Source organism: Salmo salar, chromosome ssa27 (assembly GCF_905237065.1).
Source record: "Salmo salar chromosome ssa27, Ssal_v3.1, whole genome shotgun sequence".
Lineage (NCBI taxonomy): Eukaryota > Metazoa > Chordata > Actinopteri > Salmoniformes > Salmonidae > Salmo > Salmo salar.
The window spans coordinates 3,592,190-3,736,368 of NC_059468.1; the positions used below are offsets into that span (position 1 = coordinate 3,592,190).

The 144,179-nt window shown below is 42.8% G+C and overlaps 6 protein-coding genes, 3 non-coding genes and 1 pseudogene across 12 annotated transcripts in view; 8 read left to right on the top strand and 2 right to left on the bottom strand.

The window, feature by feature from the left end:
- Nucleotides 1–212: 212 nt before the first annotated feature.
- On the top strand, nucleotides 213–16,932 carry LOC106588209 (uncharacterized). Of its 2 annotated transcripts, XM_014176980.2 has the most exons (4): nucleotides 214–513; nucleotides 962–5,338; nucleotides 10,005–10,218; nucleotides 14,459–16,932. In XM_014176980.2, exons 2-4 carry the CDS (start codon nucleotides 1,031–1,033, stop codon nucleotides 14,476–14,478), a joined length of 4,542 nt encoding a protein of 1,513 aa, XP_014032455.2. In that variant the 5' UTR covers nucleotides 214–513; nucleotides 962–1,030; the 3' UTR covers nucleotides 14,479–16,932. The 2 variants fall into 2 exon arrangements, with proteins under 2 accessions (XP_014032454.2, XP_014032455.2); XM_014176979.2 differs by having other exon boundaries at nucleotides 213–513; nucleotides 10,005–16,932.
- A 6,509-nt stretch (nucleotides 16,933–23,441) lies between these two features.
- On the top strand, nucleotides 23,442–38,602 carry LOC106588143 (carnitine O-acetyltransferase-like; annotated as a pseudogene).
- A 13,446-nt stretch (nucleotides 38,603–52,048) lies between these two features.
- LOC106588210 (lysosomal thioesterase PPT2-A) lies at nucleotides 52,049–62,752 on the top strand. Its single transcript, XM_014176981.2, has 8 exons — nucleotides 52,049–52,552; nucleotides 54,245–54,398; nucleotides 55,590–55,685; nucleotides 55,829–55,936; nucleotides 56,118–56,201; nucleotides 57,133–57,217; nucleotides 61,365–61,419; nucleotides 61,531–62,752. Exons 1-8 carry the CDS (start codon nucleotides 52,373–52,375, stop codon nucleotides 61,672–61,674), a joined length of 906 nt encoding a protein of 301 aa, XP_014032456.2. The 5' UTR covers nucleotides 52,049–52,372; the 3' UTR covers nucleotides 61,675–62,752.
- Nucleotides 62,753–97,150: 34,398 nt separating this feature from the next.
- On the top strand, nucleotides 97,151–101,926 carry rps5 (ribosomal protein S5). Its single transcript, XM_014176982.2, has 6 exons — nucleotides 97,151–97,308; nucleotides 98,368–98,477; nucleotides 98,768–98,977; nucleotides 101,052–101,180; nucleotides 101,532–101,630; nucleotides 101,803–101,926. Coding segments are annotated over exons 1-6 (618 nt in total). The 5' UTR covers nucleotides 97,151–97,307; the 3' UTR covers nucleotides 101,872–101,926.
- LOC123731008 (small nucleolar RNA SNORA3/SNORA45 family) lies at nucleotides 98,546–98,677 on the top strand. The gene has a single exon (XR_006762513.1). It is a non-coding gene; the product is annotated as a small nucleolar RNA SNORA3/SNORA45 family (small nucleolar RNA).
- Nucleotides 99,137–99,263, top strand: LOC123731003 (small nucleolar RNA SNORA65). The gene has a single exon (XR_006762508.1). It is a non-coding gene; the product is annotated as a small nucleolar RNA SNORA65 (small nucleolar RNA).
- LOC123731007 (small nucleolar RNA SNORA3/SNORA45 family) lies at nucleotides 101,305–101,435 on the top strand. The gene has a single exon (XR_006762512.1). It is a non-coding gene; the product is annotated as a small nucleolar RNA SNORA3/SNORA45 family (small nucleolar RNA).
- An 11,403-nt stretch (nucleotides 101,927–113,329) lies between the features above and the next one.
- Nucleotides 113,330–122,629, bottom strand: ddah2 (dimethylarginine dimethylaminohydrolase 2). 2 transcript variants are annotated; one of them, XM_014176818.2, is made up of 6 exons: nucleotides 122,344–122,629; nucleotides 120,367–120,998; nucleotides 119,948–120,136; nucleotides 119,009–119,128; nucleotides 114,675–114,818; nucleotides 113,330–114,359 (listed from the first exon to the last, which is right to left on the bottom strand). In XM_014176818.2, the coding sequence occupies exons 2-6, from the start codon at nucleotides 120,673–120,675 to the stop codon at nucleotides 114,243–114,245; spliced, it is 879 nt and encodes a 292-aa protein (XP_014032293.1). In that variant the 5' UTR covers nucleotides 120,676–120,998; nucleotides 122,344–122,629; the 3' UTR covers nucleotides 113,330–114,242.
- Nucleotides 122,630–124,198: 1,569 nt separating this feature from the next.
- On the top strand, nucleotides 124,199–126,487 carry LOC106588212 (ly-6/neurotoxin-like protein 1). The gene is made up of 3 exons (XM_014176983.2): nucleotides 124,199–124,625; nucleotides 124,925–125,044; nucleotides 125,889–126,487. The coding sequence occupies exons 1-3, from the start codon at nucleotides 124,574–124,576 to the stop codon at nucleotides 126,098–126,100; spliced, it is 384 nt and encodes a 127-aa protein (XP_014032458.2). The 5' UTR covers nucleotides 124,199–124,573; the 3' UTR covers nucleotides 126,101–126,487.
- Nucleotides 126,488–133,926: 7,439 nt separating this feature from the next.
- The window catches only part of LOC106588213 (chloride intracellular channel protein 1), a 12,606-nt gene continuing 2,353 nt past the window's right edge, over nucleotides 133,927–144,179 (bottom strand). For both annotated transcript variants that reach the window (XM_014176986.2, XM_014176984.2), the window contains exons 4-7: nucleotides 143,624–143,749; nucleotides 143,193–143,299; nucleotides 140,313–140,494; nucleotides 133,927–139,689 (exon numbers count right to left, since the gene is read on the bottom strand). In XM_014176986.2, coding sequence (XP_014032461.1) covers nucleotides 139,528–139,689; nucleotides 140,313–140,494; nucleotides 143,193–143,299; nucleotides 143,624–143,749 — 577 coding nt within the window. In that variant the 3' untranslated portion in view covers nucleotides 133,927–139,527. The remainder of the gene's footprint in view (nucleotides 139,690–140,312; nucleotides 140,495–143,192; nucleotides 143,300–143,623; nucleotides 143,750–144,179) is intronic.

Consider the following 144,179-nt stretch of genomic DNA (forward strand, 5'->3'; position numbering starts at 1 on the left):
CTCATGTTCTGGCTGAGGTGACCCCCTTCTTTCCTCTCTCTCTCTCTCTCTCTCGCTCTCTCTCTCTTACAATTAGAGGGACGGAGGGATGAAGGGGTGACCGGCAGACGGGAGTCTTCTTTAAACGCCTTTTCTTAGGTCGGCCATTATGGTGTGTGCCACTAACTCCCCTGATGGAATTAAATGTAATTAGTGGATTACAGTAGTCGGACAGCACTGCAGTTGGTGTATATTTACTACCAATGGAGGTGTTTTAAATTGATATGCTCTAATTCACAGTGTAGTCGTCATTAGATAATCGAGCTAAATAAACATTATTAATCCTGACTTTTTGACAACATCGATTAATCAACTATATCAGAAAGCTTTAGATAGAGACCAATCTTCCAGTTGGTGCTTTGAGCGCGTTAAGAACAACGGGTGGCGCACAGTCGCCCGTCATTCAGAAGATGACTACTCTCAAACCAAAACAGAGGGGGATATAAAGCATTACTGCGGAATACCAAGGATTTGGTAAGTTTGGAAAATGATTTTTGAACATTATTTGCGTGCATGCTTAAAACGAGGAGTGCGTAATTGTGGTGAACGCTTGGCTTGCAAATGTATAGCTACGTGCAGACCAGAGGCATAGTTTGCATGTTATTCTAAACGGCAACACTAAACTATCCGTCGATGGTGTGTGCACTTTTTATGATTAGAGAAAGTAACCACCAGGGGAGGAAGAAGCCTGTGTAAAATGTCATCCAGTAAATAGGCTATGTAGTTGAGTTACATAGCCTCTACACATGATGTCATAGAAAGTACAAAGTAGGCCTATTAATAGGCAACATTTCAATAAAAAGTCTATTCTGATTTGAAAGCAAAGTGAGGCACAAATTTTTCTCCAGTTTTCTATGATCAGTTTGAAATTGAAATAAACATATGTTTATTATATTTATTACATATGTGTCCTTTTTGGCAGACCTGTTGCCAGAGCGTTAAAAGAAAGGAAGATTAAGGAACTTGCCAAAAGCAAGACCTCTTCTCTGTTATGTCTGTCTCCTCTTTACCGGAATGGAAACAACTCCTGCTGGAGAGAAAAAGGAGGGAGGAGGAGGAGCGAGAGAAGAGAGAAAAAGAGGAGGAGGACAAACTCACCAGCATGCCTGCCTGGAAGCGAGGGATCATCCAGAGGAGGAGAATGAAACAGGAGAGTTTCGGGGACAAGGAGAGGGAGGGCCCCCTCCAAGTCAAGGAGGGCAGGCCCACCTCTGATCCTGCGAGTGACCTGGACAGCTCCACACTAGTGCAGCTGAGAAGTGAACCACCACTCAGCCCAGACATCACAGGGCCTTGGCTGGATGAAGAGGCTAAACCGCCGAGTCTGGTGTTAAAGGAGACCATCATCCCTGTCGGACAAAACTCATTCATTCGCACACATGGCGGATGGAGGAGGGGAAGAGAAGCAGAGAGGGCTGGGGAAATGGGCCACGAGAAAGGGAATGAGCAGGATATAGAAGTAGGGAGAGAGAGGGAAAAGGAGAAAGAAAGAGGCCACGTCAAAGGTCATGATGGAGAGTCTGGGAAGGGAAGAGATATACAAATAGAGCGATACAGGGACAGGAGTGGGGGCAGAGAAAGGGACAGAAGTGACAGGAGAGAGGCTAGCAGGGATACTGTGAGAGACAGGGAAAGGGATTGCCCAAGGGGGAGAAAAGAGGAGGAGAGGGAGGAGGGAGACTCAGATTCTCCAACCCCCAAGTACCCCTATCCACTAGTCCCAGGCCTTCGTACCATCAGAGCAGACAACATCATCATTATTGAACAGGACAGAAAGGGAAGTGATGAAAGGAGGAGTAGAAGGAGAGAGTGGGAGAGGAAGGTAATGGAAGAGAAGCAGGAAAGTAGAGATGTAAAGATGGACCTCAAGGAGTTTCTGGCTGGTGGAGGGAGTGTCACAGAGATCCGAGCATCAGAAATATTGATAATTAAACCCTTAGCTGGCACTGAGGACTCAAGAAGTGGAGGTCTAAAAGGGACAGGCAGGGAAGGAGATGGAGAAAGAGGGAGAGATGCCAAGTGCAATAAAGATGGAGGGAAGGACTGTGAGAGGCAGCTGGAGAGAGAGGTGGCATGGTTGATGATGAAAGATAAAGAGAGGGAAAACTTGAGGGAGAAAGACCGACCACGGATACAAGTAGCTTCTTCAGAAAAAGAGGATAGGAGATATGGTGACACAGATGACAGTATCCACAACGAGAGAGGAGTTAGGGTGAGTGAGCTGCTGAGTAAATTTGGGGAGCATACAAAGAAATTCAGAGAACATCCAAAACCCCCGTCTCGGTCTAAAAGCTCAGAATGTTTCATCCGGCCTGGCAGGGACAGAGAAACGTTTTGTCTGGAAGAGGACGATGATGGAGACAGGAGAGGGGAGGAGAAACATGCAGTATTCAGGGGTGTGCCCAAGCGGTCATTCAGTTTCACTGACCGTGTGATATGCGCAAAGGAGAATGGCATGCAGGATGAGGGGAACCATGATAGGAAGGTGGTGGAGAGGACATATTCAGACAGGAGGGTGGCAGCAAGGGGAGATGTAGTGGAGGGGGAATGGTCAGAGAGGGGAGGCAAGCAGGGGTGCTGGACCTGGCTTTCAGATAAAGAGCGGGCAGGGAAGCATGGAGAGGGATGCATAAAAGCAGACAGGGCGGTAGGGGGACAGCATGAGAGACAGCCTGCTTTGGAAAGTAACACCGGGAAAGAGATTGACCGTTGGATCGAGAGAGTAACAGGAGTGGAGTTAGATTTTAGTAACAAGGGGACAGAGGAACTAACAGAGAATATGTATGGGGAGGTAGGGTTTACAATGGCCTCAGTTAAAAACACAGAGGCCTCATTTGCGCGAAGAGTGCCCATCAAACATGATGGGCGAGAGAGAGCAGTGGAAAGAGAGGTAAAGCAAACGAGAGAAGAAAGCGAGAGAGGGATGGACAGGGCGAGGAGCAAAGAGAGAGAGGGGGTGGATGGAAGACAGGCAGAACCTCAAGTGCGAGAGAGAAAGGGGTCCGACTTTAGGAGAGGATCAGATTCAAGGCACATGAAGAGGGTATCAGAGGTAAGGGACTGCACCATTTCAGTTGAAACAACTCAGCAAAACTGTGTCATCACCCTCTCCGTAGACAGAGCCAGTCCTCCTCAGTCTGTCGATAGTCATTACAAACATGTGTCAGCATTTACAGAGTGCTCATCAACTTTGCTCAGCACTGTGGCACATAAAGGAACAGATTGGCATAGTAGTCAAGGAGCACTGGGGCACCATTCAACCCAGTCACCACTGTCACAGCACACAGAGGATCTCATCAACAAGATAGAGAGAGTGGGGGGGACTGTGAATGAACGTGACAATCACAAAGGGACCCAAACATTGATGCAGGATAGCAAAGGCGTGATGAGGGAGGACACAGAGACTGAGAGAGGGAGCAAAGCTTATAGGAAGCCAGGTGAGGTAAGCAAGGACACTACACATCCACCTGGCGCACACGTGCGCAGTCATGTTTATCCCAAAAAGTCAGTTCAGGAAGTGACCCCTAAGTGTCCTAAGTCTCCAAAGCGCGTTGCCTCAGTTGGAATCCCTCCAATGCCACTTGAGATACACATACCCAGAACAGTGTTCTATGGTGTGGGGGAGCCAAGCCTCCAAAGCAAATACAACCAGAGCTGCGAAGGAGAGGGAGGGAAAGGTGTGGAGAGGAAGAACAGTTGGAGGATCGGCAAGCCCTTGTCTCACATCGAATCCTTGCGAGAGAAAATCCAACAGAGAGAGAAGGGGAGGCTGTGGAACATGGAGGGAGTGGCAGCGATGGGGGATGATGGAGATGCGACTGAGGGGACAGAAAAGGCTGGGACTAGAAGGACTAGAAAAGCTTCAAGTTCAGACTGGTGTGAGGAAGGAGAGATGGGGAACGAAATGGAGCGAGAGAGACAGAGACAGGAAGGCTCCGCACCGCAGACAACATCCACTCAGTTTGACGTCACACAGGAAGTGAGCGTGTCGAAAGCCGTCTCCCAGCTTCCTGTTCCTCTCTCATTCTCGCAAGCTGTCAAAGGAGAGAAAGAAACCGGGGGGAACTCCATCGCAGCCTGTGAAGTAGCCTTGTTCAGCTGTCACACGACTGAGATAGAGGAAGATCCAACCAAACATGTACTAGCGGAGTTACGGTGCGACAGGGGTCGGCAGAGGAAACAGAACACCGGAGGCAGAGGAGAAGAAGGAGAGGATAAACTCTCGGAGGAAGAATACAGGCTGCATTATCTATCTCCTTCACACTCTCCCGTGCCCTTAGACTCTCTCTCCCCCTCTCTGCTTCACCCTCCCTCTCTTGCTGAGATGAGCCGGATCTATAACTTGAAAACGGTGGGGTCCAGGACGGCGTTGTGCATGAGTGACAGGACCGTGGATAGGCCTATCCCGTCACACACTCCGAAGGTACAGTCCCACATATCCGCAGAACAACAGGAGCCATGCAGTCCAGAGATATCAGTTGGGAGGCTGACACAGAAGAAGCTGTGGGGTGGTGGTGGGGCATCTGGGAATAAAGCCTCTTCCAGCGATGAGAAGTTCGGACTTCAGACTGTACAGCGTCAGGTGGAACAGCTTCAGTTGCGAGAACAACAGGAAGTACAGAGACTATCACATGATGACAACTCAGCACGGTCGTCTTTTGGACAAAATAATAATTTGAAAGATAAAGAGTCTAAAGCTCAGCAAAGCCCTAGGATATCACACAACCAGCCTAATAAGGAACCTCAGCAGGAGCATCCAAGGCAAAAGGACCATCAAACAATCCTAAGTCCCAGAAAATCTCAGTCCAATCTGCAACTGCACTCTGAAAGGCCTCCTCAACCCATGCAGGCCCAGTCCAACCAACCCAAACAGGCCCGATCCATTACCATCAACTCCAGATCTCTCCTGACCCCCTCTCCTGAGAACTCATTACACCCAGACCAGGGAGTCCCAACCACCCAATCAGCTTCCCCATCCCAGTCCCCCTCCGTCTCTCCCTCCCCTTCTCCGACCCATTTCACCATCAGAAGCCTCTCTGGAGGCCAGCAGGTCAAGAGGGGCACCACCATCACCATCACCCCCAGGAAGCCTGTTGGAGGGGCAGCCGTGGAAGCAGTTTCAGTATCCTCAGGACCCCTGGCCAATACGTCTGCCCAGTCCCAGATGCCTGTCCTAACCGAGGAAGTAGAGAGAGGCAAGAAGAGGTACCCCACTGCGGAGGAGATCGAAGTGATCGGCGGGTATCAGAACCTGGACAAGTCCTGCCTGGTCAAGACTTCCAAAGCATCTCCCAAAGGGGTGAGTGTAGACTGCCTTTTGGCATATTGCAGCCTATGCACTACAAATTGTATTGATGATGTATCGCATCTTGTAGTGATGATCATGGATCCCATCATCTAAGGTTGTGTTTAATAAAGACCCAATTGGTAAAACAAAACAAAAATTGCGGAAAATGGCTTGAATAGACTATCAGTATGTTATGGGATTAGATCGATGATAGTGTTTTGAGTTGTCACACTCATACTGTGACGGTCAGAAAACGTCACCTCTTTCCTACTTGCTTCCATTTGAACCTTTTTATCACCAGTCCCCAGAATGCTCCCCATCATGTAGAATCCCCTTTCACTAGCATTAGAACATCCTGTTTGATTGAACTGAGGAGTTAGAACACATCAACTGAGCTAAGCCTGTTAAAGCCTTATCAAGCATGACATCATGATTCTCAGCTGTAAAGTAGCCTACTGGTAGCAGTGGCTGTGTGGTCTCATTTAATAATAAACTAATTATAAACCCTTTATAAATCATTTGTTAGGGTAACCGTAGTGTATAGAATTACCAGTCACTTTCAAATTAGCCTTCATGTAACACTTGAGGCTAGGAGGGGTAGAGAGGAAATCACACAGACAACCAGAGCCACCCCTCCTCCCCCCTATCTCTTTCTGTCTGTCTAACCGGAGGTTTTGCAGAGACGAGGTATGTGGGTTGTGAATCAGTTATCACTTCTTTCTGTTTCATATAGAAAGACAAGTTATCCCACAAAAGTTAAAAATGCTTTTAACATTGCGTCCCCTTTCCGTGAAAACATTTGGAGCCATAGCCCGTTAGTGACTGGATGCTTCCCGGTACCATTTCAGACACAGAAGAGTCTTTTAGAGTACTGTAATTAGGACGCCTACATAACAAAGTGGCTCATCGGGGCAGAACTAAAGACAAGGCTGGCAGTCTCCCCACACAAATAAAGCAAGAGCTTTAGAATGGGATGAGTCTGGTACAGTCTGTTTATATAGTAAGTTAGACCAGAATGTGCATATTTAAAGCAATTACTGTATACAGTCTACCTATTGTTATATACTTAAACATGTATGGTTTATGTACTGTACTTTACTCAGACAGCATGACCTTTAGTATAAAGCATGTTGCTATTGCATTTTGCCTATCAGCATCTTGTTTCCTTTAGTTTTCTGTCCATAATGTAAGATGCTACACAGTTCACGGACTGCGTCACACCATTATATTGCAGGTTACTTCCTCTGCCAGATCCTGTCTTTCAATGAGTCTGCTGTTGTTGCCTTCCCGACAAGTCTTCCTTTGTATTTTCCTGTTTCTGCTGAGTTTGTTTTGCTGCATTGGAATTTTGGCAAACGTTGACCTATTGGCATATAACAACAGCATTTGCAGGATAGGAAAGAAATGAATAGTCTCGCGATGCCTATGCCATCCTTTCAAGGCTTGTTCGATATATGGGAATGAATTATAACACCTCAAATGAAAAATAACTAACTGGTTAATTTAGCAATGGCACTATAGTTGAGGAAGCTCTCGCCATGTTTATTGTATAGTTTTTGCAACATTGACTATTGATGCTGTCCTACTGTAACCAAATTTCCAAATTATACTTTTTCAAATGGGGTCATCAAGCCCAATTTTGGTGCGACTGAGGAGGAACAGCCTCTCATGAAAGAGGAGGGTGGGATTAAACAGAAGTGTAGTGAGGGGAAACTCAACAACTGTGATTCCCTAGCTGACACTGCATGTCTGAGTCCCTGGTCAAAACGAATGCACTTTACAGAGAAAAGGGTGACATTTTGGATGCATTCACTGGATATATGCTCTCATTTCCTCTTTCAGGCCTGCTCACTTCCTCTGAATGATAGAGACAGAGAAATAGCAAATCTAGGGGAGAGTGGGGTAAGTTGAGCCAAACAGTTAGTTGAGCCACCCCTAGTTTCTAAGAAACCATACACAAGATTAATCATGTGACCAAATATTTAGGAAGAGGTCATCATTTCATGGAGTCTATGAAGGAAGAAACCACATGGAAAATGTGGTAAGCAAGTTAGTTAAAAAAATAAAAGATTTTCACAAACTCAAATGAATATATTGTGTTGTAGGTTTCATGATGCTTGTATCTAAACCAAATGTTAGAGTTTCAAGATTGTTTTATACATCAGTTGGTGTCTCTATAAGCTTCAATATGAGGTCCTAAACCTAGCATGAAAGTGCCTCCTAGCTGTGTGGGCTAATATATAGTAGTCAAAATGTTTGCCTTGGGATAAGTTGAGCCAATGGCCAGGGTTTCCCAAACTCAGTCCTCTGGACCCAAAGGGGTTCATGTTTTGGTTTTATCCCTAGCACTACAAATCTGATTCAATTAATCAAAGCTTGATGACGAGTTGATTATTTGAATCAGCTGTGTAGTGCTAGGGAAAAAACTAAACGTGCACCCCTGTTGTCCCCAGGACCGAGTTTGGGAAACGCTGGGGTAATTTGAGCCAATGGCCACCGACCCCCATTCAAATTATGATTACATTTTGTCTGTTTTATGCATTATATGCATAGTATTTTTGCCATGTGTCATGCATATGAACTAAAGATAGTGCATTTTTATTGTGACAGAGCAGACATCATCATGCCCCATGTTTACAAACGTAAACAAGCAGGGGTGTAGCCCCCCTTGAGGTTCTTGAGAGCTCAGACATGGAATTGAGAGAAGGGAAAAAGTCAATTCGAGCAGCAGCAAGGGATGAAAAAAATGTACTGAATGACACTGAAGAGGTACATTGACAAAAAATAAATGTACCGTTCGAAAGAGAGGCTATGATAGAGTAGCAGAGGCACACAAGGTCTGATCTGATGACATGGAGTCTGAGATGGTAAACATATCAAGAATCTTGCGGACCAGTTTCATGGGCTTAGTAGCCTCAAATGCAGAGAACTTGCCTACAAATTGGCACATCGAAACAACATCCCTGTCCCAGACAAGTGGTCAAGAAATGGGAGGATAAGTGATATTGAACAGAGAGCTCTATATCTGAATGTAGGTATACATTTAGGATATACAATATACCACTCCCCCATTTCATTAATTCAACTTTGACCTACCAGCACCATCACCCATTGTCACAGGATTCCATCACCCACTTACCCCAAGGCTGCTCAACTTACCTGTCACTATGCTCAAGAGACCACTTTATTTGGACAAGCTATGTTTTCAAAACTGTTATGTTTACATTAATTCTGATTATTTCCAGGGATACACAACATCCTGAAATATATAGATATCTTTGTTAGAAAGAACACTATATTTCCCTTGATGTAGTGACGCTGAATGTAAAAAACGGCTCAACATACCCCGATCTCCCCTAAAGACATTGGTTTTGAGTGAATAAATTATGCAAGGTTGTTTATTAATCGACTATGATACAGGATGTGGATTATGACAAAGTATCATCCTCTGTAACTGAATGGACATACTCTGACCGAAATCATCCAAATATATCCAAACCTAATTGGATGCATCATTCACCTGAATGAATCTCACCCACTCAGTCCACACTGAGTAATGAGAAAACCCCCAAGAATCGTTTGTTTGGTATCTGGTATCTGTTCGGCACCAAATCCTGTAATGTACTCCAGCTCTCCTTTACTATTGTCGTCCTGCTGTAACTCTTCCGTAGCCTATTGGTGCTTCCTGGCCACCTGTTGCTCACGTTGCTGTCCTTGAGATCATCTCACAGGCTCATAGGCTCCCTTGGCACATCTATTTCTCTCAAACTAGACCAAGGTACCATTCTCGTCGACAGTGGCTGCCCCACATCCTGTGTAAGACATTTTTTCGAGTATTCGTAAAGGTTCCCGATGTGCCTATTTTATTTTTATTTAACCTTTATTTAACTAGGCAAGTCAGTTAAGTACAAATTCTTATTTACAATGACGGCCTACTCCGGCCAAACCCAGACGACGCTGGGCCAATTGTGCGCCGCCCTGTGGGACTCCCAATCACGGCCGGATGTGATACAGCCTGGATTCGAACCAGGGACTGTAGTGACACCTCTTGCACTGAGATGCAGTGCCTTAGACCACTGTGCCACTTGGGAGCAGCGATTGACACAGTGCGCCTCCTTTCTTCCTCATTCTCTCTCTCTGGTTCTCTGTCTGTCCTCCATGTTCTCCCCTGCTGTGTTAGCCTGGGCTAATCAGTTCAGTAAGGGATTAGCCTCCTGGGCCTGAGCTTGATTCGTCTAACTTCTCTCACACCAGTTTATTATCAGGAGTGTGTGGACAGTCAGTCTGTTGTGAATATAAATGTACTACACCGACCTATAATAAAATGTACTATAACGACCTACACATACCTCCCAGGGGCCAGGTTTTACTTCCTGTTGGGTCCAGGCAGCAACTTTGTTTACACCAAAGTGAACGCAATGTCTGTGCTAACCCTCAGGGAGGGTCCGACTCAGTACAACCTAATTATGTCGTTTTTATGAGTGCCTTCAGCATCTCCCTTTCATTCGAAATAAGGGCAACACTGAAAGTACAGGTTCTTTTTTGTTATTGTTCTTGAAGCATGTCCATCCTTATTATGTAACACTGCAATGTGGTCAGGCTGTCTGTAAGGGTGTGGCTCATTTGTGTGCACTGTACTAAGCCTCTCTCCTGTGTCTGTCTTGTTTGCCTCCTCCAGGTGAAGGTGTGCTTCGACGAGACCCAGCTGGAGCAGGTGTGTGAGTACCCATCAGAGACCTCCATGTTTGACTCCACCCACTACCCCTTACTTGGTCAGGAGAAAGGGAGGGAGGAGGAGGTGCAGGAGGAAGAGGAGGAGGAGAGAGGAGTGCTTGTGTCCAGGAGCAGCAGGAATGTGGGGGCAGCAGCTGGCCTGAGAGTGATGAGAGTGGGTCAGTATATGTCACTTCCTTACAAATACACTACATGACCAAAAGTATGGGCATTAATATGGAGTTGATCCCCCCTTTGTTATTATAACAGCCTTCACTCTTCTGGGTAGGCTTTCCACTAGATGTTGGAACATTGCTGCAGGGACTTGCTTCCATTCAGCCACAATAGCATTAGTGCGGTCGGGCACTGATGTTGAATGATTAGGCCTGGCTCGCAGACGGCGTTCCAATTCATTCCAAAGGTTTTCGATGGGGTTGAGGTCAGGGCTCTGTGCAGGCGAGTCAAGTTCTGCCACACCGATCTCAGCATTTCTGTATGAACCTTGCTTTATGCACAGGGGCATTGTCATGTTGAAACGGGAAAGGGCCTTCCCCAAACTGTTGCCACAGAGTTGGAAGCACAGAATCATCTAGAATGTCATTGTATGCTGTAGCGTTAAAATTACCATTCACTGGAACTAAGGGGCCTAGCCTGAACCATGAAAAACGGCCCCAAACCATTATTTCTCCTCCACCAAACTTTACAGTTGGCACTATGCATTGGGTCAGGTAGCGTTCTTCTGGCATCTACCAAACCCAGATTCATCCATCGGACCTCCAGATGGTGAAGCATGATCACTCCAGAGAGTGCGTTTCCCATGCTCCAGTCTAATGGCTGCAAGCTCTACACCACTCCAGCCAACGCTTGGCATTGCACATGGTGAGCTTAGGCTTGTGTGTGGCTGCTCCGCCATTGATACCCATTTCATGAAGCTCCTGACGAAAAGACGTTGCTTCCAGTATCAGGAATCAAGGTAAGATGCAGACATGTCGAATTGACAATGGTTTAATATTCCAACAGGGGCAGGCAATAGACAGATCAAGGCAGGGGTCAGTAAACCAGAGGTGGGGCAACAGTACCGGACGGCAGGCAGGCTCAGGGTCAGGGTAGGCAGAGGTCAACAATCCAGAGGTGGGGCAAAGGTACAGGTCAGCAGGCAGGCTCAGCGTCAAGGGCAGGCAGAGTGGTCAGGCAGGTGGGCTCAGAGTCAGGACAGGCAAGGGTCAAAACCAGGAGGGCGAGAAAAAGGAGAGACTGGAAAAAACAGGAGCTGAGAAAAAACGCTGATTGACTTGACAAACTAGACGAACTGGCAATGGACAAACAGAGAACACAGGAGACAAAGGGCTGTGAGACATAGGTTTGACTCTGGACACATGAAAGGTGGGATGTATACGAAGAGTACTGGGCAACAGAAGACTAACAGCAGAGGGGCTAATAATCTTGGAGATGGGAAATGGACCGATAAACCAGGGAGAGAGTTTTCCGGATTCCACCCGGAAGGGCAGATCCCGGGTGGATAACCATACCTTCTGCCCGAGACGATACCGGGGGGCCGGGGTCCGATGGCGATCCGCCTGTTGTTGATACCTGGAGGTGGTCTTGAGGAGGGCCGACTGGGATTTCCTCCAGGTACGACGACAGCGGCGGACAAACATCTGGGCAGAAGGTACACTGACCTCTTCCTCCTGCTCGGGAAAGAGCAGGGGATGATATCCCAAGGAACACTCAATCGGAGATAGGCCCATGGCATAGCAGGGAAGGGTGTTGTGGGCGTACTCAACACACACTAGCTGCTACCTCCAGGAGGTGGGATTGGCGGAGACCAGGCAGCGCAGAGTAGTCTCAAGATCCTGGTTGGCTCGCTCCGACTGGCCATTGGACTGGGGGTGGAACCCAGAAGTCAGGCTGGCCGACAACCCAATGAGGGCACAGAGCACTTCCAGAACCTGGACAAGAACTGAGGCCCCCAGTCAGAGACCATGTCCGCGGGCAGTCCATGGATCCGGAAGAGGTGCTGCACCATGAACTGGGCCTTCTCCTTGGCCGAGGGTAGTTTAGGGAGAGGGATGAAGTGAGCGGCCTTGGAAAACTGCTCAACCACAGTCAGGATGGCAGTGTTGCCCTCAGACGGGGTAAGACCCATGATGAAATCCAGGGATATGTGGGACCAGGATCGGTGAGGGGCAGGCAGTGGTTGCAGAAGACCAGCCGGGGCTTGCCGAGGAGTCTTATTTTGAGCACAGACCGTGCAGGCGTATACAAACGCGGCGACATCCGGAACCATCATAGGCCACCAAAAGCATTGTCGTATGAAGGCCAGGGTCCGACGGGACCCCGGGTGGCAGGCAAGCCTGGAGGAATGGGCCCACTCCAGGACCGCAGAGCGGACAGCATCAGGCACAAACATCCGATTATCAGGGGCCCCCAGGATTCGGCTAGGACCGCTGCACCTCTCAGACCTGTTTCCATATACCCCAGTTGAGTGCTGTCACCAAGCACGAGGTGGGAAGGATGGTCTCAGGCTCCGGGGTGGTACCCGTGGGGCTATAGCAGCAGGAAACTGCATTCGGCTTGACATTCTTGGATCCCAGCATTACGAGAGGGAAAAGTTGAACCGTATGAACAGCAGGGCCCATCTGGCTTGCCTGGAGTTGAGGCTCTTGGCGGTGTGGAGATACTCCAGGTTGCTGTGGTCGATTCACAGGATGAATGGGTGTTCCGCCCCCTCCAGCCAGTGCCTCCATTCCTCCAACGCCATCTTCACCGCGAGAAGCTCACGATTCCCCACATCGTAGTTCTTTTCCGTGGCGTTGAGACGGTGTGAAAAGAAGGTGCAGGGATGTAGCTTGAGGTCCAGGGCAGAATGCTGGGACAGGACCGCCCCCACTCCGACATCAGAAGCATCGGCCTCCACCACAAACTGGTGGGAAGTGTCCGGATGAACCAAGATGGGAGCTGTGGTGAAGTGATGTTTGAGGTCCCGGAATGCCCGGTCAGCAGCTGGAGACCACGTGAATTGAACCTTGGGCGAGGTGAGTGCAGACAGGGGGGAAGTCAGGGTGCTGTAACCCCCAGATAAAGCGGCGATAGAAGTTGGCAAACCCCATGAAGCATTGCAACTGCAGCCTGGAAGTAGGCTGGGGCCAATCCACCATCACTCTCACCTTCCCGGGATCCATTTTCACACTCCCTGCAACGATGATGAAACCCAGAAAAGAGATGGTGGAACGATTGAACTCACACTTCTCTGCTTTTACAAACAGCTGGTTCTCCAGGAGGCGTTGGAGAACCTGTCAGACGTGGAGCACATATTCTTGGCTGGAACGGGAGAAGATGAGGACAAAGACAAACCGGTTCAACATGTCCCGGAGAACGTCATTGACCAGACACTGGAACACAGCAGGGGCATTGGTAAGGCCAAATGGCATGAACAGATACTCGTAATGACCACAGGCCGTGTTGAAGGCGGTCTTCCACTCGCAAGGTGGGATCCCTGGGCGTGCAAGCAAAATCCAATTTCCTCTACCTCCGTTGTTCCCGTAATCACCCATCGATACGGATGGTCAAAGCGATGAGGGAATCAAGCTCCGTAGGTAACTACCGGGCTGCAAGCTCATCCTTGACCTCCTCCGAGACGCCGTGCAGGAACATATCGAACAGTGCCTCTTGATTCCAAGCACTCTCCGCTTGTTCCAACACAGCAGTAGCCCAGGTGAGAGCCCTCCCGGTCATCAGCGTGATGAGGTAGGCTATCTTGGAGCGATCCGAGGGGAAGGAGGAGGGCTGAAGCTTGAAGACGAGGACACACTGAGCTAGGATCGCCCGACAGGTGCTTGGCTCTCCATTGAAGCGTTCCGGAGGAGGTAAGTGGGGCTCCCGAGAAGGTGGAGTGATCGATGAGACGCCGCTGCTAGTACTTCGCGGCTGAGCTGTTGTTGCTTCTAGACATTTCCACTTCACAATAAAAGCATTTACAGTTGACCAGGGCAGCTCTAGCAGGGCAGAAATTTGAAGAACTGACTTTTTGGAAAACATGACTGCCATGTTGAAAGTCACTGAGCGCTTCAGTAAGGCCATTCTACTGCCAATATTTGTCTATGGAGATTGCATGGCTGTGTGCTCGATTGTATACACCTGTCAGCAACGGGTGTTGCTATAATAGCCCGAATCCACTCATTTGAAGGTGTGTCCACATACTTTTGTATTTGTAGTGCAGTTGAATACCTGTGCAAACCATTGCAAAACATTCTGCAACGAAACCAAGTGTTTCTTATTGGACAAGTCCAGGTTAGTCCCTCTCAGTTTTCGCCCTTCTGCATCCGTTTTGTTTCCAGTGAATACACCCCTCAGTCATGAAATGTGGTTGTCCAGTCTGAATTGTGTCTCATAACTCCTCTTTATCTCTTTATTTTACAGATGAGTCTTGCCATCGATAGACATCAGTCGGTTCGCCAAATTGCTCAAGTTATGTGGTTAAGATTTGATTTATCTTGCAATATGACTTTTATTTTCCTGTATTTTGTTTCTTTGAAATTATTCATTTAATGTTTGTAATCTTTTTTGATGTACAATGTTTTATTTTACATAGGATCAGGGACTATTGGTTTTGATAACAGTTTTATGTAGTTTGTGAGATGAATGTGTAACGATGTGCGCTGAGAGTCGGGAAGCAAATTCAGGGAGTGAGTGTTTTAATAAATAAACGCAACATAATACATACCAAGAAACACGAACAACGCACAGACATGAAACAGAAACAATAACGCCTGAGGAAGGAACCAAATGGAGTGACATATATAAGGAACGTAATCAGGGAAGTGATGGGGTCCAGGCGTGTCTGATGATGCGCAGGTGCGCGTAACAATGGTGACAGGTGTGCGCCATAACGAGCAGCCTGGTGTCCAACAGGCTGGAGAGGGAGCACACGTGACAGAATGGTGGAGCCTCAACTCCTCTATTTCAGGGTAAAAGTGTAAAGACAATATGAAAACATGGTACATATTGTAGCCTATACGTTTTACTATATACACTTGTTGTATTTTTACTGTCAGGTGTGTACTATTGGGTGATGATCACACGTCTATGCAAGTTAGTGGATTACAAATGTATGGTAAAAAGGGTCCGGTCAGTTTAGTTTTAGTTAGCTTAGTTCAACAACACAACGTCTCTACTGTATATAAACTCTGCATCAGCACTGTAACGATTCAATGTGCATTCCAAATGACACCCTATTCCCGATAGGGCTCTGGACAAAAGTAGTGCACTATGTGCCCTGGTCAAAAGTAGTGCACTATAAAGGGATTAGAATGTCATTTTGGACGCATCCTCAATGAAGCTTACAGTATATCATCTGGTCCCTGTGCCTGCTGGATTTGCTCATACAGATGATATAAAGAACAGGTCATCTACAAGTCCAAGATTAATTTTGAGCCTTGTGAACACCCCTCATATGTAGTTTCTGGCAAACCATGGCTATATGTAACATCATGACAATTCTCTTTTATTCAATTACTGTTTCTGTTTGAACCACAAAATGGATTTCAGCTAGCCTTAATGCAGATTATTGAAAACACTGATGATACGTTATGGAATAATCACCAATAGACATTATTATAATATATTTTTTTATGTTTCACTGTTTGCCCTTTAGTGGAATTAATGTGGTAGAATGAAAAAGAGTAGTATATCTGCTGTATCTATACTAATGTGACTGCACAGTTTTGAATGGAAAAGGTATTATGTTTGTGACTCTGGTGTTATTGTGTGAGACTACAGCACATGGGTGATGTGGGTGAAAACATGATTTAAGGGATGTTTACAACATTTAATGCATAGAATGGTCCTTTGGAGGAAGGATTGGTGACATATATTTGGCATTTGTATCTAAAAGCATAATTGAGAAATAATTCATCAAAGTTGGAATATTTATGAAATGTTGGTTTTACACAGGTCTCTTTTAAGACCACTTATGTTAATCTGTAGGTGCTACAAAGCAAACATTGGTGGCATATGAAGCTTTACCGCTTGCTCTGTAATGTGGTTAGTATTTTGTTTTCAATAACAATTTTCTTGCATTAATTTATGAATACCGAAGAATAAGTATATTTTTTGATTTAGCAATTTTTTATATATATTGTTGAACGTAATATACTCTATGGACATATCAAAGTTCTCTGCTACTTTTAGAATTATTATCCAATTTGTAAGCATTAAGAACAGAGTGAATGTGAAAATGGATTCAAAATGGTTGCCCTGTGCTGGTGATTTGCAGGATGTACAATATGTTGAAAAATTGCCAAATATTTTTTTCTATATTCTATATTCTTGTTTATATTATATTCATTAATTTATGTAAGAAAATTGTTATTGAAATCAAAATATCACTCATGTTTCAAAGTAAGCGGTAAAGATTTATTAGACAGGTTTTTGTAGCACCTACATATGAAACATTATGGCATCTGAAAGGAGGCCTGGGTAAGGCCAAAATGTAATAAATATGACTACTTCGATTAATTATTTCTCAATTCTGCTTTTAAATACAAATGTCAAATATATGTCAATCATCCTTCCTCCAAAGAAGCATTCTATGGATTAAATGTTGTGAAAATCTCCCAAATCATGGTATTTTTTCATCCTGGTTTTGTGAGGAATCACCGACATCCCAAATAAGGGCACAAACGATATAATGGCTCCATGGGATGCTGTCATCTCAATTTTAGGTGCTCTTTTTTGATGAAAAATAATCTAAATGAAGAATATCAAATTGATGGTATATCTGATTTATGCTCCCACGAGTGCAATTTTAATACTTGGTTTTATTCTGTTTTCTATTGTGGTCGAAGAAGCTGGCTTCATGAGAGAAAAACATCAAATAAATTATTTGAAACTAATTGAAGTGTCATGATGGGTTGTGTAGATGTGACTATGCATACATTTATGTTTCAAGGATATTTAGAGAGTATGTGATATTACCATGTCATGGTGGGACTTCTTGTGCACAAACGTGGCTGCATTGATGCAATAATTTACAATTACAGCACAGAGGTTACAGTGTCGCTGTCCAAACCAATGATGTATATAAACCCTGGATTACTGTTGCTATGTATTGACCAAGAACAGGCTTTGAAGCCACCGGTCAGCCTTATTGACACTCCTCAGAAAATAAGTAATCCACAGGAATGAATAGAATTCTACAGTATTTCAATTAAATGTTTAAATGACAAAATTAGATGTATTTAAGTATTTTGTGTGTTGTAGTAGGGACAGTAACATTAGTACTTTCCAAAAAGTATACTTTAAGGAAAATGTTTAAATATTTTCTTACATTTTTTTGTTTAGCTCTCATAATATAATTTAGAAGTATGCACTAAGTTGTCTGTAATATAACAAACGTGTCAAAAACAAATGTAGACATTAATAAGTGCATTTCTATAGCTTCCAAAATATTTTTTACAATGGTGGTGGAGAGCCCAGATGGAGGCACGGTGGCTTCAACACAGCACCCCCTGTCAGTCATCTAGTGCAGTGTTTAGGAAAAAAAGAAGTCCAATAGGATTTGATACAGGTGACACAAAATCCTATAGGACTGCGAGAATCTTACAGGATCCAATATGAATACCTTTAATTTCCAATTGGAAAACATTAGTCCAATAGGATACCAAAATGATTCTGATAGAGGTGACACAAAATCCTATAGGATTGTGAATATAGAATTCTATTGGAAAAATCACTAATCCTATAGGATTTTTTAAACTAGGGTGGATTGTTTAGCTTCATTGCGCAGGTAGTAAACTGTATGCACCAAACTAATAAGAAGTCGGAGAAATTGGATATCATTGTGAATGCAGCTAAAAGGTTATTGGATCTGCAGGACTTCACAGCCAAAGCATTGCAGGCAATTCTGTCGCAAGATGTATTGATTTTTAATACGATTTTTAATAACCTTGCAAAAAATTCTAAAAACCGGTTTCGCTTTGTCATTATGGGGTATTGTGTGCAGATTGAGGATTTTTTTTATTGAATCAATTTTTGAGTAAGGCTGTAACGTAACAAAATGTGGAAAAAGTCAACAGATCTGAATACTTTCCGAATGCACTGTATAAAGTATACCCAGAGCGCCTTTCACTTTCTAAATCAAAAGGAAGATGAACAGAATCAATTTTGGATCAACAATTTGCATTATTTTCTTACCATAAAAAAAAACTACTGAAGATCCTGCTGTTTTTTTTGGACAAATGATGTCAGAGGTGCAAGTGGGAAACTCAGAGCACGGAGATGATCGACGAGTTTCCCTAAGGTAATTACCAGTTGGAGGGGTGTTCAAGTGGATTTTTCTCAGTCTTATGCTGGTATTTCAATTATGAGATGTTGTGAACGCAGCAATAGTCGAGAAACCGGCCTATTTTCCTTTAAAGTTCATAATGCCACGATTTCAAAGATATACGATATCACAGAGAAGTTTATTATCTCACATCTCGGGAAAAGATTTGTAATGTTGTGCTTCTTGTTCAAGTAATTCATGCAAATGTTGGGTTTATAAGCTAGCATTCAATTGACTCCTTGAAGGAGTGTACCCAGGATGCACAAAGCGGCCCATTGTAAAGGTACGGGTAACGTACAGAATGGACATTAATACGAATCAAATGAAGTTTCCCCATTTATTAAAGTAATAGCCCTAGGTGACCCTAAATAACAGAAATGGTCAAACCACATATCAACTCATCTTATTACTCATCCGACTACACTCAACATTGTTTATCTGGACATGCATGTATGGTGTGTCTGGATCCAGCCAGGAGTGATGCTTTTACTCCTCAGTGCCCGTCCAACCGGTGACCCCGCTGGCCCAGACTCTGCAGGGGTACCTATGAGCACTGGAGCCCCTGATACCTGAAGAAGAGCTGGTCCACACCCGCAAGAAGATCCAAAAGTTTTGTGGAGAGGGGGGACTCGGTCCGCAACTTCAAGAGGGACTGGAGAGACGAGCTAGACACTTAAACAATTGGGTATGCAAACAATGTGGGAAATTGTGCACAATTTGTAACCGACTGATTTTCACGTAAATAGAGTGAGATAAGAAAATATCCGTTTTGGATGACACTTTATAGTACACACAATGCATGGTGCTAATTTCAAGTTCACTCTATGGCTCAAATTGCCTTTCCACAGCTGCCCTCCTTTCTGGACTGTCCTGCATGATTGATAGTTGTTTTTATGTTGTTCTCTTCTCTGTCCTCTATTGTAAATATCTGACTGGTGGGTGCAGTGGGCGTACCTGGAGAGCAGACAGCCCCTGCCCATGCATTCTAACCCAGCCATCTCCCTGTGTGAGTGCCAGCCGGCAGAATACTGCCGGCTGGCCCTGTGAGATACGAGAGGAGCAGGCCGGTTTACTGACTGTACACAGACAGTCACAGACAGTGTTGACATGATTCTAGATGGATGATGTACACACACTCAGCACTTGCACCTGTGGATTTGCTGAGTAGAGAGTGAGCACAACCTACTCCGGTACAACTACTGACAGATTGTCACATGAAAGGGGTGATGGCTGCCTTTTAAGTTGAGGCTCCTCTGGTTTAGAGATGTTATTTTATAGATCTGTATCCTACACTGAGTGTATAGAACATTAAGAACACCTTCCTAATATTGAGTTGTACCCCCCCTTTTGGCCCTCAGAACAGCCTCAATTTGTCAGGGCATGGACTCTACAAAGTATTGAAAGCGTTCCACAGGGATGCGGGTCCATGTTGACTCCAATGCTTCCCACAGTTGTGTCAAGTTGGCTTGATGTCCTTTGGGTGGTGGACCATTCTTGATACACACAGGAAACTGTTGAGTGTGAAAAACCCAGCAACGTTACAGTTCTTGACACAAACCAGTGCGCCTGGCACCTACTACCATACCCCGTTCAAAGACAATCTTTTGTCTTGCCCATTCACCCTCTGAATGGCACACATATACAATCCATGTCTCAATTGTGTCAAGGGAAAAAAAATCCTTCTTTACTGTATAATGGCACTGGAAAGGATGGCTGCCATTTTATTTACTTTTAATGAACCGTGTTTTTTTTTTTTGCATTGTTTGTAACTTATTTTGTACATGATGTTGCTGTTACTGTCTCTTATGACCGAAAAGAGCTTCTGGACATCAGAACAGCGATTACTCACCTTAAATTGGACGAATAATTTTTATTTAATGAGTGGGATGGGAGATATTTACTGCAGACACCCGAACAGGCCCTCATCCCCGTCGCTCGCAGGAGAAAAGAGACGGAGATTGTGCGGAAGGAGATCGGGGTGCCTTGTGAGGATCAGGCGACTAGTGGCTAATCTGCCTTTGCCATCCGTACTGGTAGCCAACGTACAATCCCTGGAAAATAAATGGGATGAACTAAAAGCACATATATTTTACCAACGGGACATTAAAAACTGTAATATCTTATGTTTCACAGAGTCGTGGCTGAACAACGACATTAATAACATACAGCTGGCGGGTTATACACTCTATCGACAGGACAGAACAGCAGCCTCTAATAAGACAAGGAGTGGCGGGCTATGTATATTTGTAAACAACAGCTGGTGCACGATATCTAAGGAAGTCTCAAGGTTTTGCTCACCTGAGGTAGAGTATCTCATGATAAGCTGTAGACCACACTATCTACCTAGAGAGTTTTCATCTGTATTCCGTAGCCTTCTACATACCACCACAGCCCGATGCTGGCACTAAGACCACACTCAATGAGCTGTATACTGCCATAAGCAAACAGGGAAACGCTCATCCAGAGGCGATGCTCCTAGTGGCCGGGGACATTAATGTAGGGAAACTTAAATCAGTTTTACCTAATTTCTATCAGCATGTTAAATGTGCAACCAGATGGAAAAAAACTCTAGACCACCTTTACTCCACACACAGAAACGCGTACAAAGCTCTCCCTCGCCCTCCATTTGGCAAATCTGACCATAATTCTATCCTCCTGATTCCGGCTTACAAGCAAAAATTCAAGCAGGAAGCCCCAGTGACTCGGTCAGATGAAGCAGATGCTAAACTACAGGACTGTTTTGCTAGCACAGACTGGAATATGTTCTGGGATTCTTCCGATGGCATTGAGTAGTACACCACATCAGTCACTGGCTTCATCAATAAGTGCATCGATGACGTCGTCCCCACAGTGACTGTACGTACATACCCCAACCAGAAGCCATGGATTACAAGCAACATCCCCACTGAGCGAAAGGGTAGAGCTGCCGCTTTCAAGGTGAGGGACTCACCCGGAAGCTTACAAGAAATCCCGCTATGCCCTCTGACGAACCAACAAACAGGAAAAGCATCAAAACAGGACTAAGATCGAATCGTACTACACCGGCTCCGACGTTCGTCGGATGTGGCAGGGCTTGCAAACTATTACAGACTACAAAGGGAAGCACAGCCGAGAGCTGCCCAGTGACACGAGCCTACCAGACGAGCTAAATAACTTCTATGCTCGCTTCGAGGCAAGTAACACTGAAACATGCATGAGAACATCAGCTGTTCTGGACGACTGTGTGATCGTGCTCTCCACAGCCGATGTGAGACCTTTAAACAGGACAACATTCAAAAGGATGCAGGGCCAGACAGATTACCAGGATGTGTACTCTGAGCATGCGCTGACCAACTGGCAAGTGTCTTCACTGATATTTTCAACCTCTCCCTGTCTGAGTCTTTAATACCGACACGTTTCAAGCAGACCACCATAGTCCCTGTGCCAAAGAACACTAAGGTAACCTGCCTAAATGACTACTGACCCGTAGCACTATAGCCATGAAGTACTTTGAAAGGCTGGTCATGGCTCACATAACACCATTATCCCAAAAACCCATTTTCCCCAGTGTATTTATCCCTGTGTTTCCTGTCTCTCTGTACCAGTTCGTCTTGTATGTTTCCAAGTCAACCAGCGTTTTTCCCGTTCTCCTGCTTTTTGCATTCTCCTTTTTCTAATCCTCCCGGTTTTGACCCTTGCCTGTTTCTAGACTTTGTACCCACCTGCCTGACCATTCTGCCTGTCTTGACCACGAGCCTGTCTGCCATTCTGTACTTCCTGGGCTCTGATCTGGTTTTGACCTTTTTGCCTGTCCCCGACTACTCTATTACCTACCCTTTTGGATTAATAAACATTGTAAGACTCCAACCATCTACCTCCTGTGTCTGCATTTGGGTCTTGCCTTGTGCCTTGATAGTTCGAACTGGCCATGACAGACCCAGCAGACTTGGACCAGCTCCGCCAAGCTGTCTCCCTGCAGGGACCCACCATTGGGAGACATCAGGAGTTGCTACAGGGCTTTTTGGAAGGGCTCAGTTCCTTGACGGAATGTCACAACCATGGGTTAACTTCTTTGGGATAGGGGGCAGTATTTTCACGGCCGAATAAAAAACGTTCCCGATTTAATCTGGTTACTACTCCTGCCCAGAAACTAGAATATGCATATAATTAGTAGATTTGGATAGAAAACACTCTAAAGTTTCTAAAACTGTTTGAATGGTGTCTGTGAGTGTAACAGAACTCATATGGCAGGCCAACACCTGAGAAGATTCCATGCAGGAAGTGGCCCTGTCTGACAATTTGTTGTCCTTCTGTTGCATCTCTATCAACATTACAGCATCTGTGCTGTAACGTGACACTTTCTAAGGCTTGTGTTGGGATTTTCCTGTCTACAAAAACACAATCCTGTGATTGACTGGACCACAAGTTCCATCCTGGGTTGGAGCCCTGTGACGACCCTCCCGCTCTGTCTGCCGTATTCTCTCTTTTTGTTCTTGTTTCCTTGTTGGGATGCCGGTGGGCGGAGCTGGGAGGGTCGTCAGCTACATGGGAAACACCTGGGTCCGGGTGTGTCCCAGGATAAAGGCACCTCTTCCACATTCATGGAGGAGACTCTCTCCATGCAGACACCTTGTTGTTTTTGGTTGTGGTAGTTGTGGTTTTTTGGTTGTTTGCTTTGGCACCTTTCAACACTTTGCATTATGACATTCAGGTATGCAAAACACTCACTTACACTACTGATTACACACACCATTGTTAATTACTTAGTTACTTTATTTAATAAATATATATTTTGATACTCCTTGTCTCCACGTTGTCTCCCTTTTGTTGCGAACTCTGAGCCGGTTCGTAACAGTCCTTTTTGCCATTCCCACTGCCTTCAAGCAGCACAGCCTTCCCCAAGTCATCAAAAATGTTAGCAAGACTGCGGATGTCTCTGCTATTCCTACTGAATACCATGATCTTCTGGAAGTGCTCAGTAAGGCACGTGCATCTTCCCTTCCCACTCACCGTCCTTATGCTTGTGCCATTGACCTTCTCCCAGACACTACACCACCTCAAAGTCGGTTGTATTCTCTGTCCGGACCAGAGACCAAAGCTATGGAGGAGTACATAGAGGAGTCTCTGGCCACTGGGGCTGTCCGTCCTTCTGCATCTCCTGTCGGCGCAGGGTTTTTCTTTGTGGAGAAGCAGGACAAGACCCTGTGCCCATGCATTGACTACCGGACCCTTAACGATATCACTGTCAAAAATCATTACCCCCTACCTCTCCTCGGCGTTTGAACCTCTCCAGGGGGCTACCATGTTTTCCAAGTTTGACCTTCGGAATGCCTACCACCTGGTTCGGATACGCGAGGGGGATGAGTGGAAGACAGTCTTCAACACAGCCAGTGGACATTATGAGTACCAGGTCATGCCATTTGGACTCACCACTTGCTGTCTTCCAGGCTTTGGTCAATGACGTGCTTCGGGACATGCTATTCCAGTTTGTGTTCGTCTACCTGGACGACATCCTGTTTTTTTTCCCGATCTGCCCAAGATCATGTATTCCATGTCAGACAGGCCTCCTGGAAAACCAACTGTTCTTGAAAGCCGAGAAGTGAGTTCCACCACTCTTCTATCACCTTTCTGGGATATGTCATTGCTGAGCACAATGTTCAGATGGATCCTGGAAAGGTGAAAGCAGTGGTGGATTGGCCTCAACCAACGTCCAGGGTGCAGTTGCAACGGTTTCTTGGGTTTGTAAACTTCTACCGCTGTTTCATTCGGGATTACAGCACACTGGCGGCCCCCCTCTCGGCACTCACCTCCCCCAAGGTACCGTTCAAATGGTCTCCAGCTGTCGACAAAGCCTTTGTGGACCTGAAGCATCGGTTCACAACAGCACCCACCTCATCCATCTGGACCCCTCGCGTCAATTTGTGGGGGATGTGGTTGCTTCAGATGTTGGAGTGGGGGCCATCCCGTCCCAGCGATCTGCCCAGGACCACAGGGCCATCCCTGTGGCTTCCTGTCCCATTGTCTCAATCCTTCTGAGAGGAACTACAATGTTGGCAACCGAGAACTCCTGGCGGTGAAGATGGCGTTGGAGTGGCGGCACTGGCTGGAAGGAGCAGAACAGCCATTCCTGGTCTGGACCGACCATAAAAACGTGGAATATCTCCGTTCAGCCAAGTGCCTCAACTCAAGGCAGGCCTGGTGGGCCCTCCTATTTACTAGATTCAACTTGACCATTTCCTACCGTCCTGGGTCTTAAAATGTGAAGCTTGAAGCTCTCTCCTGCCTATACAGTACCTCTGCCACACCCTCAACTTCCGAAACCATTCTCCCTACCTTATAGCTTGCTGCCACTGTAGATTGGGGTATTGAGAACCTGGTTCACAAGGTGCAACGCTCCCAACCCAGACCTGAAGGGGGCCCGGCTAACCTGCTGTTTGTCCCTAACCCAGTCCTGTCCCGGATCCTGGAACGGGCTCATTCCTCCAGGCTGACTTGTCATCCAGGGTCCCGTTGTACACTAGCCTTCCTTTGACAACGTTTCCGGTGGTCCACAATGGTCCATGATGTCTCTGCCTTTGTCACCGCATGCACTGTGTGTGCTCAAAACAAGACTCCACAGCAAGCTCCTTCTGGCCTCCTGCAGCCACTACCGGTCTCGTATATCTCTGGACTTTGTCACTGGACTCTCTCTGTCCGATGGCAACACTGTCATTCTAACGGTAGTCGACCGGTTCTCCAAGGCCGCCCATTTCATCCCTCTCCCCAAACTACCTTCTGCCAAGGAGACGGCCCAGCTTATGGTGCAACATGTCGTCTGGATCCATGGACTCCCGGTAGACATGGTCTCCGATCAGGGTCCTCAGTGTTGTCGTCTCAGTTCTGGAAGATATTCTGCACTCTTATTGGGTCATCAGCCAGCCTGTCATCCGGATTCCATCCCCAAAATAACGGTCAGTTGGAGCGAGCCAACCGAGACCTGGAGACCCCCTTAAGGTGCCTGGTCTCAACTAACCCCACTGCCTGGAGCCGTCAACTGGTCTGGGTGGAGTATGCACGGTACACTCTTCCCAGTTCTGCCACGTGACTCTTCCCTTTCGAGTACTCCATGGGGTATCAGCCTCCACTCTTCCCTGAACAAGGGGTACTGTCACGCCCGATCTGTTTCACCTGTCCTTGTGATTGTCTACACCCCCTCCAGGTGTCACTTATTTTCCACAGTGTATTTATCCCTGTGTTTCCTGTCTCTCTGTGCCAGTTCGTCTTGTATGTTTCCAAGTCAACCAGCGTTTTTCCTGTTCTCCTGCTTTTTGCATTCTCCTTTTTCTAGTCCTCCCGGTTTTCACCCTTGCCTGTTTCTGAACTTTGTACCCGTCTGCCTGACATTCTGCCTGCCTAGACCACGAGCCATTCTGCCATTCTGTACCTCCTGGACTCTGATCTGTCTTTGACCTTTTTGCCTGTCCACGACCGTTCTCTTGCCTACCCCTTTGGATTAATAAACATTGTAAGACTCCAACCATCTGCCTCCTGTGTCTGCATTTGGGTCTTGCCTTGTGCTTTGATAATGTGAGAATGCTATTCATTGACTACAGCTCAGTGTTCAACACCATAGTGCTCTCAAAGCTCATCACTAAGGTCTGTGGGACTAAACACCTCCCTCTGCAACTGGATCCTGGACTTCCTGACAGGTCGCCTCCAAGTGGTAAGGATAGGTAACAACACATCCGCCACACTGATCCTCAACATGGGGGCCCCACAGGGCTGCGTGCTCAGTCCCCTCCTGTATTCCCTGTTCACTCATGACTGCACGGCCAGGCACGACTCCAACACCATCATTAAGTTTGCCGATGACACAACAGTGGTGGGCCTGATCACCGACAACGACGAGACAGCCTATAGGGAGGAGGTCAGAGACCTGACTGTGTGGTGCAAGGACAACAACCTCTCCCTCAACGTGATTAAGACAAAGGAGATTATTGTGGACCACAGGAGAAGGAGGACCGAGCATGCCTCTATTCTCATCAACAGGGCTGTAGTGGAGCAGGTTGAGAGCTTCAAGTTCCTTGGCGTCCACATCACCAACCAACTAACATAGTCGAAGCACACCAGGACAGACGTGAAGAGGCATGACAAAACCTATTCCCCCTCGGGAGACTGAAAAGATTTGGCATGGGTCCTCAGATCCTCAAAAGGTTCTACAGCTGCACCACTGAGACCATCCTGACAGGTTGCATCACTGCCTGGTATGGCAATGGCTTGGCCTCCAACCTCAAGGCACTATAGAGGGTAGTGCATTCGGCCCAGTACATCACCGGAGCCAAGCTTCCTGCCCTCCAGGACCTCTCTACCAGGCGGTGTCAGAGGAAGGCCCTAAACATTGTCAGACTCCAGCCATCCCAGTCATAAACTATTCTCTCTGCTACCGAATGGCAAGCGGTACTGGAGCACCAAGTCTAGGTCCAACATGCTTCTAAACAGCTTTTACCCCCAAGCCATAAGACTCCTGAACATCTAATCAAATGGATACCCAAACTATTTGCATTTCCCCCCCTTCTACACTGTTGCTACTCTCTGCTATTATCTATGCACAATCACTTTAGTAGCTCTACCTACATGTACATATTACCTCAACTAACCGGTGCCCCCGCACATTGACTCTGTACCGGTACCCCCTGTATATAGCCTCGCTATTGTTATTTACTGCTGCTCTTTAAGTATTTGTTAATTTTATTTCTTTTTTTCTGTATTTTCTTAACTGTATTGTTGGTTACTTATAACTTCTTCAGGATCGGTGGGTCCCCTGCAGGACGTTGAGCTAACTTAGACTAATGCGATTAGCATGAGGTTGTAAGTAACAAGAACATTTCCCAGGACATATACATATCTGATATTTTCAGAAAGCTTAAATTCCTGTTAATCTAACTGCACTGTCCAAGTTACAGTTAAAGAACACCATGCTATTGTTTGAGGAGAGTGCACAGTTTTGAACATGAAAAGTTATTAATAAACCAACTAGACACGTTTGGGCAGTCCTAATACAACATTTTGAACAGAAATACAATGTTTTATTGGATCAGTCTAAAACGTTGCACATACACTGCTGCCATCTAGTAGCCAACATCTAAATTGCAGCTGGGCCGGAATAATACATGATGGCCTTTCTCTTGCATTTCAAAATGATGGTACAAAAAATACAATAGAACGGTTGATTTTTTTTCTTTGTAATATCTTTTACCAGATCTATTATGTTATATTCTCCTACATTCCATTCGCATTTCCACAACATTCAAAGCGTTTCCTTTCAAATGGTACCAAGAATATGCATATGCTTTGTAGGTTTAAAGTAAAACCTTGAAATCAGCCCTAGCCTTTACAGGAAGCCAGAGGCTAGCACTTGAGCATTGTACTGAAATTTTTGGGATCTAGTCAAGATTCTCGCAGCTGTAATCTGCACTAACTGAAGTTTATTAAGGCCTAGTGCCATATTTGGGTAGGTGGAAAGTAGGTCATTGCTGTAATCTAATCTTGAAGTGACAAAAGCATGGATTGGCTTTTCCGTATCACAATTCAATTCTCTATTCTGCTCCCCAAGTGCTTTCAGCTGGACGTGTACAACAGTGACGGCTCCCGGATGACAGAGAGCCAGATCCATGCCCAGCTCCTGTGATGGGCATCCTGACCAGTGAGCACTGCCAGACCTGGTGCCAGGCCTGCAGCCGCCTGCTCAAAGGTAGACGGATGATAGAACACAGCATTATACTATACATACCATAAAAATACCTAAAGTATGGGACGTCCAGGGTGTGGAATACAGAGGCCGAAAATTTGTATTTTTTATTACCTTCAGTAAGGACTTAGGGGGACTGTTCACTCAGTGGTTCACCTCTTAACCTTTCTTCCATGTTCTCCCTCTTTTTCTTACACATAAATTGAACAAGGAGTCAGTGCGAGCGATTGAGAAGGGACTTTTCACCTTGTGTCTGGACTCTCCAGTCATGAGGGTCTCAGATGATAGGTATGAGCCATGTTCTTCTCTCTTTCTCCTCCACCCGCGCTCTATTGGTTAAGAGTGTTGGGCCAGTAATCGATAGGTTGCTGAATCAAATCTCCGAGCAGACAAGGTAAAAATCTGTCGTTCTGCCCCTAAGCAAGGCAGTTAACCCACTGTTCCCCATCCAATGAAGTCATGGATGTCGATTATGGCAGCCCCCCGCACCTCTCTAATTCAGAGGGGTTGGGTTAAATGCGGAAGACACATTTCAGTTGAATGCATTCAGTTGTACAACTGACTAGGTATCCCCCTTTCCCTTTTCTCTAATTTTTCCAGGGTCGCCGCCAATAATGGCTGATCTCTGGCTCTGACTCCACTCTCCGAGGGTGTCTCTGGGGGAGTGGGATATGCCAAACAATTATTTCCTATTCACATGTATAATATACACTTGTACAAATAGGACAAATGTAAGCACCCTCCTAATTATTATTGTTATGAATTCTCTCTCCATTTCCTCTTCTCAATTATTTATACAACCAAATTAATATTATTTCACCCATCCTTTGTTACTATTTTTGTAATTGCTGTACAGTATGAATTATTTTTGCTCATTTACATTTAACACACCAGGGACTTGTTGAGCACTTAAAACCTCTCTAGGGTACGTGGGACAAAATCGTCCCACACTATTCAACAACCATTGACAAATCAGAGCGCCAAATTTAAAACCACAAAATGTCATAATTCAAAGTTCTCAAACATAGGACTATTTTACACCATTTGAAAGATAAGACTCTCGTTAATCTAACCACATTGTCCGATTTCAAAAAGGCTTTACAGCGAAAGCAAAACATTAGATTATGTCAAGAGAGTACCCAGCCAAAAATAATCAAACAGCCATTTTCAAAGCAAGCATATATGTCACAAAAACCAAAACCACAGCTAAATGCAGCACTAACCTTTGATCTTCATCAGATGACACTCCTAGGACATTATGCTATACAATACATGCATGTTTTGTTCAATCAAGTTCATATTTATATCAAAAACCAGCTTTTTACATTAGCATGTGATGTTCAGAACTAGCATACCCACCGAAAACTTCCGGTGAATTTACTAAATTACTCATGAATAACATTCACAAAATACATAACAATTATTTTAAGAATTATAGATACAGAACTCCTTTATGCACTCGCTATGTCAGATTTTAAAATAGCTTTTCGGCGAAAGCACATTTTGCAATATTCTGAGTACATAGCCCGGCCATCAAGGCTAGCTAATTTGACACCCACCAAGTTTGGCCCTCACCAAACTCAGATTTACTATAAGAAAAATTGGATTACCTTTGCTGTTCTTCGTCAGAATGCACTCCCAGGACTTCTACTTCAACAACAAATGTTTTGGTTCCAAATAATCCATAGTTATATTCAAATAGCTCCGTTTTGTTCATGCGTTCAGGTCAGTATCCGAAGGGTGACGCGCAAGCGCATTTCGTGACAAAAAAATTCAAAATAATCCATTACCGTACTTCGAAGCATGTCAAACGCTGTTTAAAATCAATTTTTATGCGATTTTTCTCGTAAAATAGCGATAATACTTCAAAAGGGTGACGTTGTATTCATTCAAAGGCTGAAAGAAAAAAATGGAGTAGTCTCGTGGACGCGCATCTCCAGTGTCACTGTTCCCAGCCTGACCACTCACAAACAGAGCTCCTGTACTTCGCCCAGAGACTGCAGACACCCCATTACACTTTCTGGCGCCTTCTGAGAGCCAATGGAAGCCTTAGAAAATGTCACGTTACAGCAGAGATGCTGTATTTTCAATAGAGATGCCACAGAAGGAGAACAAATTGTCAGACAGGGCACTTCCTGTATGGAATCTTCTCAGGTTTTGGCCTGCCATATGAGTTCTGTTATACTCACAGACACCATTTAAACAGTTTTAGAAACTTTACAGTGTTTTCTATCCAAATCTACTAATTATATGCATATTCTCGTTTCTGGGCAAGAGTAGTAACCAGTTTAAATCGGGTTAAAAAAAAATATCCGGCCGTGCAAATACTGCCCCCTAGCCCCAACAGGTTAATTGGTTACGGCTGATTGATGCGTTTTGGATTATGAGATGAATTAGTCATGCAGTTCTATGTTACTTTGACCTTGACTGACAGGCACTCCAGTCGCATGGCAGCTCAAATCCTGCATGGGGGCGGGACACACTTGAACAGCGGCAATCTTGGTTTGACAAAACACTGCAGGTGTCACGTCCTGACCAGTGAAAAGGGTCATTTGCCATAGTAGAATGGTCAGGGCGTGGCAGGGAGGTTGTTTTGGGGGTTTTGGGGGTTTTTGGTTCAAGGGGAATTTGTTCTAGTTTTCATTTTCTATGCTTCGTTTTCTATGTTTGGCTGAGTATGGTTTCCAATCAGAGGCAGGTGTCTTTCGTTGTCTCTGATTGGAAGCCATACTTAGGCAGCCTGTTTTCCTTTGGGTTTTGTGGGTGGTTATTTTCCATTTAGTTGTTTTACCTGACGGAACTGTTGGTCGTTGTTATTTTGCTGTTTAAGTGTTCTCATAAATTAAATTAAGAATGAGCACTCAACACGCTGCGCCTTGGTCTGTTCACTACGACGGCTGTGACAGCAGGTGAGTGGAGCAGTAAAATTAACCAAATGACCAACCAATCATAGATCACATTTTGCAGAAGTACTTTATGGATAGTGTCTTTTTAGCCCATATGGGCTGGGCACCAAATGGTGTATGACACTGAAATAAAATAAATCAATCAGCAAAAAAAGTTCACGGACTGAGCAACAGTTGTTGGTAAATGAATGAATTCTTCCACTGTTCCTTCCTCTCTCCTAGTTTGTGGTGGGTGAGGATAACTCATGGGGGCTTCTGTATGAGCAGGCCACGGCTGAAGGTCCACCAATACCTACTCTTCCGGATCACATTCTACAATACTGGTCCGATAACACAGGGGAAGGTCTTATCTACTTTTGCTGCATTACTTGCTCAATTACATACAGTATGTATACAGTATTCACCTCAGTTTCTCAGGATTGCAAACAACTTGTAGTTGAGGTTTATCAGAAGAGAAACAATGAGTCAAACAATAAAAAACACACACACAATGCCAATTAACATTTATCCTTGGTCTTCTCTCTTCAGTAAGAAACCTGACCCAAAGAAAACCCCTTTGATCCCTCTTCAGATGCCCAAGAAGCTTTACTTCAACATTGACTGTGAGATTAAGAGATATCGAGCATACCAAGCAAAACCTTGATATGTGAGTTTGCATACCCTATGCAATTATTATCATGCATTATTTCCTCACTCCTGTGTTGTTACATATCATAGAGGCTTTATTGAATCTAAATATGCAGTTAATTTATATGGTGCACATACTGACTGGTTTGACACAGACTACAGTACTAACACTGTCGAGTGCATTGGTGTACTAGGTGATACTACAATGATAAGAAAACGCTCGGCCTCTGTGTAGTCGATGTTTGCTTTGCTATGAAATTCAACACGGCTCTGAGCTGAAATGAAAGTGACACGGACCAAAGCAAATGGAGGCGTGTAAACATGATTATCTGCCCTCAGTGTTGGTTTAACCTTTAGAAAACACGGTCAGAAGTGTAAGACGGCTCTGGTTGGCTTTAGTGCCCCCTAACCTCCTTATTCTATTTTAAGTAATTGTTTGTGATCCTGAGCTGGCTGTGTTATCCTGGGTTCAGACCATGTGCTGCCATCCTGTGGCCAAACTGACAACTGTCGATACATTTGTATCCCATTAGAGTGAAGATACATCTTTATAATTTTAATTGAACAGCTAACCTGGGCCCGTATACATGACGTGTCTCAGAGCAAGAAAGCTGATATTGGATCAGGGACATTCATTATAATCTACAAGGCAAAAACTGATCCTAGATCAGCACTCCCACTTTGATGCTTTATTCATGGAATTTGAATTTGTCATTTGAATTTTGCCATACTTTTCCCCCCAGACTGATCAATGACCTGGATATCCGGTGCTTCAACTTTCAGAGGTTTGGGAAGGAGTTGCCCAAACGGCACAACGTGAGTCCCAACTCCTTCATCCATGTGGCACTGCAGCTGGCCTACTACAAGTGAGCTCATAGGAATCACTTACAAAGGGCATTCAGCCTCAAACCAGGATACTGTATGCAATAATAAGGATAATGTGTGCAGTTGTTGTTGTTTTCACACTTTGTGGTACTGATTTTCATAGACCTGCTAGTAAATGTTCATACAAGAAGCATTATATTCTCATAGTAAATAAATGAGACAATATATGTTATTGGCAGCCAACTTTCTGAAAATGTAGAATATCTGCATTTTCAAATCAAGACTTTTCTGTAAATTAATTGTGATAAGCAGCAATTGTGTCCATATCGAATATCTGAATTGCGTTCAGTACGACAGAATGTTGTGCAACATTGAATTCAACTGAAACGGTACTGTACTGAACATCCGGTTTAAAAACGTTGTGATTATGGTGGCCCAAAGGGAAGTAACTATATGGTGTGCTGCACGAGTTTTGTGATTTCAGATGGTCACACCCATATTGATAAGGCCATACCTCACCACACTCACCAAATGGGAGCAAGCATACCTCAAAGGCTGTCAAAGATCATTGTGCACCGTTTTGGGCAAACGGGTCATTCAGTTCAAAGCGTCACGGAACGTAGCAAACGTTGAAGCAAACTGAACGCACCCCTGCTCTCCCTTTCTCCTTCTCTCCATCAGAGTTCACAATGAGGTCTGTGCCTCCTGTGACATCGCCTCCCAAAGGATGTTTCGAGGGGGCCGCACAGACTACATCCGCTCTCCCACCAATCAAATGCTCAAGTTTGTGCTTGCCTTTGACGACCCCACTATCTCGGTGAGAATCATACTCAGGGCTTGACATGTCCTTTGGACAAGTGGGAGAGAAAGATCCAGTCAGTTAAAAAGTGGTCTATAACACTATTTTTACATCATTGTATGATGCAAGGAGTCACTTTCCAAAATAAAATGCATTATTATTACCATAGATAATCAGACGAAAGTGTGCCTATTGGCTTCTTTGCATATTCAAGCCTACAACACTGCCCCTTTAAGGCGCTCCTGACGGGTGGTTGGGCCCCCTTACTCCCTATGTAATTGTAATTTTGCAATATTTTAAACAAATACGTTTTATGTCTTTATAAAATAATTACCTCATTCAATGAATTAGAGATCAAATGACTACTTCAAAGCAAGGTAACTAACTATGGCATGTTTATCTATAACCTAAAATATTCAGATGATCTATTGAAGTATTCGTCAATTAAGCTAGAATATTTGTCACAATGTTGAATAGAGTGGAATCACACCTTTCCAATGGTGTCAGGTTTATTTCTCAAGTCCCATTATTGAGCACTTGAGAGAGAGTTTTACAATAGGGGTATGTAGCATTGGTTTATAGTGCCTTTGGAAAGTATTCAGACCCTTTGACTTTTTCCACATTTTGTTACGTTACAGCCTTGTTCTAAAATGTTTAAATGAAACAATGTCCTCAGCAATCTACACACAATACCCCATAAAGACAAACCGACATTTTTGCAAATGTATTAAAAACAAAAAACGGATACTTTATTTACGTAAGCATTCAGATCCTTTGCTATGATGCTCGAAATTGAGCTCTGGTGCATCCTGTTTCAATTTATCATCTTTGAGATGTTTCTACAACTTCATTGGAGTCCGCCTGTGGTAAATTCAATTGATTGGGCATGATTTGGAAAGGCACACCTGTTTAAATAATGTCTCACAGTTGACAGTGCATTACAGAGCAAAAACCAAGACATGAGGCCGAAGGAATTGTCCATAGAGATCCGAGACAGGATTGTGTCAAGGCACAGATCTGAGGAATGGTACCAAAAAATGGCTGCAGCACTGAAGGTCCCCAAGAACACAGTGGCCTCCATCATTCTTAAATGGAAAAAGTTTGGAACCACCAAGACTCTTCCAAAAGCTGGCCGCCCGGCCAAACTGATCAATCGGGGGAGAAGGGCCTTGGTCACTGTGACAGAGCTCTAGAGTTCCTCTGTGGAGATGGGAGGACCTTCTAGAAAGACAACCATCTCTGCAGCACTCCACCAATTAGGCCTTTATGGTAGAGTGGCCAGACGGAAGCCACTCCTCAGTAAAAGGCACATGACAGCCCGCTTGGACTTTGCCAAAAGGCATCTAAAGACTCTCAGATCATGAGAAACAAGATTCTCTGGTCTGATGAAACCAAGATTGAACTCTTTGGCCAGAATACCAAGCGTCACGTCTGGAGGAAACCTGGCACCATCCCTACGGTGAAGCATGGTGGTGGCAGCATCATGCTGTGGGGATGTTTTTCAGCTGCATGGACTGGGAGACTAGTCAGGATTGAGGCAAAGATGAATGGAGCAAAGTACAGAGAACCTGCTCCAGGGTGCTCAGGACCTCAGGCTGGGGCGAAGGTTCACCTTTCAACAGGACAACAACCTTAAGCACACAGCCAAGACAACGCAGGAGTGGCTTCGGGACAAGTCTCTGAATGTCCTTGTGTGGCCCATACAGAGCCCAGTCTTGAACCTGATCGAACATCTCTGGATAGACCTGAAAACAGCTGTGCAGCAACGCTCCACATCCAACCTGACTGCAGTTGAGAGGATCTGTAGAGAACATTGGGAGAAACTCCCCATCTACAGGTGTGCCAAGCTTGTAGCATCATAGCCAAGAAGACTCGAGGCTGTAATCGCTGCCAAAGGTGCTTCAACAAAGTAAAGGGTCTGAATACTTATGTAAATGTGATATTTCAGATTTTGTATTTGTTTTATTAGCAAAATGTCTAAACTGTTTTTGCTTTGTCATTATGGGGTATTGTGTGTAGATTAATGAGGGGAAAAAACGATTTAATGCATTTTAGAATAAGGTTGTAACCTAACAAAATGTGGAAAAAGTCAAGGGGTTCGAATACTTTCCGAAGGCACTGTATTTGTGGTCAGGTGATTCACACTCCATGGCTTTTCCAGGATTTTCATGACCGATGCGCTCTACAGAAATTGGGATAGCAGGTCGCAAAACTTTGAATCCGGAAGACACTGATCCAATTCTGATTGGAGTAATTGTTTGAAATTGTGAATTGTTGGTTATAAACAAATGTACTTTTCCATTCAGACAATATAGAGTACCAGTCAAAAGTTGACACACCTACTCATTCAAGGTTTATTTTTAATTCCACCATTATTACGCACACCTGCCTTTCCCCCATCATGCGCATCAGCGATTATTGGACTCACCTGGACTCTATCACCTCTGTCATTACCTTCCCTGTATATGTCTGGTTCCTCGCTCTGTTCCCTGCTTCAGCATTGATTGTCGTATGTCCCCGTGTGCCGACGCTGTGCCTGTCTTGTTACCTGTTTGTTCCTGATTAAATGTTGACTCCCCGTACCTGCTTCTCATCTCCGGCATCGATCCTTACAGAATGCTGAAGCCACTATACAAAACATTGGGGAGCAATGGCGTTCCGGGTTGGGGGTGACGTTGATAGAACCGGGGCTGCCTAAGCCAAATCGTCGGGCTGTCACGCCCTAGCTAGCTCGAGAGGTTCTTGCCCCGGTTGGCTCGGAAGGCGCCCATCCCACGTCGGGCCTCAGCTGGATCGTCAGGTTTTTATGCCCAGCCTGCTCGTCAGGCTGCTACATCTCTGCCGGATCATCGGGCTCGAATGCCGCAGCGGGATTGTCAGGCTCCTATGCCTCAGTGGGCTCGCCAGGCTCCCATGCCTCTGCCGGTTCGTCGAGAGTTTACGCCCAGACGGCTTGCCCAGCGCCCATGCCTCGGAGGGCCCGTCATACTATGCGTTGGTCCTTACATTGTGCAAAGTTGTCATCAAGGCACTCTCGGCATTCTCTCAACCATAGCCTTGAAGGAGTTCCCACATATGCTGAGCACTTGTTGGCTGCTGTTCCTTCATTCTGCGGTCCAACTCATTCCAAACCATCTCAATTGGGTTGAGGTTGGGTGATTGTGGAGGCCAGGTCATCTGATGCAGCACTCCATCACTCTCCTTCTTGGTAAAATGGCCCTTACACAGCCTGGAGGTGTGTTGGGTCATTATCCTGTAAAAGAAAAAAAAGAGTTCCACTATGCGCAAACCAGATGGGATGGCGTATCGCTGCAGAATGCTGTGGTAGCCATGCGGGTTCAGTGTGCCTTGAATTCTAAATAAATCACTGACAGTGTCACCAGCAAATAACCCCCACACCATCACACCTCCTCCTCCATGCTTCACGGTGGGAACCACACATGTGGATATCATCTGTTCACCTATTCTGCGTCTCACAAAGACACACCGGTTGGAACCAAAAATCTCAGATTTGGACAGATTTCCACCGGTCTAATGTCCATTGCTTGTGTTTTTTGGCCCAAGCAAGTCTCTTCTTCCTACTGGTGTCCTTTAGTAGTGGTTTCTTTGCAGCAATTTGACCATGAAGGCCTGATTCACACAGTCTCCTCTGAACAGTTGATGTTGATGTGTCTGTTACTTGAACTCTGAAGTATTTATTTGGGCTGGAATTTCTGAGGCTGGTAACTAATTAACTTATCCTCTGCAGCAGAGGTAGCTCTGGGTCTTCCATTCCTGTGGCGATCCTCATGAGAGCCAGTTTCATTTTTGCGCTTGATGATTTTTGCGACTGCACTTGAAGAAACTTTCAAAGTTCTTGAAATGTATATATTGACTGACCTTCATGTCTTAAAGTAATGATGGCCTGTCATTTCTCTTTGCTTATTTGAGCTGTTCTTGCCATAATATGGACTTGCTCTATTACCAAATAGGGCTATCTTCTGTATACGACCCCTACCCTTGTCACAACACAACTGATTGGCTCAAACACATTAAGAAGGAAAGAAATTCCACAAATTAACTTTTAACAAGCCACACCTGTTAATTGAAATGCGTTCCAGGTGGCTGGTTAAATTTAACACTTTTTTTGGTTACTACATGATTCCATGTGTTATTTCATAGTTTTGATGTCTTCACTACTATTCTACAATGTAGAAAATAGTAAAAATAAAGAAAAAGCCTGGAATGAGTAGGTGTGTGTCACGATTCCCACCGACGGTGGCGCCCCCTCGTGCTCGGGTGGCGCTCGGCGGTCGTCGTCACCGGCCTATTAGCTGCCACCGATTCCCTTTTGCTTTTCCCTTTTTTTGGTTTTGGACACCTGTGGTCAATTAGCCATTAGAGGGGCTATTTAGTTTAGCTGGCCCGCTCCTTGTTGTGCGGGATTGATTATTGTATGTCGACTTCTTGTTCGTGTCGGCTTTGCATTGTCGCTCATTGTGTTTATTCCCCTGTGCTTGGGAACTTTGTTTTTGCTTCAGTGTTATTAAAAACAACACTCCCTGTGTTCATTGCTTCCTGCGCCTCATTCCTGAAACGCGACTACCAAAGCCCTTACAGTGTGTCCAAACTTTTGACTGGTAATGTAAATATATATTCTGCTTGTCTGTCAATTTTTATTATTTTTTTTACTCGTCCTGGACAAGCGTTAATGTTGAGCCCTGATACTAATAGCTGTTTTAACCATTGTCAACCAATCTGGGGTTGTTTTAACTACCTTAGTGGAATGCTCTGATTGTAACGTCGCTGTGGATAAGAGTGGCTGCTATATGACTAAAATCTAAATGTATTTGAGCTTACATATTCATTCAGGATTTGTGGAAACGGCACCACTTTTCGCCCCTCAGCGTCTTTAATATCCCAAACGGACGTGGCAGTTTCACAAATGAAGGATTCTGGATTTAGTGACTGTTTGATAAACCGAAGGCACAAGACAATCTCTTGTTTCATGGGTGGCTGAGAAAAACAACTACTTTCAGTTATTAATAAAGTCAACAATACATGGCAGGTTTACAAGGGATTATGACCCGACGTTTACATTATTGGTGCGTATTGATTCTCTGTGTTGCAAAGCTGGAATTGCTCAGAAAGGCCGTAGAGACCTACGTCGCTCTTACTGATCAGGTAACTAAATGCTTCTGCTGCCATACTCTCAGTATTTTGTGTCACTTTTCCATCACCTAACTACCTTTCTAATCAGGTACTCAAAGGACAGTCCATCGACCGCCACCTGCTGGGCTTGAAACTTCAGGCCATTGAGGAGGGACTGAGCGTGTCCAGACTGTTCATGGACACTGCTTATGTCCTGGCCATCCACTGGAAACTGAGAACAGGATAGGTAAAGTATAACTCCAGTGGAAGTTGACAGTATTGCAACATTCATTCCAATGACAGGAAATTATTATGTCATCTCAAGGTGAGTGTCAGATAATGCAATATTATATTGTGTCTAATGTGTCCCTCTCCATTAACATGTAGTTTAGTATTATCTTTTTGTGGTCACTTAGCTTATTAAAGTCATCACAGTGCCATTGATCTAGACAGATAATCATGTTTACATCAGGAATTTGTTGTCCTTGTACAGTCCCTCCAGGATTCCGTGATTGCAAAATTTGTAGCAAAATCAACAATTCCATGCATATTATGTAAGGGCTTGAAATTTGACCAATCACAGCACTATTTACACTTAAAACAGTCAAATCATCGCAATATTATCACATAAAACTGACCCATCACAACAGTACAAATAGTGGGGTCGCAATTTAATCCAATCACTGCACCTTTACCACATAAAATGGTTCAATCAAACTACACTTCAATAAACATTTTCCCTCGTCAGCGCATTTTCACGAAAGATTGGAGAAAATCATTGCATATTGCCATGCAAGATGTCAGAATTACCGCATTCTTGCCCACAAATGGCAGAAACCCCCAAGCCCGTGCTTATCTGTTTGTTGTCAAGTGAATTGGGTCAGGGCCGGAGCAGAGGGCCGCAAGGGGATGGGTCCCCCAGAAGAGGGCCAGGTAGCCCACCCAAACAAGGCCAATGTCCAGCACATCACCTACTAGATTTTTTGAAAATAATAATAATAATAATAATAATAATAATAATAATAAATAATCATAAATACAAAAGAAACAAAACAAACACAAGTTCTGTAGTGTTGCCATGATCAAATACAGACATTAAAGTGTTGGGTTCTGAGAATATGAAATACTTATTCAAGTCAATGAGGGAGTGCTTAGGTTTAGAGGGTCTACACCAGAAGTGAATGGTTATCTATAGGAGGAAAGTATATGGTGGGGGCAATTAGGCTTTGAATGTGCTGAGTGTAGGGAAAATGATCACGTGGCAGGCATTGATATTGGGAGAGAGCCATGGATTAGTGATGAAGGGGGGTCGAGATCAGGTCACGTTAAGGGAGAAAAAGGTTTATGGCCCGTATTACTTAAGTAATAAAGATAGAATGTTTGTTCAGATGTGTAGGAAGAGACTCGGCATAGAGAAAGTGCTAAATATCAGTGCATGTGAGAACTATGTCTAAGTGCAGCTGTATTGACCCTCTGGGAAGAAAAAAATTGTTTAAGCTTTCATAATGTCCGTTGAGTTTTTACTCAGAATTAGAACCTAACAAAAATAACTGTCCAGTGTTTCCAAATTTCTATGAAATACAGGGCATTCGGAAAGTATTCAGACCCCTTTTTCCACATTTATGTTACAGCCTTATTCCAAAAATGTATTAAAGTTGTTTTTCTCATCAATCTATGCACTACCCCATAATGACAAAGCAAAAACATGTTTTTAGAAATGTTTGCAAATGTATTAATCAAAACTGAAATATCACATTTGCATACGTATTCAGACCCTTTATTCAGTACTTTGTTGAAGCACCTTTGGCAGAGATTACAGCCTCGAGTCTTCTTGGGTAAGACACTACAAGCTTGGAAAACCTGTATTTGGGGAGTTTCTCCCATTCTTCTCTGCAGATCCTCTCAAGCTCTCAGGTTGAATGGGGAGCATCGCTGCACAGCTATTTTCAGGTCTCTCCAGAGATGTTTGATCGGGCACTGGCTGGGCCACTCAAGGACATTCAGAGACTTTTCCCGAAGCCACTCCTGTGTTGTCTTGGGTGTGTGCTTAGGGTCATTGTCCTGCTGGAAGGTGAACCTTTGCCCCAATCTGAGAAGGGTTTAATCTCTCTGTACTTTGCTCCGTTCATCTTTCCCTCGATCCTGATTAGTCTACCACCACCATGCTTCACCGTAGGGATGGTATTGGCCAGGTGATGAGTGGTGCCTAGTTTCTTCCAGACGTGACATTTGGCATTCAGGCCAAAGAGTTCACTCTTGGTTTCATCAGACCAGAGAATATTGTTTCTTATGGTCTGAGAGTCCTTTGCCTTTTGGCAAACTCAGAGCGGGCTGTCATGTGCCTTTTACTGAGGAGTGGCATCCCGTCTGGCCACTCTACCATAAAGGCCTGATTGGTGGAGTGCTGCAGAGATGGTTGTCCTTCCCATCTCCACAAAGGAACTCTGGAGCTCTGTCAGAGTGACCATCGGGGTCTTGGTCACCTCCCTGACCAAGGCCCTTTTCCCCCGATTGCTCAGTTTTGCCGGGCAGCCAGCTCTAGGAAGAGTTTTGGTGGTTCCAAACTTCTTCCATTTAAGAATGATGGAGGCCACTGTGTTCTTGGGGACCTTCAAAGCTGCAGACATTTTTTGGTACCCTTCCCCAGATCTGTGCCTCGACACAATCATGTCTCAGAACTCTACAGACAATTCATTTTTTGCTCTGACATGCACTGTCAACTTTGGGACATTATAAAGACAAGTTTGTATCTTACCAAATCATGCCCAATCAATTGAATTTACCAAAGTTGGACTCAAATCATCTCAAGGATGATCAATGGAAACAGGATGCACCTGAGCTCAATTTTGAGTCTCGTAGCAAAGGGTCTGAATACTTTTGTAAATAAAGTCGTTTTCGCTTTGTCATAATGTGTTATTTTGTGTAGATTGAGGATTTTAAAAATGTATTTAACACATAAAAAAAGGCTGTAACGCAACAAAATGTGGAAAAAGTCAAGGGGTCTGAATACTTTTCGAATGCGCAGTATGTTGATTTTGGGGTGGTGCTGAAGATCATGAATATGAAGTTAAACATTTTGGAAGTTTTCCTTTAATAACCTTGTCGGGGCTGGAGTTAAGCCAGAGGGCCACTAGGGGGCAGTGTTCGATAGTCATCCCAGAAACATCTGACAGTGCCTCCTGAGTGGCGCAGTGGTCTAATGCACTGCATCGCAGTGCTAGCTGTGCCACTAGAGATTCTAGGTTTGAGTCCAGGCTCTGTCGCAACCGGCCGTGACCGAGAGACCCATGGGGTGGCGCACAATTGGCCCAGCCAATTGGGAGGGTTTGGCCGGCAGGGATGTCCTTGTCCCATTGCACGCTAGCAACTACTGTGGCGAGCCAGGTGTAGCGCACGCTGACACGGTCGCTAGGTGTACGGTGTTTCCTCCACACATTGGTGCAGCTGGCTTCCGGGTTAAGTGAGCATTGTGTCAAGAAGCAGTTCAGCTTGGTTGGGTTGTGTTTCAGAGGACACACGACTCTTGACCTTCGCCTCTCCCGAGTCCGAGTTGCAGCGACGAGACAAGACTGTAACTACCAACTTGGATACCACGAAATTGGGGAGAAAAGGGGGGATTTCATTTTTTTTTAAAGAAACATCTGTCAGAGTTTTCATGCTAGTGAGGGCCGAGAATCCACTCTCACATAGGTACATGGATGCAAAGAGCATCAGTGTCTTAACAGCGCGATTTGCCAAGGCTAGAAACTCAGAGCTGCCCTATCCAGAAATCTGGCAGTGGCTTCTGAATAAATTCAATTTTCACAGAACTGCATGTTGCAATTTCGATTTCGGCTCTCATGTTCAGATGTCAATAAGTGGACTGGAGGCAAGGCGTGAAAGGGATAACGAATCCAGTTGTTTGTGTCGGTCCGTTTAGGGAAAGTAAACCCAGCAAAAAAAGAAACGTCCTCTCACTGTCATCTGCGTTTATTTTCAGCAAACTTAACGTGTAAATATTTGTATGAACATATGATTCAACAACTGAGACATAAACAAGTTCCACAGACATGTGACTAACAGAAATTGAATAATGTGTCCCTGAACAAAGGGGGGGGGGGTCAAAATCAAAAGTAGCAGTCAGTATCTGGTGTGGCCACCAGCTGCAATAGATACTGCAGTGTATCTCCTCCTCATGGACTGCACCAGATTTGCCAGATCTTGCTGTGAGATGTTACCCCACTCTTCCACCAAGGCACCTGAAGTTCCTGGACATTTCTGGGGGGAATGTCCCTAGCCCTCACCGTCCGATCCAACAGGTCCCAGACGTGCTCAATCGGATTGAGATCCGGGCTCTTCACTGGCCACGGCAGAACACTGACATTCCCTGTCTTGCAGGAAATCACGCACGGAACGAGCAGTGTGGCTGGTGGCATTGTCATCCCGGAGGGTCATGTCAGGATGAGTCTGCAGGAAGGGTACCACATAAGGGAGGAGGATGTTTTCCCTGTAACACACAGCATTGAGATTGCCTGCAATGACAACAAGCTCAGTCAGATGATGCTGTGACACACCGCCCCAGACCATGATGGACCTCCAACTCCAAATCGATCGAGACAAAACTGCAACTCGTGAGTGAAGAGCACTTTTTGCCAGTCCTGTCTGGTCCAGCGACGGTGGGTTTGTGCCCATAGGCAACGTTGTTGCCGGTGATGTCTGGTGAGGACCTGCCTTACAACAAGCCTACAAGCCCTCAGTCCAGCCTCTCAAACTACTGCGGACAGTCTGAGCACTGATGGAGGGATTGTGCGGTCCTGGTGTAACTCGGGCAGTTGTTGTTGCCATCCCGTAACTGTCCAGCAGGTGTGATGTTCGGATGTACCGATCCTGTGCAGGTGTTGTTACACGTGGTCTGCCACTGCGAGGACGATCAGCTGTCTGTCCTGTCTCCCTGTAGCGCTGTCTTAGGCGTCTCACAGTACGGACATTGCAATTTACTGCCTTGGCCACATCTGCAGTCCTCATGCCTCCTTGCAGCGTGCCTAAGGCACGTTCACGCAGATGACCAGGGACCCTGGACATCTTTCTTTTTGTGTTTTTTAGAGTCGGTAGAATGGCCTCTTTTTAGTGTCCTAAGTTTTCATAACTGTGACCTTAATTGCCTACCGTCTGTAAGCTGTTAGTGTCTTAACGACCATTCCACAAATGCATGTTCATTAATTGTTTATGGTTCATTGAACATGCATGGGAAACTGTATAAAACCTTCACAATGAAGATCTGTGAAGTTATTCGTTTTTTTTACGAATTGTCTTTGAAAGACCAGGTCCTGAAAATAGGACGTATTCTTTTTTTGCTGAGTTTATCTGCGTAATTGCGACCACAGCTCACTCAGGTGCTTCGCTATATCACATTTGACATTGTGCGTAAGCTTGAGCTCATTTGCACACCAAAAAAATCATACAGTGATGGAAAGACCTGTGGGTTGTCCCTGTTAATGCAGACAGAAAAGAGCTCCAACTTAATCTCAGCCTCAATTTTGTCCCGCACATTGAATATAATTGCAGAGAGTCCATGTAATCCTAGATTCAGATCATTCAGGTGAGAAAGAACATCACCCAGATAGGCCAGTCGTGTGAGAAACTCGTCATCATGCAAGCAGTCAGACAAGTGAAAATTATGGTCAGTAAAGAGAACTTTAAGCTCGTCTCTCAATTTAAAAAAAAAAAACGTGTCAACACCTTGCCCCTTGATAACCCGCACATATTGTGTATGTTGTAAACGCGTTACATGGTCACTGCCCATATCATTGCATAATGCAGAAAATACATGAGAGTTCAGTGGCCTTGCTTTAACAAAGTTAACCATTTTCACTGTAGTGTCCAAAACGTCTTTAAAGGTGTCAGGCATTCCCTTGGCAGCATGAGGCTCTCGCAGGAAACTGCAGTGTACCCAAGTGGCATCTGGAGCAACTGCTTGCATGCTCGTTACCACTCCACTATGTCTCCATGTCATGGCTTTTGCGCCATCAGTAAAGATACCAACACATCTTAACCAACAAAGTTCATTTGATGTCACAAAGCTGTCCAGTACTTTAACAAAATCCTATCATGTTGTCCTGGTTTCCAGTGGTTTGCAGAAAAGGATGTCTTCCTTATTTGACCCCCCATAAACGTAATGGACATATACGAGGAGCTGTGCCAGGCCCGCCACGTCTATTGACTCATCCAGCTATAACGCATATACAGTTGAAGTCGGAAGTTTGCATACACCTTAGCCAAATAAATTTAAACTCAGTTTTTCACAATTCACAGACATTTTAATTCTAGTAAAAATTCCCTGTCTTAGGTCAGTTAGGATCACCACTTTATTTTAAGAATGTGAAATTTCAGAATAATAGTAGAGAGAATGATTTATTTCAGCTTTAATTTCTTTCATCACATTCCCAGTGGGTCAGAAGATTACATACTAATTGAGTATATTTGGTAGCATTGCCTTTAAATTCTTTAACCTGGGTCAAACATTTCGTGTAGCCTTCCAAAAGCTTCCCACAATAAGTTGGGGGAATTTTGGCCCATTCCTCCTGACAGAGCTGGTGTAACTGAGTCAGGTTTGTAGGTCTCCTTGCTCGCACACGCTCTTTCAGTTATGCCCACAAATTTTCTATAGGATTGAGGTCAGGGCTTTGATGGCCACTCCAATACCTTGACTTTGTTGTCCTTAAGCCATTTTGCCACAACTTTGGAAGCATGCTTGGGGTCATTGTCAATTTGGAAGACCCATTTACAACCAAGCTTTAAATTCCTGACTGATGTCTTGAGATGTTGCTTCAATATATCCACATAATTTTCCTCATGATGTGCACCAGTCCCTAATGCAGCAAAGCACCCCCACAACATGATGCTGCCACCCCCGTGCTTCACAGTTGGGATGGTGTTCTTCGGCTTGCAAGCCTCCCCCTTTTCCCTCCAAACATAACAATTGTCATTATGGCCAAACAGTTCTATATTTGTTTCATCAGACCACCTTTTTCTCCAAAAAGTACGATATTTGTCCCCATGTGCAGTTGCAAATCGTAGTCTGGCTTTTTTTATGGCAGTTTTGGAGCAGTGGCTTCTTCCTTGCTGAGCGACCTTTCAGTTTATGTCGATATAGGACTCGTTTTCCTGTGGATATAGATACTTTTGTACCTGTTTCCTCCAGCATCTTCACAAGGTCCTTTGCTGTTGTTCTGGGATTGATTTGCACTTTTCACACCAAAGTACGTTCATCTCTAGGACACAGAACGTGTCTCCTTCCTGAGCGGTATGACGGCTGCGTGGTCCCATTGTGTTTATACTTGCGTACAGATGAGCGTGGTACCTTGAGGCGTTTGGAAATTGCTCCCAGGGATGAACCAGACTTGTGGAGGTCAACCATTTCTTTTCTGAGGTCTTGGCTGATTTCTTTTGATTTTCCCATGATGTCAAGCAAAGAGGCACTGAGTTTGAAGGTAGGCCTTGAAATGCATCCACAGATACATCTCCAATTGACTCAAATGATGTCAATTAGTCTATCAGAAGCTTCTAAAGCCATGACATCATTTTCTGGAATTTTCCAAGCTGTTTAAAGGCACAGTCAACTTGGTATATGTAAACTTCTGACCCACTGGAATTGTGATACAGAGTTAAGTGAAATAATCTGTCTGTAAACAATTGTTGGAAAAATGACTTGTCATGCACAAAGTAGATGTCCTAACCAACTTGCCAAAACTATAGTTTGTTAACAAGAAATTTGTGGAGTGGTTCAGAAACGAGTTTTAATGACTCCAACCTAAGTGTATGTAAACTTCCGACTTCAACTGTAATTCACTGGCTTGTATGCGAAGCAGTAATTGTTTCAAAACATTTCCTGCCATGTCACTGATGCGTCGTGAATCAGTGTTGTTTTGATAAAGGAATTGTCTGTATAGTTTTTTGTCCTTTTCCCAGGATTGTCTCAGCCATATCCATGGTAGCAGGAAGAATTAAGTCCTCCACAATAGTGTGGGGCTTGCCTGTCCTAGCTACTTGGTAGCTCACTATATAAGACGCTTCTAGCCCCTTCTTATTAATGGTATCTGTTGCTTTTAATACATGTCTTACTACTCAAAGGTAATCTTTATTCTCACTCAAAAAACTGCCATGGCTTATTTTTCAAATTGTCATGTTTCGTTTCTAAATGTCGGCACAAAAGTGAAGATTTCCCGTGAGAGAGTAACGGTTAATGTGATTGGATGTTAATTATTTGAATAGGGTACCTGTCTTTGACATTGTTATTTTGCTGAACCCTAGATGGTTTAATTTTATTTTTGGCAGTGAAACAAGGCTACTCGGGCAAAAAAAGAGAACCTCGCCCGAATGTATACTGCTCAAAAAAATAAAGGGAACACTTAAACAACACAATGTAACTCCAAGTCAATCACACTTCTGTGAAATCAAACTGTCCACTTAGGAAGCAACACTGATTGACAATACATTTCACATGCTGTTGTGCAAATGCAATAGAAAACAGGTGGAAATTATAGGCAATTAGCAAGACACCCCCAATAAAGGAGTGGTTCTGCAGGTGGTGACCACAGACCACTTCTCAGTTCCTATGCTTCCTGGCTGATGTTTTGGTCACTTTTGAATGCTGGCGGTGCTTTCACTCTAGTGGTAGCATGAGACGGAGTCCACAACCCACACAAGTGGCTCAGGTAGTGCAGCTCATCCAGGATGGCACATCAATGCGAGCTGTGGCAAGAAGGTTTGCTGTGTCTGTCAGCGTAGTGTCCAGAGCATGGAGGTGCTACCAGGAGACAGGCCAGTACATCAAGAGACGTGGATGAGGCCATAGGAGGGCAACAACCCAGCAGCAGGACCGCTACCTCCGCCTTTGTGCAAGGAGGAGCAGGAGAAGCACTGCCAGAGCCCTGCAAAATAACCTCCAGCAGGCCACAAATGTGCATGTGTCTGCTCAAACGGTCAGAAACAGACTCCATGAGGGTGGTATGAGGGCCCGACGTCCACAGGTGGGGGTTGTGCTTACAGCCCAACGCCGTGCAGGACGTTTGGCATTTGCCAGAGAACACCAAGATTGGCAAATTCGCCACTGGCACCCTGTGCTCTTCACAGACGAAAGCAGGTTCACACTGAGCACGTGACAGACGTGAAAGTCTGGAGACGCCGTGGAAAACGTTCTGCTGCCTGCAACATCCTCCAGCATGACCGGTTTGGCGGTGGGTCAGTCGTGGGGTGGCATTTCTTTGGGGGGCCGCACAGCCCATGTGCTCGCCAGAGGTAGCCTGACTGCCATTAGGTACCGAGATGAGATCCCCAGACCCCTTGTGAGACCATATGCTGGTGCGGTTGGCCCTGGGTTCCTCCTAATGCAAGACAATGCTAGACCTCATGTGGCTGGAGTGTGTCAGCAGTTCCTGCAAGAGGAAGGCATTGATGCTATGGACTGGCCCGCCCGTTCCCCAGACCTGAATCCAATTGAGCACATCATGTCTCGCTCCATCCACCAACGCCACGTTGCACCACAGACTGTCCAGGAGTTGGCAGATGCTTTAGTCCAGGTCTGGGAGGAGATCCCTCAGGAGACCATCCGCCACCTCATCAGGAGCATGCCCAGGCGTTGTAGGGAGGTCATACACACTACTGAGCCTCATTTTGACTTGTTTTAAGGACATTACATCAAAGTTGGATCAGCCTGTAGTGTGGTTTTCCACTTTAATTTTGAGTGTGACTCCAAATCCAGACCTCCATGGGTTGATAAATTGGATTTCCATTGATTATTTTTGTGTGATTTTGTTGTCAGCACATTCAACTATGTAAAGTATTTAATAAGAATTTCTTTCATTCAGATCTAGGATGTGTTGTTTAAGTGTTCCCTTTATTTTTTTGAGCAGTGTATATCCCTGTTGGAAAATGTGAAGATTTATAATAATTTAAATTGTTAAATGTGAGTCACATTTTTGTTTGGCGTACCCCCCCGACTGCATTGCGCATACCGCTGGGGGTTCTGACATGGAAAGAGGTGTTCCTAATGTTTTGTACATTCAGTGTCTAAATGGTTCCTAGCCCCTCATGCATTATACTTTCTGTCCCTAACACTAAACCAGAAACAAAATAACATCAAAATATGTTATCAAACTGAATAAAAACTAGTAAATCAAGTCTGAACTAACTTAAACTTGAAATAAAAATCTAAAAACGGGTAGATTTAAAAAATAAAATATTATAGAAAAATCACAGAACTATAACCTTGCCTGGCATAAAATGTACTAGTCTAAGTTGAATGAGACTGTCTAGCGCAGCTAGAGGAAGACTGGATTTTTTTTCCAAATTTGACTCCATTCCCTATATGACAGTGTACAATCTAGGCATTGTTCCAATTGTGTTTTGATTTTCACAATGGGTGCAGATTGCATAGAGCACATAATGGAGTCGATAGAAGCGATGTTAGCTTTGATTGAGCCGTTGTATCAATAGTGTCGACAGTACTGGAGTAGGACTGAGTTATAAAGTTGCTAAACATTTTGCTTACAAGGTTTTGGATCTGCAAATACACTGAACAAAAATGTAAACGCTACATGTTTCATGAGCTGAAATAAAAGATCCCAGAAATCTTACAGAAGCACAAAAAGCTTATTCTCAAACATTTTGTGCACAAAATGTACAACTCAACTCTCTGTGGTGTGAAAGAGGTATGGGACTGTATGCGTGAGTAAGGATGACAAAAGGCAGAGAATTACCATTTACAAGGAATTTTCCGTTACACCATAATTTTGGGAAAAGGGGCTGGACGGAACCAAAGTAAATGTCAAAGCCCCCTCTTACCTTACTTGCCTACCCACTACTGACCTATCTAGCACCACCTGGTGCACTAACCAAAATACAGGGGATGGTCCACCCAGGTCTTACCTAGTGTGTAAAGACAGTGAATACTACGGGTTATGTATGCCCGCAGGCCTCTTGTCTAAGCACTCCCTAGGTGCCTTCCCCTTCCCCCCTGGGAACAAATGAAACAGAACACAAACGTAAGTAAACAATGTCAATCATCAAAACACTGCATCCTACTTACACACACAGGACTTACTAATTAGCTCTCTCTCTCACACCAAGCAACACAAGATATCAAAGAAGCTTGCTCTGAGCCACAACCAATACAGGATATAACCCTCAGCAATCAGCCTCCTCTCTCAGCAATCATCTGGTTCCCTTCTGAGCAACAGAACACTGGCTTATATTGCTCCAGGAGTCTGTAATTGAAGACAGCTGCGTCCTGACGAGGGGGCGGGGTCAGCTCTCCAATCATCAATGGAGGTCGACCAATCAGCTGCTTGGGGAGAATTTCAGGAAGCCATTTCCTGAAACACACTCACAAATACAAACTACAACACAGAAACTGGGGAACGTAACAGCAGGTATAAGCTACGGACAACTAACACAATTTGCATTTTATCAGTGGCAATTTGAATGCACAGAGATACCGTGACGAGATCCTGAGGCTCATTGTCGTGTCATTCATCAGCCGCCATCACCTCCTGTTTCAGCATGATAAGCCCAACCCAGCTGTCCTGCATACTCACTATACATGTCACCCATTGAGCATGTTTGGATGCTCTGGATCGACGTGTACCAGTTCCTGCCAGTATCCAGAAACTTCGCACAGCCATTGAATAGGAGTGGGACAACGTTTACAGGCCACAATCAACAGCCTGGTCAACCCTATGCGAAGGAGATGTGTCGCTACATAAGGCAAATGGTGGTCACACCAGATACTGACTGGTTTTCTGATCCACACCCCTGCCTTTTTTTTAAGTTATCTGTGACCAACAGATGCATATCTATTCCCAGTATGTGAAATCCATAGATTAGGGCCTAATTAATGTATTTCAGTTTACTGATTTCCTTATATGAACTGTAACTCAGTAAAATCTTTGAAATTGTTGGATGTTATAGATGTGTGTGTGTGTATATAAGTATTTCCATTTTTCCCCCCCTTTTTTTATTGGTTATCAACACCTCATTTGTGATCTATCAGTGAAACCTATTTTTCCCAGTTTTCCTGACCTCTCTCCTCTCGAGTTCTTAAAGCAAAAGGTCATACACACCATATGGTGTGTTTCTTTAACAATATCTATCCATTGTGTCACGGTGGGAGGGTCTTTTTGTAGCCATTTCCTAGTGATAGCCTTTTTACTGGCTGCCAGTAGGACCTTTTAAGAGGTACTTTTCTCTAATGTGTAAGTTATCAGGTATTTCACCCAAATACAAAGACAATCATGTTTGTTCTATGTCAAATCCCATTATTTTTTCAGTGTTAGATCTTATTTCTCCCCAGTAATGTTCGATTGCGGGGCAGGACCAAAAGATATGAGAGTGATCCACCCTTGATAGCCCGCATTCTCTCCAATAAGGGTGTAGGGAGCCAGTCTGTTTTGATTTCAGTTTAGGTGTTATGCAGAAACGTATAACATTCTTCCAACAGAATTCTCTCCATGACTTTGAGTTGGTGGAGCTTTGTTGAGTCTCAAATATGTTCAACCATATTTCATCAGTTATTTCAATGTTAAGTTCCTCCTCCCATTTCTTTTTAATATAGTTTGTAGAATGTTTCTTTGAGGATTAAATACCCAAGTAAATATTTGAAATATGTTTTTTGTTACTCCCTAAGTTGTATGCATTAGTGAATAGTTGGGTCAATCACTTTTATCTCCCTTAAGAAATAGTGTCTGTAAAAATCTTGTTTATCCAAGCCATGTTTTTTTTCTTAGGTCCTGGAAGTTATCTAGGTCCCCATTCCTTATAATTGTACTGCATGATGTGATGCCTTTCTGCATCCACTGTTTAAATCTGCTATCCTGAATTGCAGGGATGAAGCTGGGGTCGTATGTGGGCCAACTCAGCAGTTTGACCTCTGTCTAAATGATTTTGCTTAACTACCCTTAACCATGTCTTCAGAGAGAAATGAATCCACTGATTTTGTCTATTGTATATTTCTATTACCATGTCCTTATTTCCCAAAACTGATTGTATGGGTGTCTCTGTCAAAGTAGTCTCCATGTCTTTCCATTTGGATTCATATTCTGAATTGCACCAACACACCAGAGGTCTCAATTGGGCTGACAAAATAATATTTTAGGTTTGGTAAGGCCATATACCTCCACAGTTTTTTTGTAATTGTAATGTTGTATATCTACTTATTGGTCTCTTACTGTTCCAGAAAAACCTTGATATCCATTTATCCCATTCCCTAAACTGTTTAGGCAGGATGTCTATGGGGAGTGATTGGAACAAATACAGTAACCTCGGCAGGATGTTCATTTTGACTGTTTCGATTCTACTTCTAAGATCCAGCTTGTCCTGTTTTGTTAGTAAAGCCCATTTTAAATGGAAATACTGTGTTGAAAATGTGATTTTGTGGGTGAGCAAAATAGTAACCGAGTAAAACATAATTCAGTACTTGTATTTTGGTATAATGACCAGGCCATGGCTACATCCAGAGCATTCAGCAGATCTTGAATTATAATTTGAGTATGTCCTGACTGTGAACTACAACCCTGTTTACAATGGATATGTTGTCCTACGTGTGTTCATTTGGGAAAAGGTGCATTCTGTATTTTTTTCAGTCTAGTTATATTTTGCTGACTTGTTGAGCCATGCGGTTACTTTGAGGAGCTATGGAAACCGGAAATTACTTCATGTGGTCTCGCGTTTTTGATCACGAACCGGAACAAACGAAGCAAATGTCTAGCCGTGTTGTGATTAAGCATCGCCAGTCATATGCAGACATTCAGCATGGGTGTTCGTTTAATTTAAAACAGGATCTATGAAGGGGAACGAGAGTTCAGAGTAGCACATGCGATATCAATTGTATGTATTTGTAACATTTGTCTAAAGAAAAGGGAATACCGCCAAAGCAAGCAACAATATTGTAACCGGATTCGTAGGACATTGTGTACAACAGTGTAAGATATTTTAGTATTCGTTGTTTGTTTTTACCGATATTTGATGTTGTTTTAGAAGAACTATGAAAGGGCCCTCTTATGCATTCTCTAGTCGAAGGAAGAGTGGTGCGACAAGGCTGTTGTGGTCACTGTTTGGTGCCTGCCTTGTTGCTGCAGTCATCGGGTACAAACCAGTGGTCATAGTTCATGGGTTGTTCGACAGCTCTGGAGAATTTGTGGAATTGCTTCGATTCATCAATCAGGTGAGTGTTTGAAAAGATATCACCACGGTCCACACATCTAGCTAAAGAAAGATTGCTTATGGGAAATAATGAACGCCTGTTAGGCTATGTAACTCCAGAACAGATCTGGCAGGTAGAGTTATGTAGAATGTATGTGTAAGGCCCATACCAGTATCTTAAACGGGCAATCTTTGGGTAATTTCCATGTTTGTACATGGTGTTTCCATTGTGCTTCTGGAACCTGGACGCGCGCCTCAGTTTACTCATACCAAACATTACTGTGGTCTGCTTGAGAATAACAGGAGACTACGGGGGTTTTATGAGAACTTTGGTCGCTACAATTTTTCCATTTTCGTTAGGGCTGGTACAAGTGTCACCTTGTTATTTTATGAAGGCTATATTTAAGAAATAATGCCCGAGGTGTGCTATATGGCCAATATACCACGGCTAAGGGCTGTTCTTACCATGACGCAACTTGGAGTGCTTGGATACAGCCCATACTGGCCATATACCACAAACCCCCGTGAGGCCGTATTGCTATTAAACTGGTTACCAATATAATTACAGCAGTACAAATAAAATAAAAATGGTCATACCCATCTGCTATAAACTGGGTGGTTCGAGCCCTGAATGCTGACGACAGACAGTTTAATAGCAATAAGGTACCTCGGAGATTTGTGAAAAGGCCAATATACCACGGCGGTATCCAGGCACTCAGCTTTTCACCTCGTGCGTTATTGCTTAAATATACCACGGCTGTCAGCCAATCAGCATTCAGGGCTCGAACCACCCAGTTTCTAATATGAAATCAGCTGTTTGTCACCAGTCTTATCAGCTGAGTTCTTCATGAATACTAGGGAAATAGGCTGTTGATTTTTGCCAGATTCCAGAGCAAAATGTTCCTGACATAATGTTTCCTAATCATCCCCCCTGGCCTTGGTGTGCACACAACAAAACAATCTTCAGGATTACGATCCTTGGGATCATTCTCCTTTTTTTAAGATCAACAATTCATTCAACCTGAAAATACTTACATGGCTCCAGGGGGATTTTTTTTCTAGCTAGCTGTTATAAGATGGGGAGGAGACTAAAGAGGAGATATGCATGTTCTTACAGTTTTCAACATAGCAACATCTCACGTTTCCCCTCTCCTTGAAGATGATCTCTTCCGGGCTCCCACATTGTTTAAGTGGTTCCCCACCCTCTAACCACATTTTATAATGACTATAAACAACTTAAATGTCAGAGCGGAAACTACTGTAATGGACAGAAGTTAATGTGTAACTTGATGGCAATCCACACTGGATTTCAGGTGTGAGAATGTACAAGGTTTCACAGGGGCTTTTTGATACACTGTGAGGTCCACTACTTCCAAACTGCCTGATGATCAATATTGGAAACATCACCTTAATAGACTCCTATTTCTTAGTAATGTAGTAATACATTTCCAAAGGATAGACTTATGTGATAACACAACAAGCTGAGGCATTTCAACCTATGCCTTTTTGGCCCCTGCTGAAAAACCAATAAGTCTTGGCTTTGTTTTTGTATAATCAATTCTGTCAGTTGAGGCATTATTTTGTCATTATTAACATCATATTTTCACTCATTTTGTCTGATGCTCCCACAGTCCTAGCTTTATAGAACGTTAATCGATGAGGCTATCTTTGTGATAGTGCTTTAATCTGTCCCATCCTCATCTTCTTCTGAAAGTCTCACCCAGGAACCAATGTGTCAGTCTTCGACCTGTTCGACCGCAGCTCCAGCCTACAGCCGCTATGGAAACAAGTGGAGGGCTTCAAGGCTGCCATCTATCCCATCATGCAAAATGCTGCAGATGGGGTCCACTTCATCTGCTACTCTCAAGGTTTGAGTGTATAATTAGCATTTGTTTGGTTCCATTTTGAATCTTTATACATTTAACGTGGGCTATAATTTCACCTCATGTTTCTACAATGAAATGGGAACGCATGTACAGGTAACTGACTACTGGAAATACTTGAGTAAATGAGGGATACAAAGTATATTGAAAGCAAACTCCACACAAGTGTGGTTCCTGAGTTAGTTAAGCTTTGGATCATGTATAAAAATGCGGGATGGGCCGTTATTTTGGCTAGCATGGCTATGCCCCCATCCCACCGTGCACGGGTGTCACTGAGCAGTTTGACAAGCATGAAAATGATGTAAACCATATGCCATGGACGTCTTACACTTCAGCTCCACTATACACGCCATGTTGCTTTGCCATCAGTGTCGCGTCAATGTGACGTTCTACCTGCTACACGGAGTTGTTGTTTGAGAGCAGAGGGGGAGAGCTTCTTTATTCTATTTTCCTCTACTGTACCACATTCATATATTGTGCGGAAGTACAATAGCTTTGGTCCAGTTTTTCGCAAGGACTCATTCAATTGTTGCTGGTGGTTGTCCTCTAATTACCCCAGTAACATTGTAAACATAGTCAGTCTAGCTAGCTAGAGTTTCTGCTAGTAGCTTCTTGACTTCATAGATCTTAGTAAAATAACCTGTGGTGTATGCAACCAAAATCAACTTTATTTTCAACTTTATTTATCATTATTTCAATTCACAAGATGGAATGAACAGTCTTTAGCTATAGAGAATTGAGCCTCTGCATTTCTTGAGCTTGGAAGCTGCAATTGGATGTGATGCAACGCGAGCGCAACATGGGCAGTATAGCAGCTTTCATTGATTTCAAAGGCAGCATTCCCTCGATGGCTGATGGCAATGCCGGACGCCCATGGCTGCAGGGCCATCGGTCACCAGATCTCAACCCAATGGAACACTTATGGGAGATTCTAGAATGGTGGCTGAGACTGCTTTTTCAACCACCATAAACAAAATGAAAAATACCATAATTTGCTGTGGAGGAATGGTGTCTGATCCCTCCAATAGAGTTCCAGACACTTGTTGAATATATGCCAAGGAGCATTGAATGAGTTCTGGCTCGTGGTGGCCCAATGCCCTATTATTACACTTTATGTTGGTGTTGCCTTTATTTTGGCATTTACCTGTATTTACCGCCACTCTTGTTCTGTTCCAGGTGGACTGATTTGCAGAGGGATCCTATCTACTCTCCCTGATCACAATGTCCACTCCTTCATCTCTCTGTCCTCACCTCAGGCTGGACAGTATGGAGGTAAGCGTTCACTAGAAGCCATCAACTTGATCTTTGTGCTTTGTGCTCATTGTTTGAAACATGGTACATTTTCACCCTGGCTCCCAGCGTCTGCTGAGGCCTGAACTAAACAGAGACTGGTCTTTTCTCTTGTTTCTGTTCAGACACAAACTACCTGAAGTACCTCTTCCCCCAATTCATGAAGTTCAACCTGTTCCATTTCTGCTACACCTCAGTGGGCCAAAGGATATCTATCTGCAACTTCTGGAAAGGTTAGTAGGCTGAGCAGAGGATTGGGCAATACAAGGGTTGTGGACTCGCTGAAGGTAGAGGAATTTTCTATATCCGATGACCTATGCCACGGGTTTCTCAAGGAGTCAACATGGATATATTGATGATATGTGGTTGGAGTTGAAGTTGAAGTTCGACTAAAGTGTATGTTTTCTCTTGCAGACCCCCATCACATGGACATGTATGTGAACAGCAGTGATTATCTAGCTTTATTGAACAGCGAGAGGACAAATCCCAATTCAACAGGTCAGCAACTCTGCCCATATTGCTGTGGGTTCTATATTAATCCACTATTTCAGAGAAGGGTTAGTCTGACTACTCTATTGCTGCTGAGTCAATGTCAGGGGTTGTATTGCTCTGGATTTTATTGGAAAACTTTGCTCATTGTACAGCATTGTTATGTAATTACAATATTATATACAGTGCCTTCAGAAAGTATTCACACACCTTGACTTTTTCCACATTGTTGTGGTACAGCCTGAATTTAAAATGAATTCAATTGAGATTTTGTCGTCACTGGCCTACACACAATACCCCATAATGTCAAAGTGGAATTATGTTATTAATTTCTTTACAAATTACAAATGAAAAGGTGAAATGTCTTCAGTAAGTATTCAACCCATTTGTTATGGCAAGCCTAAATAAGTTCACCAGTAAAACATTTGTTTAAAAAGTTACATAAGTTGCATGGACTCACTCTGTGTGCCATAATAGTGTTTAACATGATTTTTGAATGATTACCTCATCTCTGTACCATACACATACAATTATCTTTAAGGTCAATCAGTGAATTTCAAACACAGATTCAACCACAAAGACCAGGGAGGTTTATAATACTGCAAATGTTGCACAATCCAGGTGTGCTAAGCTTGTAGACGTACACAGAAATACTCACAGCTGTAATCGCTGCCAACAGTGAATCTAACATGTATTGGCTCGGGGTTGAATACTTTATGTAAATGAGATATTTCTTTATTTCATTTTCAATATATTTGCAAAAATCTCACACAAATTATCATTACGGGGTATTGTATGTAGATGGGTTAGGGTAAAAAAAAAAAAAAAAGGTTTTAATCAATTTTGAATTCAGCCTGTAACAATAATGTGGAATAATTGAAGGGGTATGAATAATTTCTGAAGGCAGTGTAGTTAGGATATGATATTATTTTTCACACAGTGTGGAAGAAGAACTTCCTACGTGTCAAGAAGCTGGTCTTAATCGGGGGGCCAGACGATGGAGTCATCACACCCTGGCAGTCCAGGTGACTAGTTCCTCTTTCCTAAAGAGTGTAATATTCTTACTCATCTATATTCTGTTAAAGCATTGTTTCCATTCTATCTGCTTAACAGGAAGTGTTTTGTTTTAAATGGAGACCGCTAAGAAGAATCTTCTCTCTCCACTTTAATATATGAGGCATTTGTTTCCTAGAGAGATTATACACTACATGACCAAAAGTATGTGGACACCTGCTTGTCAAACATCTAATTCCAAAATAATGGGCGTTAATATGGAGTTGTCCCCCCCCCGACAACTGTCAGCAACGGGTGTGGCTGAAATAGCCAAATCCACTAATTTGAAGGGGTGTCTACATACTATATACACTGCTCAAAAAAATAAAGCGAACACTTAAACAACACAATGTAACTCCAAGTCAATCACACTTCTGTGAAATCAAACTGTCCACTTAGGAAGCAACACTGATTGACAATACATTTCACATGCTGTTGTGCAAATGGAATAGACAACAGGTGGAAATTATAGGCAATTAGCAAGACACCCCCAATAAAGGAGTGGTTCTGCAGGTGGTGACCACAGACCACTTCTCAGTTCCTATGCTTCCTGGCTGATGTTTTGGTCACTTTTGAATGCTGGCAGTGCCTTCACTCTAGTGGTAGCATGAGACGGAGTCTACAACCCACACAAGTGGCTCTGGTAGTGCAGCTCATCCAGGATGGCACATCAATGTGAGCTGTGGCAAGAAGGTTTGCTGTGTCTGTCAGCGTAGTGTCCAGAGCACGGAGGCGCTACCAGGAGACAGGCCAGTACATCAGGAGACGTGGAGGAGGCCGTAGGAGGGCAACAACCCAGCAGCAGGACCTCTACCTCCGCCTTTGTGCAAGGAGGAGCAGGAGGAGCACTGCCAGAGCCCTGCAAAATGACCTCCAGCAGGCCACAAATGTGCATGTGTCTGCTCAAACGGTCAGAAACAGACTCCATGAGGGTGGTATGAGGGCCCGACGTCCACAGGTGGGGGTTGTGCTTACAGCCCAACACCGTGCAGGACGTTTGGCATTTGCCAGAGAACAAATTCGCCACTGGCGCCCTGTGCTCTTCACAGGTGAAAGCAGGTTCACACTGAGCACATGTGACAGAGTCTGGAGATGCCGTGGAGAACGTTCTGCTGCCTGCAACATCCTCCAGCATGACCGGTTTGGCGGTGGGTTAGTCATGGTGTGGGGTGGCATTTCTTTGGGGGGCCGCACAGCCCTCCATGTGCTCGCCAGAGGTAGCCTGACTGCCATTAGGTAGCGAGATGAGATCCTCAGACCCCTTGTGAGACCATATGCTGGTGCGGTTGGCCCTGGGTTCCTCCTAATGCAAGACAATGCTAGACCTCATGTGGCTGGAGTGTGTCAGCAGTTCCTGCAAGAGGAAGGCATTGATGCTATGGACTGGCCCGCCCGTTCCCCAGACCTGAATCCAATTGAGCACATCTGGGACATCATGTCTCGCTCCATCCACCAACGCCACGTTGCACCACAGACTGTCCAGGAGTTGGCGGATGCTTTAGTCCAGGTCTAGGAGGAGATCCCTCGGGAGACCATCCGCCACCTCATCAGGAGCATGCCCAGGAGTTGTAGGGAGGTCATACAGGCACGTGGAGGCCACACACACTACTGAGCCTCATTTTGACTTGTTTTAAGGACATTACATCAATGTTGGATCAGCCTGTAGTGTGGTTTTCCACTTTTAATTTTGAGTGTGATTCCAAATCCAGACCTCCATATATATATATATATATATATATATATATATATATATACACACACACACAGCAAAAAAACACTCTCTCAGCAAAAAAGGAAACGTCCTCTCACTGTCAACATAATAAGATTCAACAACTGAGACATAAACTGAGCAAGTTCCACAGACATGTGACTAACAGAAATGGAATAATGTGTCCCTGAACAAAGGGGGGGTCAAAAGTAACAGTCAGTATCTGGTGTGGCCACCAGCTGCATTAAGTACTGCAGTGCATCTCCTCCTCATGGACTGTACCAGATTTGCCAGTTCTTGCTGTGAGATGTTACCCCACTCTTCCACCAAGGCACCTGCAAGTTCCTGGACATTTCTGAAGGGAATGGCCTTAGCCTTCACCCTCCGATCCAACAGGTCCCAGACGTGTTCAATGGGATTGAGATCCGGGCTCTTTGCTGGCCATGGCAGAACACTGACATTCCTGTCTTGCAGGAAATCACGCACAGAACAAGCAGTATGGCTGGTGGCATTGTCATGCTGGAGGGTCATGTCAGGATGAGCCTCCAGGAAGGGTACCACATGAGGGAGGAGGATTTCTTCCCTGTAACGCACAGCGTTGAGATTGCCTGCAATGACAACAAAACCGCGACTCGTCAGTGAAGAGCACTTTTTGCCAGTCCTGTCTGGTCCAGCGACGGTGGGTTTGTGCCCATAGACGACATTGCCGGTGATGTCTGGTGAGGACCTGCCTTACAACAGGCCTACAAGCCCTCAGTCCAGCCTCTCTCAGCCTATTGCGGACAGTCTGAGCACTGATGGAGGGATTGTGCGTTCCTGGTGTAACTCGGGCGGTTGTTGTTGCCATGCTGCACCTGTCCCGCAGGTGTGAAGTTCGGATGTACCGATCCTGTGCAGGTGTTGTTACACGTGGTCTGCCACTGCAAGGATGATCAGCTGTCCGTCCTGTCTCCCTGTTGTCTTAGGCGTCTCACAGTACGGACATTGCAATTTATTGCCCTGGCCACATCTGCAGTCCTCATGCCTCCTTGCAGGATGCCTAACGCACGTTCACGCAGATGAGCAGGGCCTGGGCATCTTTCTTTTGGTGATTTTCAGAGTCAGTAGAATGGCCTCTTTAGTGTCCTAAGTTTTCATAACTGTGACCTTAATTGCCTACCGTCTGTAAGCTGTTAGTGTCTTAACGACCGTACCACAAGTGCATGTTCATTCATTGTTTATGGTTCATTGAACAAGCATGGGAAACAGTGTTTAAACCCTTTACAATGAAGATCTGTGAAGTTATTTTGATTTTTACGAATTATCTTTGAAAGACAGGGTCCTGAAAAAGTAACGTTTCTTTTTTTGTTGTGTGTGGGTAGGTACACACACACACACACAGAGAAACAGTTGAAGTCGGAAGTTTACATACACTTAGGTTGGAGTCATTAAAACTAGTTTTTCAACCACTCCACAAAAGTCAAAAGTTTACTAAGTCGACTGTGCCTTTAAACAGCTTGGAAAATTCCAGAAAATGATGTCATGGCTTTAGAAGCTTCTGATAGGCTAATTGACATAATTTGAGTCAATTGGAGGTGTACCTGTGGATGTATTTCAAGGCCTACCTTCAAACTCAGTGAACCGTGAAGCACGGGGGTGGCAGCATCATGTTGTGGGGGTGCTTTGCTGCAGGAGGGACTGGTGCACTTCACAACATAGATGGCATCATGAGGAGGAAAAATATGTGGAAATATTGAAGCAACATCTCAAGACATCAGTCAGGAAGTTAAAGCTTGGTCGTAAATGGGTCTTCCAAATGGACAATGACCCCAAGCATACTTCCAAAGTTGTGGCAAAATGGCTTAAGGACAAAGTCAAGGTATTGGAGTGGCCATCACAAAGCCCTGACCTCAATACTATAGAAAATTTGTGGGCAGAACTCAAAAAGGATGTGTGAGCAAGGAGGCCTACAAACCTGACTCGGTTACACCAGCTTTGTCAGGAGGAATGGGCCAAAATTCACCCAACTTATTTTAGGAAGCTTGTGAAAGGCTACCTGAAACGTTTGACCCACGTTATAACATTTTAAAGGCAATGCTACCAAATACTAATGTAAACTTCTGACCCACTGGGAATGTGATGAAAGAAATAAAAGCTGAAATAAATCATTCTCTCTACTATTATTCTGACATTTCACATTCTTAAAATAAAGTGGTGAGCCTAACTGACCAAAGACAGGGAATTTTTACTAGGATTAAATGTCAGGAATTGTGAAAAACTGAGTTTAAATGTATTTGGCTAAGGTGTATGTAAACTTCCTACTTCAACTGTGTGTGTGTGTGTGTGTGTATGGATGGATGTATAGATATGTGTATGTTATTCATTCAAGGTCATCCACTCACTGGTTCCCTCCCTTCTTTTTTACTTTTTAGTCAGTTTGGATTTTACGATGACAACGAGACTGTCGTTGAGATAAAGGACCAGGATGTAAGTTATTTTAGACCATTGTTGTGTGTAAATATGACACTAGATGCTATGTATATTGATGCTTGATGTTATCTCATAATGATTCATTGCATTCTTCTCCTTCTTTCCCAGTTATATTTGAGAGATGTGTTTGGTCTGAAGACCCTAAATGCTCGCGGGGACCTGTTCCTGTGCTCCATGGCTGGAGTAGAGCACATCAATTGGCACTCCAATTACACAGTGTTCAACGCCTGCATTGAAAAGTGGCTTGTCTAGAGCTGACTTCTCCACCAAACAGCATCACAAGAACAGTCACATTTCATACAATCGTTACAGTGAAATGCACACACCTACTCATGCACACGTTTTTACTTCTGCAGTGTGATACTCATATGTCCACTGTGTGTGAAACTTTCATTGTGAACTACATCTTATGTTCTTAGATTTCTGTGAGAATGATTCAAAACATCATTACCCTCGTATATCCGTGTGTGTCTGTGTGTTTTACCCACACATACCTCAAAGTATCACACAACAGTGCCTGACTGAGTGACATCCGGTACATTTGCAGACCCACTGCTCAGTTCATCTCATTGCTAAAGTGACTTTTACCATTGGTTTTAGCTGGTAACAAATGTATTTTTAACCTGTAAAGTAAACCGTTGTTCATTGCTAAGCCACCCGGCAGACCGTTGCAGTAGAAATCATGCCATTAGTTTTGTGTTACCCATGTCTCTGTGTTCCATTATGTGTTTACAAACTGAAGTGCTATGGCACACTGCCTCTAGTGATTGTGCTAAAAGGGGGGGAGTGGATAGAAATAAGGGAAGAGCTACTGGAGACAAAAAAATAAGAATATGAGAAAGGAAGGAGGGTTTAGGAATGGATGGAAGGGGAGAAGAATGCCAGTGCTATGACGTAATTTCCCTGTCCACTTGAGCATAATGTATGTGACATACCTGTACCTCTCGTTGCAATTCGGTATCTCAGGCTTTTGATCAAACCTATGTCTGTTTTTGTCAAAGGAATTTTTTATTTTTAACTTGACTGTTTGTTATAGGTGTTTTTTTTATTGTATGACAAGGGGGATTGCCTGTGGGACTATAGAGTAATTTCACTAAGTTAAAATGTGAATTAAGATGGCAAGCATTGCACAAAGATTGAAAATGTTATCTGCTGAAATGTAATTTGATGTGAACTTAAAATGAGACTCAGATTGTTATATTTTTATCGTTGACATTGCAGTATTAAGTGTATGTATTTTAATATTGTCACACTCTTCCTGGTTTATGTTCTGCTTCTAAGGGAAGTTTTAAAATTGACATTGCATAAATCAATAGATTACTAAAAGGGATACTTTTCTGGGTTCTCTGAGTTCTTTACATTGCATTTAAGGTTTAACACTTGTGGGAATTGGCCTATAGGGGTAAATTGAAATGTTTCTTACAGAATAAATGTTAAATGCATAACCATAGTAGCAATTGAAAGGGAACAGTTTGAAGGTAATGGGGAAATGATTAGACCAAAGGTGAGGACACAACACTTCACAAGACTGAATCCAAATGTTACGCTTGAATTTATGTGCATTTTACATTTACTGTACTTTCTGCTGCATTTGTTAACAAAATCTGAAAATACTCTGGATACATTTAGTAACAAGGCTATTCCTGGAAAATGTGGAAATGGAAAATATGGGGTAGGTGCAACATAAGACAAAATTACAAGGGTTTTAATGCTCTGAAGGTGACCATCCCTTCGGCTGTAAATGTCTACCGTGTCCACATTGTGTTCGGATTCCCTTTTCCCAAGCTATATTCAAATGCCAGTATGTATTCTACAAATGATATAATAGGTCAAATATAGCAACTGATGGCAGTAGCGTCGTCCGGGTTAGGGGAGGGTTTGGCCGGCAGGGATGTTCTTGTCCCATTGCTCTCTAGAGACTCCTGTGGTGGCCGGGTGCATGCACGCTGACACGGTCGCCTGGTGTACGGTGTTTCCTCCAACACATTGGTGTGGCTGGCTTCCAGGTTACACGGGCATTGTGTCAAGAAGCAGTCTGGCTTGGTTGGGTTGTGTTTCGGAGGACGCATGGCTCTCTACCTTCACCTCTCCCGTACGGGAGTTGCAGCGATGAGACAAGACTGTAACTAACAATTGGATACCGGAGAAAAAGGGGTAACTGTAAAAATATACAAATACACTGAAGGCCATGAAAGAACTAAGACATTTTCCGCTTCCAGGAATTGTGTACAGATCCTTGCAACATGGGGCTGTGCATTATCTTGATGAAACATGAGGTGATGGCGGCAGAAGAATGGTACGACAATGGCCCTCAGGATCTCTTCACATTATGTCTCTGCGTTAAAATTGCCATCGATAAAATGCAATTGTGTTTGTTGTCCATAGCTTATGCCTGCCCATACCATAACCCCACCGCCACCATGGGGCACTCCGTTCACAACGTTGACATCAGCAAACCGCTCGCCCACACAACGCCATACATGCTGTCTGTCATCTGCCTGGTACAGTTCGACGTTGAACATTTGCCCTCTGAAGTCGGTTATGACGCCGAACTGCAGTCAGGTCAAGACCCTGGTGAGGACTACGAGCACGCAGATGAGCTTCCCTGAGACGGTTTCTGACAGTTTGTGCAGAAATTCTTTGGTTGTGCAAACCCACAGATTCATCAGCTGTCCGGGTGGCTGGTCTCAGAGGTCCTAGCTCTAGAAAGAGGCCCGGATTTCCAATTCCCAGTTGGAGCTCATTTATTCCCGACTTCCCAGTTTTCTTGAACTCACTTAAGTCAAGTTTTCACAGTTCTGCGTTAACAGTTGTTTTGTGCGCGGCACAAATCATGCTTCATTGACAGCATGGCCAATGTTGAATGCTTATCATTTTAAACTAGGAAACAAGCCCCTTAATCACAGATTTGGGACCCCACAGCCACTCCATTGAATAGCAGGCGAGTGATTGCTTTGCAATGCTTGTAGAGTTAGCCACTGTCACTGATTCCTTCCAAACCACTCATTGTTGAATTGGCAATTTCCAACTTGATGTGTAATGTTTATGTCCAATGGCCGATGATCACCAATACGTTTTATCTATAATTTCTCTTCATTATTTCTAATTTATTTTTATATAACCTTTATTTAACTAGGCAAGTCAGTGAAGAACAAATTCTTATTTAAAATGACGGCCTACCCCGGCCAAACCTGGACGACGCTGGGCCAATTGTGCGCCGCCCTATGTGACTCCCAATCACGTCCGGTTGTGATACAGCCTGGAATCGAGCCAGGGTCTGTAGTGACGCCTCTAGCACTGAGATGCAGTGCCTTAGACCACTTTCATATGACAAAGATTAAAAAGGATTTGCCAGTAGATTGTCAACTTAATTCATGATGATGACTGCTAGCTAAGATTTTGAAAGTATGATGTTGACATGATCAGTCCAATCAAAGCTACTGTACATGTAACGTGATTTGACATCATTTAATCTGTGCCAATGACCTTGAGCCTTCTTGAATGGGCACTTCTAATGTAACTCTATGGCAGCACCCAAGGGCCTAGAATTTTCCATGTCTACCCTTAGACTTGGTGGTGATGTAGTGTCCCCATGAGTGACAGAACACTGAGCCAATCACGGCGCAACGCTCCGTATTTTCTGCTGGCTTGCACCACCACCTCAGAAAGCACTGAGCTAGGCTAAAACACCTGCATTTTGGAGCTGCTTTACTCAAGAAAACAAAAAAGAGACCATGTTTGTATGCAGCTTTATTAACTCAATGATATATTTGTAAAAAAAATAGCAAACTGACATGTGACACACACAGTGCCTTGCAAAAGTATTCAACCCCCTTGGCGTTTTTCCTATTTTGTTGCGTTACAACCTGTAATTTAAATGGATTTGGATTTCATGTAATGGACATACACAAAATAGTCCAAATTGGTGAAGTGAAATTTTAAAAATTACTTTAAAAAAAAAATGCATATGTATTCACCCCCTTTGCTATGAAGCCCCTAAATAATATCTGGTGCAACCAATTACCTAAAGAAGTCACATAATTAGTTAGATTGCACACAGGTGGACTTTATTTATGTGTCACATGATCTCAGTATACAGTTGAAGTCGGAAGTTTACATACACTTAGTTTGGAGTCATTAAAACTTGTTTTTCAACCACTCCACAAATTTCTTGTTAACAAACTATAGTTTTGTCAAGTCTGTTAGGACATCTACTTTGTGCTTGACACAAGTAATTTTTCCAACAATTGTTTACAGACAGATTATTTCACTTATAATTCACTGTATCACAATTCCAGTGGGTCAGAAGTTTACATACACTAAGTTGACTGTGCCTTTAAACAGCTTGGAAAATTCCAGCAAATGATGTCATGGCTTTAGAAGCTTCTGATAGGCTAATTGACATCATTTGAGTCAATTGGAGGTGTACCTGTGGATGTATTTCAAGGCCAACCTTCAAACTCAGTGCCTCTTTGCTTGACATTATGGGAAAATCAAAAGAGATCAGCCAAGACCTCATAAAAAAATTGTAGACCTCCACAAGTCTGGTTCATCCTTGGGAGCAATTTCCAAACGCCTGAAGGTACCACGTTCATCTGTACAAACAATAGTACGCAAGTGTAAACACCATGGGACCATGCAGCGGTCATGCCGCTCAGGAAGGAGAGCGGTATGTCTCCTAGAGTTGAACATACTTTGGTACGAAAAGTGCAAATCAATCCCAGAACAACAGCAAAGGACCTTGTGAAGATGCTGGAGGAAACAGGTACAAAAGTATCTATATCCACAGTAAAACGAGTCCTACATCAACATAACCTGAAAGGTTACTCAGCAAGGAAGAAGCCACTGCTCCAAAACCGCCATAAAAAAGCCAGACTACGGTTTGCAACTGCACATGGGGACAAAGATCGTACTTTTTGGAGAAATTTCCTCTGGTCTAATGAAACAAAAATAGAACTGTTTGGTCGTAATGACCATCGTTATGATTGGAGGAAAAAGGGGGAGGCTTGCAAGCCGAAGAACACCATCCCAACCATAAAGCACGGGGGTGGCAGCATCATGTTGGGGGGTGCTTTGCTGCAGGAGGGACTGCTGCACCACAAAATAGATGGCATCATGAGGCAGGAAAATGATGTTGATATATTGAAGCAACATCTCAAGACATCAGTCAGGAAGTTAAAGCTTGGTTGCAAATGGGTCTTCCAAATGGACAATGACCCCAAGCATGCTTGCAGAGTTGTGGCAAAATGGTTTGAGGACAACAAAGTCAAGGTATTGGAGTGGTTATCATAAAGATCTGACCTCAATCATATAGAAAATGTTTGGGCAGAACTGGAAAAGCGTGTGCGAGCAAGGAGGCCTACAGACCTGACTCAGTTACACCAGCTCTGTCAGGAGGAATGGGCTAAAATTCACCCAACTTATTGTGGGAAGCTTATCGAAGGCTACCCGAAATGCTTGACCCCAGTTAAACAATTTAAAGGCAAAGCTACCAAATACTAATTGAGTGCATGTATGTAATGCATGTATGTAATGAAAGAAACAAAAGCTGAAATAAAACATTCTCTCCTATTATTCTGACATTTCACATTTTTTAAATAAAGTGGTGATCCTAACTGACCTAAGACAGGGAATTTTTACTAGGATTAAATGTTAGGAATTGTGAAAAACTGAGTTTAAATGTATTTGGCTAAGGTGTATGTAAATTTCCGACTTCAACTGTAGTTGGCTCACAAAGGACTTGTAGGCTCAATGTTCTCATACGAAACACAAACGGTTTTGTTCCACAAGTGCATCTGTTGCACCTGACTAATCAAATGACCTGTGAAGTCTTAAACAGTGCATTCAGGAAGTATTCTGACCCCTTGACTTTTTCCACATTTTGTTACGTTACAGCCATATTCTAAAATGTATTAAATTGCTTTTTTTCCCTCATCGATCTACACACAATACCCCATAATGACCAAGCAAAAGCTGGTTTGTATTAATTTTAGCAAATTAAATAAATAAATAAGTTAGCATAAGTATTTTAGACCCTTTACTCAGTACTTTGTTGAAGCACCTTTGACTAGTCTCCCAGTCCCTGCCGCTGAAAAACATCCACACAGCATGATGCTGCCACCACCATGCATCACCATAGAGATGGTGCCAGGTTTCCTTCAGACGTGACGCTTGGAATTCGGGCCAAACAGTTCAATCTTGGTTTCATCAGATCTTGTTTCTCATGTTCAGAGTCCTTTAGGTGCCTCCAAGCGGGCTGTCATGTGCCTTTTACTGAGGAGTGGCTTCCGTCTGGCCACTCTACCATAAAGGCCTGATTGGTGGAGTGCTGCCGAGATGGTTGTCCTTTTGGAAGGTCCTCCCATCTCCATAGAGGAACTCTGGAGCTCTATCAGAGTGACCATCAGGTTCTTGGTCACCTCTCTGACCAAGGGCCTTCTCCCCCGATTGGTCAGTTTGGCCGAGCGGCCAACTCTAGGAAGAGTCTTGGTGGTTCCAAACTTCTTCCATTTAAGAATGATGGAGGCCACTGTGTTCTTGGGGACCTTCAATGCTGCAGACATTTTTGGGTACTCTTCCCCAGATCTGTGCCTCAACGCAATCCTGTCTCGGAGCTCAAAGGACAATTTCTTCGACCTCATGGCTTGGTTTTTGCTCTAACATACACTGTCAACTGTGGGACCTTATATAGACAGGTGTGTGCCTTTCCAAATCATGTCCAATCAATTGAATTTACCACAGGTGGACTCCAATCAAGTTGTAGAAACATCCCAAGGATGATCAATGGAAACAGGATGCACGTGAGCTCAATTTCGAGTCTCATAGCAAAGAGTTTGAATACTGATCTAAATAAGGTGTCTGTTTTTTCTTTGTAATACTTCACCTCTTTGGGAAAATAGTTCCCAAGACTGTCCTGATCATCTAGTTGAGTATTCCAGATAATTCCTCCATCCCAATAGAAACGTCCAATCCATATAGTAGGATTTTAAATGTATGGCCAAGTCTGTGGGTTATGGTATTTAAATATAGGATGTTACACTTTTAGTAATCAATCTAGCTAGTTTTCAGACGGGTGGACCGGAAACCCAGTGACAATACTCGGGTCTGCAGCTGCCATTTTCCGTTGGGAAAGAGAAATGGACCTGTATTTTCCAGAAAAGGTAGCTCATCCATCATGGCAGAAGAGGAAGAACCAGACTCATCCAACATGGTAGGTGAGAAAGATCCAGACACATCTACCTACCGTTGCAGACGAAGTTTCAGGCCCGTCGGCCGCTGAAAAATGTAGGAGGCTGCTGTCTGCACAGTTGCAGAATGTTCTCACTGAGGTGCATCTTGTGGAAACATTAGCGCATTTGAAGGATCTACAGGTGAATCAGCTGTATACCTGCAACATAATTTCATCACCACAGCTGTCTACTTAGGATGGAAACAGGACTTCCAGACAAAGACATGTTCATCATCAGCGTTGAATACTTGAAATGTTACAAGGGCTACATTGTCTACTTTGCCAAGTTGATGGTCGAGATGCTGTCATCTGAGGATCAAGTGTTAATGGCGCTTATGAAGTTGCGTCACAGCTACACCAACTTGCACCTGGCTCAACAATTCCATTGTAGTTAGCAATGTCACTTTCATTCACTTGACCCACAAGCTTTTTTTTATTATCATCATGAAGACGTTTCCAAGTCGGGAGAAGAACCAAACGTGCTTGCCTGCGTCTTTTCCGGGGTCATGCAAAAACTGCAGGATGGCCATTGACTGTACTGACAAAGAAGTTGCTTCTACAAGTCAAGCAAATCTACTCTGTGTACCTTTCAATGCATTCATTCAAGCTACTCCTGGGAGTTGCACCTAATGCGGTGTCGGACAAAGCCATTGTTCAGATGTCAGGGTTTGAGAAGATCTTCACATCTGGAGACATGATTTTGACAGGTAAAGGCTTCTTGATCCAGAGCTTGATGCGTGCAGGAGTCATTGTGAACGTTCCTCCATTCCTGAACCATGGAAGGTTCCCAGAGAGTGAGATGCATCTCACAAAAGACACAGCGAGAAACAGGATCCATGTTGAGAGGGCAAATGCTCGACTTAAAGATGTATAAATTCTGAGATTCATCCCATCTAATCTGCGTTGTTATAGTAATGTGCTGGTGCAGACTTGCTGTGCACTTGTAAACCTCCAAGACCCACTCATCAGAGAAGTAGCTGTTGATTGGGAAACAAGAACAAACAATGAGGCTTGGGTGTTAAGGGACCACTTGTCACATTGTCCAAGATGAGTTGACACAATGCATTTTCTGTCCAGATAAAGATGTTGATACAGCATTGAATAAGACCCACCACTGACCAAATGTCTCTGTACTGTTGGAGCTAGGAACACAAGCATTTCGCTACAACCACAATATCGTCATCTAAATATGTGTATGTGATCAATAACATTTGATTTGATTTGTTTTCCAGTCCAACAGGAGTGCATCCCTCAGACCATCCGGTGCATGGACATCCTGTGCGGGTGTGATCCGGTTGTGGAGACTACAGCACATCGAGCATGTGGGCGAACAGGTCAGTAACTCATTAAATTTGATACAATATTGTGTAAAACATAGAATTTGTAGAAGCATTGAAATTTGGACTTTATGTTCGCTTTTCCCCACGTTTTAGAAATGAGGCGTGACATGCAGAACATCAGGCTCACCCCACGAGAAGCAGTGCATGATCATCGCCACCCTCAGCAAGGAGAGCAAAAAGGCAATCTGTTCTTGATAGAGAATCATACTGTGCCATTTGAATGTTAACCAAACACACAACAAACACCTCGCTTATAGCCTAAATCTGAAAATAAAAGTAATTTTGACGTAAATTATTAGTTTACCAGTTTTTCATTTATTACCAATACATCTTCATTATTGGGCCTACAACTCATTATGACTTCTGTTCGGCTGTCATCAGATGAGCCAAACACAATTTTATTGTCATCAATATAATTACTCTTCTAGAATTGGGCAACAAACCAGCTTAGAATAAAGAGTGTTCAAGAACAAGGGTTAACAATAAATCCATCACTAATATGACTTTTACATGAAGTTTGACTGACATTACTTATCTACCAAGTGTGTTAACATGCTCAACACCATTGTTATTGATGGCTGTGACCCCAAGTTAGAATAAAACACTAGAGAGGCCACAAGAGTCTCAGCAAACTGGCAACAGTCCTGATGGCATCTCTGCTTTGTGCAGGGGAACTTCTAGCAGCCTGGGTCCCTGTCTTTCAGAGGTCTATACATTACCACATGGTTCCACAGAAGGCAATCATAACCCCTCTTCCCAAAACCCTTCTCCCAAAGAAAAGAAAGACTGTAGACCAGTTGTTCTGAACTCCATTGTAATGAAGTGTCTTGAAAGATCATGTTGTGTAAGCTTCAGTCAGACTAAACACACTGTTGGGCCCATATCAGTCCAAATACAAACGTGGCACTGATGAAGCAATCCTTAGCATAGTGCATCTCATCCTGCAACATCTGGAGAACCCCAGGCCTATGCTCCACTGCTATTTGTGGGTTTTAGTTCAGCATTGCAGCCAGACATCCTCCTCAGTAAGCTCAGTAAGATGTCAGTCAAACCCTATACCATCAGCTGATATCACTTGTTTCTGACCAAAAGGACCAGCAGTTCCGTGTGAACGAGACCCTGCCTGAGCGCAAGGTCATTAAGGTGCCCCCAGGGCTGAGAGTTCACCCATCCCATTCAGTCTGTATACAAGTGAATGTACAAGTAGACCATTTTCTGATGATACTGCTATTCTGGGTCTAATGTATAGACAATGACACTACCTAAAAGGGTTATTTGGCTGTCCCCATAGGACAACCCTTTAAAGAACACTTTTTTTGTTCCAGGTAGAACCTGTTTGGTTCCAGAGGGTTCTACATAGAACCCAAGAGGGTTCTACCCGGAACCGAAAGGGTTCTCCTATGGGGACAGCCGAAGAACCCTTTTGGAGGAAAAAAACTCTAAGAGTGTGGGTCAGAGATACAGATGTTTGTGCAGTGGTGTGATGACCACCACCTCATCCTAAATGTCCAGCAAACTGAGGAAATGGTTTTGACCCCAAATCCGTTGGTGACCACTCACATGTGGTGGTCCATAATGTGAACATTACTCAGGTCCACTCTTACAAATGCTCTAGGGTCCAACAACACCTTTATGTTCTGCGTAGGTTCAGGGTTTTTGGAGTCGAACAGAAGGTCAGGCTCCTATTCTACCAGGCTGTCATAAAGAGCAGTGTATTTTATGGCATTTCAGTTCAAGTTGTCAGTTACCTTAAAATCACAAATCAGTCGACCGATCCAGACAGCCATGAAGGTGATGGGAGTGAGGTACCACCCATCACTGCAGACTGTCTTTGAACAAACAATCATGAGACAGGACAGGAAAATAATGTCAGAGACTAATAGTAGAGGGTTGCTGTCAGAAAGTGATTGATGTGCTTTGCTGTGTGCTCTCATTGACCTCTTAATGACATCCTCTCTGGATGTTCTCACAATATTTACTGTGTCATTGGGTAACTTGATAGTGCACCTGTTTTTAGTAGTAAAAAATGTGTTTCAAGTTTGAAATGGTTGACATCCTCTCAGGATATCATTAAGAGTTTGAACTTGTTGAACTTTTAAAATGTGTTTGAAGTTTGAAATTGATGACCTCTTAGTGACATCCTCTCAGGATATCATTAAGAGTTTGAACTTGTTGAACTTTTAAAATGTGTTTGAAGTTAAAAGTAATGGCCTGGTGATTGATGATGTGTTGTGACCTTGTTGAATTAGATCTGGTAAAAGATAATACAAACAAAAAAATATGTGTTTTCTATTTATTTTTTGTTCCATCATCTTTGAAATGCAAGAGAAAGGCCATAATATAATATTGCAGTTTAGACACAATTTAGATTTTGGACACTAGATGGCAGCAGTGTGTGTGCAAAGTTTCAGATTGATCCAGAGAAGCATTGTAAAAGGGAAAGGAAAGGTGGATACCTAGTCTGTTGTACAACTGAATGCATTCAACTGAAATACTGCACAGTATTTTGTATCAAGTCTGCCCAAATGTGCCAAATTGGTAAATTGATACATTTTCAAGTACATAACTATAGAGAACATACAAAATGATATGGTAATAAAACATGTACGTTTACACACTTCCAGGAATGTCATACATTATGGATCATTACCTTATACACTAACTTTCACACATCTAGATGGCCGGGCCGGGTGTGGAACCAGAGACAGCAGGGGTTCAAACTGTAGAACTCAGTTCCTACATTTGAATATGAAAATTGATTTTATCAAACAAAACTATGCTACATTTTGTCTCTGGGACCCTCAGGATGACAAATCAGAGCAAGATTACTGAATGTAACTACATTATTTACCTTCAGAGGTGAATGTATCAAACCAGTTGTCGTGATAAACATTTTTTGTTGTTGTGTACTCTCCTCAAACAATAGCATGGTATTTTTTCACTGTAATAGCACCTGTAAATTGGACAGTGCAGTTAGATTAACAAGAATTTAAGCTTTCTGCCCATATAAGACATGTCTATGTCCTGGAAAGTTTGCTGTTACTTACAGCGTCTAGTCACATTAGCATCAACCGTAAGAATTCATTTCTGGGGAGGCTTGAGTTTGAACTATTTAACAGTTCTAACAGTTGGGATGTTTTGTAGTGAACTTGTGGAACAGCTGTGTAGTGAGCTTGTGACCCCTTGTAGAATGAATTTGGTGCCGCTTGTATAATGAACAGGAAAAAGTAATTTAGGGGTAGCTCTGCCTGAGTATAAGGAAGTCTTACATGCTGATCAGACCTCTAGTGCGCGTGCGTCCACGTGCGCCATCGTGCACATGTTGATTTTGTCCACCCACACCAGACGTGATCAGGACACGCAGGTTGAAATATCAAAATGAACTCTGAACCAACTATATTAATTTGGGAACAGGTCGAAAAGCATTAAGCATTTATGGCAATTTAGCTACTGTAGCTTGCTGTTTCTACCTAATTTGTCCTGGGATTGTCACGTCCTGACCAGTATAAGGTTTATTTGTTATTGTAGTTTGGTCAGGACGTGGCAGAGGGTATTTGTTTTATGTGGTTCGGGTTGGTGGTTTATTTAGTAGGGTGTTTGATTTATTATTTCCGGGTTTTTGGGTACTGTTCTATGTTAGTGTATTTCTATGTTCTGTCTAGCCTTTTGTATTTCTATGTTTTGTTTATTGGGGTTGGACTCTCAATTGGAGGCAGGTGTTTTCTCGTTGCCTCTGATTGAGGGTCCTATATATGGGTATGTGTTTGGTTTAGTGTTTGTGGGAGATTGTTCCATGTATAGCTTATGGCCTTACAGGACTGTTTATTCGTCATTATGTTCTTGTGGTGTACATGTTTATTTTGTTTTTTCCTTCTTTCCCTAATAAAAGAAGATGAGTACACATATACCCGCTGCGTTTTGGTCTCAATCCGACAACAACCGTTACAGGGATACAAACATCAAGTTGTTATTTTATCTGAAATGCACAAGGTCCTCCACTGCGACAACTAATCCACAGATAAAAGGGTAAACCGAGTTTGTTTCTAGTAATCTCTCATCCTTCAGGCTTCTTCTTCTTTGGACTTTATATTGCGGTTGGCAATCAACTTTACGGTGCATTACCACTACCAAATGGACTGGAGTGTGGACCTCAGTTAATCTTTCAATCACCTACGTGGGTATATGCTCCTAAAAACCAATGAGGAGATGGCAAGTGGGTATATGCTAAAAATCAAGGAGGAGATGGGAGAGGCGGGACTTGCAGCACGTCAAGCTTCACAAATAGAACCAAGTTCTATTTTAGCACCTGACTACGCAGACGCTCGTTGACGCACGCAAGCAGTGTGGGTGCACTGATTGAATAACATGTATGAGTAAATTTATTTTGCAACCTGAGTGCACGCGACGCGAGTGGTGTGGTCAGCATGTCAGGCTTGACCTGTGAACACTACGAGCGAGAATAAAACTCAAGAGAGATAAACCACAGAAAACTATAAAATAAAAAAACATGGAGTTGTCACGTACTGACCGTGACATCGGAAGTAGGACCCAGACTACAGCATAGAAAAAAAGCTTAGTATGAATCAGCAATATATGATGCTTCAAAAATGTGGCACAGGACAGACCAGGCTGGAGAGATCCACTGGAGGCCTGGTCCGAGGAGGAGGCACAGGATAAACCGGGCTGTGGGGGAGCACTGGAGTTCTAGACTTGACGCTCTTTACCCATACTCCAGGCTGAATGCCCAACTTGGCCCGGCACGGGCGGAGAGCAGGCATTGGGTGAACTGGACCCTCCCAGCGCCCTGGAGACACAGTGCGCAGAGCCGGTGCAGGATACCCTGGCCCGAAAAGGCGCACTGGAGACCAGACGCGCTGAGCTGGCACAACCCGTCCTGGCTCGATGCCTGCCCTCGCATGGCACTTGCGGGGGGCTGGCCTATAGCGCACCGGGCTATGCACGCGTACTGGGGACACCGTGCGCTTTACCGCATAACACGGTGTCTGACCAGTACTGCGCAGCCTCCTGTAAGCACGGGGAGTTGGCTCAGATCTACCGCCTGACTCCGCCAATCTCCCCGTGTGCCTCTCGTGTCTGCTGCGCTCCCTTTCCTCACAGCAGCGCCTCTCAGCTATCGCCGCCTCGATCTCTCACTGCGGGCGGCGATACTCCCCAGCTTGAGCCCATGGTCCACCTTCATCCAGTAATTCCTCCCATCTCCAGGAATCCTGAACGATCCTCTCCATTTTCTCCAAAGTCCATGAGTCCATACTATTCTCCTTCTCCTGGTGCCTCTCCTTCCTCCGCTGCTTGGTCCGTTTTTGGTGGGTAATTCTGTAACGGCTGTCGGGAGAGAGAGTAGACCAAGGTGCAGCGGAGTTAGTGTTCATCATGATTTTAAATGAACAACGTGAACACTATACAAAAACAAGAAAACTGACAGCCAAACAGTCCTGTCAGGTGCAAAACACTCAACAGAAACAATTACCCACAAAACCCAAAGGAAAAACATGCTCCTTATGTGTGACTCCCAATCAGCAACAACGAACTTCAGCTGTGCCTGATTGGGAGCCACACACGGCCCAAAACAAAGAAATACAAAAAACCTAGAAAACGAACATAGAACGCCCACCCAATGTAACACCCTGGCCTAACCAAAATAAAGAACAAAAAACCCCTCTCTATGGCCAGGGCGTTACAAGTACAGACTTGTCTTGACAGCCTCGTTGGAAACTATAAACCTTCTTGTTTATTGTCAGAACTAGCCTTTTGGATATGTGTAGTATATAAAAAAACATTTAGTGACTCCCTGATTCACTAGAAGTTATTGTTCTCTACTGTTTAACTTACACAATATTTCCCTCCCCTCTGAAAGCATACTTTTGGATTATAAACATGGGGGGGGGAAAGGATGACTAAAATAGCCAATGTATCTTGTCATGGGCTCCCGAGTGGCACAGCGGTCTAAGGCACTGCATCTCAGTGCTAGAGGTGTCACTACAGACACCCTGGTTTGATTCCAGGCTGTATCACAACAGGCCGTGATTGGGAGTCCCATAGGGCGGTGGACAATTGGCCCAGTGTCGTCCGGGTTGGCCGGTGTAGGCCATCCTTGTAAATAAGAATTTGTTCTTAACTTACTTGCCTGGTTAAATACAATTTTAAAAATGTCATATACATCATAACCCAAGGGTGGTTGAAATTGTTGTTCAAATGTTGCATAGAACATTTTTAGTACCTAGACATTGTGTTATATGTTTGAATGTCTAATAACCAACTATATTGTATACATTAACAATGTTGGATCGTCAACAACAAAAAATGAACTGTAACCTGCAGACGAATGCAGACGATAATGTTGTTTATGCTATTGCCCGTCCTGCTGATCATGCTCTATCTGAACAACCGTATGCTTTCATTATTTTAGCAGAAAACTTTTATTGACTTTAAATTATAACTGAATGCATGTAAAACTAAGCATATGTTGTTTTCTAGACTGCACAAAAAGTATTCTAATGATTGAAGTGTATGTACCATGTATGGTGCATCTGTATAGATGTTAAGCTGTCTTTAAAAAACATATCGATGAGTTAGTTAATTAAGAAGCTGAGTATAAAGATGGGCTTCCCTCTATAGAAATAGGTCAGGCCTCTCACTTAATAGTAGAAAGCAAATCATTCAATCAATGTTCTTACTGGTCCTAGACTATGGCGACATCATCTATATGAATGCAGCTGGCCCTTCATTAAAGTCATTACATGCATTTTACCATAGTGCACTTTGTTTTATTATGGGTACAGGTTCAGAACATATCATTGAATGCTCTATCAGACAGTAGGCTGACCCTCTTCGAGGTCACGTAGGTCAATTCATTGCTGTCTTTTCATTTGTACATTTTTTGGACAAAAACTCCCTCTGTAGCTAACATCTTCAATAACCATTTGACATACGAGACGGAGTTACCATAAACAGTCTCCGGGATGGCTAGTTCTGGAAATTCATCAGTGCCACGTTTGTATTTGGGCTGATATGGGTCCAACAGTGTGTTTAGTCTGACTGAAGCTTACACAACATGATCTTTTCAAGACACAGTCTTTGTTTTCTTTGGGAGAAGGGTTATGATTGGTCTGGACAGAGTTAGGTAAATCAGCTCTTTGCGCCTTACTTGTGGAACAATCTCCAAACTTCTCTAAAATGTGATGCTTTGGTGCCTCTGGGTTAATTCAGACTGCTGAATGAGGGCATGTTACAACTTCCTTACAAAACCTCTAAAGGAGTTCATGAAACCGTTCAGTCATGGATGTATGTAAACATATTTACCACGTATTGCTTGTAACAGAAGACTACTGTTTTACATTGAATAGCCATTCATCCCTGTTACACCTTCTTGATGTGATGGTTCTCTATGTCTGTACATGTTTATAATCCACATAGTGGTTTCCAAAAAGTTATTACCCCCCTAAACCTGAATCTCAAAGTAGCTTTATGATCTTTCTTACCACTATTACTTTAGGGTTCTAATCCCTCTCTTTGAAAAAATCCCCACCGTGAACAAATCTTTTACATTCCTGAACCTTCACTGTCTTTATTCTTAAACTACCCACAATAGCTATGATCTATTGTTATTCTCAATTACCTTCAAATCAAATCCAACTTTATTTGTCACATTTGTGTAGTGTAGACTTTACTGTGAAATGCTTACTTACAAACCCTTAACCAACAGTGCAGTTCAAGAAGAGTTACCTTCCTGGCCATATTAAAGTGTTATACCTAAATACAATTTTGGAGCCAGTTTTCATATCTTTGGTAATGCAAACATTTATTTATTATATTATATTTCTCATTAGCCAGCAGTATATCAAATTTATTTTTCAAATCAAATCAAATCAAATCAATCAAATTTATTTTTATATAGCCCTTCGTACATCAGCTGATATTCTCAAAGTGCTGTACAGAAACCCAGCCTAAAACCCCAAACAGCAAGCAAAGCATGTGAAAGAAGCACGGTGGCTAGGAAAAACTCCCTAGGAAAAACTCCCTAGAAAGGCCAAAAACCTAGGAAGAAACCTAGAGAGGAACCAGGCTATGAGGGGTGGCCAGTCCTCTTCTGGCTGTGCAGGGTGGATATTATAACAGAACATGGTCAAAATGTTAAAATGTTAAAATGTTCATAAATGACCAGCATGGTCAAATAATAATAATCATAGTAGTTGTCGAGGGTGCAACAAGCACGTCCGGTGAACAGGTCAGGGTTCCATAGCCGCAGGCAGAACAGTTGAAACTGGAGCAGCAGCACGGCCAGGTGGACTGGGGACAGCAAGGAGTCATCATACCAGGTAGTCCTGAGGCATGGTCCTAGGGCTCAGGTCCTCCGAGAGAAAGACAGAAAGAGAGAAAGAGAGAATTAGAGAGAGCATATTTAAATACACACAGGTCACCGGATAAGACAAGAGAAATACTCCAGATGTAACAGACTGACCCTAGCCCCCCGACACATAAACTACTGCAGCATAAATACTGGAGGCTGAGACAGGAGGGATCAGAAGACACTGTGGCCCCATCCGATGATACCCCCGGACAGGGCCAAACAGGCAGGATATAACCCCACCCACTTTGCCAAAGCACAGCCCCCACACCACTAGAGGGATGTCTCCAACCACCAACTTACCGTCCTAAGACAAGGCCGAGTATAGCCCACAACGATCTCCGCCATGGCACAACCCAAGGGGGGGCGCCAACCCAGACAGGAAGACCACGTCAGTGACTCAACCCACTCAAGTGACGCACCCCTCCCATGGACGGCATGGAAGAACACCAGTAGGCCAGTGACTCAGCCTCTGTAAAAGGGTTAGAGGCAGAGAATCCCAGTGGAAAGAGGGGAACCGGCAAGGCAGAGACAGCAAGGGCGGTTCGTTGCTCCAGCCTTTCCGTTCACCTTCACACTCCTGGGCCAGACTATACTTAATCATAGGACCTACTGAAGAGATAAGTCTTCAGTAAAGACTTAAAGGTTGAGACTGAGTCTGCGTCTCTCACATTGGTAGGCAGACCATTCCATAAAAATGGAGCTCTATAGGAGAAAGCCCTACCTCCAGCCGTTTGCTTAGAAATTCTAGGGACAATTAGGAGGCCTGCGTCTTGTGACCGTAGCGTACGTGTAGGTATGTACGGCAGGACCAAATCGGAAAGATAGGTAGGAGCAAGCCCATGTAATGCTTTGTAGGTTAGCAGTAAAACCTTGAAATCAGCCCTTGCCTTAACAGGAAGCCAGTGTAGGGAGGCTAACACTGGAGTAATATGATCAAATTTTTTGGTTCTAGTCAGGATTCTAGCAGCCGTATTTAGCACTAACTGAAGTTTATTTAGTGCTTTATCCGGGTAGCCGGAAAGTAGAGCATTGCAGTAGTCCAGCCTAGAAGTAACAAAAGCATGGATTAATTTTTCTGCGTCATTTTTGGACAGAAAATTTCTGATTTTTGCAATGTTACGTAGATGGAAAAAAGCTGTCCTTGAAACAGTCTTGATATGTTCTTCAAAAGAGAGATCAGGGTCCAGAGTAACGCCGAGGTCCTTCACAGTTTTATTTGAGACGACTGTACAACCATCCAGATTAATTGTCAGATTCAACAGAAGATCTCTTTGTTTCTTGGGACCTAGAACAAGCATCTCTGTTTTGTCCGAGTTTAAAAGTAGAAAGTTTGCAGCCATCCACTTCTTTATGTCTGAAACACAGGCTTCTAGCGAGGGCAATTTTGGGGCTTCACCATGTTTCATTGAAATGTACAGCTGTGTGTCGTCTGCATAGCAGTGAAATTTAACATTATGTTTTCGAATGACATCCCCAAGAGGTAAAATATATAGTGAAAACAATAGTGGTCCTAAAACGGAACCTTGAGGAACACCGAAATTTACAATTGATTTGTCAGAGGACAAACCATTCACAGAGACAAACTGATATCTTTCCGACAGATAAGATCTAAACCAGGCCAGAACTTGTCCATGTAGACCAATTTGGGTTTCCAATCTCTCCAAAAGAATGTGGTGATCGATGGTATCAAAAGCGGCACTAAGATCTAGGAGCACGAGGACAGATGCAGAGCCTCGGTCTGACGTCATTAAAAGGTCATTTACCACCTTCACAAGTGCAGTCTCAGTGCTATGATGGGGTCTAAAACCAGACTGAAGCGTTTCGTATACATTGTTTGTCTTCAGGAAGGCAGTCAGTTGCTGTGCAACAGCTTTTTCAAAAATTTTGGAGAGGAATGGAAGATTCGATATAGGCCGATAGTTTTTTATAATTTCTGGATCAAGATTCGGCTTTTTCAAGAGAGGCTTTATTACTGCCACTTTTAGTGAGCTTGGTACACATCCGGTGGATAGAGAGCCGTTTATTATGTTCAACATAGGAGGGCCAAGCACAGGAAGCAGCTCTTTCAGTAGTTTAGTTGGAATAGGGTCCAGTATGCAGCTTGAGGGTTTGGAGGCCATGATTATTTTCATCATTGCGTCAAGAGATATAGTACTAAAACACTTTAGTGTCTCCCTTGATCCTAGGTCCTGGCAGAGTTGTGCAGACTCAGGACAATGGAGCTTTGGAGGAATACCCAGATTTAAAGAGGAGTCTGTAATTTGCTTTCTAATGATCATGATCTTTTCCTCAAAGAAGTTCATAAATTTATTACTGCTGAAGTGAAAGCCATCCTCCATTTGCGAAGGCTGCTTTTTAGTTAGCTTTGCGACAGTATCAAAAAGAAATTTCGGATTGTTCTTATTTTCCTCAATTAAGTTGGAAAAATAGGATGATCGAGCAGCAGTAAGGGCTCTTCGATACTGCACGGTACTGTCTTTCCAAGCTAGTCGGAAGACTTCCAGTTTGGTGTGGCGCCATTTCCGTTCCAATTTTCTGGAAGCTTGCTTCAGAGCTCGTGTATTTTCTGTATACCAGGGAGCTAGTTTCTTATGACAGATGTTTTTAGTTTTTAGGGGTGCAACTGCATCTAGGGTATTGCGCAAGGTTAAATTGAGTTCCTCGGTTAGGTGGTTAACTGATTTTTGTCCTCTGACGTCCTTGGGTAGGCAGAGGCAGTCTGGAAGGGCATCAAGGAATCTTTGGGTTGTCTGAGAATTTATAGCACGACTTTTAATGCTCCTTGGTTGGGGTCTGAGCAGATTATTTGTTGCAATTGCAAACGTAATAAAATGGTGGTCCGATAGTCCAGGATTATGAGGAAAAACATTTAGATCCACAACATTTATTCCATGGGACAAAACTAGGTCCAGAGTATGACTGTGGCAGTGAGTAGGTCCAGAGACATGTTGGACAAAACCCACTGAGCTACAGCCTTCCCTGTAGCTCAGTTGGTAGAGCATGGTGTTTGCAACACCAGGGTTGTGGGTTCATTTCCCACGGGGGGCCAGCACAGAAAATAAAATGTATGAAATGTATGCATTCACTACTGTAAGTCGCTCTGGATAAGAGCGTCTGCTAAATGACTAAAATGTAAATGTAAAATGAGTCGATGATGGCTCCGAAAGCCTTTTGGAGTGGGTCTGTGGACTTTTCCATGTGAATGTTAAAGTCACCAAAAATTAGAATATTATCTGCTATGACTACAAGATCCGATAGGAATTCAGGGAACTCAGTGAGGAACACTGCATATGGCCCAGGAGGCCTATAAACAGTAGCTATAAAAAGTGAGTGAGTAGGCTGCATAGATTTCATGACTAGAAGCTCAAAAGACGAAAACGTCATTGTTGTTTTTTTTTGTAAATTGAAATTTGCTATCGTAAATGTTAGCAACACCTCCGCCTTTGCCGGATGCACGGGGGTATGGTCACTAATGTAACCTGGGGGTGAGGCCTCATTTAACACAGTAAATTCATCAGGCTTAAGCCATGTTTCAGTCAGGCCAATCACATCAAGATTATTATCAGTGATTAGTTCATTGACTATAACTGCCTTGGAAGTGAGGGATCTAACATTAAGTAACCCAATTTTGAGATGTGAGGTATCACAATCTCTTTCAATAATGGCAGGAATGGAGGAGGTCTTTATACTAGTGAGATTGCTAAAGCGAACACCGCCATTTTTAATTTTGCCCAACCTAGATCAAGGCACAGACACGGTCTCAATGGGGAAAGCTGAGCTGACTACACTGACTGTGCTAGTGGCAGACTCCACTAAGCTGGCAGGCTGGCTAACAGCCTGCTGCCTGGCCTGCACCCTATTTCATTGTGGAGCTAGAGGAGTTAGAGCCCTGTCTATGTTCGTAGATAAGATGAGAGCACCCCTCCAGCTAGGATGGAGTCCGTCACTCCTCAACAGGCCAGGCTTGGTCCTGTTTGTGGGTGAGTCCCAGAAAGAGGGCCAATTATCTACAAATTCTATCTTTTGGGAGGGGCAGAAAACAGTTTTCAACCAGCGATTGAGTTGTGAGACTCTGCTGTAGAGCTCATCACTCCCCCTAACTGGGAGGGGGCCAGAGACAATTAATCGATGCCGACACATCTTTCTAGCTGATTTACACGCTGAAGCTATGTTGCGCTTGGTGACCTCTGACTGTTTCATCCTAACATCGTTGGTGCCGACGTGGATAACAATATCTCTATACTCTCTACACTCGCCAGTTTTAGCTTTAGCCAGCACCGTCTTTAGATTAGCCTTAACGTCGGTAGCCCTGCCCCCTGGTAAACAGTGTATGATCGCTGGATGATTAGTTTTAAGTCTAATACTGCGGGTAATGGAGTCGCCAATGACTAGGGTTTTCAATTTGTCAGAGCTAATGGTGGGAGCCGTCGGCGTCTCAGACCCCACAACGGGAGGAGTAGAGACCAGAGAAGTCTCGGCCTCCGACTCCGACTCGCTTAATGGGGAGAACCGGTTGAAAGTTTCTGTCGGCTGAATAAGCGACACCGGTTGAGCATTCCTACAGCGTTTCCCTCCAGAAGCCATGAGAAAGATGTCCGGCTGCGGGGACCGTGCGAGGGGGTTTATACTAACGTTACTATCTGTACTTACTGGTGGCACAGACGCTGTTTCATCCTTTCCTACACTGAAATTACCCTTGCCTAACGATCGCGTCTGAAGCTGGGCTTGCAGCACAGCTATCCTTGCCGTAAGGCGATCGTTCTCCTGTATATTATAAGTACAACGACTGCAATTAGAAGGCATCATGTTAATGTTACTTAGCTTCGGCTGTTTGAAGTCCTGACGAACCATGTCCAGATAAAACCTCCGGGGTGAAAAAGTTGAATGAAAAAAGTTGAGTGAGGGAAAAAGTAAAAATATACGGTAATGAAAAAGTAAAAAACCGTCAGGTATCAAAGTAAGATCGGCAACAAAAACGCACAGCAGCGTAAACAAGTCTGCAAGTTGTGACCGGAAACAGGAAACAGTATACCACCCTGCATCCCACTGCTGGCTTGCTTCTGAAGCTAAGCAGGGTTGGCCCAGGTCGGTCCCTAGATGGAAGACCAGATGCTGCTGGAAGTGGTGTTGGAGGGCCAGTAGGAAGCACTCTTTCCTCTGGTCTAAAAAAAATGCCCCAGGGCAGTGATTGGGGATATTGCCCTGTGTAATGTGCTGTCTTTTGTATGGGACGTTAAACGTGTGTCCTGACTCGCTGTGGTCACTAAAGATCCCATGGCACTTATCGTAAGAGTAGTGGTGTTAACCACGGTACCTTGACTCTCTGTGGTCACTAAAGATCCCATGCCACTTATCGTAAGAGGAGGGGTGTTAACCCTGGTGTCCTGGCTAAATTCCCAAGCTGTCCCTCATACCATCATGGCCACCTAATCACCCCCAGCTGACAATTGGCTCATTACTCTCCCCCATAACTATTCCCCAGGTCATTGCTGTAAATGAGAATGTGTTCTCAGTCAACTTACCTGGTTAAATAAAATTAAGAATGATGTTGTTTTAATTCTATATGGACCATGTATTGATTCAGACGTGAATAATAATTGTGTTTTCACATTAACAACAAAATATTTCAGAATGTACCTGTTTTCAGTATAGAATGACATGTATACAGATATTAAAACTTGTTGTTTTTTCTTAATGATTGTTATTTAGTAAATAGGAAACTCAGCAGTGTGTTTATAGTTGCATTATGTTTGTCAAGTCTTGACATGTACACAATGAGAATAGATTTTGTAACAACAGTATTGAATGTGTAATTGTATCAAATATATCATTGTATGTTTGAATGACCAATATGATGCGCTCATATAAACTGTTTTCATCACAGCCTTGTAAACCCATTGTTGTACTTTGGAGATGCATGATTGTCTGGGGCTGTACAAAGAAGCTGTAGAGCATCAGTTTTTTTACATTTCAATCACGGTCAGCTCCTCCAAGCTCATGTAGTCTTTTGGGGGTTTATTTATAAGGCCCAGGTTTGACCACTTGACAAGACGTTGACATTTCTGGATATGTCTTACCTGTAACAAAGTAATATGTATATGCCGAAGCACAGCTTCTAGGAAACACTCCTTAGAAGTCATAAACCTAGGATTAAACCTAGAGAGGAACCATCCTCCGAGGGGTAGCTAGTCCTCTTGTGGCTGTGCTGAGGCAGATTTAAGAGTACATGTGTATCACGACTCAGGCTAAGACCCAGATGTATAAATACACATGAGGTAATGAGAGCCACCTGGTAGGGTTTAGAGACAATCACAAGACAGGTGAAACAGATCAGGGTGTGACCGTGTGCCCATTGAGGCCTTATGACCAGAAGGGTTAGATAATAACCTGGGTGGCCATAGAGTGGGCAACAGTTCAGTAGTCAATTGTCTTTTTCATAGCCTGGCAGTGAGAGAGAGATTGCTTTGGCAATGTAAACATATGTTTCCCATTGAGAGAGAGTTTCTAATCACAGTTTCTAATCATAGTTTCTAATCATAGTTTCTAATCATAGTTTCTAATTATAGTTTCTAATCATAGTTTCTAATCACAGCTTCTAATCACAGTTTCTAATCATGGTTTCTAATTATAGTTTGTAATCGTAGTTTCTAATCATAGTTTGTAATTATAGTTTCTAATCATAGTTTATCATCACAGCTTCTAATCATAGTTTCTAATCGTAGTTTCTAGTCTGAGGTTTTGATATAATAAGACGGTCAAACAGTATAAATAAATAAGACATCAAACAGTATGAATAAAAACAATGGCTATTGCTCAATGGATGAATAGCCTTAATTTAAAATAAAATAAAATACATAAATGTCAATGAAAACAATGAAGGACCATGAAGGCCTGATTCACACAGTCTCCTCTGAACAGTTTATGTTGAGATGTGTCTGTTACTTGAACTCTGTGAAGCATTTTATTGGGCTGCAATTTCTGAGGCTGGTGTCACGTCCTGACCAGTAAAGGGGTTATTTGTTATTGTAGTTTGATCAGGACGTGGCAGGGGGTGTTTGTTTTATGTGTTTTGCGGTTTTTGGTTAATGTTAGTATATTTCTATGTTCGTTCTAGTTTTTCTATTTCTATGTTTAGTTTATTGGGTTGACCTTCAATTGGAGGCAGCTGTTCCTCATTGCCTCTAATTGAAGGTCCTATTTAGTAGGGGTGTTTTTTCATGGGTTTTTGTGGGAAATTGTTCCATGTGTAGCTGTGTGCCTTACAGGACTGTTTCTCGTCGTTGTTTTTGTTTAAGTGTTTGTTTTTGTTTTCTTTGTAAATAAAGAAGATGAGCATACACATTCCCACTGTGCCTTGGTCCCATGTTTACGACGAATGTGACAGAACTACCCACCACCAACGGACCAAGCAGCGGGCCCATGAGGAGCAAGGATCCTGGGCCAGGGAAAGAAGGGAGTGGAGGACATCATGGACATGGGAGGAGGTAATGGCAGGGGACAAGACCCTGCCATGGAAACAGGTGGAGACAGCGAGGGAGGAACGGCGACAGTACGAAGAGCGTGCCCAACGACGGAAGCACGAGAGGCACCCCCAATAATTTTTTGTTGTGCAAGGTACTCAAGATCGGCTGTCAGTCAAAGCCAATGATGTATACACACCCTGGATTGCTAATGCTGTGTATTGGCAATTGAGAGGCTTTAAAACTACCGGTGGTGTAAAGTACTTAAGTAAAAATACTTTAAAGTACTACCTAAGTAGTTTTTTGTTGTCACGCTCTAATCTGTTTCACATGTCCTTGTGAATGTCTCCACCCCTCCAGGTGTTGCTCATCATCCCCAGTGTATTTATACCTGTGTTTTTTGTCTCTCTGTGCCAGTTTGTCTTGTTTTCCAAGTCAACCAGCAGTTATCTCCTAGCTCCTATTTTCCCAGTCTCTGTTTTCCTAGTCCTCCTGGTTTTGACCCTTGCCTGTCCTGACAACGAACCCACCTGCCTGACCATTCTAACTGCCCTGACCTCAAGCCTGCCTATCGCCTTGTACTGTTTGGACTCGAAACTGGTTACTGAAACCCTGCCTGTCCTGACCTCGAGACTGTCTAACGCCCTGTACTGTTTGGACTCTGACCTGGTTTATGAACTCTCGCCGGTCCCCGACCTGCCTTTTGCCTACCCCTTGTGTTATAATAAATATGGGAGCTCAACCATCTGCCTCCTGTGTTTGCATATGGGTCTCGCCTTGTGCCTTTATATGTGGTATCTGTACTTTACTATTTATATTGTTGACAACTTTTACTTTTACTCCACTACACTCCACTACAAAATAATGTAGGGGTCCCAAATGGTCAAGACTATCTATAACCTATTATTATTGCCAGATCTATTTTTACTAACAGCCGTTGTACATCCTTCAACTATTTAGTGAAAACATTATTTGGAGGCTATATTTAGAGGCCTGTGAGCTAGGGTCTCTTTAAGGCGAGCCCTATAATAAAAACAGTTCTTTTCTAAAATTATTCCACAAGACACCAGTACCCAAAATGATAGCCTAATTTGCAATGCCTACAAGTTGAAGACCACTCGCAAAGTCATTGCAACGTCATGCACCGAGCCACCAGCTTGTCCCAGAGGTAAATCAAAATAATTTCAGACTTTACTCTGATCCCCTTTCCCCTCTTCTGTTGTCCTTTTTCTTCCTCTCCTCATCATGCACACTGCTCCCCAGACACTCCTAATTTCCCACTCTTATCATCCTCTCCACAGGGTCCTGGCACCTGTAGCTGGTTTCATGGATGAACTCTCACCAGAACGTGTAAATAAGAATTAGTTCTTAACTGACTTGCCTAGTTAAATAAAGTAAAATACAAAAATGAGAGGTAATGAGAATGTCATATTTGGTAGACAAACACGCCATACCATTTCCAGGAACCATATTCCAAAAGTCAGTCAAGTCTTACGTTTTTTTGGCGAATAACAACCAACTGAAATGTGTCTTCCACATTTAACCCAACCCCTCTGAATCAGAGAAGTGCGGGGGGCTGCCTTAATTGACATCCACGTCTTCGGCGCCCGGGGAACAGTGGGTTAACGTTTTTTTAACCCTTTTGTCCCCAATTGGTAGTTAGTCTTGTCCAATTGCTGCAACTCCTGTACGAACTCGGGAGAGGCAAAGGTCAAGAGCCATGAATCCTCTGAAACACGACCCTGCCAAGCCGCACTGCTTCTTGACACACTGCTCGCTTAACCCAGAAGCCAGCTGCACCAATGTGTCGGAGGAAACACCATCCAACTGGCGACCGTGTCAGTCTGCATGCGCCCGGCCCGCCACAGGAGTCGCTAGAGAGCGATGGGATAAGGACATCCCGGCTGGCCAAACCCTCCCCTAACCCGGACGACGCTGGGCCAATTGTGTGCCGCCTCATGGGTCTCCCGGTCGTGTCCGGCTGCGACACACCCCGGGATCGAACGCAGATCTGGAGTGACGCCTCTAGCACTGCGATGCAGTGCCTTAGACCGCTGTGCCACTTGGGAGGCCCCCTAACCCTGAATTTCTAATAGAATAATTCCCTACAAACCTCACTACTCCCATCCCCCCCACCCAAAATACAACCCACTCCCCATTCCCGTCCAACCTCTCTGACCCTATCAAACAACCTCTCCCTTTATACATCATCGATTTCACTAAATAATACGTTCAACCGTTTCCTCTACCATACATCCATTACACATTCCAGTACCATGTTTCCCTATCAATTTTAATGATGAATTCAATCCCGTATGCCCTAATCTCATCCTACACAACATAACCTCCCTTCTATTCCCATTACATGAAACCATCTCCTGTACAGATTTCCTTGTATTATAAAATGTCTACCCGTACTACTTTCATCCCATTGTCTAACCCAGTTTCAGAATCTGTACCTGTGTATCCACAATATTATTTCCACCGCTCTTTTTGCTATTATATCTACTATATCATTTACGTAAACACCTTTATGAGCCGGAATCCAACAGAGCTGCATTTCAATACCATTTCTTTGTAACCCCATTATTTCCAACCAACAACTCTTCTTGGTTGCACCTCCTCTATCCATTGCAATCCAACAATTAATCGCAACCATTTCTGTTGAATATACAGATAAATCACTAGTTAGTCTCTTGCATAGATCAACATCGAACTCAGGAATAAATACACCTGCTCCTATCTTCCCATTCATGGAATCCTTTGAACCATCTGTATACACAGCAAGACAAGAATAAAACGTTTGAATATATTGATACACTATTGTTCGTACATTATCTTCACAACACTGTTTTTTTCTTCTATCAGGCTAAGATCAACATGTGGTGTTGTATAAAACCATTTCCTATTGCCACAGATGGCCCTATAACAACATCTCTGAGTCCATATTCATCAACCCTTTTTCCAATCTCTGGGCCAAAACCCCTCTTCTGATATTGTTCATAATCCCAACAGTCTTCCAATAGTGTCAGTGTAGGATGATCTACTGTACTAGCCTTCAGTCTGCCCATTATGCCAGGACTAGCTTAACTCTAAGGAAAGTGGCATTTCCTCAGTATCTACTTGTAAAGCCTCAACCAGTGTAGTTTTAAAATGCACCATCGCACATCCTGATCACACATCCTGAGTGCCCTCGCTTGCATCATATCAAGGAGCAACAGCGATGTAAAAGCAGGAGAACCATATACAAAGCACCCATAATCTATGGACGATCTCATCAAAGTACAATAAATATTTTGTAAAGATTGCCTATCTGCCCCCCCAATCATGACTAACTATTGTCCTCGTAAAATGTAAAACTTTCTTACATTTAATACATGTCTCAATATATGTAATATGATGTCTCGTGTAAGCTTCATCAAACCATAGCCCCATATACTTAAATTCTGTTACTCTTTCCATTCGTTCTCCATATCATTGAACACTGACATCTTCCATACTCTTTTTGTTAGCGAACAACATACAAGTATGGCAAGACTTAGATAAAGATAACTTGAAACCCCATGACAAGGACCATTCCTCCACTGCTACAACAGCCCCTTGCATTTTCTCTATTGCATAAGAAATATTCCTTCCCCTTTTCCAAATGGCACCATCATCTGCATATAACGCCGCCCCTATATCCTGTCCAATATCCCCAAAGATATCATTGATCATCAATGTGAATAAGATAGGACTAATAGCACTACCCTGTGGAGTTCCGTTTTCCATATACTATCTTGATAATGTTACCCTTCCAATGAGCTTATCATATAAACTACAACGCGAAAAGTACGGTTACTGTAATGTTAATCATGTCAGCACAGGTAACAGCCGTTTACAGGCTTTTTTTCATTTAAAAAAAATAATTCTTACTCTCCCCAATTCACTTAAACTATATTTCTTTATTTCCCATGGGATTCACCAGAGTACCCTCTAGTGGCTGGAATACAACTGTATTAAGCCCCTTACAACACCCCCCTGCAAAAACGAAATGTTGTCCCAAACATTTCACTGGCCTTAAAACAAACAGAAGATGTAAGTACTGGTCATGAGAACAACGGAGAAACTGGCCTAACAGCCATATAACTATCTAGACATGTCCAGTCTGCCTTATGGGCGGAAACGCAAACCCCACTAAACATTATCACACTGTGATTAGTAAAGGTAAACGAGAAAATATATACACATCAGAACATCTCTAGTTGGTATCCTGATAAGAGCTTGGCAGCCCTAAAGTGTTATAGGTTAGAATGTCTCTGGGGGGGTCTCTACCGGGCTGAACGGCGGGGCAAGATCATCGGTGATCCCAATGAATCAGTGTCCACTTCATTATGAGATGATTGAATCTCTTTTGCTGGGGTGGTTCCCTTCTCCACAGACCTCTACTGGGTGTTTCAACAGGTTCCTCAAATGGTAGGGAATTACATGACATGAGCATATTGCGATGCAGAACCCGGGCCCTGCCTGTGCCCCTCTCGGGTTTGACCTCAGACAGGGCTGTCATCACCTTTCCTGGTTACCACCACATGTATTTGGTCCTCCCAGTGTGATCTTAGCTTTCCCGGCCCCCCACGTTCTGACATGTTCCTCACCAGTACACGATCCCCTGAGACCAGAACCAAACTCCTTTTCTTCCGATCGCAGTAGGCTTTTCCCTTTGCTGTTGATTTCTCCATGTTTCTACTGGCGATGTCATAGGCTTCCGCCATCTGTTGCTGCCACTTCTTAGCATAATCCTGGTATGATTTCAACTGTTCCTTTATCTGTAACCCAAAGACAAGGTCAACAGGTAGCAGTGGAGCCCTTCCAAATAGCAGGAAATACAGTGAGAACCCAGTAGCATCACTGGTGGTACAATTATATGCATGAATGACCTTGTTCAGATAATCACCCCAGTTGGCCTTTTTCTCTTCATCTAGTGTGCGCAACATTGACAACAGTGTATGGTTAAATCTCAGATTCCCCTGTGGATGATATGGAGAGGTTCTGGAATTGGCTATCCCCGTACAGTTCTGCAAGGCTCTGAATAACTGATTTTCAAACTCTCTTCCCTGATCATGATGGATTTTTGACACAAAGCCAAACTTTTGGAAAAAATCATCGAAAAGCTTTTTTGCTGCAGTTTTCCCAGACTTATTTCTGGTGGGGTAGGCTTGTGCAAATTTTGTAAAGTTATCTAAAATAACTCAAATGTACTTGTAGCCCCCTCTGCTTTTCTCCAAATGCACATAGTAAATTGAAATCATCTCGAAAGGAGCTGTAGCTCGTATATGTTGCATTGGGGCCCTAGTTATTACACTGGGTTTCTTTTGTTTGATACAAAAAAAGCGTTCTCGTGCTAAGTTCAACACTCTTTCTGTTCCTAGATGGGCCATTTCAGTGTGAAAGTACTTGTAAATCAGTGTTCTATACTGACTTGGTACCACAACTTGTGTCCTTTTTGCTGTTTTCCTTTGTAATAATCCATCTGGTGAGACATGGAGCCTGTTCCACTCTTGCAGTAACTGACTTTGTATGACTCTTGTTGACATTCTGTTGGTTTAGGCTTAGTCCTTTGACTTTTCAGCTCCAAGATTCTCGATACAGCTGCATCCTTTAACTGAGCCTGCATGATATCGTGTAGAGACAGTCGGTCTGTAACTGTTCGCCCCCACCATGACAGCTCATCTTGCACTGATAGCCTTAGTGTGACCGTGGATATCCACGGGTGAAGGTGATAGTTTCTCTCTGCTTGAGTCAGGGTGTGGGAGCCATATCCAATGACTCTCAGTTTGCCACTTTGTCGTTGGTATAACACACCTCCCAATCCCTCTTCGGAGGCATCAACATGTAGGATAAAAGGGTCCTTGAAATCTGGGTAAGCAAGCACAGGTGGATTAGTCAACACACTCACCAAGTGTTCTAATGCTCTCTGGTGAGCATCCTCCCATATAACTTTCTGGTGGGGCAGAGCCTGTCCTGACTGCATAGCTACCTTGGTCCTTCATTTTCCAGATGCTGGGGTCACTGCTAGTAAGTCATAGAGACATTTAGCATGTTGTGAAAAGTTCTGTATATAACCCCTATAGTACCCTAGAAACCCCAGTAGTTTCCTCAGCTCTCTCGCGTTTGTTGGTGGGCTGTTTACCAGTTCTTGCACTGCTACAATTTCTTTAACATCCATTCTGTAACCCTCAGCAGAAATGATTTTTCCTAAATGACGGACCTCATTCTTGAATAGGTCACACTTATCAGTCCTGAGTTTAATACCCCATTTATTTTGCTGCCTGAGTACCTGACAGACATCTTCCACATGTTGTTCAAATGACTAACTAAAAATAAGAACATCATCCAAATATGGTACACAGATTCTATCTCTTATCCCCTCTAAACTTTCCTCCATGCTTCATTGGAAAACAGAGGGACTGTTTGATAAGCCAAAGGGAATTATATTCCCTTTCTGCTAACAGTATTCTTAGCACCAATCAATCTGGTTTTAGATCTAAACACAGTACCACATCGGCCACTATGCTTGTTGTAAATGATATTGCAAATGCCTTAGATGATAGAAAGCACTGTGCTGCGTTGTTTGTAGATTTGTCAAAAGCTTTTGACACTGTAGACCATGCTATCCTTTTGAGTAAGCTGTCGTCTATAGGAGTGGGCACTGATGCCTGCCGATGGTTTTATGACTATCTTAAAGATAGAACTCAGGCCGTCATGGTCGACGGGGTCAAGTCTGACTCCTTACAGTTACTTAAAGGGGTGCCTCAGGGTTCAATAATTGGCCCACTATTGTTCTCACTTTATATAAACAACATTGGTGATGATGTCAAATATTGTAAATTCCATTTATATGCAGATGACACAGTGATGTACTCTATTGCTCCAACAGCGGACCATGCTTTAATGCAGTTGGAGTCTGATTTTAGGATACTACAGGGGTCTCTTTTACAGCTTAAACTTGTTTTAAACGCTAAGAAAACAAATGTCATGTTTTTTTCTAGGTCTAAACTCTCAGTTAGAAACACTTTTGTAATCACTAGCTTGAATGGCACTCAAATCAAACAGGTCTCTGCATATAAATATTTAGGGGTATGGTTAGATGATAAGCTTTCTTTTAAAAAACATGTTACTGAATTGGGAAAAAAGCTCAAATTCAAGATAGGGTTCCTTTACAGAAACAGGGCTTGTCTGTCCTTTGTAAATAGAAAACAAATTGTGCAGGCTACTTTTATGTCCGTTTTAGATTATGGTGATATTATCTATATGCATGCATCGGCAAACACATTAAAACCACTGGATGCTATTTACCATTGTGCACTAAGGTTTATCACGGGTGATAGTTACAAAACTCATCACTGTATCCTATATCAACATGTGGGTTGGGCCTCTCTATCTGTGAGGCGAGAGCAACATGCTCTCTTGTTTATTTATAAAGTGCTTCTTTTAAAACTACCTCCATATATATCATCATTAATTTCCACTAGATATACAAATTTTAAAACCAGATCACAGATGTGGATTACATTACAGACTCCTGCGGTCTCCACAGAGTTGGGTAGGACTGCCTTTAGTTCCTTTGCGCCTTATTTATGGAACAAACTGCAGATCCAACTTAAGTTAGACACTCTGGTGTCCCTTGCCCATTTTAAAAATGTTATGGAGGATCAATATGATGTTGTCTGTGATTGTTTCTGTTGAATTGTGTCTTTGTTTTGTATGTTTGAAATGTTCTTGTCTGTATGCCTAAAACTGTACATGTCAACATGTTTACACAGGGCACAGCCGTAAAAGAGATCCAGGTCTCAGTCTGTTTTCCCTGTTAAAATAAAGATTAATTTTTTTTTTAAATAAAATAAAATAAAATAAAATTCATATAAGGCCCAAGGGGTGCTGAAGGCAGTGTATTTTCTGGACTCCTCTCCCAAAAAGCCTTGGTGGTATGCCTTTCCTTGATCTAAAACTGTAAACCATGAGTTTCCTCCCAAACCATCAAGTATTTCCTGTATACAGGGTATGGGATGCCTGTCCAGAACAGTCTTCTTGTTCAATCCCCTGTAATCAACACAAAGTCTTAAACTCCCATCCTTTTTCCATACGCAGACCAAAGGTGATGCGTATGATGAAGTTGACTTCCTGATGAAGTTTTGTTCAGGTGCCCCTGAAGGTGGCTTTTCACCTCAGCATACAAGGGGCGTGGCACACCGTTGTATCTCTTTGCCACTGGTATGTTATCAGTCAATTTTATCTCCATTCTGAGATTTTCAATACACCCTATGTCCATGTCATCTTTGGCGAAAACAGCTGATTCCTCTCTGAGCATCCGTTTGACTAATTCTTGTTGTTCTTGGCTCAAGTGCTGAACCAATACAGGTGGGTCCCACCACTCTATTTGACCGTTGTCAGGGCCAGGCTCCGGTGGGGATCTGTCCTGAACCTGTGCTACAGTAACCTTTTCTCCTCTGGGCACAGGAACCAGGTGACATGCTACTACTCTCTGTAATGTCCCTATCACTGTTTGTCTTGGTAAGGTAATGTCATGTTTGTTAGTGTTCACTGCTGCATTGTCAACTTTTCAAGGTGGCTGTTTTGATGTTTTAAGAAATACAGTACCAGTCAAAGGTTTGGACACACCAATTCATTCAAGAGTATGCAACGCTGTCATCAAGGCAAAGGGTGGCTACTTTGAAGAATATCAAATATATTTTTGATTTGTTTAACACTTATTTGGTTACTACATGATTCCATATGTGTTATTTCATAGTTTCTGTCTTCACGATTATTCTACAATGTAGAAAATTGTCAAAATAAAGAAAAACCCTTGAATGACTAGGTGTGTCCAAACTTTTAACTGGTACTGTATTTCTTAAACTCCTTACCGTTAGCAATAATGTTTCTGGCATTCCACTGAAGGATGACAAAAACCTTAACTCTAATTGTCATCATACTGAGACATTCCATCAATAGTATTATTAGGAGTCAACATATCAACAATCATGACGACAGTAACATATTTTACTCCTAAAAACTCTATTGCTGCTTCCACAATTATCTTCAATTAACTTGGCAGTTCCTTCTACAAACGCAGTCATGTTGATAACCTTTCCAATTAAGGGTATAAAGTCAATCTGATGAACTATTAAGGTGTCCTTTGAAACATTTGTGAGAGCAAGATTTCTGAGCAAGTCTCGTATCCGTGTCTGGACCAACATAAGCAACATTTCCTACAGTAGGTCCACTTATTCCAAGACGTACCCTATTATCTCCATCATTCTGCCTAATAGTTTCACCAATCTGCCTTGCAGCCTCTGCATAAGATACATTATGAGTGATATTTATATCTTTGGGCCTTTCTAGCCTCTTTCTGAACCTGGCATCCATCAAATGCTGCACTGTGTTCCCCCCCACAATTACAACATTTAACCTTGACATTGTTCCAACATTCACCATAATCATGTTCCCCTCCACACTTGGCACATTTGACTTTCCTTTGCACAGAAACACATGTCCCATTCTTTGGTATTTAAAACACCTTAATGGAGGTGGAACAAACTCTAACAGTGAAAGCCAGGAAGCCCATTTGTACTTTAAGTAAAACCTCCTCAAACATTAATAGTGACAAGCTTTCACTTCTCTGTCCCTCTTTCTTACTGAACAGCCTTTTGGCTTCAACCAATATGCCCCCTCTACATTTTATTTTATATCATCTATGGACATACAGTGCATTTGGAAAGTATTCAGACCCCTTGACCTTTCCCACATTTTGTTACATTACAGCCTTATTCTAAAATTGATTAAATTGTTTTTTGACTTTTTTTCCCTCATCAATCTACACACAATACCCCATAATGACCTAGCAAAAACAGGTTTTAGTAAATTTTTGCAAATGTATAAAACAAAACAAGAACTGAAATATCACATTTACATAAGTATTCAGACCCTTTACTCAGGACTTTGTTGAAGCACCTTTGGCAGCAATTACAGCCTCAAGTCTAATTGGTATGACGCTACAAGCTTGGCACACCAGTATTTGGGGAGTTTCTCCCATTCTTATCTTCAGATCCTTTCAAGCTCTGTCAGGTTGGATGGTGACCGTTGCTGCACAGCTATTTTCAGGTCTGGGCTCTGGCTGGGCCACTCAAGAACTTTCAGACTTGTCCCAAAGCCACCCTTGCATTGTCTTGGCTGTGTGCTTAGGGTTGTTGTTCTGCTGGAAGGTGAACCTTCGCCCCAGTCTGAGGTCCTGAGCGCTCTGGAGCAGGTTTTCATCAAGGATCTCTCTGTACTTTGCTCCAATCAGACTTCCCACAATCCTGACTAGTCTCCCAGTCCTTACCGCTGAAAAACATCCCCACAGCATGATGCTGCCACCACCACCATGCTTCACCGTAGGGATGGTGCATGGTTTCCTCCAGATGTGACGCTTGGCATTCAGGCCAAAGAGTTCAATCTTGGTTTCATCAGACCAGAGAATCTTGTTTCTCATGGTCTGAGAGACCTTTAGGTGCCTTTTTTAGAACTCCAAGAGGGCTGTCATGTGCCTTTTACTGAGGAGTAGCTTCCGTCTGGCCACTCTACCATAAAGGCCTAATTGGTGGAGTGCTGCAGAGATGGTTGTCCTTCTGGAAGGTTCTCCCATCGCCACAGAGGAACTCTGGAGCTCTGTCAGAGTGACCATCGGGTTCTTGGTGACCTCCATGACCAAAGCCCTTCTCCCCAGATTTCTCCGTTTGGCCAGCTCTAAGATGGGTCTTGATGGTTCCAAACTTCTTCCATTTAAGAATGATGGAGGCTACTGTGTTCTTGGGGACCTTCAATGCTGCAGAAATGTTTTGGTACCCTTCCCCAGATCTGTGCCTCGACACAATCCTGTCGCTGAGCTCTACGGACAATTCCTTCAACTTCATGGCTTGGTTTTTGCTCTGACATGCACTATCAACTGTGGGGACCTTATATAGACAGGTGTGTGCCTTTCCAAATCGTGTTCAATCAATTGAATTTACCACAGGTGGACACCAATGAAGTTGTAGAAACATCTCAAGGTCGCTCAATAGAAACAGGATGCACCTGAGCTCAATTTCGAGTCTCATAGCAAATGGCCTGAATGCTTACGCAAATAAGCTATTTCGGTTTCTTTATTTTTAATAAATTAGCAGAAATCTATTAAAACCTGTTTTCGATTAGTCATTATGTGGTACTGTGTGTAGATTGATGAGGGGGAAAAAGTAATTTAATACATTTTTTTATATGGTGTAACGTAACAAAATATGGAAAAAGTAAAGGGGTCAGAATGCTTTCCGAATGCCTTGTACATATCGGAGATGGGATTTCTGCCATTGAACTACAATTCCATAAAAGCCGTGCAATCTAGATGCCTCATTTCCGCCTCACTGTATATCTGTTTGATGCGCCCTAAACAGGCCCTTTTCCGGCTTTGAGAAGTGTGGTGCAGAACGGCAGATACAAGTGAGTGAATCATTTTTACAAATTTCAAGCCAAAAATTGCATGATAACGCACAATGTCCAACTATCGTACGTGTAACATTGCTTGTTTGACTTTGAGTCAGAAGTAAATCAGTTTATAGTCCAAAGTCGTTTTTAAATCATCCGAGTGTTTTTACTCGGTGCTCAAATGCCTTCAGCCGGGGCAGATTAACGTCATGCTAGCACGTGCGACATTGCTAACTAGCTAGCTACCTATTTAGGGTCCTCCCGGGACCACTCGGAACATTGTTGCTATGCAAGATGTTCAGATTGGTGTTAAATACATGTTTATCTCATGTTTTTCTCATAATGACATTAGCCATATAACTATCGTTCGCTAGTAGACTCGGGCAGACTTTAGCCTTTTGGGCCTACTGTCGTGTCTGCGCTCATCCACATTGCCTTTAAGATTTTATCCCGACTATTTCATTTAATATCATTTAACTACTTAAACCAATACATTTATGCTGTCCGTGTGTAGCCTAGCCCACGTTGCTAAAATCACTAACGTTGACTATATAATGGATAACGTTGGCTAACAAGTTAGCTAGCTATTCGTGTGTTACTAACAGTGGCAGCCATTCCTTCCTGATGTTGATGGCAGTATCATGAAGCCTTTTGTTATTTCGTCTACCATTATGCTAACTAGTTGAGCCGTGATCTGGTAATATCGTGATGTGGATTTTTTTTATTTCACCTTTATTTAACCAGGTAGGCTAGTTGAGAACAAGTTCTCATTTACAACTGCGACCTGGCCAAGATAAAGCAAAACAGTGCGACACAAACAACAACAGTTACATGGAATAAACAAACATATACAATAGTCTATATACAGTGTGTGCAAATGAGGTAAGATAAGGGAGGCAGGCAATAAATGGGGCATAGTGGTGAAATAATTACAATTTAGTAATATAATTGATTAGTGTGGGATACTGTTATTACAAGGGCTTTTGCCATGGAACTGAGGTCAGACATTGTGGTACCTTGACTCATAAATAAATCCATCAATATTACCTGACCAAATCTAATGTTTTTCATCAGTGACTTCAGAGTCGTGGGAGACTGCCCCTGCAGTGGCTGAAACGCCAGAAATCAAGCTCTTCGGGAAATGGAGCACAGACGATGTTCAGATCAATGACATCTCCCTGCAGGTAGGGCATTTCAGTGTTTGACTTGTGACTAGGCACTATAAAACATAATTATTTGTTTTTTGTGTGTAAGCGAGGCTAGAGTCACGCCTTTACGACCCTCATTGTCCTGGTGTGCTAGAGTGCTCGCAGAGTAAACTTCTTTGCATATTCATTGGCTGTAGTCTCATGTGGCCCAGTCATTCACCAGCTCAGAAACATGAACATCTCTGTATGCCCTGTTAACCTGGACATTGAAACCTAAGTTATTGGGAAGGGAACTAGTATTGATGATGCTTTTTCCCTCAACTCAGGATTACATTGCTGTGAAGGAGAAGTACGCTAAGTACCTGCCACACTCTGGAGGCCGCTATGCTGCCAAGCGTTTCCGCAAGGCCCAGTGCCCCATTGTGGAGCGTCTCACCAACTCCATGATGATGCACGGCCGCAACAACGGCAAGAAGCTGATGACCTGTCGCATTGTGAAGCACGCCTTCGAGATAATCCACTTGCTGACCGGGGAGGTACGTACCTTATTCAACGTTGTTTTTTGCATCCCAAATGTCACCCCATCCCTTTCATAGTGCACTACTATGGTCCTTGGTCAAAAGTAGTGCACTAAATGGGGAATAGGGTCCCATTTGAAATGCGGACTTAGCCTTGAACTCCATGCTTGTCAGCCTCCCGCCACTATGCTGGTCTGTCTTGGTGACTGAGTATAATCCAGTGGAGGCTCAGATAGACCCAGTTCTAGGAAGCAGGGCTGCCTCAACAAATGGGCAACTCTGTGCCGAAAGGCCTGGAACAAACGCCACATGGAAATTGTTCTGCTTTCTTAAGTCCATGGATACTCTCCTGTTACTGTTATCACCCAAATTTTACTGGTCATCTCTATCCCATATGTACTGTTAGGATCTTATTTTTCAGAGTAAATAACCCATGGACACCAGAGAAGCATTAACCAAGTTTAATTCTGCCCAAAGGTTCTGTACAGCTGTATTCAGACAACCCAACATTTGTCCCATCCAGACATTTATATCCCACTTAACCTCTGGGCGCGAAATACAATTACCTCAAATGCTATATCTTCAATTTCTCAAACATATGACTATTTTACATAATTTGAAAGATAAGACTCTCGTTAATCCAACCACGTTCTCCGATTTCAAAAAGGCTTTATAGCGAAAGCAAAACATTAGATTATGTTAGAGTACATAGCCAAAAATAATCACACAGCCATTTTCAAAGCAAGCATATATGTCACAAAAACCCAAACCGCAGCTAAATGCAGCACTAACCTTTGTTGATCTTCATCAGATGACACTCCTAGGACATTATGGTATACAATACATGCATGTTTTGTTCAATCAAGTTCATATTTATATCAAAACCCAGCTTTTTACATTAGCATGTGATGTTCAGAACTAGCATACCCACCGAAAACGTCCGGTGAATTTACTAAATTACTCATGATAAACGTTGACAAAATACATAACAATTATTTTAAGAATTATAGATACAGAACTCCTTTATGCAAACGCTATGTCAGATTTTAAAATAGCTTTTCGGCAAGCAAAAAATTTTTTTTGGCAATATTCTGAGTACATAGCTCAGCCATCACGGCTAGCTAATTTGACACCCACCAAGTTTGGGGCAACCTAAACTCAGAATTACTATTAGAAAAATTGGATTACCTTTGCTGTTCTTCGTCAGAATGCACTCCCAGGACTTCTAATTCAACAACAAATGTTGTTTTGGTTCCAAATAATCCATAGTTATATCCAAATACCTCTGTTTTGTTCGTGCGTTCAGGTCACTATCCGAAGGGTAACGCGCGAGCGCATTTCGTGACAAAAAAAAATCAAAATATTATTTTACCGTACTTAGAAGCATGTCAAATGCTGTTTAAATTCAAATTTTTTGTTTTTGTTTTTATGCTATTTTTCTCGTAAAATAGCGATAATATTCCAACCGGACAACGTTGTATTCATTCAAAGAGTGAAAGAAAAAAATGGTGAGGTCTCGTGAACGCGCATCTCAGTCTCTGTCCTCAGGCAGACCACTTACAAACTCTGCTCCTGTACTTTGCCCAGAGACAGGAGACGCGTCATTCCGCTTTCTGAACGCTTTAGAGAGCCAATGGAAGCCTTAGAAAGGTGTCACGTAACAGCAGATGCTGTAATTTCGATAGAGATGCAACAGGACTACAAATTGTCAGACAGGCCACTTCCTGCATGGAATCTTCTCAGGTTTTTGCCTGCCATATGAGTTCTGTTATACTCACAGACACCATTCAAACAGTTTTAGAAACTTCAGAGTGTTTTCTATCCAAATCTACTAATTATATGCATATTCTTGTTTCTGGGCAAGAGTAGTAACCAGTTTAAATCGGGTACGTTTTTTATCCGGCCGTGAAAATACTGCCCAGACAGGTTAATATACTATGCGTCTGATCTTTCATGTCTTTAATATCAGCATGTTCATAATGTCAAATCCAACAGTAGGCTCGAAGTGTCTTTGCCCGTGAAATTTGTACCCCTGAATATCGATTCCAGTACGGTTGTGGTGGTTGACCTTGTCCCTGCCTTGTCCTCTCAGAACCCCCTGCAGGTGCTGGTCAATGCCATCATAAACAGCGGACCCCGTGAGGACTCGACCCGTATTGGTCGTGCTGGTACCGTGAGGAGGCAAGCTGTGGACGTGTCCCCTCTGCGCAGAGTCAACCAGGTAAAAGAGACTGCTGCCACATTCTCCTCCAACTCTGCCTGTTGCCACTTGGTTCACTGCCAAATCTAGGCTACATCACAAGTGAAGTTACAGGAATGTAAAACTTGTTAAAAAAAATTGTGTACACGAGGCTAGAGTCACGCCATTACAAACTCATTGTCCTGGTGTGCTAGAGTGCTCGTAGAGTAAACATCTTTGCCTATTCATTGGCTGTAGTCTCTTGTGGCCCAGTCAATCACCAGCTCAGATACAGAACCTCCATTTTGACTTCTTTTGTTGTAAAGATTCACAACATAGAATATAAATAAACTATGATTATGGCTGCTCACTGTCTTGCCTCCTGTCTCTCAGGCTATCTGGCTGCTGTGCACTGGTGCAAGAGAAGCTGCTTTCAGGAACATCAAGACTATCGCAGAGTGCCTTGCTGATGAGCTGATCAACGCAGCTAAGGTGACTTTTGTTGAAATTGTAGTCTCAATTGCGATTTCAGTACCGTACAGATTTGGTTTTGAACCAGTTTTAATCAGATTTTTCTAGTCTGCTGTTATGTTGGGGGGTTTGTTCACCAGTGTTCATGTCAATTTCTTTGGGGTTGATCAGTGTGTTGATTGTGTTTTGTCAGGGTTCTTCTAACTCCTACGCCATCAAGAAGAAGGACGAGTTGGAGAGGGTCGCCAAGTCCAACCGTTAAAATTGTTTGTTCCTTTCTGAAAAAGAAAATGAGGAAATAAATTTGGCAACTTCCATTGTTTTTTTTAAAGTTCAATGTGGTATGATGTTTAGTAACACATAAGCCTGAATACAGGACATTTGAGGAATGAGTCAAAGGTTTTAAGTTAATTTATTTGATCTACTAAGTAGAGATGTAATCATCACATTCAAAAGCTACACTAAAATGCTTAATGTGTAGAACTTGAGTTCACTTGTTTCAACTGAGTCCACAGATATGCATGTACTTGAATATAAATTAATGCAGCTTCTTAGGTGCATACGACTGATTGGACTACTGAAGTAAAAGGGCAATGTCAGTGCTTTATCGCTAATGAGGACTTCGCAACAAAGTACTGTGACAAACGATGCCAGTTTATTTTGAGTTACTGCACTATATATACAAAAGTATGTGAACACCCCTTCAAATTAGTGGGTTCAGCCACACCGGTTGCTGAAATTGAGCACACTGCCACGCAATCTCCATAGACAAACATTGGCAGTAGAATGGCCTTAATGAAGCACTCAGTGACTGATAGAGGTCGACCGATTATGATTTTTCAATACCGATTATTGGAGGACCAAAAGGCCGATGCCGATTTACTACTTTTTTTTGTAATAGTGTCAATTACAACAACACTGAATTAACACTTATTTTAACTTAATATAGTACATCAATAAAATCAATTTAGCCTCAAATAAATAATGAAATATGTTCAATTTGGTTTAAATAATGCAAAAAACGTGTTGGAGAAGAAAGTAAAAGTGCAATATGTGCCATGTAAGAAAGCTAACGTTTAAGTTCCTTGCTCAACATGAGAACATATGAAAGCTGGTGGTTCCTTTTAACATGAGTCTTCAATATTCCCAGGTATGGAGTTTTAGGTTGTAGTTATTATAGGACTACTTCTCTATACAATTTGTATTTCATATACTTTTACTATTGGATGTTCTTATAGGCACTTTAGTATTGCCAGTGTAACAGTATAGCTTCCGTCCTTCTCGCTCGAACCATGAACACATCGACAACAGCCACCCTCGAAGCAGCGTTACCCATGTAGCGCAAGGGTAGCGTTTGAAACGCTATTAGCGCGCACCCGGCTAACTAGTTAGCCATTTCACATCGGTTACACCAGCCTCATCTTGCGAGTTGTAGGCTTGAAGTCATAAACAGCGCAATGCTTAAAGCACAGCTGGCAAAATGCACGACAGTGCTGGTGCCTACCACCGCTCAGTCAGACTGCTCTATCAAATCATAGACTTAATTATAACATAACACACAAAAATACGAGCCTTGGGTCATTAATATGGTCGAATCTGGAAACTCATCTCAAAAACAACATTTTTCCTTTCAGTGAAATACGGAACGGTTCCGTATTTTATCTAACGGGTGGCATCCCTAAGTCTAACTATTCCTGTTACGTTGCACAACCTTCAATGTTATGTCATAATTACGTAAAGTTCTGGCAAATTAGTTCGCAACGAGCCAGGCGGCCCAAACTGTTGCATATACCCTGACTCTGGCGCAATGAACGCAAGAGAAGTGACAATTTCACCTGGTTAATATTGCCTGCTAACCGGGATTTCTTTTAGCTAAATATGCAGATTTAAAAATATATACTTCTGTGTATTGATTTTAAGGCATTGATGTTTATGGTTAGGTACAGTCGTGCAACGATTGTGCTTTTTTCGCAAATGCGCTTTTGTTAAATCATCCCCCGTTTGGCAAAGTCAGCTGTCTTTGTTAGGAAGAAATAGTCTTCACAGTTCGCAACAAGCCAGGCGGCCCAAACTGCTGCATATACCCTGACTCTTGCAAGAGAAATGACACATTTTCCTTAGTTAAAAGAAATTCATGTTAGCAGGCAATATTAACTAAATATGCAGGTTTAAAAATATATGCTTGTGTATTGATTTTAAGAAAGGCATTGATGTTAATGCTTCTCTAAGCGATTATATGCAACGCAGGACAGGCTAGATAAACTAGTAATATCATCAACCATGTGTAGTTAACTAGTGATTATGTTAAGATTGATTGTTTTTTATAAGATAAGTTTAATGCTAGCTAGCAACTTACCTTGGCTTCTTACTGCATCCGTGTAACAGGCAGGCTCCTCGTGGAGTGCAATGTAAAGCAGGTGGTTAGAGCATTGGACTAGCTAACCGTAAGGTTGCGAGATTGAATCCCCGAGCTGACAAGCTAAATATCTGTCGTTCTGCCCCCTGAACAAGGCAGTTAACCCACCGTTCCTAGGCCGTCATTGAAAATAAGAATGTGTTCTTAACTGACTTGCCTAGTTAAATAAAGGTGTTTTTTTTTTTTTTAATCGGGGTCCAAAAATACCGATTTCCGATTGTTATGAAAACTTGAAATCGGCCCTAATTAATTGGCCATTCCGATTAATCGGTTGACCTCTAGTGACTAATGTGGCGCTGTCATGGGATGCCACCTTTCCAACAAGTCAGTTCATATTTCTGCCCTGCTAGAGCTTCCCTGGTCAACTGGTGTGGTTACTGTGAGGTAGAAATGTCTGGGAGCAACAACGGCTCAGCCGTGAAGTGGTAGGCCACACAAGCTCACAGAACGGGACTGCCGAGTGTAAAATAAAAAGAAAAAAAATAATCGGTCCTACGTTGCAACACGCGCCCTCATCAGACCGTGAGGCTGCCTTAGATCTGCCTATTCGTCATCTGCAATCGATACTACAGCTGGCTCGGGCCCTTCGGTCCTCAGAGTTTGGAAAACCCCTCGAGGCGAAAGAACGTCTGGACCTCAGCCATTGCACCAGCTGTTGTCATCGGCAGCTCTATTGTAAGAAACATCTTGGTTCCCGGGGTAAAACCCCTGCGCTACCAAGGAGCTCAAGTACAGGACATTACAAGGCTGCTTCCGGCTGTTCTGCGACACGCTGGTAGCTGATGCTTTCATAGTCCATGTGGGGTCAAATCACAGAAGGGCTAGCTCTGAACTTATTAAAATGGATTTAAAGAATTAATTCTAGCACTGAAAGATTTTTAAAAAATTGGCCAATATCAGGTCTGGTACCATCTTTGGGCTGCGGGTGTGAAAGATTCAGCAGGCTACTGGCATTACACGCGTGGCTAAAAGACTACTGTAGCTTGGTTGGAATCCCTTTTATAGATACCTTTGACACCTCCCTCCACCATACTTTATAGTTGGGATGAGGTTTTGATGTTGGTGTGCTGTGCCTTTTTTTCTCCACACATAGTGTTGTGTGTTCCTTCCAAACAACTCAACTATAGTTTCATCTGTCCACAGAATATTTTGCCAGTAGAGCTGTGGAACATCCAGGTGCACTTTTGCAAACTTCAGACGTGCAGCAATGTTTTTTTTGGACAGCAGTGGCTTCTTCCGTGGTGTCCTCCCATGAACACCATTCTTGTTTAGTGTTTTACGTATTGTAGACTCATCAACAGATATGTTAGCATGTTCCAGAGACTTCTGTAAGTCTTTAGCTGACACTCTAGGATTCGTCTTAACCTCATTGAGCATTCTGCCCTGTGCTCTTGCAGTCATCTTTGCAGGATGGCCACTCCTAGGGATAGTAGCAACAGTGCTGAACTTTCTCCATTTATAGACACTTTGTTTTACTGTGGACTGATGAACATCAAGGCTTTTAGAGATACTTTTGTAACCCTTTCCAGATTTATGCAAATCAACAATTCTTAATCTTAGGTCTTCTGAGATCTCTTTTGTTCGAGGCATGGTTCACATCAGGCAATGCTTCTTGTGAATAGCAAACTCAAATTTTGTGAGTGTTTTTTATAGGGCAAAGCAGCTCTAACCAACATCTCTAATCTCATCTCATTGATATGACTCCAGGTTAGCTGACTCCTGACTCCAATTAGCTTTTGCAAAAGTCATTAGCCTAGGGGTTCACATACTTTTTCCAACCTACAATGTGAATGTTTAAATGATGTATTCAATATAGCCAACACAAATACAATAATTTGTAGGTTATTAGTTTAAGCACACTATGTTTGTCTATTGTTGGGAAATCCAGCTAATTCCGAAGGGTTCACATACTTTTTCTTGCCATTGTATAATTTCTGGGTGATTTAAATATTGACTGGCTTTCATCAAGCTGCCCACTCAAGAAAAAAACATCAAACTGTAACCAGTGTCTGCAACCTGGCATCAGGTTATCAGTCAACCTAACAAGGTACTGACAAACAGAGCAGGAATAAAATCATCAACATCTATTGGTCAGATCTTTACTAAGGCTGCAGAAATTTGCTTTAAAGCAGTATCAAAATCCATAGGATATAGTGATCACAATATAATAGCCATATCTAGGAAAACCAAAGTTCCAAAGGCTGGACCTAATATAGTGGATAAGAGGTCATACAATACATTTTGTGGTGATTCTTCTGTTGATGTAAAGAATATTTGCTGGTCTGTGGTGTGTAACGAGGAGTAACCAGACGCTGCACTTTGACACATTTATGAAATTGCATATTCCAGTTACTAATAAGCATGCACCCATGTAAAAACTGTTTAATCCCCTTGGATTGATGAGGAATTGAAAAATGGTATGTTTCAGAGGGATGAGGCAAAAGGTATGGCAAAGAAGTCTGGTAATACAACCGATTGGCAAATGTACCGCTATTGAGAAATCATGTGACTAAACTAAATAAAAACGTACTATGAAACAAAAATAAATGAGAAAAGGCTAACTGCTCCATCATTCATTAAATCAGATGGCTCATTCATCACAAAATCCACTGATATTGCCAACCACTTATCGATTTTTCATTGGCAAGATTAGCAAATTTAGGCATGACATGCCAGCAACAAACGCTGACACTGCACATCCAAGTATATCTGACCAAATTATGAAAGACAAGCATTGTGTTTTTGAATTCCGTGAATTAAGTGTGGAAGAGGTGAAAAAAGTATTGTTGTCTATCAACAATGACAATTCACCGGGGTTTGACATCCTGGATAGAAAATGACTGAGGATAATAGCAGACGATATCGCTACTCCTAATTGCCATATCTTCAGTTTAAAAAATACTAGAAAGTGTGTGCCTTCAGGCCTGGAGGGAAGCAAAATTCATTCCGCTACCCAAGAATAGTAAAGCCCCCCTTTACTGGCTCAAATAACTGACCAATCAGCCTGTTACCAACCCTTAGTAAACTTTAGATAATTTTTTTTTGACCAGATACAATGCTATTTTACGGGAAACCAATTGACAACGGACTTTCAGCATGCTTATGGGTAAGGACATTCAACAAGCACAGCACTTACACAAATGACTGATGATTGGCTGAGAGAAATTGATGATAAAAATATTGTTTTGTTAGACTTCAGTGTGGCTTTTGACATTATCAATCATTGTCTGCTGCTGGAAAAACATGTGTTATGGCTTTTACACCCCTGCTATATTGTGGATAAAGAGTTACCTGTCTAACAGAGGGCGTTCTTTAATGTCTAACAGAACACAGAGGGTGTTATTTAATGGAAGCCTCTCCAACATAATCCAGGTAGAATCAGGAATTCCCCCAGGCAGCTGTTCAGGCCCCTTACGTTTTTCAATCTTTACTAACGGCATGCCACTGGCTTTGAGTAAGTGTGTCTGTATGCGGATGACTCAACACTACACACGCCAGCTATTACAGCGACTTAAATGACTGCAACACTTTACAAAGAGCTGCAGTTAGTTTCAGAATGGCTGGTGTCGTGTCTTTGGCTATGCCGGATTAAGTGATTTGACATGCTATTCTATAAAATCCTTTCTCTGTAATTAATATTACCTGATTAAGCTAATCATGTAAATGTAATTAACTAGAAAGTCGGGGCACCACGAAATAATGTTTGGAGAGCTGTTATCTTCCGAATAAACTCTTAAAGACCTCATATTTTACATCAATAGCAGTTCATATTAATCGTCACCTTATTTCAGTCTCATCTGAAAGTTGTAAATTCTTCACGAACCCTGGCTAACAAGTTGAATCCGCACTACAAAATTTGGTTTAATTATTTATTTACTAAATACCTAACTAATCACAGAATTACATATACACAGAATGCAAATTATGTCATACAGAAAACGTCCCTGGTGGACGGAGCCGACATGACGGCTGGTTACACAAAGGAAAGGGGTTTGGGTTTGAGTGAAAGAGCGGGAAGACTGAGGAACAAAGGGAGAAGCTATGCTATCGTAAATACAGTATCTTATGCATTCTAAATTGCCGCCCATTTGAAAAAGGAGAATGCAATAAATATTTACTCTGAGCTGCGCTTCGGTAGGTTGGTCGTAGATGCTGGCCGTGTTGCCCAACAGAGATCTTCCTAGTCCTTTGAAGGGTGTCTCTGGTGGTAAACTAGATACTTTGTAGTAATGTCGTTGTGTGTTAGACTGGAACAGCTTATTATCTGAGTCCTTTTAACGTGAGGCTGCAGGCCTCGCCTACTCGGAACAGAAAGTTATATTTTCGTAAAGGGCTATATATAGAAAGGGAGAGAAGGGCGTGTTTCATAGTTTATAACCAATGTCTCTTCACATGGGCGGGCCACTGAGTGAGCAGAACTCTAACCTTATGAAAACCCAATTCTCTCATTTGGAAGCTAAAATTCCATTTCATCGTTTCACAAATAGTTTCATATTTAAACATTTAAATTGCACAACAATTCCATGTGAATTGGGAGCAATTTCCAAATGCCTGAAGGTACCACGTTCATCTGTACAAAAATAGTACGCAAGTATAAATACCATGGGACCACGCAACTGTCATACCACTCAGGAAGGAGACGCGTTCTGTCACCTAGAGATGAAAGTTTACATACACCTTAGCCAAAAACATTTAAAATTAGTTTTTCACAATTCCTGACATTTAATCCTAGTAAAAATTCCATGTCTTAGGTCAGTTAGGATAAACACTTTATTTTAAGATTGTGAAATGTCAGAATAATAGTAGAGAGAATTATTTATTTCAGCTTTTATTTCTTTCATCACAACCCCAGTGGGTCAGAAGTTTACATACACTCAATTAGTATTTGTTAGCATTGCCTTTAAATTGTTTAACTTGGGTCAAACATTTCGGGTAGCCTTCCACAAGCTTCCCACAATAAGTTGGGTGAATTTTGGCCCATTCCTCCTGACAGAGCTGGTGTAACTGAGTCAGGTTTGTAGGCCTCCTTGATCGCACAAGCTTTTTCACTTCTGCCCACAAATTTTCTATAGGATTGAGGTCAGGGCTTTGTGATGGCCACTCCAATACCTTGACTTTGTTGTCCTTAAGCCATTTTTCCACAAATTTGGAAGTGTGCTTGGGGTCATTGTCCATTTGGAAGACCCATTGCGACCAAGCTTTAACTTCCTAACTGATGTCTTGAGATGTTGCTACAATATATCCTCAATTTTACTTCCTCATGATGCCATCTATTTTGTGAAGTGCACCAGTCCCTCTTGCAGCAAAGCACCCCCACAACATGATGCTGCCACCCCCGTGCTTCACGGTTGGGATGGTGTTCTTCGGCTTGCAAGCTTCCCCCTTTTTCCTCCAAACATAACGATGGTCATTATGGCCAAAAATTATATTTTAGTTTCATCAGACCAGAGGACATTTCTCCAAAAAGTACGATCTTTGTCCCCATGGTGCAGTTGCAAACCGTAGTCCGGCTTTTTTATGGCGGTTTTGGAGCAGTGGCTTCTTCCTCGCTGAGCGGCCTTTCAGGTTATGTCGATATAGGACTCATTTTACTGTGGATATAGATACTTTTGTACCCGTTTCCTCCAGCACTTTTCACAACAAAGTACGTTAATCCCTAGAAGACAGAACGCGTCTCTTTCCTGAGCAGTATGACAGCTATGTGGTCCCATGGTGTTTATACTTGCTTTTTGTTTGTACAGATGAACATGGTACCTTCAGGCGTTTGGAAATTGCTCCCAATGATGAGCCAGACTTGTGGAGGTCAACACATTTTTTTATGAAGTCTTGGCTGATTTCTATTCATTTTCCAATGATGTCAAGCAAAGAGGCACTGAGTTTGAAGGTAGGCCTTGAAATATATCCACAGGTACACCTCCAATTGACTCAAATGATGTCAATTAGCCTATCAGAAGCTTCTAAAGCCATGACATTTTCTGGAATTTTCCAAGCTGTTTAAAGGCACAGTCAACTTAGTGTATGTAAACTTTTGACCCACTGGAATTGTGATACAGTGAGTTATAAGTGAAATAATCTGTCTGTAAACAATTGTTGGAAAAATTACTTGTGTCATGCACAAAGTAGATGTCCTAATCGACATGCCAAAACTATAGTTTGTTAACAAGAAATTTGTGGAGTGGTTCAGAAACGAGTTTTAATGACTCAAACCTAAGTGTATGTAAACTTCCGACTTCAACTGTAAATATACATACATATACATGCAGTGCCTTTGGAAAGTATTCAGACCCCTTGACCTTTTCCACATTTTGTTAAGTTACAGCCTTATTCTAAAATGTATCAAATTATTATTTTATTATAAATTGATTAAATCTTTTTTTTCCCCTCAATCTATACACAATACCCCATAATGACAAAGTAAAAAGAGGTTTTTCTATTTTTTTGGGGCAAATTTATTCAATTTAAAAAACAGAAATACCTTATTTACATAAGTATTCAGACCATACTTCAAGCCATGAAGTTGAAGGAATTGACCGTAGAGCTCCGAGACAGGATTGTGTCGAGGCACAGATCTGGGGAAGGTACCAAAACATTTCTGTAGCATTGAAGGTCCCCAAGAACACAATGGCCTCCATCTTTCTTAAATGGAAGAAGTTTGGAACCACCAAGTCTCTTCCTTGAGCTTTCTGCCCAGCCAAACTGAGCAACCGGGGGAGAAGGGCCTTGGTCAGGGAGGTGACCAAGATCCTGATGGTCACTCTGACAGAGCTCTAGAGTTCCTCTGTGGAGATGGGAGAACCTTCCAGAAGGACAACCATCTCTGCAGCACTGCACCAATCAGGCCTTTATGGTAGAGTGGCCAGACAGAAGCCACTCCTCAGTAAAAGGCACATGACAGCCCACTTGGAGTTTGCCAAAAGGAACCTAAAGACTCTCAGAACATGAGAAACAAGATTCTCTGGTCTGATTGAAAGATTGAAAGCTTTGGCCTAAATGCCAAGTCTGGAGGAATCCTGGCACCATCCCTACGGTGAAGCATGGTGTTGGCAGCATCATGCTGTGGGGATGTTTTTCAGTGGCAGGGACTGGGAGAATAGTCAGGATCGAGGCAAAGATGAACAGAGCAAATTAGATAGAGATCCTTGATGAAAACCTTATCCAGAGCGCTCAGGACCTCAGACTGGGGCGAAGTTTCACCTTTCAATAGGACAACGACCCTAAGCACACAGCCAAGACAACGCAGGAGCGGCTTCGGGACAAGTCTTTGAATGTCCTTGAGTGGCCCAGACTTGAACCCGATCGAACATCTCTGGAGAGACCTGAAAATAGCTCTGCAGCAACGCTCCCCATCCAACCTGACAGTAGCTTGAATGGATCTGCAGAGAGGAATGGGAGAAACTCCCAAAATATATGTGTGCCAAGCTTGTAGCATCATACCCAAGAGGACTCCAGGTTGTAATTGCTGCCAAAGGTTCTTCAACAAAGTACTGAGTAAAGGGTCTGAATACTTATGTAAATGTGATATTTTAGGTTTTTATTTTGACTAAATTAGCAAAAATGTCTAAAACCTGTTTTTGCTATGTCATTATGGGGTATTGTGTGTAGATTGATGAGGGGAAAAACATAATACATTTTAGAATAAGGCTGTAAAGTAACAAAATGTGGAAAAAGTCAAGGGGTCTGAATGCTTTCCGAAGGCACTGTAAGTATAACTTTTGTATGACTGACACCTTTATTGAGCGGTCTAATGTTTTAATATTTAATCATTTCTGCCCTCCGAATTCCTATTCATTACATAAATAGGCCCTTTTCATTTTGTCTGGCTTGCCATTCCAAATAAAATTGAATCTTTTTTGCTCATATAATAAAAAAAAAAAAACAGGTCACCAGGTGTAGGCAAGACCATAAGCAAATAGGTAAACTGTGATATGACTAAAGAGTTAATCATGGTGATTTTTCCACAAATAGACAGGTATTTTCCTTTCCATGGTAGCAAGATCTTATTTTTGCTAACTTTCTATTCAAATGTATTGGAGTGAGATTTCTTTCTTTCGGGATATGAATACCCAGTATGTCCACATCACCGTCAGACCATGTTATTGGTAACAACTACACGGCAATGTAAAAGTTTGTATTTTTTTGTGGCCAATACGTAATATAGTACACTTATAATTTGGTTAGAAAAAGTATCTAAATCCTCTGAGGCTGTGGAGGGATCCAAATTGTAGAATTACTTTATCTCCCTGGCATATTACATAATTTATGCAGCAGCATACAAGGCATTTTTGGACTCACCGTTGTGCTGTGCTCACTTGAACAGGAAGGTGGCGCGGCGGTCCCTTAGGGCAAATTTTGTCTTAACTTTTTCATTAAAGTCTGATATTCTCTGGATTCATGGCGCTTTCAAGACAACTGGGAACTCAGAAAAAATACAAGGTCGAATCATGACGCCAGTGATCTTCAGGTCGGAGCTCTAGAAAGACGCCGGAGTTGGAAGCTTCCCCCCCTTCCGAGTTCACAGTTGTCTTGAACTCACCAAAGTCTGAGATTTCACAGTTGTTTTGAATGCAGCAGAAGTCATGCTATATTGACAGCATAGCCAATGTATTCAACCTTTTCTGGCCCATGGTGTTGCATGTGAATGTCTCCTTTTAAGCTTGGTAAAGAGACCCTTAAACCCAGACCACACACACACACACCCTCTCAACCAAATAGCAGGCAGGGGAAGCAAAATAGTGATTGCTTTGCAACACCTTGCATTTAGCTACTGATTCCTTCCAAACCACTCAATGTTGAATTTTCGATTTCCAACTTGTGTAATGTTTAAGTCCAATGGCTGATGAGCACCGATACGTTTTATCTATAAATTTCTCTTCATCCTTTTCAAGGATTTGCCAGTAGATTGTCGACGTGTTTCATGATGATGACTGCTTGTCTAACTTGCTAGCCAAGATTTTGAAAGTATGATGTTGACATGATCAGTCCAATCAAAGCTACGGTAGATATAACGTGATTTGATGTCATTTTATCGGTGGCCAATGACCTTGACGCTTCTAATGGGCACTTCTAATGTAAATCTATAGCAGCACCCAAGAGGGCTTGAACTTTCTAGCTCTCCCTGTAGATTTTACAGTGTCCCCATGAGTGACAGAACACTGAACCTATCACAGCACAACTAGAGAAGATTACCAACCCCTACACTCTGTATTTTCCAAGGGCTATCCCTCCACCACAGAAAGCACTGAGCTAGGCTGAAACACCAGCATTTCGGAACTGCCTTACTCAAGAAAGCAAAAAAGAGGCCATGTTCATATGCAGCTTTATTAACTCAATACATTTTTTTTTATTATTATTTTTTTTACATTGTTTTCAAACTGATAACATGCAAAACAGGCAACAAAAAAGTGCTCTGCCCCACCTGCCCTGAATGACAGGTCGCCACTGGGCATTTACTTTCCCCCCCAAAAAATTCCCGCGATTCTATTTCTGCATTTCGAAATTTGCAAAAGGCCTATACAACCATAGAATCTATACAACGGACGTGCCCATTTAAGTCAGGACTGGCAGCCACTGCGAGTGTACCCATGTGTTTACCAGTCAAATTGCCAGGGTTAGCGGTGGCAAGTCCCTTCTATGGATTATATTTATATGGCCGCAGCGTAACAGCCTACTTACTCTGAGCGCAGAGAGTGTGGTTCGGAGGATGGATCAGACATTTTGGATAATCGCAGCAAGTCTTGTTATATAATATAGGGACATAAAACTGAGGTGGCCATGTTTGTCTCCAGAGAGCACCTCTGTAGCACCGGGCCCGTATACAGTACGCCTACATTTCAAATCTAGAACCTATTAAAGTTCCTCAAGCCACACTGCACTCTTTCCACAGAAGGGGGAGCAGTTGTGCAGAATATGCACATTGAACCCTCTTTAGCCCCAGTGAGTGCTATCCGGGATCCTTGAGACATCCCTACCCTAAACTTAACCCTAAACCATACAAATTACCTAACCTTAACCATACCTCTAACCTTAACCCTTACCGTAACAGTTTTAAAATGTTAACTTCAATGGGGTGACGTCAGAGTTGGGATGTCCCAAGGATACAGTTTAGACTTTTTCCTTTTAGCCCCTGGCCCAACAGTTGGCCATTTTCTTTATGTTCACATTTGTATTTTCCTATAGCCAATGAAGGTCTATGTGTTTACTATGGGAGGGCAGGGATTTCAGAAGTATGGCTTCCTATTGATAAGTAGGCAGAATGAAGACAGATACCCTCCGAGCTTGGAGGCCTCGCTGCATGCTGTAGGGAGGAGGGTGTAATCTGTCAGCTTCTGGAAGGCCTGTGGGGGGGAAGAGAATACCGTTTTATTACATTCACGGGGAGAAGCTTTAGCCGATGTCCTCGACAGCTGGTTGACAAGCTTTTGTGTTTAGCCTGCTGTTCATCTTTCTTTCCTTGTTCTACCATGCACTTCATGTGATTATTTCATTGTGTATTGCAGCAGGGTGGAAAATTAATGCCATTTGGGATTGAGTGGAGGGGGACTTTGTATTGAAAATAAAATTGTTTCTCTTTTATATGCCAAAGACACAATACGGTGGATATAAAAAAGTATAGCTTAGTAAAAGTAGCCTAAAGACAGCTGTTCACTCACAGGGACACTGTCAGGACACTCCTCAGTGGGCGGGTGAAGCAGGTAGTCCACTTTGGAGGGGCCCCTGACATAGACACAGTTAGCTGCTGCGCCCTCCGGGACCGTGAGCACTTCGTAGTGGTGATCAGTCAGCTGCTCCATCATCTACACAAACAGAGGCAGTGCTAACAAAATTAGCATGACAGCAGCGGCCAGGATCTGTTCACATTTGAGTAGCCCACAGGGAAGCTGAACTGGGCAAGAGCTAATCATCTCCGGATGGGGACCAAATGGATCACATACACTTGGGTAATGTGGGCTAATAGGGCTCTAAACAACACAATGACACTTTAAACAGCCCAACAAAGCTTGCATTATTTTATATTATTCATCTGAGCAGTGACAAATACTGGGCTGGAGAATTTTCAGTCGATCACTTTGCATGTCTGAATGGCAGTTTGTGGCAAGCAGAATGTGCAGTTGAAGTCAGAAGTTTACATACACCTTAGCCAACTACATTTAAACTCAGTTTCACAATTCCTGACATTTAATCCTTGTAAAAATTCCCTGTTCTAGGTCAGTTTGGATAACCCCTTTATTTTAAGAATGTGAAATGTCAGAATAATAGTAGAGAATTATTTATTTCAGCTTTTATTTTTCCATCACATTCCCAGTGGGTCAGAAGTTTACATACTCAGTATTTAGTAGCATTCCCTTTAAATTGTTTAACTTAGGTCAAACGTTTTGGGTAGCCTTCCACAAGCTTCCCACAATAAGTTGGGTGAATTTTGGCCCATTCCTCCTGACAGAGCTGGTGTAACTGAGTCAGGTTTGTAGGCCTCCTTGCTCGCACAAGCTTTTTCAGCTCTGCCCACAAATTGTCTCTAGGATTGAGGTCAGGGCTTTGTGATGGCCACACCAATACCTTGATTTTGTTGTCCTTAAGCCATTTTTCCACAACTTTGGAAGTATGCTTGGGGTCATTATCCATTTGGAAGACCCATTTGCGACCAAGCTTTATCTTCCTAACTGATGTCTTGAGATGTTGCTACAATATATCCACATCATTTTCCTACCTCATGATGCCATCTACATTGCTCCAAAAAAAAAGGGAACACTTAAACAACACAATGTAACTCCAAGTCAATCACACTTCTGTGAAATCAAACTGTCCACTTAGGAAGCAACACTGATTGACAATACATTTCACATGCTGTTGTGCAAATGGAGTAGACAACAGGTGGAAATTATAGGCAATTAGCAAGACACCCCCAATAAAGGAGTGGTTCTGCAGGTGGGGACCACAGACCACTTCTCAGTTCCTTATGCTTCCTGGCTGATGTTTTGGTCACTTTTGAATGCTGGCGGTGCTTTCACTCGTGGTAGCATGAGACGGAGTCTACAACCCACACAAGTGGCTCAGGTAGTGCAGCTCATCCAGGATGGCACATCAATGCGAGCTGAGGCAAGAAGGTTTGCTGTGTCTGTCAGCGTAGTGTCCAGAGCATGGAGGCGCTACCAGGAGACAGGCCAGTACATCAGGAGACGTGGAGGAGGCCGTAGGAGGGCAACTACCCAGCAGCAGGACCGCTACCTCCGCCTTTGTGCAAGGAGGAGCAGGAGAAGCACTGCCAGAGCCCTGCAAAATGACCTCCAGCAGGCCACAAATGTGCATGTGTCTGCTCAAACGGTCAGAAACAGACTCCATGAGGATGGTATGAGGGCCCGACGTCCACAGGTGGGGGTTGTGCTTACAGCCCAACACCGTGCAGGACGTTTGACATTTGCCAGAGAACACCAAGATTGGCAAATTCGCCACTGGCGCCCTGTGCTCTTCACAAATGAAAGCAGGTTCACACTGAGCACGTGACAGAGTCTGGAGACGCCATGGAGAACGTTCTGCTGCCTGCAACATCCTCCAGCATGACCGGTTTGGCGGTGGGTCCGTCATGGTGTGGGGTGGCATTTCTTTGGGGGGCCGCACAGCCCTCCATGTGCTCGCCAGAGGTAGCCTGACTGCCATTAGGTACCGAGATGAGATCCTCAGACCCCTTGAGACCATATGCTGGTGCGGTTGGCCCTGGGTTCCTCCTAATGCAAGACAATGCTAGACCTCATGTGGCTGGAGTGTGTCAGCAGTTACTGCAAGAGGAAGGCATTGATGCTATGGACTGGCCCAGACCTGAATCCAATTGAGCACATCATGTCTTGCTCCATCCACCAATGCCACGTTGCACCACAGACTGTCCAGGAGTTGGCGGATGCTTTAGTCCAGGTCTGGGAGGAGATCCCTCAGGAGACCATCCGCCACCTCATCAGGAGCATGCCCAGGTGTTGTAGGGAGGTCATACAGGCACGTGGAGGCCACACACACTACTGAGCCTCATTTTGACTTGTTTTAAGGACATTACATCAAAGTTGGATCAGCCTGTAGAGTGGTTTTCCACTTTAATTTTGAGTGCGATTCCAAATCCAGACCTCCATGGGTTGATAAATTGGATTTCCATTGATTATTTGTGTGTGATTTTGTTGTCAGCACATTCAACTATGTAAAGAAAAAAGTATTTAATAAGATTATTTCTTTCATTCAGATCTAGGATGTGTTGTTTAAGTGTTCCCTTTCTTTTTTTGAGCAGTATATTTTGTGAAGTGGACCAGTCCCTCCTGCAGCAAAGCACCCCCACAACATGATGCTGCCACCCCTGTGCTTCACGGTTGGGATGGTGTTCTTCGGCTTACAAGCATCCCCCTTTTTCCTCCAACCATAACGATGGTCATTATGGCCAAAAATTATATTTTAGTTTCATCAGACCAGAGGACATTTCTCCAAAAAGTACAATCTTTTACCCCATGTGCAGTTGCAAACCGTAGCCTGGCTTTTTTATGGTGGTTTTGGAGGAGTGGCTTCTTCCTTGCTGAGCGGCCATTCAGGTTATGTCAATATAGAACTCGTTTTCCTGTGGATATAGATACTTTTGTACCTGTTTTCTCCAGCATCTTCACAAGGTCCTTTGCTGTTGTTCTGGGATCGATTTGCACTTTTCTCCCCAAAGTACATTCATCTCTAGGAGACAGAATGTGTCTCCTTCCTGAGTGGTATGACGGCAACGTGGTCCCATGGTGTTTATACTTGCGTACTATTGTTTGTACAGATGAACGTGGTACCTTCAGGTGTTAGGAAACTGCTCCCAATGATGAACCAGACTTGTGGAGGTCTACAATTTTTTATCCTGAGGTCTTGGCTGATTTCTTTTGATTTTCCCATGATGTCACGCAAAGAGGCACTGAGTTTGAAGGTAGGCCTTGAAATACATCCATAGGTATACCTCCAATTGACTCAAATGATGTCAATTAGCCTATCAGAAGCTTCTAAAGCCATGATGTCATTTTCTGGAAGTTTCCAAGCTGTTTAAAGGCACAGTCAACTTACACGGAACCCAAAATGGCTGCGCGTGTGCGCCATCGTGCATAAATGTATTTTGTCCCCCCACACCAAACGCAAGTTAAAATATCAAAACAAACTCTGAAACAATGACATTAATTTGGGGACAGGTCGAAAAGCATTAAAGATTTATGGCAATTTAGCTAGCTAGCTAATTTGTCCTATTTAGCTAGCTTGCTGTTGCTAGCTAATTTGTCCTGGGACATAAACATTGAGTTGTTATTTTACCTGAAATGCACAAGGTCCTCTAGTCCGAGAATTAATCCACACATAAAACAGTCAACTGAATCGTTTCTAGTCATCTCTCCTCCTTCTAGGCTTTTTCCTTCACTTGACTTTATATTGCGATTGGCAACTTTCTAAATTAGGTGCATTACCGCCACTGACCCATTTCGTCTTTCAGTCACCCATGTGGGTATAACCAATGAGATGGCACGTGGGTACCTGCTTCTATAAACCAATGAGAGGCAGGACTTGTAGCGCGATCTGCGTCACAAATAGAACTGATTTCCATTTTAGCCCTTGGCAACGCAGACACTCGTTGGCGCGCAAGCTGTGTGGCTGCAATAATTGAATAATATAGATTTCTAAATTTATGCAACGCGAGTGGTTTAGTCAGCCTGTTAGTGTATGTAAACTTCTGACCCACTGGAATTGTGATAGTGAATTATAAGTGAAATAATCTGTCTAAACAATTGTTGGAAAGATTACTTGTGTCATGCACAAAGTAGATGTCCTAACCGACTTGCAAAAACTATAGTTTGTTAACAAGAAATTTGTGGAGTGGTTGAAAAATGAGTTTTAATGACTTCAACCTAAGTGTGTGTGTAATCTTCCGACTTCAACAGTACATGGATAGAGAGCTACAGTATAATTAGTTCACCATCTTTCTCTCGGACACACATTCACTCACCCGGAGGGTCTTCTTGGCCCCATCACTGTTGCTGATGATGATAGTATCAGGACCACCCATAGAGCATATGTCCTTTAGACGAGTTCCGCCACACACTGGCACCGTGGACACAGTAAAGTCCTAAAACGAGGACAGAGATGCTAAGAACATTAAGTGGCCTATAAAATGTTGTACATTCTAAAATATTATTCTTATTGGGACCCAAAGAAAATGATTTATCTTTGAATTACTTTTTAATATGATCATGTACTTGGACATCAAGTCATTCATCAGATAGATTAGATAAATACTGTGTAAATATTGCATGTAAAGCAACACCAGGAAAGCAGACAGACGGCAGACACAAACAACGCCCCAAACACAATGGTATAGTTTGCATGCCACACCCTGAGTGATATTGAATATCTAAATCCAACAGGCTATGGTATTAACTACCATTATAAGTCCATTAAAATAAACAGACCTGACTGTGAATGTCATTTTGTCTAGAGAATTAAGAAGTATGCATTTTCTTTGTACATTCATACTTTCCCATCCGTCTCTTTCTACCCTCACACAAGTGACCTCACATGTGGACAGATATACACACACATAACTGCCATAAATGCACTTAGCAAGAGGAAGCCATCAATACTAATGGCACTACTGTGGACCATGTCAAATCTCAAGGGGCTTCCTGGTATGATCACCACCCCTGACCAATGGGACATAGCTTGCTCTTCCATCATTTGTCTTTGAGCCATGAATCTCATAATATAATAGAACAACGGCCACCTGCTCATCTCTGCTGCAACACATGGACTCTGTCCCAATTCGTCTTTCCTTGATTCTTTATGTCATCTTTGCTTGCCTCCTCAGAACACATCGGAGGAGAAGGTTGGAGGGTCTTTGGATCTTGTCCTCGCATTTGGTTTGAGAGAGGAATCAAGCTGTACTCACTCTGAAAGTGTCAGCCAGAACCTCAGCTCCTCTGTGGTTGGTGTGGGAGGAGATGCCCACAAAGAACTCCCTGCCGGTGAAGAGCACGTCGCTGCCCTCCAGCGTGGCCCCTGCGGAGCCCCCCTCCTCTGCCCCCATCTCCACCACTGTCAGGTTCAGCTCCGACATCACCCTCCTCACCGCTTCAGCCTGAGGAAGAGAGGAGAAAGGGACAGGGAGGGAGAGAAAGAGAGGAGAGGTCAAACTGACTACTGTAACATTAATCTATAATTAAAACAAATAACAATATAAATCAATAATTGAGACAGAACTACAACACGTTTAATGGAATGATTCACAACACACAAATCTCGTTCATTTAGGTTAAAAAAAGTCAGCGATACAGAGAAGACTTTCTCTCAGTTGTGGTCAGTGTTTACCTCTCTGCGTCTCTGCAGTTTGAAAGGCCTGGTGATGAGTGCCGTGTCTCCCTGTATCACAGCTACATCCTCTATCCTCCAGCTCTCTGGTAGCTCCGGGTCTGCAGGGATCTCGATGAGCTGCAGCCCCACCTTCTGTCTCAGCGCACCAGTCAGCATCCCAAACTGTCGCTGTGCCTTGGCCAGGTCCGTCGTGGTTTCCCCACTTTCGACCTTGTCGGTTTCCTCATTATCGACCTTCCCAAAGGTCTCTGGGATGCCCCGCACCACGGCGTGGGTGAAGCAGCCGTACGGCAACACGCTCGCCATGATGTGTGTGTGAGAAAGAGAGGGTGTGTGTGTGAAGGCGTGGGAGTACCCTGGCTTTGGGCTAGTATTGGTGTTCTGCCACTACAAGGCAGAACAGTGAAAGTGTGTTTACCACTAGATGAGTGGGTGACAATTGTTGTCAGTGTGTTCCCAACTGTTTGAGGAGCTGCGAGGTGTGATGGCAAGACCAGCTGGACACTAAAGGGATGTGATGGAGCGAATCAGCAACTCTATGGGGAGTCTGTCATCCAGGCAGGAAAACACACAGGAGAAAGTCTTCATCCCTGTTCTTCCACTTCAGTGAGTAGCCACTCCAATACCAACTGCAAAGTTCCAGGGAGGTAAATATTAGTTTCAGTCTGAAAGAAACAAGGGAGACAAATTCTTTAGGGCTTTGATGAGAAGGCTAAAGCATGTTTGTACATGCTCAGTGACTCATTAGATGAAAGTTCCTGTGATCACTTGTGTCTGCTCTACTGCAGAATCTCACCCTCTTCAACTGTAGGACATATAGTAGGCTACCCATTCTGTCTGGAACATAAAATATTTTCCTCAGAGAGACAATGGTCTGTTTTGTGGTGCTGCTGGCATTGGACAGTTGGCATGAAAAAAAAAAAACAGCATAATCTCAAGTGTTCAGTGTCCACCATTTGCTATTGAATACTTGATTGAATAATTATTTAGTTGCTCTAAATCATGTAATCAGTTGTAATCTAACTTCTCCAACTCATTTCATAGAGACGCTATTTTTATGTCAAATTGACCCAGAATTAATACAGATAACAAAGTGGACTGGAGAATGCTGACAAGAGCTGCATTGTTCAAGAGCAGATTATTTGAGCCCAACATCCTACAATGGTCTTGCAATGGCAAATCAATCAGCTCGTTGGCTACAGTTTAGAGACACTCACTGCTTTATTTTCATCCTGTTGTGAATCCCAGCGTCAATATTATAGTTGCTTAAATGACTGCTCCCTCTCCCCCTGCTAGGCAGACGAGTTTACTAAACCAGAATGTCGAGCAATTTCAGGTTGACCCCTCTAACATTTTGACGCAACAAGTGTTGCACCTATGTGCCTCTATATGTTCAGATGCTACCTACATTTAGTGTATTCTGGATAAATCATAGAAAATAGCCATTCACGGCAGAATTTGAGTAATTATCAGACAATAACAAACTAAAAGTGATGTCTCTCTATAATGATTTTTAGGAATATAACCTACCTAAACCTCAATCAAATGAATACAACTAGATTTAGGACTATTTCTCAAATGCATTTCACTTTGTTATGGCTTTTTATCATCCCGTGCCAGCCATCTGCAGAGTAGCCAAACAAGTTACACGAAAACCATCTGACATTTTTGGCTGCAAGAGCTCATCACGCCCTGTGCAATGTTAAAATGTATGCCTACTTTATTATTGCTTTTACAGGAGGTTAATCAAATTCAGTTATTTCCCCCTGGTCATGTCTATTATCGTATGCCTATTTTCCCAGCTTTTTCTTTCAATTTCCAAACCTATCCCGTTATTTTCTTCTCTTCTATATTTCCCTTTAACCCGTTTTACCCAGGCCCCCTGTTCACCCCTTCATCCCCTCCCCCACCCCTCTTAATTCCCTCCGCTCAAGGAGAAAAGTAGGATATTATCACGATAGATTTGCTTCTTACCTTGTATGAAAGTGCAGATCGAGTAGAATTCATCAACCAGAGTTCAACTCGCAAATGATTCTGACTTCTGTCACTTTAAGAAAGTAAGTTTGACAGCTAATCTCCTCATAAAAATGTTGCCCAAACCAGTTGAAATGTTGCTGTAACGTAAACTCGTTCGATGCAGAACACAGATTGATTTTAAGTGGTTTCCGGAGAGATTATGGCACCGGATTCATATTTTCTCCCTGATTCATTGTTTCCAAGTGTGCCACACCCCCGCTCCCTCGCCAAATTTGTATCCGCCCATTCTACATATAAAAACGTCAACAGTTATATCAATTCGCAATCTTAAATTGTATATAGTCACATTATTACTTCGCACGCTTTCAGAGTTTTTTTATAGACGCAATACGTTTGACTATTCGACTTTGTGTCTTTGTGTGTGTGTCTTGTTGCAGTCTAGTCTTTGTCTGCGAAAAATCATCCTGTCTTTTCTGCAATATTGGTCATATATTTAACCGTGCAGTGGGTCCAAGAGAAAGATATGATGGAGTTACACAACATAGTCTGTCAACATGTGTATTTGTCTTGGAGAATTAAGAACAGGTTTCTAATTTATTATCAACGCTAGTGGCTTATCACACTTCCGAGGTAAGGCCTCAGATTGATAAACATGACTCAGGCTCAAATTTGAGATAATCATCTCTGGTTAAATGGTAAACACACTCAAACAGACCCGCTAGTGACAGATGGAGTGTGACCTGCAGACAGGACAGTGCAATGTTCGTCTAGCCACTGGCATATTTTACTGAAGTCAAAACAGTCAACTGCAAATTTGATTGGGAGTCAGAAGGGAAAAAAAATTGCTTGCATGTTAATTTGATGACAAGAAAGAGAGAGAGACAGGGATAGAGACACACAAAGACAGAGAGCAATAGAGACATACACACAGAGGACATAGACAGGATTAACGAAGAACACCATCTGTCAGCCCAACTCCAGCCCTCACAAAACATCCCGTTGAAATACAGTGGAGGAGGATCTGTATTCTAAGCATCAGCACTAGCATGAGCCAACTAGTTAAACCCCGTAACCTCCCTTCCGATAGCAAAGCATTTTCCAACAGAAAACTAAAAAACAAGCAGTTCTTATTGGACAAGTTCATGTAGATACCTACCTGTTTCACACTGTTTTCTTCCATTTTTTGCTTAATGAACGTGACCCTAGCCTATCTAATATCTATCCACAGTGGAGTGGGTTTCAGGGAGGCTGGCTGTACATGGTGTGTTCAATGACTGGTAAACAATTTATCCGGCCTTAGCCCGCCCCTATCACAAGACTCCTGTCACTTGACTATCCTCCCTGCTCACCTCACGGCACTCATTAGGGAGTTATGGATAATGCAGTTACTTTCTCTCTCTCTCAGTCGGTCTGTCTGTCTCTTACTCTTTTTCTTTCTTAGTCATTCCCTGTCTCCCTCCCTCTCTCTCTTTATTATCTCATGCATAAACTGAATGCATAAATTGAATGCAAAAGCTTCTCAGCAAGAAATACTCTTGTGTAAAATGCATAATGTTATACCGTAGGTTACATATACAGTGCATCCCCTCCACTCTTTTTACTGTGCCTTCTGTATCCACATCTGTGGGTGTAGACTTCATTATGGACATGATGTATAACTTCCCTTGCTATTTTTGATTCAGTACAATCTAAATCACCACCACATTTAGTTGTTTTCTTAAATGAAGGACCTCTGTAAATCCCCCTTTTAGACAGATTTTGACCAATTATACTGGGAGCGTGTGTTAGCATCACACGGTTACCATCCAAATTCAATTAGGAGAGTTTTGGGTGGTGACCTTGACTCCCAATGTGTCTGGTTGGTCAGAAATAAAGAGGACCAGACATGGGGAGGTAGATTGAGGGAATTTACAACTGACCATTTGAGGACAATGCAAATGACATCTGGTCACTTATTGCATTATCAGAGAGGGAAATAATACAGTAGGAAAATACGTGTAGTTGACTGGGAGAGAAAGACTGAGAGTTGGATGGATTTGATGCTGACTTGGAAGGAAGGAAAGAGAAATTCTATTTGGGATTGAATGGGACACGCTCCCTATTAACTGCTAGTGGAGTTGAGAGAAGAGAGAGGCTGAAGATATTAGGCAGGGGCGTTGACCAAAACAACAGAAGAGTTTGTAATATCTTCCAAAGTGCCAAAGGATCAACTTCTAGGACTTCTAAGATGTCTCATCCACAACTGTTTCTTATTTTCCTGTGCGGTCTTCCTTTGGCAGGTATGCAAGAAAAGGAGGATAATGCCTAGGAATACTCAATTCAATATGACAAAGTGTTTTTGTTTAACAAGGACAATTGTCTTTTTTAGATTCGACCCACATCGGGGAGATAAGGAGATAATAACGATACATTAGCTAGTCAGCCAAAAGATTTAGAAGAAAAGCAACACCTCTTGTGCTGAGTTGTCTTTTTTTCCCTCCGCCTTAAGTACAATTTTAGTGTTATAACCCCATTAGTATGATGTATATCTTACAATTGATACATCACCTTAATGTATTTTGGTCCCCTTCTTTCTTAGCACCTCTGTGTTGTTACACATGTGTGTTTCCTGCCATCTCTCCCATGGACTGCCTCAAGTTCCCTCAGGAGTGTCCTGCTGGACAGCGCTGCCTCGCTAGCACTGCAGTGGGGACGCGAGGTGAGTGCAGACTGTGGGTGTTTGTGTGTGTATATACATTCTTGCATGCCTGTGTGTGTGTGGGCATTGGGGACAGTATTGGGTTTCTGGTGGAGGTGGCATGACATATTGTGTTAATGGCAAATACAATAAAACCTATGTTCCGTGATTGTGTGTTGGATTGAATAACAAACTTGAGTGGCACTGCAATTGTTTTGTGTCAACTGAAGTTGAAGAGTTAAGTGTGGGAGATATTTTATGGTCCACTATAACTGCCTAGACTTGCCTTCCTAGTAGGTATTCAAGACTAGCTAAAAATGTCAAATGTCACCACTATCTCTCATCAAGCCAGTTGTTAGCACTCTAATTCCTGTGATGCCATCAAATGATTTAAAGAAAATAGCCGTGCGCTCAGTGGGCGGGATACAGGATTCTGTGTGCCTCTGAGGATAAGAGGAAAGGGACTGCTCTGAAAACACAGACAATGTGTTTGTTATTAAAGTGTTTTTGCCACATAATTCAGTGGAGGGCAGTAATTTGCAGTGGTTGAATGTATTGTGTTTAACACCTTTCTAACTGCAGAGCTGGTGTGGCCTATCCGCTGACTCCTGGTGGGCCAATTGTTTTAGCCTCTTAGGACGACAGTAATACGTCACAATGCCTGTCAGTCTAGCAATTACACTGTCATCTCTTGCCCCTATTTCAGTCAGTGCACTGACAAATAGGCCTAGACGTACTGAAGTGAAATAAAATATACTGCACTGTATGGATCCAACTCCAAGTATGGGCTAACTGACTATTAGTAGTGCGAAACTCATTCTGTGTTTTGAGTACTATTGGTATTACCCTTCTCTCCCATCTGTAGGCTCCCTGCGTCTGGTCCTGTATGAGAAGAGCTGTGCCATTCCCTCCCAATGTGATCTGTCTGGGGAGAAACATACTGCAGGCCTGAACTTTACCTACCACAACAACTGCTGTGACACTGACCTGTGCAACGGGGCTATTGCCCATGCTGCCCCCATCTGGAGGGGAGGTGCACTGTGCATCCTGCCTATTCTCTCTCTCATACAGGGCTGATATACAGATTTATTGCATTTTATATGAAAATGCACGATCATACAGTAACATGCACAACCTATATATGTCATGGTGTGAATCCCACTAACCAAAACAATCTCAGTATAGACATACACAGTGTGACAAACTGACAGTGCCTTGTTTACATGAGCTGCTTACATACAATAGACACACACACACATCACACTATTTTAATGACAATGTAACCAGAGACAAAACATAATCCACATGTTGATGAAAATGGTACTCTGTTAAGAATAGGGGTTAACATGGCTTTCTAATGTTTAGACTTTTCAAAGGTGCTATATTTAACATTACCTTGTTGGAAAATGACTGGCAGCAATTAATAAACAGACAAACAAATAAACAAAACAATTGTGTTTTTAATGTCAATCTCTTTATTTGAATGAAGAAATTACTGTCTTTTCAGGGTGATTGAAACATACAAAAGAAGTAAAAAAGAAATGTCAGTCTCATACTAAGTTGATTGACCCGTCCCGTGTGGCTCAGTTGGTAGAGCATGGTGTTTGCACGATTCCCACGGGGGACCAGTACGGGAAGAAAACAAATATATGTATGAAATGTATGCATTCACTACTGTAAGTCGCTCTGGATAAGAGCATCTGCTAAATGACTAAAATGTAAATGTAATTGACATCCTCTGTAGAGATCTAATGAAATGTCATTGATTCAATGTCCACAACATGATCTAGGTTAAATGCAATTGCCTTTGATTAAAATGGAAGGTGAAGATAAGGGAGGAAATATGTCAAAGAAAGAATACATTAAAAGTAGGAAGAAAATTAAAAAACATTTAAAATATGTTTTCGGATGAGTAGGAGGAAAGACAACATTGAAGAATACGACTGCATTCCTGCACATGGTTCCAACACCATCGTCAAGGCACCACGGTGGTAGGCCTGATCAGTGACAATGACGAGTCAGCCTACAGGGAGGAGGTAAAGCACCTGGCTGCATGGTGCGCTGACAACAACCTGGCCCTCAATGCAAAGAAAACCAAGGAGCTTATTGTGGATTACAGGAAGTCTAAAAGCTGCAGCCACACCCCAGTTCTCATTGATGGCACTGAGGTGGAGCATGTGCCCAGCTTCAAATTCCTGAGTGTCTACATCTCCGATGACCTCTCTTGGACCCTCAATACCTCAACCCTGGTCAAAAAGGCGCAGTAGCGCCTGTACTTTCTGAGGAGGCTGATGAACTTTTACCGCTGCACGGTCGAGAGCATTCTGACTAACTGCGCCACAGTGTGGTTTGGCGGATGCTCCGTGGCTGACCGGGAGGCCCTGCAATGGGTGGTGAAAACCGCCCAGCACATCACGGTGCCCAGCTCCCTGCAAGCGGTGTCTGCGTAGGGCGCGCGGCATCATCAGGTCCCTTCACATCCATGCCACAAACTGTTTGCCCTCCTACCATCAGGCAGGCGGTACAGGTCTCTACGTTACCGCACTAGCAGGCTCAAGAACAGTTTCTTTCCAGCTACTGTAACCCTGCTGAACTCTGTGACACGGCACTAGCAATATCCACCCGCCCACCGCTTAGTACTGCCTCTCAGGGACCTTGTTGCACTACTCTCTTTGCACTCTTCACGGTACTATTGGACTCTGACATTGCTTTTCAAAGTCTGATTAAGGACATTATTCAGTTGTACATGTACATGTCTACCTCGGTAACCTCATTGCTGCTATCCCTGTATTTCAGTTGCATGCCTCCTTGCACTTTCAATTTGCCTTCGTTGCACATTTAGACTTTCCATTTGTACTTGCCATTTGCCTTCATTGCACATTTATACATCCCACTTAATAACATACTTAAATGTTATTAAGTGCACTTGTTCAATGACAATAAAGTTTAATCTAATCTAATCTAAATCTAATCTTACAATAAAAGGTGATACTTTTATTACCTTTTGAATACAAGCTTCATTAAAGGAAAACACTAGAATCCAACAAGCTGCATTGAAATGAAGACTTGGTCCCTTTTGACAAATAGTCATGAGCAATGTTCCCTCAAATTTTTTCCAGCACTGAGCAAATTTGAACTTTATGAAAATTCTTTGCAACTTCCAGTGCATTTTTACTGTGAGCACTGAGGCTGTACCGGCTTTAAAACCTCTTGGGGCTAGGGGGCAGTATTTTCACGGCCGGATGAAAACCGTACCCAATTTACCCAACAGGTTACTACTCTGGCCCAGAAAATAGAATATGCATATTATTAGTAGATTTGGATAGAAAACACTCTGAAGTTTCTAAAACTGTTTGAATGGTGTCTGTGAGTATAACAGAACTCATATGGCAGGCAAAAACCTGAGAAAAATTGAATCAGGAAGTGGGAGAAATTAGAAATGTAGTTTTTCTTTTGAATCCCTTGAAAAACTACAGTGACATAGGATTTACGTTGCACCTCCTAAGGCTTCCATTGGCTGTCAACAATCTTTAGAAACTGGTTTCATCCGTCACCTGTTACCGGGCAGAAAACTGTGGCTCAGTCAATCACTGGCCAGTCTGAGGACAGGTGTCTCGTGACGCGAGTTCACGTGACTTCGTTGTTTGTAATTTTTCTTCTGGGATGAATACCTATTGCCCGGTTGTAAAATGATCGCAATTTTACGTTAAAAAATACCCTAAAGGATTGACTGTAAACATCGTTTGACATGTTTCTACAAACGGTAATGGAACTTTTGAACATTTCGTCTATGGATTTGCGTCCATGCCACATGGCATTGTAAAGTGTTCTGGATGGGTCAACAAAACGGACGTATTTGGACATAAATGATGGACTTTGCAGAACAAATTAACATTTCTTGTGGAAGTGGGAGCCCTTCCGAGTGCATTCCGCCGATCAGCAAAGGTAAGAAAATATTTCGAACATAACTGTATAGCTTAGCATTGAAGGCTAAGTTCTGTACATAGAATATTGAACATTGTGCTTTTTCCGTAAAGTTATTTTGAAATCTGACAAAGTGGTTGCATAAAGGAGTAGATTATCTCTAATTCTTTAAATAATTGTTATACATTTTGTCAACGTTTATGAGTTCTTCTGTAAATTAATGTGCCTATTCACTGGAGTTATGGGGAGAAAACATTTTCTGAACGTCACGCGCCAATGTAAAAATTGGGCTTTTTTGCTAAGGTGCTATCCTAAAATATTCTAATGTTTTGCTTTCACCGTAAAGGCGTTTTGAAATCGGACAATGTGATTGGATTAACGAGTAGAGTATCTTTAAAATGCCGTATAATACTTGAATTTTAATTTTGATATATTTTTTTTATCTCCACTTATCTCCACTTGTGCTTCAGACAAGGAGGTGACTGAAAATGCTGTTGTGTTGTTTGATGCAAGAAACCACTTTACAAAATAAAATGCATTCTTATTCTCATACCATTATTACAGAGAATCAGACAAATTATGCTACCATCTGCCTATTTGCTACGTAGTTTATTCAAGTCTGTCTCAAAATACAACACTGCCCCTTTAATTCAAAAAAAGCTCTAAATGACTCGCTTTTCAAAGATGTCTGGAAATGTACATGTTTTGCGCTCTTGCAGGAAGTAATCAATCTCCTATGGCTGACTACAAATTATCTATAACTGGGCTAATAACTCACTAACTAGCAAAGGATATGAACAACATGTGCACACGTTGCTACATGCAGTTCTCGCTTTGATTTCAAAACAAGCAAATCTCACGACCGCTCATTCTGTAAACACATTCCAGTTCAAAGTGAATGGCAATGGTCTATTAGCATATAGGTCTACACCAGCTCTGATTGTTTATGCCGCACTGGTCTGTGTAGAGTAGGGGCTGAGAAGTCCGTGTCAATGCAATATACTCCTATTTCGATGCATTCTGCCTACAACAAAATCTCTTGGATACTGGAGTTCGTTTTGTTTGGGTATGTTGCGTTGAAAGTGGCTAATATTATGTTGATTCGGTCACTATTGCCACAGTAAAGGGAAACATTGATAGTGTTAACAGGAATAACTCTAGAACAGTGGTCACCAACCTTTTCTGAGTCAAGATCACTTTCTGAGTCAAAATGCAAGCCGAGATCTACCAGTCTGATTTGTTTTTGTATGACTTAAAAAACGTAAGCCTATGTAACATTAACCAATTAAAAACAGTACTGTAGCAATGAGGTGTGTGCAGTAAGCTATAGGATCAATACATTATCACCGCATATTGGCTTTGCCCATTGTTGTTCGGGCCATTTTTTAATTTGAGGTAGGCTATTTGATTACTCCAGTAATATATCCATTGTTGTATTACTTGTGAGGCACAACTGAGTGAGCATACATTTAAATAATTAGCTTTTTATCTTTATTTTACAGAGTTGATGATGCCTGCATCTGATGGTCAGTCTCAACACAGAGAGAGAGCAGCAGACTGAGGGTCCGCCTCTCAATATCACTCCGCTCTCCCTTTCCTCAACTGACACTTTGATTACATCTTTTTTTCAATCTACACAATACCACATAATGAGAAAGCGAAAACAGGTTGTAACGCTCCTCTTCGTCTGAAGATATGGAGAAATCGCTGTCGGAAAAAGTGGACCAATACGCAGCGGGTTGCGTGCTCATCATTATATTTTATTAAATGTGAACACCAAAAACAATAAACGACAAGAGGAAACAGGCTAGACACATAACAGCAGTGCTAAAACAACTATCCACAATTAACAAACAAAACACATCCCTATATATAGGACTCTCAATCAAAGGCAACTACAACCACCTGCCTTCAATTGAGACTCCAACACCCAATTACCTAACATAGAAAACACTAAACTAGAAAGAACATCGAAATACAAAAACATAGAACATAACCCAAAACCCGGAAATAATAAATCAAACACCCTTCTAAACAAACCACCACCCCGAACCACATAAAACAAATACCCTCTGCCACGTCCTGACCAAACTACAATCACAAATAACCCCTATACTGGTCAGGACGTGACACAGATTTTTTTAAATGTTTGCAAATGTATAAAAAAAAATACAGAAATACCTTATTTACATAAGTATCCAGACCCTTTGCTATTAGACGCTCAGGTGCATCCTGTTTCCATTGATCATCTGTGAGATATTTCTATAACTTGATTGGAGTCCACCTGTGGTAAATTCAATTGATAGGACATGATTTGGAAAGGCACACACCTGTCTACATAAGGTCCCACAATTGACAAGTGCATGTCAGCAAAAACCAAGCCATGAGGTCAAAGGAATTGTCCGTAAAGCTCTGAGACATGATTGTGTCGAGGCACAGATCTGGGGATGGGTACCAAAACATTTCTGCAGCATTGAAGGTTCCCAAGAACACAGTGGCTTCCATCATTCTTAAATGGAAGACGTTTGGAACAATCAAGACTCTTCCTAGAGCTGGCCGCCCGGCCAAACTGAGCAATCGGGGGAGAAGGGCCTTGGTCAGGGAGGTGATCAACAATCCGATGGTCACTCTGACAGAGCTTCAGAGTTCCTCTGTGGAGTTGGGAGAACCTTCCAGAAGGACAACCATCTCTGCAGCACTCCACAAATCAGGCCTTTATGGTAGAGTGGCCAGACGGTAGCCATTCCTCAGTAAAAGGCACGACAGCACGCTTGGAGTTTGCCAAAAGGCACCTAAAGGACTCTCAGACCATGAGAAACAAGATTCTCTGGTCTGACAAAACCAAGATTGAACTCTTGGGCCTGAATGCCAAGCGTCACGTCTGGAGGAAACCCGGCACCGCTCATCACTTAGCAAATACCATCCCTACGGTAAAGCATAGTGGTGGCAGGACCATGCTGTCGGGATGTTTTACAGCGGCATAGACTGGGAGACTAGTCAGGATCGAGGGAAAGATGAACAGAGCAAAGTACAGAGAGATCTTTGATGAAAACCTGCTCCAGACCTCTCATACCTCAGACTGGTAGGGCAACAGGACAACAACCATAGCGACACAGCCAAGACAACGCAGGAGTGGCTTCGCGACAAGTCTCTGAATGTCCTTGAGTGGCCCAGTCAGAGCCCAGACTTAAACCCGATCGAACATCTCTGGAGATATCTGAAAATAGCTGAGCAGCGATGCACCCCATCCAACATGACAGAGCTTGAGAGGATCTGAAGAGAAGAATGGGAGAAACTCTCCAAATACTGGTGTGCCAAGCCTGTAGCGTCATACCCAAGAAGACTCCAGGCTGTAATCACTGCCAAAGGTGCTTCAACAAAGTATTGAGTAAAGGGTCTGAATACTTACGTAAATACGATATTTCCGTTTAAAAAAAAAATCTTTAATACATTTGCAAAAATATCTAATAACCTGTTTTTAATTTGTCAATATGGGTTATTGTGTGTTGGGAAAAAAATATTTAATCCATTTTAGAATAAGGCTGTAACGTAACAAAATGTGGAAAAAGTCAAGGGGTCTGAATACTTTCGGAATGCACTGCATATGCCTGATATGCTTTAGAATAACATGGTTTTGGAGGGAAATACTGGGTTACCCTGGAGAAAAGTAATTTATTGTAGGGATGGAACATTTGTAAAATTCAGGGAAAATATTCAACCCTAGGGTTGAATAGGCCTAGGGTTTCAAGTTTGGTTGATTTCAAATGTCATTTTTAAGTTAATTAATATTTTGGATTCATTGCAACATTTACCTGGAGCTAACGCTGCAAATAGCACTGCTGGGTGATTTGAAAAGTCATAGTCAATTGATCAATAATATAATGATACTTTTAGCAAAAAAAAATCTCTTTCATTTACAATCTGTAGAAGCTATGAGAATAGAAAGGTTCAGAACTTTTGTGAAACATTACTGCACAGTTGAAAAAGATATGGCAAATAGAAATGGATGGTGTTAAGAGATAGATAGGAGGGGTTGAGTGGAGCTGAAGTGTTGGGACTAAAAACAACAAGATGACTAATGTCAAATATACTGTGTCCGTAAAATGTTTACAGATTCAGAACTTTTGTGAAACAGTACAGTTAAAAATATATGGCAATCAGAAATCAGACTGGATGTGTTTCAGAGATGGATTCGAGGGGTTGATTGTAGCTGAAAGATGGGATTAAAAACAAATGCCAAGAGTGTGCAAAGCTGTCATCAAGGCAAAGGGTGGCTACTTTGAAGAATCCAAAATATAAAATATATTTAGATTTTGTTTGACACTTTGGTTACTACATGATTCCATATGTGTTATTTTATAGTTTTGATGTCTTCACTATTATTCTACAATGTAGAAAATAGTAAAAACAAAGAACCCCTGGAATGAGTAGGTGTCCAAACTTTTGACTGGTACTGTATGTTTTCGATTTTTTTTAAACAAATGTAATAATGTGTAATGTAAATGTAAAAAAATGAAAAGCTGAAATGTCTTGAGTCAATAAGTTAAGCATTCAACCCCTTTGTTATTGGCATGCCTCAATAAGTTCAGGAGTAAAAATTAGCTTAATAAGTTATAAGTTGCATGAACTCACTCTGTGTGCAATAATAGTGTTTAAAATGATTTTTGAATGACTACCTCATCTCTGTACCCCACACATACAATTATCTATAAAGACCCTCAGTCAAGGAGTGAATTTCAAACACAGATTCAACTACAAAGACCAGGGAGGTTTTCCAATGCCTCGCAAAGAAGGGCAACTATTGGTAGTAGGGTAAAACAAACTGACATTGAATATCCCTTTGAGCATGGTGAAGTTATTAATTACACTTTGGATGGTGTATCAATACACTCAGTTATTACAAAGATACAGGCGTCCTTCCTAACTCAGTTGCCGGAGAGGAAGGAAACCACTCAGGGATTTCACCAGGAGGCCAATGGTGACTTTAAAAGAGTTACAGAGTTTAATGGCTGTGATAGGAGAAAACTGAAGATGGATCAACAACATTGTAGCTACTCTGCAATACTAACCTAATTGACAGAGTGAAAAGAAGGAAGCCTGTACAGAATACAAATATTCCACAACATGCATCCTGTTTACATGCATCAGGTTTGCAACAAGACGCTAAAGTAATATTGCAAAATATGTGGCAAAGCAATTAACTTTTTGTCCTTAATACAAAGTGTTATGTTAGGGGCAAATCCAATACAACAAATTACTGAGTACCACTCTCCATATTTTCAAGCTTAGTGGTGGCTGCATTATGTTATGGTATGCTTGTAATCGCTAAGGAAGTTTTTCAGGATAAAAAAAGAAATGACATACCGCTAAGCAAAACCTTTCAGCAGGACAATAAGCTAAAACACAAGACCAAATCTACACTGGAGTTGCTTTCCAAGAAGACAGTGAATGTTTCTGAGTCGCTTAGTTACAGTTCTGACTTTAATCTGCTTGAAAATCTATGGCAGACCTGTAAATGGTTGTCTAGCTATGATCAACCATCAATTTGACAGAGCTTGAACAATTTTGAAAAGAATAATGGGCAAATGTTGCACAATCCAGGTATGGAAAGCTATTAGAGATTTACCCAGAAAGAGCCACAGTTGTAATCGCTGCCAAAGGTGATTCTAACATGTATTGACTCAGTGGGTTGAATCTCATCTAATCAAGATACATTTGATAGAAATGTTAGAATTTTTCTTCCACTTTTACAACAGAGTTTTTGTGTAGATTGTTGACAAGAAATTACAATTAAATCCATTTTAATCCCACTTTGTAACATAAATACTTGTGAATACTTTCTGAAGGCGTTGTATCAATTATTAATTTGTAGACAAGCTGGATATTGAATTGTTTTTGCTTGTCAACCAAATATCAGCATTTGAAGGAGATGTATCTTCTGCTTGGATAGTGCCATCTATGCCACTGACTTAGTCTGGCTTTAATTCCAGTTTGTCTACAAATTCATCATTGATATGTTAGATTCATATCTCCATCTCAACCAAAAACCAAAGTAAAGAATAGGACTAAATCAAATCAAACTTTAAATGCACTTCAAATAATGTTTGATTCAGTCCTATTCTTTAAATGTTGATATTTGGTTGTGTTGTCAAGCAAGCACAATTCTTTATTACTTTTGTAATACAGTAAATTGCCTACATTTAAGGCTATATTGCAAACTGTAACAGTATTTCTTCAACCTCAAAATGAGTAACAAATCCATGGCCACATTTTGAAGTTACTGTAACTATAAATGTCTTCTTATGTAATCATGAATGCATGCAAAGGTCACAGGTTTGTGGAGATCTTCACAATTGCTATAATATTCAGTGCAGAATCTCGAACAGCATTGATCACTTGCACTATGTACTTTTACTGTAATCTCAACTGCAATCCAGGTCATTTGGTTGTGCTATTAGATGAAGCACAGTGATAACACATTAAGTTGTTGTATACATACCAAATATCTGACATTGTATTCCCATTTTCATTTTGTTGTGCTTTTAAATGGTTAGAAGTACAGTGATACATTCAGATGACAACTAAACCAAAAATCAGGCATTGTCTTTCTGTTGGAATTTGGTTGTGCTTTTAGATGGTTGAAAGCATAGTGATAACATTGGGAATTCAACAAAATTATTTTTGAGTGCGTAAATAAAGGTTGAAATCGAATTGATCATTGTCTTAACCGAATATTACCCAAATGTGCCCAGTGGGTCATCCCACATGTTGAGGAAACGACTGTATAAAATAGCTGACATAACAACGCCACCTCCGATGCTAAATATGTTGCAAATGACATCCTCATTGTTGTACTATTCAATAACGTGAATGGCACTTAGGTGATACAGTCTTACAAAACCTTACCCTGGAAGACATACAAAATACACTGAATGTACAAAACATTAGGAACACCTTAATATTGAGTTGCACCCCCTTTTGCCCTCAGAACAGCCTCAATTTGTAGGGGCATGGACTCTACAAAGTGTCGAAAGCATTCCACAGGGATGCTGGCCCATGTTGACTCTAATGCTTCCCACAATTGTTTCAAGATGGCTGGTTGTCCTTTGGATGGTGGACCATTCTTGTCACACACGGGAAAGTGGTGAGCATGAAAAACCCAGCGGCGTTGCAGTTCTTACATGTATTGAACCATTTTGTTGTTGTTGTCATTTAGCAGACTCCAGAGCGACCTACAGTTAGTGCATTCATCTTAATAAGATAGCTAGGTGGGACAACCACATATCTCAGTCATAGTAAGTACTGTACATTTTCTCTCAATAAAGTACACTGTAAAACTTGATTGTTGTTTTGACTGTATTTTACAATAAAGCTAACAGTACAGTTATTTACAGTAAATTGCTGCAAATGGCAATGCACTCTAGGTGATTTTATGCGTAAACTGTAAATTATACCGTAAATTCCAAAGAAACTTTGGTTTAAAGGTCTGAGCAGTCATTCTGATTCCCATGTAAAATAAGCCTTTTGAATGACTAAAACATCACCCCAAATATTTTTGCCAGATAAAAATGCTCAAAATTGGACAAAAACAACTTTTTCTCTAATGTCAAACTACCAGTAAGTCTGAAAAGATAGACTGAGTGGACGGGGAGCTAGTAGACTGAGTGGACGGGGAGCTAGTAGACTGAGTGGACGGGGAGCTAGTAGACTGAGTGGACGGGGAGCTAGTAGACTGAGTGGACGGGGAGCTAGTAGACTGAGTGGACGGGGAGCTAGTAGACTGAGTGGACGGGGAGCTAGTAGACTGAGTGGACGGGGAGCTAGTAGACTGAGTGGACGGGGAGCTAGTAGGCTGAGTGGGCGGGGAACATACCTTGACACACCCAAACCAGTCCGCCAGGCACCTACTACCACACTCATTCAAAGGCACTTACATCTTTTGTCTTGCCCATCTAATCACTCGATATTAAACTGATTATGGCAGAAGGCCAAGTATGGCATTAGTCATGTAAACACCTTACTCTGGTTATCCTAATCGGCGTAAGGTCAAAATCAAAGTAAGCATACGCCGATTAAAACAACTGGTTTTCTGAGCAATCTTTCAAATTATTAGCGCTGTATTTGATCTGAGCATGTGTCAGCACCAGTAAGCCAAGCCTTCATCTTAAACGCGAGTGAAGTGAGTTCCTAAAAACTGAAAGTATGCATCTTATAAATAGTTTTCACATACAAACTTTGTGTCCGAACTCAGAATCAAATAGTCTTCTCAAAAATAAGATGGTTACTGTGGTAGAACGTTTATTTTGATTGGCTATTTTCTGCATTTATCAAAAGTCCCATCAGGTAGCCTGATTTCAGATGTGTCCATGTAAACAGGATCATTAGGGAAATTGTTATTCTTGCAAAGCATGTAAACGTCTTAAGCAAACTATTATATTAATCTGACTATCCACAATAATCATATTTTGTGCATGTAACCGCGCTTCATGTCTCAATTGTCTCCAATGCTTCTTTAAACAGTCTCCTCCCCTTCATCTACACTGACTGAAGTGGATTCTACAGGTGACATCAATAATAGATCATAGCTTTCACCTGGATTCACCTGGTCATGTCATGGAAAGAGCATGTGTTCCTAATGTTTTGTACACAAAGGTTTTGTACACTCAAATTGGATCAGCTTAAAACAAGGCTGTTTTAAGCTGATCCACTTAAGTCAGTACCATGAGACTGCACCATCTATCAGTCAGTCTGAGGGCTCTATTCAATCTGTATCGCTGAAGATTGCACTTTAGAAAGCTTATTTCCGATTGAGCGACATATGCAGCGTTTACCGTGAATACAATCTCCTTTAAAGCGGGAACATTGCCTTTAAATTTCAATCACGCTGTAACGCTGAACTTGATACGCCGATATGGATTGTATAGAACCCAAGCAAATATTTCCAGTTCTTTCCCAGGGGACTGAATTTCAAGTCACTGTAAAATGGAAGACTTCAAAGTGTGCACTACAAAGCACAGGACGGTAGTAGGTTCAAAGGTGTTGTCGATTTAAACAACCTAAACAACACCCAGCTCAATAGACCTCAAGTAAAACCCTTCATTTGGCTCACTAAAGGTTCAAACTCTTTTCTTTTTTCAAGTTTAATTGAGTCTTCTATTGTCATTAACCATATCAAAGAGTACAAATGCACAATCCTGTAGCATTCTCCCCTTGGAGATTTCAGTTATCTATGCAATGAAATTTTTTTATGAATGTGACATTTATGGTTTAGTCATGTGAGGTGTGTGCACGTCTGCATTACATCCTGTAGTTTTCCCTCAGATTTACAGTGAAACATGACTGAACTGGCTTGGTGCCTCAAGGCCATACAGAGTCATGTACTTCTTCTAAAGCAGCAACAATGGCCATATTACTTCGTTTGGAGTAACTCAACTGCTCTGCAATATGAGCCTCTCATAGTTTTTTTTTCATTGTATCAAAAATATCCTTCACTTTGAATTACCCCCTGTATATAGCCTCGCAATTGTTATTTTACTGCCGCGCTTTTATTATTTGTTACTTTATTCTCTTTACTTTTTTTTTGTATTTTCTTAAAACTGCATTGTTGGTTAAGGGCTTGTAAGTAAGCATTTCACTGTAAGGTCTACACCTGTTGTATTCAGCGCATGTGACAAATACAATTTGATTTGATTTACTAGCAAAAGAGCCTTACAATGGGGACATAAGCTTGATAAATCCGTCACAGCGCTACAAGCCGGAGAAAGGAGAAGCCGAGGTCTGTTGAAATCGTTTTCTGTGTGGATACATGTGTGCTGAGAAACACCTCTGTATAGTGTGCCCCAATGTACTACAATTGGCCCAAGACCTGCTTTCCCGTTCCATGAGCCTTAACTTCTGACCATTGAGCATGTATACAATGACTGGTTCAAACTGACCATGTCATCCACCCTGTTAACAGCTGTTTGCCCTGAAAAATATATCAACACTGTAATAATGTATAATTGTAGACACGCCTATAACAAACTTCTCTCTTTCAGCTGCAGGAAGCCGTTATTAAACTGCTCTAGGTATGCGTGGAACAGAAACAGTTTTTTTATGGCTTGGCCGAGAGATAGAAACTAATAGGGGGTAATGTGGCAATGTATGCAGTGCAGAATTAATCATAGAGACTGAACAGACCACTATACCTTCAGTTGGATGCTACCATATGTAACCTACTGCCCGTGTATAGAACTTTAACTGTGTGTAACTGCCCCTGAATATACAGCATTAAGAGTGGATGTGGCACGTGACAAAAAGGGAACCATAAACTATAAGCCTCAGAGAGTTTCACAAACTCTTAAGTGGCCAATGAAACATTTCCAACTTGATCTTACAGTAATATTGATTTTCTGTTCTCAAGAAAGGCTGTTGGAATGGTGTGCGTGTGTCTGAGAGAGTGCATGTATGTGTGAATGCATTGGTGCGTGTGTATGCTGCCACATGTACAGTGTGTGCATAGGTAGGTGAGTGTGTCTAGGATATCTGAATAGGTGTGTGTATTTGCTGGTGTGTGTGACTGATGGAATCCCCTTGTCCTCCTACTTAAGTGCTTTAGCCACGGCTGAGTAGGCGATGTGTATCTCCGTGTCGTTGGGGCAGGTAGAGGAGAACTCCTCGTGGGCGTACGCAGCATCCAGGTACCGCCACAGGTTGGAGAGAGACTTAGGGATGGAGAAAGTGCGATACTTCAGACACACCACCTTCGGGTTGGACAGAGAGACAGAGAAGAAGAAAGGGAGAGTTATTTCCCCCATTGCACATCATCCTGTAAAACAGTTTTTACTCATACATCTCTACATGCATAGTTCTAATGTTGCTTATAGTGTTCATAGTGTAATCTGTGCTTTTTAGCTTTTAGCTTCAGTGTGTAAATTCGGCGTCAATATATTTAGTCTGTACATTCTGCTCATTGTCGTCTGTATATTCTGTTTATTGTGGCAGCACCATTTCACTGAGTCAAATTCCTGTACATGCAAATGTATTTGGTGAATAAAGGTGATTCTGATTCTGAATACACGTGGCCACTGAATAACCAAACAAAAAGTAACATACAAAAAAGTTAACACAAGAAAAGTAACAGTTATAGTCAATAAATATAATTGTACGTTTGTAGTCCAAACAATAATGATCAAAAGAGCCCATTGGATCTGCCTTAACACTATTGTGAATATGTCCTTGTGATCTTACTTTGCAGTTTTCACTGAAGTTACTACTGTACATGTGGGAACATTTAGCAAACAAGTGCTCTACCAACACCAATTAATACTGATTTGATTATAGACCTCACGCTAGGCCACAAGCTGGGCTTAAAACAAAGGATTACCTTGACAATGTTCAGCTTGGGAAGCAAGTTGCAGTCGGCCAGAGTGAGGACCTGCCCATCCAGGAAGGGACGGGAGGAGGAAGTGACATCATCAGCGCTATTCTCGTCAATCTCATCAGGAAGTGGGGAGCCAAGGTAGTCGTCTAGCTTCTTCAGGGCCTTGAGCAAGCCTTTCTCTAGGTCTGACCATGCAGAGAACACACAAAGTACAACACATTGACTAAGACTGAAACACGTACATAAACTGTAGTACGATCAAAGGGAGAGCTCCTCAGTAGTATCATGCAAGTAAAGCCTTCATTGAGCTCCCTGCGATTAGACCGAAACAAACCTCTGAAAGAAGGAATTGAATGTGCTGCACCATGAAACAATATGACTCATAGAAATATAATTACTATTCTATATATATATATAGTGCATTTGGAAAGTATTCAGACCCCTTCACATTATCTACATTTTGTTATGTTACAGCCTTATTCTAAAACGGATTAATTAAGCAATAAGGCATGAGGGGGTGTGGTGTATATATATGGCCAATATACTATGGCTAATGGCTGTTCTTGAGCACGACGCATCACGGAGTGCCTGGACACAGCCCTTAGCCGTGGTATATTGGCCATATACCACAAACCCCTGAGGTGTCTTATTGCTATTATAAACTGGTTACCAATGTAATTACAGCAGTAAAAATAAATGTTTTGTCATACCCGTGGTATACCACGGCTGTCAGCCAATCAGCAGTCATGCGTGAACAACCAAGTTTATAAATGAAAAATGTTCCTTATTAATCTACAAACAATACCCCATAATGACCAAGCAAAAACAGGTTTTTATAAATATTTGCAAATGTATTAAAAATAAAAAAAAACAGAAATACCTTATTTGCTATGAGACTCGAAATTGAGCTCAGGTGCATCCTGTTTCCATTGATCATCCTTGAGATGCTTCTACAACTTGATTTGAGCCCACCTGTGGTAAATTCAATTGATTGGACATGATTTGGAAAGGCACACACCTGTCTATATAAGGTCCCACAGTTGACAGTGCATGTCAGAACGAAAACCAAGTCATGAGGTCGAAGGAATTGTCCGTAGAGCTCCGAGACAGGATTATGTCGAGGCACAGATCTGGGGAAGGGTACCAAATAATTTCTTCAGCATTGAAAGTCCCTAAGAACACAGGGGCTTCCATCATTCTTAAATGGAAGAAGTTTTGAACCGCCAAGATTCTTTCTAGAGCTGGCCGCTCGGCCAAACTGAGAAATCTGGGGAGAAGGGCTTTGGTCATGGAGGTCACCAAGAACCCGATGGTCACTCTGACAGAGCTCCAGAGGTCCTCTGTGGAGATAGGAGAACCTTCCAGAAGGACAACCATCTCTGCAGCACTTCACCAATCAGAACTTTATGGTAGAGCGGCCAGACGGAAGACAATCCTCAGTAAAAGGCACATGACAGCCCACTTGGAGATTCTCTCGTCTGATGAAACCAAGATTGAACTCTTTGGCCTGAATGCCAAGCATCACATCTGGAGGAAACCTGGCACCATACCTGTGGTAAAGCATGCTGTGGGATGTTTACCAACAGCAGGGACTGGGAGACTAGTCAGGATTGAGGGAAAGATGAACGAGCAAAGTACAGAGAGAACATTGATGAAAACCTGCTCAGGACCTCAGACTGGGGCGAAGGTTCACCTTACAACAGGACAATGACCCTAAGCACACAGCCAAGACAAAGCAGGAGTGGCTTCGGGACAAGTCTCTGCATGTCCTTGAGTGACCCAGCCAGAGCCTGGCCTTGAACCCAATGGAACATCTCTGGAGAGACCTGAAAATAGCTGTGCAGCAACGCTTACCATCCAACCTGACAGTTTTGAGAGGATATGCAGAGAAGAATGGGAGAAACTCCCCAAATACAGGTGTGCCAAGCTTGTAGTGTCATACCCAAGAAGACTTGAGGCTGTAATCGCTGCCAAAGTATCAACAAAGTACTGAGTAAAGGTTCTAAATACTGATGTAAATGGAATAATTCAATTTTTCAGATTTCTAAAAACCTGTTTTTGCTTTGTCATTATGGGGTATTGTGTGTAGATTGATGAGGGGAAAAAAACAATTTAATATATTTTAGAATAAGGCAGTAACGTAACAAAATGTGGAAAAAGTCAAGGGGTCTGAATACTTTCTAAATGCCCTGTATGCTAATATCATTACAACATTATTCGAATAAAAACAAAAAACATGGTTTAAACGACTTCAGGCACAGTTGTAAATTGTTGAACTAGAGTAATTTAAAATGTCCTTTTGAAACTTTGCACGTGACAATTGCTTATCTGAGTAGAGGGTACTTTTCACTGTACTTCCGAAAGAGCTGCTAAAAATACAAGACAACATGCGACCGCTTTGTGAAGAGACGCCAAGCTCAGAGACGCCAAGCTCAGAGACGCCAAGGTCAGAGCATAATGCCATTAACAAAGACATTCCCTGCTGTTTTTGGAAAACAGAGACAGATTGTGGAAGCTTCTTGCAGGTGCTTGTGACGATACCAGTATTGCAATATTTTTTCCATGAAAAAAATGAAAACACCAAGCAGGCCAAACTCATTGGTCATTTAAAAACCTGATGTACAGTATATCAAATATTCTGTGCTATAGCTTGGAAAATAAATAAATGTGACTCTGGATGACAGCATAATGATGTTTGTTTCCAACATCAGGGTTGTTTTCCTAAAGAAGTTACATCTGCTTCGTGTTTTGTTTCCTTGCCACAATACTCACGAGCATCGTGATACTGGTATCGTCCCGGCCCTAGTGCTTGCTAGCATGCAACAATGTTGTTGTGCATAAAGGGTCGGGCTCAGTTCATCCCGATTCGTCATTGTCACTCACTGTCATTGAGCTGGGGGTTTGAATTCTTGATGTAGGCTGAGAACTTGGAGAACACGTCTAGGCCGGCTGTGTTAGACTCAGGGTTCCTGGAAGCCAGGCGGGGGTATCTGTGGAGGGGGGGGGGGGGAGGCATAAAACATTTCTGTCAGTGAGGTATCATGAAGAAAACATATTGTCTTCCGAGAGGAACATAAAAACGAATGTTAAATACATAAACTATCAAAAGCCTTCATGCAAGTACAGTACATAAACGATCGACATACTCTACAGAGGCAAACAACAGATACAAATGATTCTTCAACACAACAATGGCACATGTAACATAGACCTGGAAGGGTATGGAACTTTGCTTGATACAAGTAGCAACATAACTGTCTGATGGTATGATCAGAGGATGGATAGAAGGATAAAATGATGGAAGGAGTGATTACTTTGGAGGGGACAGGTTCTCCTCCAGGAACTCTTCTATCTTGTTGGTGTCGGTTTTCACCTCCGTCCCATAGAGCAGGAAGGGGGGCTGAGCACCAGGGGCCAGGTCCTTAAGGATGTCTGGTTTCCTATCAAGAGACAGAAAATGACAGAGGAAGAAACAGGAATGCTCTTTAATTATTTGTTACTTTTGTTTCTTATTTTTCTGTATTTTTCTTAAAACTGCATTGTCGATTAAGAGCTTGTAAAGTAAGCATTTCACTGTAAGGTCTACACCTGTTGTATTCAGCGATTGTGACAAATAAAATTTGATTTGACTTGAAACAATGACAATTACAGGAAGTGAGAAAGAGGTAGAAGGTAGAGACATATGAGCGTATGTGAATGTGAAAAATTCATACGTTTGTGACAAAAAAGGGTTAATTCCTACTATACTGAACAAAAATATAAAACGCAACATACAACAATTTCAAAGATTTTACTGAGCTACAGTTCATATAAGGAAATCAGTCAAATGAAATAAATTCATTAGGCCCTAATCTATGGATTTCACATGAC

Bases quoted from the DNA above. Each gene is read 5' to 3' on its own strand.
- ddah2 (XM_014176818.2), bottom strand. From the start codon at position 120,675: ATGGCGAGCGTGTTGCCGTACGGCTGCTTCACCCACGCCGTGGTGCGG. The intron at 114,819-119,008 runs GTGAGTGAATGT...CTGTTTGTGTAG, and splicing joins GGGCCAAGAAGACCCTCCGG to ATGATGGAGCAGCTGACTGA. The intron at 114,360-114,674 runs GTGAGTGAACAG...TCCCCCCCACAG, and splicing joins AGTGTCCTGACAGTGTCCCT to GCCTTCCAGAAGCTGACAGA.
- LOC106588212 (XM_014176983.2), top strand. From the start codon at position 124,574: ATGTCTCATCCACAACTGTTTCTTATTTTCCTGTGCGGTCTTCCTTTG. The intron at 124,626-124,924 runs GTATGCAAGAAA...CTTCTTTCTTAG, and splicing joins GTGCGGTCTTCCTTTGGCAG to CACCTCTGTGTTGTTACACA. The intron at 125,045-125,888 runs GTGAGTGCAGAC...TCCCATCTGTAG, and splicing joins CACTGCAGTGGGGACGCGAG to GCTCCCTGCGTCTGGTCCTG.
- LOC106588210 (XM_014176981.2), top strand. From the start codon at position 52,373: ATGAAAGGGCCCTCTTATGCATTCTCTAGTCGAAGGAAGAGTGGTGCG. The intron at 57,218-61,364 runs GTGACTAGTTCC...TTTACTTTTTAG, and splicing joins ATCACACCCTGGCAGTCCAG to TCAGTTTGGATTTTACGATG. The intron at 61,420-61,530 runs GTAAGTTATTTT...CTTCTTTCCCAG, and splicing joins TTGAGATAAAGGACCAGGAT to TTATATTTGAGAGATGTGTT.
- rps5 (XM_014176982.2), top strand. The intron at 98,478-98,767 runs GTAGGGCATTTC...CCCTCAACTCAG, and splicing joins TCAATGACATCTCCCTGCAG to GATTACATTGCTGTGAAGGA. The intron at 101,631-101,802 runs GTGACTTTTGTT...GTGTTTTGTCAG, and splicing joins AGCTGATCAACGCAGCTAAG to GGTTCTTCTAACTCCTACGC.
- LOC106588209 (XM_014176979.2), top strand. From the start codon at position 1,031: ATGTCTGTCTCCTCTTTACCGGAATGGAAACAACTCCTGCTGGAGAGA. The intron at 5,339-10,004 runs GTGAGTGTAGAC...TGCCTCCTCCAG, and splicing joins CCAAAGCATCTCCCAAAGGG to GTGAAGGTGTGCTTCGACGA.